We start from the raw sequence: 144,179 nt of genomic DNA on the forward strand, positions 1-144,179 counted from the left end.
TTCATGAACGATGACGACTAATGGTTGGCCAGCATCCTGGATCCACGCTATAAAGGCAAATTACAAAACATCATGCCACAGGAGAACCTTAACCTAATATTGGCTAATAAACAAGCAACTCTGGTAAATCGGTTGCTTGAGGCATTCCCAGCACACAGCAGCGGTGATGGTTCTCACACGAGCCGTACGGGCCGGGGGCAGCTTGGCAGAGGTGTTCGTGGTGCACACAGCAGAAGTGGCGTTGGAGACAGGGGTTTCATGACAATGTTGTGGACTGATTTTTCAAATACCACTCACACAACTGGTAATACTGCATCGATGGAAAGTGACAGGAGACAGCAGTTGTCAACTATGGTTACAAACTACTTTTCCTCCCATATCGATGTTCTCCCACACAGGTCATTCCCCTTTGACTATTGGGCCGCTAAACTGGACACCTGGCCTGAATTGGCCCAATATGCCTTACAGGAGCTCGCTTGCCCAGCTGCAAGTGTGCTATCGGAAAGAGTCTTCAGTGCAGCTGGATCAATCCTGACAGAAAAAAGGACCCGTCTGTCAACCCAAAATGTGGATGATCTAACCTTCATTAAAATGAACCATGCATGGGTTTCCAAGGATTTTGTCCCACCTTCCCCTGATGACACATAGGGTGACAGAAAAATGGCTTGCTTTGGTCCACCTCTTCCTGGGACTTCACCTATTTCGCCTTTTGCATCAGCTGAACGTCCAACATCAACATATGCCACTTTCTAAAACTCCCTAACTGTGCTGCCTCCCCCCCCATGGCCGGGGTCACCACCTAGCGCACGACACCGTGCGAGTGCCGTTGCCCTGGACAGGTGGGTAGGCCGACTCTTGGGTGCTGGCACTGGCACAGGGTCCCTCATAGTGCAATCAAGTGTCTCTGACGATGGTGGTGCACACCCGCCGTCAGACACACCGCCGTACTATGAGGGGCCCAGTGCCAGTACCGACGCCCACGAGTGGGCCCCCCTTGCTTGGGCAGGGCCCCAGCATTTGCAATCTTTACCTCTCCCTGCCCCTCCGCTGTGTAATCTGGGCCGTCAAATCCATACTGTGCCTGACACCGTCTGAGCCTGCCTCCTGATGTACAGACATATATTTTGAATGTGTACGCTATCCATACATGTTATCCGGGGATACGGTACCCTTTCTAACCTTTGTGCAATCACGTGCAATCCATACTGGGCCTAACACCGTCTGAGCCTGCCTTCTGATGTATAGACATATATTTTGAATGTGTACGCTATCCATACATGTTATCCGGGGATACGGTACCCTTTCTAACCTTTGTGCAATCACGTGCAATCCATACTGGGCCTAACACCGTCTGAGCCTGCCTCCTGAAGTACAGACATATATTTTGAATGTGTACGCTATCCATACATGTTATCCGGGGATACGGTACCCTTTCTAACCTTTGTGCAATCACGTGCAATCCATACTGGGCCTAACACCGTCTGAGCCTGCCTCCTGATGTACAGACATATATTTTTAATGTGTACGCTATCCATACATGTTATCCAGGGATACGGTACCCTTTCTAACCTTTGTGCAATCACGTGCAATCCATACTGGGCCTAACACCGTCTGAGCCTGCCTCCTGATGTATAGACATATTTTGAATGTGTACGCTATCCATACATGTTATCTGGGGATAGGGTACCCTTTCTAACCTTTGTGCAATCACGTGCAATCCATACTGGGCCTTACACCGTCTGAGCCTGCCTCCTGATGTATAGACATATATTTTGAATGTGTACGCTATCCATACATGTTATCCGGGGATACGGTACCCTTTCTAACCTTTGTGCAATCACGTGCAATCCATACTGGGCCTAACACCGTCTGAGCCTGCCTCCTGATGTACAGACATATATTTTGAATGTGTACGCTATCCATACATGTTATCCGGGGATACGGTACCCTTTCTAACCTTTGTGCAATCACGTGCAATCCATACTGGGCGTGAGAACGGCTGGCGAGCTGTTAAGCAAGCTACAGCACCTGTGGTTTGCACACATAAGCTTTTCATTTTTTCAGGAATGACGGTTAGGCCTAATTCCGGAACTGCGGTTGACCTGCACTTACTGGGAAATCATTGTTCACGGGTAATAATTGTCATCAGTGATCCCCATCACTAACCTTGTTCAGCGGGTTATCTGCACCTGTAAGCGACAAACGCTGGCCTTTTCAGTGTAGCGCACATGCAGCCACGGACATGTAATGGCATGAAACACCAGTTATTGGCCAATCTCATGTGCCAGAGCCTCACGTGTCCCTCTAGTAAGCCGGACTCGGACCGCGGGGCATGACGGAGTCTCGTTCGTTAACGGAATTAAGCTTGCAATGTGTGCATCTGTTCTGTAGCTGGCATGGTTGAGGTTTCCCAGGTGGAGTCGAATTTAACCATAGGCTCCACTCCTGGTGGTGCCCTTCTGGACATTCCTTTAAGGTTCAGCTTTGCAACCATACTGCCCACGTAAAACAAACACTTTGCCTTCATGAACGCTGTTTGGAGGGTCATGACTCGTGGGAATAACGCCGCCCAATCAGTTAACCTGCTAGAGAGATCGTTCGTTGCTCCCAAGCATGACATCACACTCCCTAGGAAGAAGGTAATGCCACTGTGGCGACCGTACTCCTGGGGGCGACACAAGTGCACTGATGCCCAGCCACTGCTCGATGAATCTGCTGGTACATTGACCCAGACCACTACATTCCCCTCGCACGCTACTCGGCCTGAATCTGACCCTGATGAAACTCAGGTTACCCTTCCCATATACAGTTCCATGTTACACGGTGACAAAGAGGAAGCTGCAGATGAAAGTGCAGGTTCGTCCCACCCGCCATCAGACACACCACCGTACTATCAGGGGCCCTGTGCCAGTGCCGTCGCCAACGAGTGGGCCCCCCCCTGCTTGCTCAGGATCACAGCACTTGCAAAGTTGAAATACTGTGCAGTGAGATGGAAGATGGGGACGACGAGGAGTCCAGACAAGTACAGGGATTCCCTAGCGAGGAGACTTATTTGATTGTTTTCAATGTTGGGACAGCAATTTTTGGGGAGCACTATACTCTGGAGAATGATAGATGGTGCCCACCATACACTGGAACATTCCAAAGGTGGACATCAGACACTGGAGCAGCATTTACAGGGCCCATTATACACTAGAGCAGTAGAAATGGGGCCCATTATGTTTGGAGCATTATTTGGGCCCATAAGACAGTGGAGCTTCATCCATGGGGACCAACATATACTGTAGCATTATGTGGAGCTCATCATATAGTGTTTCAAACATTATATGGGACCAATGATTCTGTATGGAGAAATAGATGGGCCTCGTCATGAGATGTGAAAAGTGAAGTATTTTTCATTGTACTATACCGCTATTTCTCTGCCGTATCGGAGCATCATGAGTTGTGGTATGTGTTAAAGGGGCGCTCTTTCGCCCAGGGCACATGAAAACCTGGAGCCATCCCTACCCCCCCACAACTTTAGCCAAATAACCCCCATTTTTCAGTGCGTAACTTGTATTATGAAGTTAATTAAGGTTGACAAGCTTAAGTAAGAAGAATTGATGCTTTTGGCATTCAAATGGGCACTGTAGGTGTGTTTCCTGTCCTCCTCTCACTGCCGACTTTTATTCCCCATTGACTTACATTGGGTTTCGTGTTTCGGGACGACCCCGACTTTTCCCTATAATCGGACGATCTTGCTCGACCCGACTTTTGGAAAAGTCGGGTTTCACGAAACGAAACGCGACCCTAAAAAACCAAAAGTCGCTCAACTCTACTGATATCTATTTTAAATTCTACACTAGCTCAAAAAACGGACAGTATATTACTCCATACAGTATTATGGCCACCACATGGTGCACCTTACAGAATAATGTGCTCCATATATTTCTCCATACAGAATAATTGGTCCCATATAATGTTCCATACAGTATATGATGAGCTCCACATAATGCTACAGTATATGATGGTCTCCATGGATGATGCTCCAGTGTGTTATGGGCCCAAATAATGCTCCGTATATAATGGGCCCCATTTCTAATGCTCCAGTGTATAATGGGCCCTGTAAATGCTGCTCCAATGTCTGATGTCCCCCATTTGGAATGCTCCAGTATATGATGGTCCCAAATAATGCTCCATATATAATCTGCCCAATTTAGAATGCTACAGTATATGATAGGCCCCATGGATGATGCTCCATTGTGTTATGGGCCCAAATAATGCTCCATATATAATGGGCCCAATTTAGAATGAACCCAGGCATGGTATGTGAAAAGAGCTCCATGGAGTAATCTGAAGTGTGGGCTGCCGCATCCTTCACTTTTGGTGTGGATGAAGGACCCAAGGAAAGGGGTTGCTTCTGACCAGGCGCCTGCACTGACGACTCAGTGCTTGCATTTTTTGAAACTTCAGATAGGAGGCTAGAACTGTTTCAGCAATGTAAGGCAAAACCAGTTCCTGATGCTCCGGCTTTAAAAGCAGTTTACCTACTCCCAGAAAAAGGGAGCCTTACAGGCCTTCTGGAGCCAGACCATGATGCAGGCTCAACGCCTCCTGCCTTAGCTGCTATTGTGCTTTTGGCACTACCAGCAGATGCACCACCACCACCATCAGTACCAGCTGACCCCCCACGCCCACGTCCATGGCCTCTTCCACCATACTTACTAATTTTTTTGAAAATGCACCCAAAATACCAGCAGATATATGGTACTGTATCAGAAGCGTACAGCTTTATACAGTCTAGGGATAATTGTAAATCTCCGTATATATTTCATGAGTCATACACAGATGCTCATAGGCTCAGTATGGATTACACAATAATATAAAAAGTTGAAAAAGGGTACAGTATCACCAGATACAAGGTATATACAGTGGGGAGAAAAAGTATTTAGTCAGTAAGCAATAGTGCAAGTTCCACCACTTAAAAAGATGAGAGGCGTCTGTAATTTACATCATAGGTAGACCTCAACTATGGGAGACAAACTGAGAAAAAAAAATCCAGAAAATCACATTGTCTGTTTTTTTTTCATTGTATTTGCATATTATGGTGGAAAATAAGTATTTGGTCAGAAACAAGCAATCAAGATTTCTGGCTCTCACAGACCTGTAACTTCTTCTTTAAGAGTCTCCTCTTTCCTCCACTCATTACCTGTAGTAATGGCACCTGTTTAAACTTGTTATCAGTATAAAAAGACACCTGTGCACACCCTCAAACAGTCTGACTCCAAACTCCACTATGGTGAAGACCAAAGAGCTGTCAAAGGACACCAGAAACAAAATTGTAGCCCTGCACCAGGCTGGGATGACTGAATCTGCAATAGCCAACCAGCTTGGAGTGAAGAAATCAACTGTGGGAGCAATAATTAGAAAATGGAAGACATACAAGACCACTGATAATCTCCCTCGATCTGGTGCTCCACGCAAAATCCCACCCCGTGGGGTCAGAATGATCACAAGAACGGTGAGCAAAAATCCCAGAACCACGCGGGGGGACCTAGTGAATGAACTGCAGAGAGCTGGGACCAATGTAACAAGGCCTACCATAAGTAACACACTACGCCACCATGGACTCAGATCCTGCAGTGCCAGACGTGTCCCACTGCTTAAGCCTGTACATGTCCGGGCCCGTCTGAAGTTTGCTAGAGAGCATTTGGATGATCCAGAGGAGTTTTGGGAGAATGTCCTATGGTCTGATGAAACCAAACTGGAACTGTTTGGTAGAAACACAACTTGTCGTGTTTGGAGGAAAAAGAATACTGAGTTGCATCCATCAAACACCATACCTACTGTAAAGCATGGTGGTGGAAACATCATGCTTTGGGGCTGTTTCTCTGCAAAGGGGCCAGGACGACTGATCCGGGTACATGAAAGAATGAATGGGGCCATGTATCGTGAGATTTTGAGTGCAAACCTCCTTCCATCAGCTGTCGCGTCCGTCTGCTAGTCTGGGCTGCAGACAGACAGCGCCCCGAGTAGCACCGACACCCTTTACCCCTATACAGGGATCTGGATTTACTGCAGAGCCCAGGAAGCGCTGTCTGAACAGGAGCAGAGTGCCAGAGCAGAACGGTCGCAATAGAACAGCAGGAAGGGAGCCAAAAATGGAGTCGGAAACCAGGCGAGCAGTGGAGGTACAGAAACGGCAGGCAGAGGCAGAGTCGAGAGTCTAGGCAGAGGTCAAAAACCGGGAGAGTAGTGGAGGTACAAAATCATCAGGCAGTAGAGGGGGTCAGGAATCCAGGCCAAGGTCAGCGTCAGTAATCAGGAGAAATGCGAGGTACAAAAACGGCAGGCAACAGAGTAGTCAGAAGTTCAGGCTGAGGTCGGAGTTAACGATAGGCAATCACAAGTAACACGTAGGGGAACCAAGAATATATCCGGCGGCTTGCAAGCCCAGTCCCAAGGTATTTGAGGGATCAGGTTGTCCCTCACAGGCTCCCGGGCTGGTGATTTCATCAGGACCGCCCCCAGGACCAGACCTGATGATGATGCACCAGCCCCTTCATGACTGACAGAAGAGCGGAGTCTGCGTCCAGTAGACGCCTGCGCAGAAGCCCTTTCATTGTTGCCGCCCTCACTCGGGCACGAGCCACGGCGCCTCCTAGTGGTTGAGGGCGGAACAGCAGGCCCCGAGATCGACGACGACATGTCAGTCCGGCGTCTCCTGGTGGCCGAGGCCTGGACAGCAGGCCCCGAGCCCGAGGGCGGCGTGACAGTCCGTCGCCTCCTAGTGGCTGAGGGCAGAACAGCGGGCCCCGAGTCTGACGGCGACGTGACATCAGCAAGGGCATTGAAGATGAAACGTGGCTGGGTCTTTCAACATGACAATGATCCAAAGCACACCGCCAGGGCAACGAAGGAGTGGCTTCGTAAGAAGCATTTCAAAGTCCTGGAGTGGCCTAGCCAGTCTCCAGATCTCAACCCTATAGAAAAACTTTGGAGGGAGTTGAAAGTCCGTGTTGCCAAGCGAAAAGCCAAAAACATCACTGCTCTAGAGGAGATCTGCATGGAGGAATGGGCCAACATACCAACAACAGTGTGTGGCAACCTTGTGAAGACTTACAGAAAACGTTTGACCTCTGTCATTGCCAACAAAGGATATATCACAAAGTATTGAGATGAAATTTTGTTTCTGACCAAATACTTATTTTCCACCATAATATGCAAATAAAATGAAAAAAAAAAAAACAGACAATGTGATTTTCTGGATTTTTTTTTCTCAGTTTGTCTCCCATAGTTGAGGTCTACCGATGATGTAAATTACAGACGCCTCTCATCTTTTTAAGTGGTGGAATTTGCACTATTGCTGACTGACTAAATACTTTTTTTCCCCACTGTATAGTATAGTTTAAACATTCTGAATCTCCATATATATTTCAGGAGGCAGACACAAACGCTCTCAGGCCCAGTATGGATTAGACACCAATATAAAAAGCAGTAAATGTGTAATGTATCACAAGCGTACAGCTGTATACAGTGTTGGTGTAATCTTAAATCTCCAAATATATTTCCGGAGTAACAGACAGACGTTCACAGGCTCATTGTGGATTACACCAGAATCAAAATAGCAAAAATCAGAAGCGTAGAGCTGTATACAGTGTGGGCAAATTTGAAATCTCGGTATATTTCCGGAGTCACCCTCAGACCCTCACTCAGTCTGGATTTCACCATAATACAAAATGTTGAAAAAAAGGTACTGGATCACAAGATAGCAAGTATATATATTATAGGGTGCAATTTAAATCTCCATATAGATATTCCCGTAGTCACCCTCAGACGCTCAGTCAGTATGGATTTGACCGTAATACTAAATGTCGAACAAAGGTACTGTATAACAAGATAGAAGCTGTATATAGTATAGGGTAAAATTTTTATCTCCGTATATTTAGAAGGAGGAAACCACACATGCTCACTCAGTATGGATTATACCGTAATAAAAAATTTAGAACAATGGTACTGTATCAGCAGATACCAGGTGTATCCAGTCTAGGGGTAATTGTAAATTTCCGTCTATATTTCCGGAGTCAGACACAGACACTCACAGGCTCAGTATGGATTACACCAGAATATAAACAGTAGAAAAAGGGAAATGTATTTGAAGCATTCACCAGTATACATTGTTGGGGTACTTTTAAATCTTCGTATATTTTTCAGTCTCAGTAAGCCAGTCCAGACTCTGCTACTGGAAACTAGATGGATACAAGTACAGACAGAAAGTCGAGTGTTTGCAGAAATTTGGGAATTACTAATCACGGGAAAACATCCCATTAGATTTCGCAGAGGCGATGCTGACCCTCAATTACTTTGTCTGTGGAGACAGCGAAAACGGTTATTTGTGAAGAAAGGATTGCTGTATCGCAGTAGCATGGATCCCATCACCGTTACTCGTCTCCATCAAATTGTTATCACAGGGAGAGATGTAGACATGGTCCTCACTGCCTATCATGATCTTTCTGGTCACTTTGGAGTGCAAAAGACAGAAGCCACAGGCCGTAGGCGATTCTATTGGATTGGCATGAGAGGAAACATTGAAAAATGGTGGCAGGAATGTCACATATCTGTGACTGGGAAAACTGTGAAAGCTGATCATAAAGCACCACTGCATCCGATTGTGAGTTGACGTCCAATACAAATGGTAGCCATTGATCATCTGAAGGTTGAGACCAGCAGGACAGGCCATAGCTACATCTTAACCATCATCGATCAGTTCACCAAATTTGTAGTGGCCGTCCCTGTGAAGGATTTAACTGCCCAGACTACACAGCGGTGGAGCAGGGAGAGGTAAGTATTGCAACTTACAAGTGCTGTGGCCATGAGCAAGCAGGGGGGGCCCACTCGAGGGCGACGGTACTGGCACAGGGCCCCTCATAGTACGCCAGTGTGTCTGATGGCGAGTGGGCCCACCCACCGTCAGAGACACTGTATTGTACTATGAGGGGCCCTGTGCCAGTGCCGTCTGCCAAGAGTGTGCCCACCCACCTGTTCAGAGCAATGGCACATGCCCGGGAGCGCCAGGTGGTGACCCCAGCCCTTGGGGGGGCAGCACAGTTAGGGATGTTTAAAAAATGGCATATGTTGATGTGTAGGCTGTACATTCAGCAGCTGTAAATGGAGGAATTTGACAAGTCCGAGAAAGATGAGGACAAAAGCGAGCCAAATTTCTGGCAACCTATGTATGTGTCATCAGGGGAAGGTGGGACAAAATACTTTGAAACCCATGCATGGTTCATTTTAATGAAGGTTAGATGGTCAACATTTTGGGTCGACAGACGGGTCCTTTTTTCTGTCAGGATTGATCCAGCAGCACTGAAGACTCAGCACACTAGCAGCAGAGCAAGCGAGCTCCTGTAAGGCATATTGTGCCAATTCAGGCCAGGTGTCCAGTTCACAAGCCCAATAGTCAAAGGGGAATGACCTGTGAGGGAGAACATCGATATGTGAGGAGAAGTAGTTTGTAACCAAAGTTGACAACTGCTGTCTCCTGTCACTTGCAATCGATGCAGTATTACCAGTCGTGTGAGCGGTACTTGGGAAATCAGTCCACAACATGGTCATGAAACCCCTGTCTCCAACTCAACTTCGGCTGTGTGCACCACGAACACCTCTTCCATATTGCCCACTTCGGCTCGTGGGAGAACCAACACCGCTGCTGTGTGCTGGGAATGCCTCAAACAAAAGGTTTACCAGAGTTGCTTGTTTGTTAGCCAATATTATCTCTAGGTTCTCCTGTAGCATGATGTTGTGTAATTTGCCTTTATAGCGTGGATCGAAGATGCTGGCCAACCAGTAGTCATCATCCTTCATCATTTTGGCAATGCGGGGGTCCCTTTTTAGGATCCGCAAGGCATAATCACACATGTGGGCCAATGTTCCAGGTGTCAATGATGCACTGGCAGTGGCAGGTGGAGGAGCACTTTCTGGCAAATCAACATCCCTCCTATCACGCACAAACCCTGTACCTGACCTTGCCACGCCAACATTTTCTCTTGCCCCCAGAGAAGCATCTTCCTCCCCAAAATAATCATCCCCCTCATCCTCCTCCTCCTCTTCCTCTTCTTCCTCCACCTCATCCAGGACAGTTCCCTGACCAGACAATGGCTGACTGTCATCAAGGCTTCCCTCCTCCTCCTCCTGTTCCTCTTCCGCTGCAGACGCCTGATCCTTAATGTGCGTCAAACTTTGCTTGAGCAGATGCATAAGTGGGATGTTCATGCTTATGATGGATTCGTCTGCGCTTACCAGCTGTGTGCATTCCTCAAAACACTGAAGGACTTTACAGAGGTCTTTCAGCTTTGACCATTGCACACCCGACAACTCCATGTCTGCCCTCAAACTGTCTGCATGTGTATCCTCTCACAAATGAATTACAGCCTGCCTCTGTTCGCACAGCCTCTCAACCATGTGCAGGGTGGAGTTCCAGCTTGTTGCAACATCTATGATTAGGCGGTGCTTGGGTAGGTGGAGCAATCGCTGCAGCTTCTGCATACGACTGGAGTGTACGGGCGAGCGACAGATGTGCGAGCACAGTCTTCGCACCTTTTGGAGCAGGGCTGTTAATTCTGGATAATTATTTAGGAAGCACTGCACCACCAGGTTCAAAGTGTGAGCCAGGCAAGGTACTGTATGTGTGTGAGTTTTGTAAGGGCTATGGCTGCCACAAAATTCCGGCCGTTATCACTGACTACCTTGCCTGGCTCAAGATGTAGACTGCCCAGCCATGACTCAGTTTGTCGCTGCAAGTAGTCGGCCAGTACCTCCGCGGTGTGTCTGTTGTCGCCAAAAGACATCATCTTTAGAACAGCCTGCTGCCGCTTACCACTAGCTGTTCGATAGTGGGACACCTCATGTGCAACACTGGCAGCTGCGGATGGAGTGCTTGTGCGACTGCGCTCTGTCGACGAGCTTTTGCTTCTGGAGGAGGAGATGGAGGAGGGTCGAACGCCTACAGCCAACTGTTTCCTATACCGTGGGCTAGGCAGCACTGTTCCACCGCCGCTGTCCCCTGTTGAGCCTGCATCCACCACCTTAACCCAGTGCGCAGTGATGGACACGTAACAACCCTGGCCATGCCTACTGGACCATGCATCTGTTGTGAGGTGCACCTTTCCACTCACTGATTGTTTGAGTGCATGGACAATGTGGTCTTTCACATGCAGGTGGAGGGCAGGGATGGCTTTTCGAGAAAAGTGCCGACTGAGTAGGTCATAGCGTGGGACAGCGTAGGCCATGAGCTCTCGGAAAGCTTCACTTTCAACCAAGCGGAAGGGCATCATCTCTAATGAGATCAGTTTGGCAATGTAGGCGTTCAAAGCCAGTGTACGAGGATGAGAGGATGAGTACTTTCTTGTCCTACTCAGAGTGTCTGCTAGGGTGAGCTGGACTTGAGAGCTGCATATGGGAGAACACTCTGCTGTGCTCTGTGTTCTGAAGGCCATTGTTAGACTTATTCTAAATACCTATGTCTCCTCAGAATCCTCTGCTGGCGGTTCCTATCCTGGATCCTTCTGGACACTCTGGTTTCTACCCCAAACTGACCAAGGCTCTCCTCTCGGAACCATCCAGATACCATTGTCAGCTAGATCAGCCTCTCTGAGATTACTTCTGGGATTCTCGCCACTTCCTCAATACGGTCTGTATGGGTCGTCCCTCTGGTCCGGGTATCGCGGCGTTAAGGTCACCTGGTGTTGTGACAGGGGAGCCCCTGTATAGGGGTACACCCTGCCCGGTGCTCCACTATGTGATTCTGTGTCGTGGTCCAGAGGGTTCTTCCCTCAGGCACCTTTTCCTTTTGTTTGCTTCCGGTAATAAACATCCTTGGTTTTTGAAGCTCATTCTCCTGTCTCTTGTGTATCGGTTATACAGCTACCACTGCACCATCAGTGGTCTAGTGAGTCCACTATATATCTTCATGCCCTGTGGGCATAACACTGTCCCTGGAGCGGTCCTTCATCGAACGACCTCGGACCCATCCCAGCCATCCGACAGCCAGGAAGCAGCTTGTGGGTCGGCAACACAGACAGCTGGAGACCAGGAAGCTGGTATGTCAGGTCTTCCCCTGTCCCAGGTCTCTGCCACTGGTTTTGCGGGCACTTCCCACCAGTGGCAGAGGACCTTGGACAGGAATGTCATGCCTGTGTTCCTTCACTTGAGCTCGGTCTTTCAGAATGGCCTCAAGGTGCTGTCAGACAGAGTGGAAAGCAGTTTTACCCTCATAGAACACCACTTCCAAGTTGTTGACAGTCACCTTGACCATCTGGAAGCCGATCTCAACAGACCAGCGCACCAATTTTTCCACCAAATTGAATGGGCCATGGCAGAACACCTTAGTCCAGATCTCCAGCTGACTGTGATGCAGGCTTACAACACTGATTTCTTGTAGGCTATGCAGCAGAGTCATTACGTGCAGCAGTCAGTGGTGTCATTTCCAACTGCGCCACCACTGACTCGCTTCACCTCACTACCGACTTCTGCTGTATACCACTGCACAGCCACCTGCATTCCAAGCCAAGCCAGACACCACTACACCACCCCAAGGCCGAGTGCTGCTGGACACCACCATTGTAAGCGCTGCTCCTGTCTGGACAATCACCACCATGCCTGCTTGGAGCACCGCCACCGCTCCTCCTGCTTGGAGCACCAATGCCGCCACCACTCCTCCTGCTTGAAGCACCGCCGCCGCCACCACTTCTGCTCGGAGCACCACCACCGTACCACCATCATGGAGCACCGCCGCTGCTACTCCTGCATGGAGCACCGCCACTGCTACTCCTGCATGGAGCACCACCACCGCCACCGCTCCTCCTGCATGGACCAGCACTGCCACCACCGAGCAGCAGCAGCAGAGGGGTGACCCTCATTCCATTTTTGTGGAAACACACCCAAGGTCCACGAGCTCCAGGTGGTCAAGCAATCCAAGGTGGTCACACAGTGCCAGAAGGTCCAGGCAGGACACACCGGGACACCGGAAACAAAAAAAATCAAAAATTCTGTCTGTCCCTCCCCCCTCTCCTCACACTGTGTCTCCCCCTGCCTCCAGTTCCATCTCTGAGCTCCCTTCCCCCTACCTTTGTTCCCCTAGAACCCCTTCCTCCCCTTTAAGCCTTTCCTCGTCTCTCCACACCTCCAACTTGCCAACATCTTCCCCCAAACGTCTTTCCTAATAAAAACTTTTTTTTTTTAAATAAATGTTAATTTCTGGTTTCCATAATAATGTTTGATTAATGCGTTTTTTGCTGCCTACACACACTGCGCTGTACACACACTGCGCCATACACTTTGTTTTTGCCACCACATAGCTCCATTACTGACACATGTTTTTTGTGTCAGTCCTGGAGATATGTGTAGTCAAAAACAAATATATGACTTGTATTTTCACCACCAGTCTCTTCAGTATGCTAATATTGCACAGACTGAATAGAAGATGGTGTTGAGTGCAAGGCATATCTATTGTTACCTTGACAGGTATCATAAAGAGTGAATTGAGGATGGTGTTTTTTACCATCATCATTTCACTCTTTGTGACACAAGGCCAGGGGATTCTAGATATACCTTGTAATTTACCACATTCTCTATTCAGTGTGTGGTGAATAAACTGAAGAGATGATGGAGAAAATACACATCATATCTACAATACCCTGGCCTCGTATCATAACTATTTATAACACCTGGCCAGGAGAATATGCATATGAGTTAACCGGCAGCGTCGCTTCAGTCTGCATTATCTATTGCACGCAGACTGGAGAGATGCTGGAAGTTAACTCATATGTGTATTCACCTGCCCAGGTGTGATAACATTCTGAAGTCAGGATGCATTTTATTGGGCATCCTCACTTCAGCATGACACCAGGCCTGGGGATTGTAGAAGATGTTTAAACTTTATCATCTCTCCAGTATGCGTTCATACTGAAGCAACAGTGGATATCATACAACTAATATTTATACTCACATGGTCAGGTGTCATAAAGAGTGAAGGATACTATTGCATCCCAAAATCACTATTTGTAACATCAGGCCAGGTGATAAAATATTAGTTGTATTATCTCCACTGTCGCTGCAAATTGAACAAAAACTGGAGAGATGATAAAGGTCATACAACTTGTGTGTATGTATACTCACCTGGTCAGGAGTAGTAGTAAATTCATGATGCACAAAACACCACATCCTGAATTAACTGGCACACCTGGGCAGGTGATTATTGTATTGAAGTGTATAAAAACAGAGTGCACTCAGTATAGGTATAAAAACAGTTTTTTTTATTAAAGAAGAACATCAAGAAAACAATTTTTACACCATTTGATCTTGCCATTCCACACGTCCTACATCAGACATAAAGTAGGCCGCATATTGGTCCCTCATTTGGCCAACTTCAACTGATGACCTGAGAGGGTGCTGAGTGAATTCAGGCAATGGGTTTGCATCTGGTTCATCGAGTTCAAAGCTAGGGTGCTCTTTAGCCATCACGAAATTGTGTAGAACCACACACGCCTTCACCACCTCATCCACTGTTTCCAATGGCTGTGGCGAGAATGCGCCATCTGGAGACAAGAATCCCAAAAGCACACTCAACAGTTCTTCGGGCCCTGGTCAGTCTGTAATTAAATATTTTTTTCGTGTGGTCCAATTCCCGGCTGGAGTAGGGTTTCAGCAGGTTTTGGCACATTTGGAATGCCTCATCCCCAACCATTACAAATGGCTGTGGTGGACCTTTGGTGTGGGGAAGAGGCCGTGGCATGGAGAAACTAAAATGGTTGCCATACAACCGACGGCTCATGTCCGAGTTCTTAAAAGCCTGGGAGTCATTGTCCCGGTCAAATGCCCCAATGTCCACTGCAACAAGCAGACAGTCTGCATCCGCAATGGCCATGAGTACTGTAGAAAAGTACTTTTTGTAGTTATAGTACTCCGATCCACTTCTTTTGGGTTTGATTATCCGGATGTGTTTCCCATCCACCGCTCCCAAACAGTTGGGGAAATTGCAGACTGTCCAGAATTTTTCAGCAATATCAATTCACTTTTCCGCGGTGGGCAGGGTCATAAATTCTGGACAGAAAACGTCCCACAAAGCCCGGCAGGTGTCGGCAACTATTCCCGACAAGCTTGATATTCCAAGCCGGTACTGGAAGTGGAGTGAAGATAGGGTCTGTCCAGTAGCCAGGAATCTGTGAAACAGAGAGAGAACAAAAATTAATATTTATGTCTAGGGTTTTTTAAAACACTAAAATAAAAAAATATTAGTACATGGCAGAACAATAATTCTGCATGCTTTGGAATAGTACATGGCAAAACAAAAAAAATTATGCAGGCATTGGTTTCTAAATATTACGTACCGTAATGTGACCAGGAGCCATTCCTCAGGAGGAATTGCACAACAGAGCTGTGTGTCCTGTCTCCGAATGGATTCTTGAACATGAGCAAGCAAATCCATGAAGCTTTCTTGAGACATCCAGGTATAGTCACTAAATTTCGCCGGGTTTCCCTGGAGCTCACTGTAGAGGGTGTGGTAAGCTCCACAGCTTTCACAGAGTTCAATAAATCGGATGTATCCACAAACGCCGCCGCTGTCGTCTTCGCTGTCTCTCTCTCCCTTTGTGGCTGGCAAGCAAATGCAAAAGCCTGAGCCAGCGCGATGTCCAGATTCAAGTTGAAGCGAAAACTGTTCCAGCACATATCCATGTTGACAAAGGAAAAAGCAACAAAATCTGAAGAATTCAGCTGTAAACAGGGTATATGTAAAGAATTCCCATGACACACACCCACTGGTGTCCCATTGGTGGAGTCTGTTTCAAGAATTTTTCAAGGATTTTCCTCTTGTGAAATGTGACACTTAGAGAACGCATGTGCCTAAAAATGGCAAACGCATGTAAAAAAGCATTGAAAAACGCATACAAACGCTGCATTTTTTTGTCATCATGTGCACGCTGATGCGTCAAAAAATCGCTACGTTTACATGCGTTTGCAAGCGTTTTTTGCTTGCGTTTCATGTGCGCACGAAATGCTGTGCAAAACGGCGCAAATGTGAAAGTAGCCTAAGCCGACAGAAAAATAAACAAGTTTAGGACTCTTGGAGGAAGAAAGGGTAACAAAGGTGCAAAAAAAATTATTTGGCTGTGCTGGCAACTGTTTTTAGATCAACTCGACATCTGCAATATCTAATTATGATTGTTAGGTTGGTCATTTGTATTCCTAATTTCCTACTAAAGTGGTGATCTACAGTCAAAATCTGGTTCTCACTCTGCAAATAGTGTACATCAAGTTTTGTAATTTTGCTTATTCTAGACAGGAAATGTCTTGCTCATAAGTGCCAGTGGCATATACCTTCCAATCTTAACACCCATACTAATCTGTGCCGCTCCCAAATATTGATGAGCTCAGTACTGATCTTATTGTGCTTTGTAATAATGGGCTGGGCTGTTTCCCTGAGGGTGACTGGAGATTTCACAAATACCAGGAAAGAGCAAGAATCATCCAGAGCATGCTAAGGCATCTTCATATTAGGACTTAAGAAGAGTTATACACCGAGTCTGGAAAAAAAGGAAATCATGCCTGTGTTAGAAGTACAAGAGGAGGTAAATCTTGTTTTGCATTTATTTTAGTCTACAGTGTTATGTTAATACATTAGCAGTAAAGAAGTAGATGGCAATTTTTGTTCTGTTCATCTGACCAGTATCTATCTATCTATCTATCTATCTTAGTATATAGAAAAACCTGACAAGCACCTCCTAAGTGTGAACATGTGCAAGCTGCAAGACTGCATTATATAGAAAAAAGAAAGCACAGCAGCACTATGCATAAGTTTAGGCCATGTGAAAACACTAAAAAACATTGACTCTAGATTTTTTTCTCAAAAAATGTACTTACAGTGATAAATGAAAAATGAAGGTTCTTAGCGCATAAATTGGCCAATTCATGTATGCCCATCAACCACGGCAAGGTGACCTCCATCTGATGGGTCCCTGTTCTACTATAAATGCCTTCTCTCGGGCTGTCAACCCGGCCAAACATGACCTAAACTTATGCATAGTGCTCCTGTGCTTTCTTTTTTTCTATCTATCTCATATCTATCTATCCCCTCCCAATGTAGGGTATATAAGTATTGTATTTCAGCAATATGTGTAGTAGAGACAAAGGGTACAAAATAAATGCATATCATGTGTGAGAGATCCACTGTCGCATACACCTATTTTTATTCAAAAAAAGAATTTAATCACAACATGAGGAATAAAGAATACATTCCCCAGTATTTCTTCAAATAATGTTTCCTTCCACCACATTCTATTAGATTTAAAAAATAGAAGGTTTCTAAATATCATGTACAGAGGACCTTATTTAGGCTCGTCGTTTGCTTCTTTTTGTTTCTGCTTTCTGTGAACTTTTATTAAGACATGGTAACTAACGGCATGAGGATTTTATACTTTAAACTAATGACACACATCTATGTACAGTTTCTGAGAAATCCAGCTTTGAAACTGAATGAAAATGAGCCGCAGGTGCTTTGTGGTGGACAAATGTACTTAAAGCTCTCCTGCCATTCCTCTCTATTCCCTGCCTGCCTCCTATGTCAGACTGAGAGGACTGTTGCAGTCTCCTGACTTCCCTGACCCACACTACGCACAAACGCTATTTCATAGAAATGTTTCATATACCGTAAATCAGTTTGTAACATATAGGACAGTTTGTGGTATATGCAGTTATGCGTGATTGTAAATGTTTCCCTCTGCGTAAGATTACACAACCAATGTATAGGCGGCTTAGTGAGTATTTAGTCAGCCACCAATTGTGCAAGTTCTCCCACTTAAAAAGATGAGAGAAGTCTGTAATTGACATCATAGGTAAACCACAACTATGAGAGTCAAAATGAGAAAACAAATCCAGGTAAATCATCTTGTCTGATTTGGCAAGATTTATTTTGCAAATTATGGTGGAAAATAAGTATTTGGTCATTAAAAAAAGTTCATCAAATTATTTTGTTATATATCCTTTGTTGGTAATGACAGAGGTCATATGTTTTCTGTAAGTCTTCACAAGGTTGCCACACACTGTTAGTGGTATGTTGGCCCATTCCTCCATCCAGATCTCCTGTAGAGCAGTGATGTTTTGGGCTTGTTGCTAGGCAACATGGACTTTCAAATCCCACCAAAGGTTTTCTTAGGGGTTGACATCTTTAGACTAGCTAGGCCACTCCAGGACCTTCATATGCTTCTTACGAAGCCACTCCTTCATTGCCCAGGTGGTGTGCTTGAGATAATTGTCAAGCTGAAAGACCCATTAACGTTTCATCTTCAATGCCCTTGCTGATGGAATGAGGTTTGCACTTAGAATCTCATGATACATGGCCCCATTCATTCTTTCATGTACTCGGATCAGTCATCCTGGTCTTTTTGCAGAGAAACACCCTCAAAGCATGATGTTGCTACCCCCATGCTTCACAGTAGGTATGGTGTTCTTTGGATGCAACTCAGCATTCTGTCTCCTCCAAACAAGATGTGTTTTGTTTCTACCAAGCAGTTCTACTTTGGTTTCATCAGACCATATGACATTTTCCCAATATTCTTCTGGATAATCCAAATGCTCTCTAGCAAACTTCAAACAGGCCCAGACATGTACTGGCTTAATCAGGGGGACATGTCTGGCGCTGCAGGATCTGAGTCCCTGGTAGTGTAGTGTGTTAGTGATGGTAGGCTTTGTTACGTTGGTCCAAGCTCTATGCAGGTCATTCACTAGATCCCCCCATGTGGCTCTGGGATTTTTGCTCACCGTTCCTGTGATCATTTTGACCCCACGGGGTGAGATCTTGCATAGAGCCCCAGATTGAGGGAGATTATCAGTGGTCTTGTATGTCTTCCATTTTCTTATTATTGCTCCCACAGTTGATTTCATCACACCAAGCTGCTTGCCTATTACAGATAAAACAAAGCAAAAAACACAAATATCCTGAACTAAAAAGTAAAAAATATACTGCAAATAATGCATAAAGGTAGTAATAATAATAATAAGGGTATTTAGTAAACATCATTATTTTGATCAAAATTAACAAGCCATCCCGCCACGTCACGGCAACCCTTGTGGGACAGTCCCTACTCTAGCATTTAAAACCTTTTCACTTGCCAAGTGACGTAAATGTGAATAAGGATCGAGCGGCTGAACCACTAGTAACAGCTTAGGCCAGACTGGATGGCTTTCCCAGCTCAGAAAAAGGGCGGTCACACCCATATATGCACTGAATGCACAATGAAATGAATAAAAAACAAATCTGAACTGAGAAAGTAAGTTAATGTGTATGCACAATGTAAGTGCATATTAACACATGACCATTAACCAGAGAAAACAAAGCAAAAAACACAAATATTCTGAACTAAAAAGTAAAAAATATACTGCAAATAATGCATAAAGGTAGTAATAATAATAAAGGTATTTAGTAAACATAATTTTGATCAAAATAATGAACAAGCCATCCCGCCACTTCACGGCAACCCTTGTGGGACAGTCCCTACTCTTGTTTATTTATTTATTTTTTTTATTGCCTATTACAGATTCAGTCTTCCCAGCCTGGTGCAAGGCTACAATTTTGTTTCTGGAGTCTTTCGACAGCTCTTTGGTATTCACCGTAATGGAGTTTGGAGTGTGACTGTTTGAGGTTGTGGATAGGTGTCTTTTATACTGATAACAAGTTCCAACAGGTGCCATTACTACAGGTAATGAGTGGAGGACAGAGGAGCCTCTTAAAGAAGAAATTACAGGTCTGTGAGAGCCAGAAATCTTGCATGTTTTTGTCATGATCTCAGTGCGGGTTGGACCTGCACGCTTGGGGTTAATGTCTGGAACCAGTGCTGATGACCTGCACTTCTGGGGTTAAATGTTATGATCCCAGTGCAGGCTCTTACCTGCACACCTGGGGCTTATTATTGTGGCCTCTCCTTGGTTCTGGGAAAGCTTTTTATAGCCTCAGGAAGCTCCAATCCCCATCAGTTATACTTTCGCCCTTGGCAGAATGTGTTGACCCCGAGTGTGTTTGTGCTGTGTTCTTGTTTGCCTGATACTTTGGTTACGACTCGGTATGTTCTCTGGATACTGCTTGTTGGATTCTGCTTGGTACCTTCTATGTCTGTTTGGCTTTGACCACTGCTTGGCCCCGACTATCCGTTCTGTCTCATCCCTGGTACTTTACTGCTATCTCTGTGTATGACCCCGTTTGTCTGACTTGAGTATTCCTGTATAGTGTTCTGCCGATCTCTGGCAGCAGGACGCTAAGCCCTGCCCCTTGCAGTCACATGACCGTAGGTCCTTCGCTGCTTGCTAACTGCAGCGTCTCCAGGTCCTGTTTGCCTGAGCTGCCCGGCCATATCTGACCCCGGGCCCCTCTGCAGTGTGGGTGAGTCCCTGCTCAGCGGTGGTTGCACGCCGGCACTGTCAGGACCGTGACAGTTTTTAGGTGACCAAATACTTATTTTCCACCATAATTTGCAAAATAAATCTTTCCAAATCAGACAAGGTGATTTTCTGGATTTGTTCTCATTTTGACTCTCATAGTTGTGGTCTACCTATGATGTCAATTACTGGCCTTTCTCATCTTTTTAATTGGGAGAACTTGCACAATTGGTGGCTTACTAAATACTTTTTTCCCCACTGTATGTGTTATTTAAACCCTGCATTTAACTCAGGTGATCAATGATCTATGTATAAAGCCATTTTATTAGCACAACAGCCATATATTAACACGTCATTATCTAGAAACTGGTTTCTTTCAGCAGGAGTGTGGAGCATTTTCTGTGCCAGCGAAACAATAAATTCATTTGTTATTTAAGGTTGTCAAAGGCATTAGTTTTGACTCTCCACACCGCCTAATGTATGTGTCACAGATCCACCCCTCAGGGTGTCTGGGATGCAGTTACTGACAGCTCGGCCATCCAATCCGGTACAGGAGCGTGCTGAAGCTGTCGGTACTTTGATAGACAGCTCAGCCATCCATTCCGGTACAGGGGCGTGCTGAAGCTGTCAGTACTTTGAAAGCATGGCCATCCAATCTGGTTCAGGGGCATGCTGAGCTTCCAGTGTATTTATTGATGGCTCGACTAGTCAATTCGTGACTGGGAGGCATCGTAGTCTCCAGGTATTCACTATTCCGGGTAAATGCCATGCTTACTTAACTGAGCCGCTTCTCCCACATTACTGCCAGACGTACATTCATCTTGTAAGGTTTGTGCTTTGTGCTTCCTGTGCCTTGAGTTCTATATGCTTGATCTGTTGCCCGACTTTGGACTTTGCTCTGACTATCCGCCTGTTTAACCCCTTCAGCTCTGATCTGTTATCCTCCTGGTACGCTGACCTCGGAATGTTACCTGACTACGCTTTTGTCTCGTCCTCCTGTTTATGATGTACCCTCCTTGCTTTTGACCTTGGACCCCTTGACCACTCTTAAGGCCCCATCTCACATAGCGAGATCGCAAGCGAGATTGCTAATGTGTCACCGATTTTGTGACGCAACAGTGATCTCGCCTGCAATCTCGCTACATGTGACACGCAGCAGCGACCGGCCCCCCTGCTGGATATCGCTGATCGTGCAGGAATGTCCTGGGCCATTTTTTGGTCGTCAGCATCCCGATGGCCAGCATCTATCGCTGTGTTTGATCGCTGGATCATTGCTGCGTCGCTGAAGAGATCTGCCTGTTTGGCAGCTTACTAGCGACCATTTAGCGACGCACCAGCGATCCCTACCAGGTTGTATCGTTGTCGGGATCACTGGTGCGTCGCTAAGTGAAACGGGACCCTTACTCAAGGCTTGGCCATGAGAAGTGACCAGCGTCACATTACATCTGGCTGCTACATTTTTCTTTTTCACCACTATGGATCCTGTTCACATGCTTTATGACCAGGTGGCAAATTTGATGCAGATGACTCAGGATCTGGCGAAGGATTGCCAGAGTCTGGAATCATCGCAATATCAGTTGCAGGGTCAGATAAGTAACTAGATGAAGACCTTCCATAGCGCCTCACTGCCGAAAGTGGCTGTGACGTCAGTACCCTCTGATGTACAGTTTGTCTCTCCCGAACCTGTCATATCAGTCCCTCATAAATTTTCAGGAGAGAAAGACCAGTTTAGGGTGTTCAAGGAGAGCCGTGAGTTATTTTTTACCCTGCGCCCACGGTTATCAGGGGAGGAGTTCCAGCGGGTGGGAATAATCATGTCCCTACTGCGAGGGGGTCCTCCGACCTGGGCATTTTCTTTGTCCTCACAAGCCCCAGAACATTTTTCCGTTGATGACTTTTTTGACAGTTTAGGTCTGATATATGATGAACCCGACAGAATTCAGGTCGCAGAGGCTAAGATCATGAAACTGGCACAGGGGGGTCACACAGCTGAGGACTACTGTACTGAGTTCCGGCAGTGGTCCACTGAAGTTCTATGGAACAATGCTGCTCTCAGGTGCCAGTTCCAAAAAAGCCTTTCTGAGACACTCAAGGATGCTCTGGTCCTCCATGATGCCCCTTGTTCTCTGATGGAGGCCATGACTCAGGCCATACAAATGGACCACAGAATCCGTGAGAGACATGCTGACCAGCAGACCATGTGTTATACTTCCCCGTTGCCAGTCTTCGTGTTGTGGAGAGAAGACAGACAAGATCTCGGGCTCTGTCTATACTGTGGTCTATCTGGACATTTTCTTAAAAATTGCCCAACTCATCCTCAAGCCACCAAACCATCGGGAGAACGTCTGAGTCTGGGTGACGACCGAGGAGGTCACCCAGGCTCCCAGGTACCTCTTTCTTCCTCTGATATTATACTGATAAATACCATGATTTCCTTTGAGAACCTGGTTCTGAAAATAAGACAGTTAGTTTAGAAATACCCATTCAAATCATCGCCCTTAACAAGACACCATTGGCTCACAATTTGGTCAAGAGAGAAATGGTGGATTTCACTCTCCAAGTGGGAGCACTCCACTCTGATTCCATCTCCTGTTTTGTATTGGATAATTTACTTAGTGGATTGGTACTGGGGTTTCCATGGTTGCAGACTCACAATCTAGTTATTGATTGGTGTCTGAAGGAGATTGTGAAATGGAATCCCAACTATTCCAAGAAATGCCTAAAAAATGTACAAATATGCTCCTCTAGTCTGGAAGGTCTTCTGGGGTACCTGAAGGACTTCGGAGATGTGTTCTCGGAAAAAGAAGCGGAGATACTACCTCCCCATTGTTCCTATGATTGTGCTATTGACCTTATTCCTAGCATCAAATTCATTGTGGAGGTGGATACTTTGGAGATGGGAGTGGGGGCAGTCTTATCGTAGGGGCCCAAAACTACGACTAACCTGCGTCCATCTGCTTTTCTTTCTAAAAAATTTTCACTGGTGGAGAGAAATTATGATGTTGGGAATCGGGAGTTACTTGCTGTCAAATTGGCCTTTGAGGAATGGAGGCATTTTTTGGAGGGGGCGGTTCATACATTTACGGTGATCACGGATCACAAGAATTTAGCTTACATTGAATCGGGTAAAAGGTTAACTCCTAGACAGGCCAGATGGTCCTTGTTTTTCTCTCAATTTAATTTTTCTATTACATTCAGGCCAGGGTCTAAGAATGTGAAAGCTAATGCTTTATCTCATAGTCTAGATTTCATTTCTCCTCCAGAACCTCCATCCTCCATTATTCCATAATGTATTGTGGTGTCTATGGTAACCTTGGAGCTGGAAGGAGATTTGTAAAGCCCAGTCGTTAGCTCCTTCTACTTCCCCAGGGTCCAAATTATTTGTGCCTGTGTACCTAAGATTGCAGGTGCTACAGGAATTTCATGATTCTGTTTTAAGTGGTCATTCTGGGGTTACTACCACAAGGAAGGCCAGTGCTAGACTTTTTTGGTGGCCATCCATGCACAAGGATATTAAGGATTTTGTATCTGCTTGTAAATTTTGTGCATGCACCAAAGTCAGTCATAGCCAGCCTACTGGAGAATTGGCTCCATTGCTTATTCGAGAAAGACCATGGACTCATTTGTCACTGGATTTCATTACTGATTTGCCTCTGTCTGATGGGAAGACTGCTATTTGGGTGGTAGTTGATTGATTCAGCAAACAAACTCATTTTGTTCCTTTGTCAGGATTACCAAATGCACAGACACTCTCCAGGTTGCTCATCTCTTATATTGTAAGGTTACATGGGATCCCTCTGAACATTGTGTCTAATAGGGGAGTACAATTTGTGTCTAAATTTTGGAGAGCTTTTTGCAATAAACTAGGGATTGACTTGTCATTTTTATCTGCTTATCACCCTGAAACCAATGGTCAGACTGAGAGGACAAATTAATCTTTGGAACAGATTTTAAGGTACTTTGTGACGGTGTGACAGGAGGACTGGTCTTCGTTTTAACCTCTTGTCGAGTTTGCTTTTAACAGTTGAGTGAATCAATCTACCGGAAATGCACCAATCTTCTGTAATTATGGTTTTCATCCCAATTTGTGCGAATTTTCTAGGATTAGTTCTGAATGCCCTGGGGTGGAGGTCACCGTGCAGAGAATTGGGGATGTCTGGGAGAGGTTCAAAAGAATATTGGACTGCTCAGATTCACCAAAAACGAAAGGTCAATAGAAGACAGATGGTGGGTCCTGCTTTTAAGATTGGAGATAAGGTTTGGTTGCCGTCTAGGAACAGTAAACTTAAAGTGCCGTCAGCGAAGTTGGATCCAAAGTTTATTGGTCCATATGAGATCCTAGAGGTGGTCAATCCTGTGGCAATTAGGTTAAAGCTTCCTTCATCCCTTTGCATCCTTAATGTATTCCATAAATCCCTATTAAAGGAGTATGTCCCTTCTGCATTTTCTGCCTCATCACCACCTCCTCCGATTTCAATAGACGGTAGCCTGGAATTTGAGGTTCAGAGGGTTGTGGATTCTCGGGGGCTCTGTAATTCCCTTCAGTACCTCATGCACTGGAGGGGATACGGACCAGAGGAGAGATCCTGGGTCCCTGCTCGAGATGTGAAGGCCAATCGGTTAGTCAGGGCCTTCCATCTAAAATTTCCTGGGAAGCCTGGGGGTCCAGTGGCCCCCCTAGAAGAGGAGGTACTGTCATGGTTCCACCCCTCAGGGTGTCTGGGATGCAGTTACTGACAGCTCGGCCGTCCAATCCAGTACACGGGCGTGCTGAAGCTGTCTGTACTTTGATGGACAGCTTAGCTGTCCAATCTGGTACAGGGGTATGCTGAAGCTGTCAATACTTTGACAGCATGGCCATCCAATCTGGTTCCAATCTGACAGTATGTTTATTGATAAGTACAAATAGTGTCCAGCGGTAAATGAAGGTAAAAATTAACTTTTAATTTGTCATACATTAAAATATGGTACAATGACAATCCAGCACTTAGTACACACTGGCTCAGAAACTGAATGGATCGATGCATTTTGACATTATGTCTTAGTCATGATCATGGGCCGTATGCTTTTTACTGCTCTTAAATAACATATTGTATTATTCCAATATTCTGTGAACTATTAATTCAAATGTACTCTTTGTGGGTGGGACAACTCCTTTAAGTTTGTTTCCCTATGAAAAGGTTCATCATTATATCGTTATATCCACAGAGACTGCAGTATATACATCACATAGGAAACAATGAGACTGCTGTATACATGACATGAGATACACCGACATTGCTGTATACACATCACATCACATAGGATACACCAATACTTCTGTAAATACATCACATAGGAGAAAAAACTGCTGTATATGCATCATTAAAGACATCGGGACTGAGGAATATACATCACATATGTCAGGAACACCGCACTGAACTTGCCCACTGAGCCAGTGTGCGTGTCCTGAGTAAAACAAACTGTGCTCAGAGATATCTTGTCACGGGGGCTTAGTTCAACTAAGGCTGAAATACCCGGGGCCCCTGTGGTGTCCCTTTACTAGGGGAAACCCTGTCTGACCCTCAACCCAGGGTTTTTGCTGAAGGTGCAAATGCCTGAGCCTCCGACCTTTCCTTATCTCCTGCTCAGCCCTGCACTTAACCCTCCACCCTCCACCCAGTGAGAAGTCACCACCAAAGCTCCCACACAAATAATGACAGACAGGGAGAACTTAAACTGCACTGCGCCGCACACACACAGGAATAAACAGTAATGTGAACAGGGCACAACTAAACACAAATATGGGAAGGAGAAAGGATAACGACGGATCATACGACACCAGATAAGAATCTCTCTCTCTTGAACACCTCCACTCCAGACCGGAACCACTTGGTATGAAACACAAGCTATAATCGGCGACGCCCATAGGCCAGCATGACTATTTAAAGACCGTGGGCGTGACTAACCATCCAACCTGGTCTCCAGCAGGATTAACCCCCGAGAGCCTGAAGATCAGGCCGGCGCCACTGAGGCTATAGTGGCTGGAGGTGGAACTACCTCTGCCTGCCGGATGCTGTGGTGTGAACAGCGTCCGACATGACAGTACCCCGTCTTCTACGAGGGACCCCAGGGCCCTCAAGACTCATAGGACCCGGCTTGTCCGGATGACGACGGTGAAAAGAACTGACCAGCCGATCCGCATGTATGTCTGAGGCTGGAACCCAAGACCTCTCCTCTGGACCATACCCCCGCCAGTGCACCAAATACTGAAGAGTACGGCGTACTACTCGAGAGTCCACTACCTTGGCGACCTCGAACTCTAACTCGCCATCCACCATGACTGGAGGTGGCATCGGCGTCGTGTCCACCAAGCCTACCACCTTTTTCAATAAAGCCCTGTGAAACACGTTGTGTATCTTGTACACCGCGGGAAGTTCCAACCGATAAGCTACTGGGTTAATGATGGCAGAAATCCTAAAAGGCCCAATAAACCTTGGACCCAGTTTTAAAGAAGGGATTTTGAGTTTTATGTTCTTCGTAGCTAACCACACCCATTCACCCACACACAGGTCCGGACCTGGCACGCGTCTACTGTCAGCCACCCGTTTGTACCTGGCACTCATGCTCAACAAACGCTGTTTCACCCGCCTCCAGACTGATGACAATTGGGCTCCTAGCTGATCCTCCTCCGGGACACCCCCGGAGTCACCCTGACGTAAGGTACAAAACTGAGGATGTTGACCGTACACACAAAAGAATGGAGACTCTCCTGATGACTCTTGGCGGTGATTATTTAATGCGAATTCGGCCAGAGGAAGGAAAGTAGACCACTCCTCCTGGTTGTCGGACACAAAGCATCGTAAATACTGTTCTAGATTTTGGTTCATGCGCTCAGTTTGTCCATTAGACTGTGGATGAAACGCCGATGAATGTGACAACTTGATCCCCAACCTTGAGCAAAAAGCTTTCCAAAACCTCGCCACAAATTGCGTACCCCTATCAGATACTATGTCAGACGGTACTCCGTGGAGTCTGACCACCTCCTTCACAAATACCTGAGCCAACGTCTTAGCATTGGGCAAAGAGGACAACGCCACAAAATGCGCCATCTTTGAAAAACGGTCAACCACCACCAGGATGACCGTGTTCCCTGCCGAGGCTGGCAAGTCAGTGATAAAATCCATGGAGATTTCTGTCCATGGCCTATTGGGTACCCCCAGAGGCTGTAGCGTGCCAGCAGGACGGGTTCGGGGTGACTTAGCCCTAGCGCACGTGATGCAAGCTGCCACGTACGAGAAAACGTCCTGCCGGATTTTGGGCCACCAGAAACGACGCGATACCAGCTCTAAGGTGCCCTTCACCCCTGGGTGACCAGCCAGTACCGAATCGTGGTGTTCCTTCAACACCTTAGGCCGAAGATGCAGGGGTACAAATGATTTGTTGGCGGGAAGTCCTGGTGGTACCTCCTCTTGGGCCTCGGCAATCTCCGCCTCTACCTCAGTCGTGAGAGCCGAGACCACTACCCCTTTCTGGAGGATGGGTACCGGCTCTTCCCGAGGTTCTCCCCCCGGAAAACACCTAGACAAAGCATCCGCCTTGGTGTTTTTAGCCCCGGGACGGTACGTCACAAGAAAATTGAAACGAGTAAAAAACAATGCCCAGCGAGCCTGCCTAGGAGACAGACGCTTGGCCGACTCCAGGTAGAGCAGATTCTTATGGTCGGTGATAACTGTGACCTGGTGAGCCGCCCCCTCCAAGAAGTGTCGCCATTCCTCAAAAGCCAGTTTGATGGCCAACAACTCCCTGTTGCCGATATCATAATTCCGTTCGGCTGGCGACAACTTCTTGGAGAAGTAGGCGCATGGATGCATCTCGCTCAAGGACGAGCCTTGAGACAGTACTGCCCCCACTCCCACCTCCGACGCATCAACCTCTACCACAAAAGGTTTAGACACGTCTGGTTGCACCAGAATGGGGGCTGAAGCAAAACTATTCTTCAGACGCTCAAATGCACGTATAGCCACCTCAGGCCAGTTCGTCAGATCGGCACCCTTTTTTGTCATGTCCGTGAGCGGTTTGGCGACAGTCGAAAAGTGTTTTATAAATTTCCTATAATAATTCGCAAACCCAAGGAACCGCTGGAGTGCTTTCAGACTCTCCGGCCTCTCCCATTGCAACACCGCTTGCACCTTAGCGGTGTCCATTTTAAAACCAGCTGCGGACACAATATATCCCAAAAAGGGCAACTCCTGGACAAAAAATAAACATTTTTCCAGCTTAGCATAGAGCTGGTTCTCCCGGAGCAACTGTAACACCTGCCTAACATGCTGCAAATGAGTGTCCCGATCGCTAGAATAAATGAGGATATCATCCAGGTATACAATCACAAATCTCCCCAGGACATGAGCAAAGACATCATTAATAAAATGTTGGAAAACGGCAGGCGCGGTGGTCAACCCAAACGGCATAACCAGACTCTCAAAATGACCCTCAGGAGTGTTAAACGCCGTCTTCCACTCATCCCCCTGACGGACCCTTATGAGGTTATACGCCCCCCTGAGGTCCAGCTTGGAAAACCATTTTGCCCCCGCTACCTGGTTGAACAAATCCGGGATCAACGGCATTGGGTAGGGATCACGGATAGTAATCTGGTTTAACTCTCTGAAATCCAGACACGGGCGTAACCCCCCATCTTTCTTCTTAATGAAGAAAAACCCCGCGGCTACAGGCGAGGACGAAGGCCGGATGTGACCTTTGCTCAGACTCTCCGCGATGTAGTCTTTCAGAGCTTGTCTCTCAGGACCAGAAATATTAAACATCCTGGCCTTAGGTAATTTGGCCCCGGGTTTTAACCTAATAGCACAGTCATAGGCTCTATGTGGAGGCAGTTCTGAGCAACCCTTCTCAGAGAAAACATCCGCGAAATCCTGCAAAGCCTCCGGCAGGCTGGGCGTCACGGCGGACACACATGTGGCCAAGCAATTGTCTTGGCAGAAACCACTCCATTGTACTATGTCCTGAGTTTTCCAATCAATTACCGGGTTGTGCCTGGACAGCCATGGAAAACCCAGGACCATTTGAGCTGGGAGATTACGGAGGACCCTACATGTAACCGACTCAGAATGTAGGACCCCAATGTGGAGTTTCACCTCTGCCACAAACTCAGTAATCTCCCCTTGAGGGAGGGGAACAGCATTAATGGTCACCACCTGTATGGGGTGAGGAAGTTTTTCAATCTTAAACCCGGCGGTGTGTGCAAACTCCTCATCTATGAGATTGGTGGCGGAACCGCTATCCACAAACACTGATATAGGTAGCTCTCTGCCGGCGACAATAACCTTGGCAGGGAGCATACATTGAGATACCATCATGGAGGATATGCATACGCTCAGTTGGGTCTCCTCCATACCCTCTGAGCTTAACAGTTTTCCGCCGGTGTGACCCTCTTAGGTAGTACCGGGCAAACGTTAACATAATGACCTCCTTTACCACAGTAGAAACATGCTCCGGACTTCCGGACTCCCGGAGCGCGAGGCTGAACCTGTGCCACGCCAGCAATCTGCATAGGTTCAGGGGACTCATCTACTTCAACCACACCTGCACCTCTGCTTTCTCCCAGAGGTAGCGTCTCCTGTGCCCCCTGACGAAAACGGCGATCAATACGTATCACCAAACTCATGGCAGACTCCAATGATGCCGGAGTCTCATACATCAGGAGGGCTTGTTTCACCCTCCCTGATACCCCATGAATAAACTGGCTCCGCAGTGCTGGGTCATTCCACTGTGTGTCTACAGCCCAGCGGCGAAATTCCGAACAATAGTCTTCTGCCAAGCGCTCCCCCTGGCGGAGGGCGCGGATTTTAGATTCCGCTAGAGCCAGTCGGTCAGGGTCATCGTAAATGAGCCCGAGGGCAGAAAAAACATTATCGACCGAATGAAATGTAGCAGAGTCAGGTGGTAAGGAAAATGCCCATGCTTGGGGGTCACCACTCAGTAATGACAACACCAGCCCTACTCGCTGGGCCTCATTACCTGAGGATATTGGCCGCATGCGGAAGTATAATTTGCAGGCCTCCCGAAATACGACAAATTTGCTGCGATCGCCTGAAAATCGTTCTGGCAGCGGAAACTTCGGCTCTGCACCGATACCTGCAGATGCCGTTTGCACCTTTGCTACTACCAGGCCCTGCTGCTGAACTGCCCCATTCAACTCGGAGACCTGTATGGACAGCGCCGCCAACTGGCGGGTTATGGAATCTAATGGATCCATGGACTCCTGAAAAAATGTAGGCCGATTATAATGTCACGGGGGCTTAGTTCAACTAAGGCTGAAATACCCGGGGCCCCTGTGGTGTCCCTTTACTAGGGGAAACCCTGTCTGACCCTCAACCCAGGGTTTTTGCTGAAGGTGCAAATGCCTGAGCCTCCGACCTTTCCTTATCTCCTGCTCAGCCCTGCACTTAACCCTCCACCCTCCACCCAGTGAGAAGTCACCACCAAAGCTCCCACACAAATAATGACAGACAGGGAGAACTTAAACTGCACTGCGCCGCACACACACAGGAATAAACAGTAATGTGAACAGGGCACAACTAAACACAAATATGGGAAGGAGAAAGGATAACGACGGATCATACGACACCAGATAAGAATCTCTCTCTCTTGAACACCTCCACTCCAGACCGGAACCACTTGGTATGAAACACAAGCTATAATCGGCGACGCCCATAGGCCAGCATGACTATTTAAAGACCGTGGGCGTGACTAACCATCCAACCTGGTCTCCAGCAGGATTAACCCCCGAGAGCCTGAAGATCAGGCCGGCGCCACTGAGGCTATAGTGGCTGGAGGTGGAACTACCTCTGCCTGCCGGATGCTGTGGTGTGAACAGCGTCCGACATGACATATCTATGGAGCGGGCAGCAGCAGAGAAGGTGCATACTTCAGTACAGCAGGACCTGAAGCACGTGACTGCTGGGGGCATGGCCTAAACCTCAGAGAGCTAGGAGCTGCAGGAAAACTCCTAGCAGGGTAACTACGGGACAAAGTTACCAAGGGGCATAGACAGGGACGAAAACAGATCAGGCCGGAGTCAAAGCATAAGATAGCACGACAAAACCAGAGGATTAGACAGGAAAGATAGTCAGGACGTAGCCAATGAGTCATACACGGAGATAGCTGCAAAGTACAAGAGGGGCGAGCAGAGAATAGTCAGGTCACAGGCAATGAGTCATACACAGTGAGGGTAGCGCAGTACAGAATCAACAGGCAAACTCACAACGGGGAACAGAACTGGGTCAGAGCCACATGAGCAAGCTATAAAACACCGAACAGGCACAGGCACACAGGGGTCAACACACTCGGCCAAAGGCAAAAGTATAACTGACGGGGATTGGAGTTTCTCAGGGGCATAAGAAGCTCTCTCCGAACCAAAGAGAGGCCACAATAATTAACCCCAGGAGTGCAGGTCAAAGCCTGCACTGGGCTCCAGACATTAACCCCTGACGTGCAGGTCAAAATCTGCACTGGGATCATGACAACATAGTATACATTGCGGGTACTGGAGCATATACATCACGCAGGAAACACTGGGGCTGGAGTATATACATCACATAGGAAACCATGAGGCTGGAGCATATTCACCTCATAGGAGATGCTGGTGCTGGAGCATATACTGTACATCACATAGGAGACACTAGGGCTGGAGCATGTGCATCACAAAGGAGATGCTGGGGATGATATTTATAAATCACATAGGAGAGACTGGGGCTGAAGCATATGCATCACAAGAAAGATGCTGGGTCTGGATCATGTACATACAGTGGGTTGGAAAAGTATTCAGACCCCTTTAAATTTTTCACTCTTTGTTTCATTGCAGCCATTTGGTTAATTCAAAAAAGTTCATTTTTTTTCTCATTAATGTACACTTTGCAACCTATCTTGACTGAAAAAAACAGAAATGTAGAAATTTTTGCAAATTTATTAAAAAAGAAAAACTGAAATACCACATGGTCATAAGTATTCAGACCCTTTGCTCAGACACTCATATTTAAGTCACATGCTGTCCATTTCCTTGTGCTCCTCCTTGAGATGGTTCTACTCCTTCATTGGAGTCCAGCTGTGTTTAATTAAACTCATGCAACTTGATTTGTAAAGGCACACACCTGTCTATGTAAGACCTCACAGACACAAGGCATGTCATACTAAATTATAATCATGAGGTCAAAGGAACTGGCCAAGGAGCTCAGAAACAGAATTGTGGCAAGGCACAGATCTGGCCAAGGTTACGAAAGAATTTCTGCAGTACTCAAGGTTCCTAAGAGCACAGTGGCCTCCATAATCCTTAAATGGAAGAAGTTTGGGACCTTCCTAGACCTGGCCGTCCAGCCAAACTGAGCAATTGTTGAAGAGCCTTGGTGAGAAATAAGATTCTATGGTCTGATGAGATAAAGATAGAACTTTTTTGTGATAATTCTAAGCGCTATGTGTGGAGAAAACCAGGCACTGCTCATCACCTGCCCAATACAATCCCAACAGTGAAACATGGTGGTGGCAGCATCATACTATAGGGGTGTTTTTCCGTTTTTCAGCTGCAGGGACAGGACGACTGGTTGCAATTGAAGGAAATATGAATGTGGCCAAGTACAGAGATATCCTGGATGAAAACCTCTTCCAGAGTGCTCTGGACCTCAGACTTGGCAGAACGTTCACCTTCCAACAGGACAATGACCCTAAGCATACAGATAAAATAACAAAGGAATGGCTTCAGAACAACTCTGTGACCATTCTTGACTGGCCCAGCCAGAGCCATGACTAGTGTTGAGCATTCCGATACTGCAAATATCGGGTATCAGTCGATATTCGCTGTATCAGAATTCCGATACCGAGTACTGATATTTTTATAATATCGAACACCGGAATCGGAAGTTCCCATAATGCAATGAGCCAGTGTTGTGGCTGTGATTGGCTGCTGAAATGATGTCATCATGATGCGCGGTCTGTGCGCATCATGATGTGCGGTCTGTGCGGGCCTGCCGGGGGTCTGTGCGGGCCTGCCGGGGGTCTGTGCGGGCCTGCCGGGGGTCTCTGCGGGCTGCTGGGGGTCTCTGCGGGCTGCTGGGGGTCTGTACGGGCCAGCCAGGGGTCTGTGCGGGCTGCCGGGGGTCTGTACGGGCCTCCCGGGGGTTGTGTGTGTGTGCAGGCATCGTCCGATGGGACTAAAGGTCCCATCGGGCTATGCCTGCTGCAATGACAGTGATTGACACATTAGCCAATGATGGGACAGTAGTAGTCCCATCATCCGGCTAATGTGTTGAATGTAAAAAAAAAAAAAAATCATACATACTACATGCATACTACATGCATACTACATACTACATATATACAACATTTATACAACATACATGCATACTACATATATACTACATATATACTACATTCATACAACATACATACATACTACAGTCATGGCCCAAAGTTTAGAGAATGACACAAATATTATATTTTCACATGATCTGCTGCCCTCTGGTTTTTATGTGTTTGTCAGATTTTTTTTATCACATACAGAAATATAATTGCAATCATATTATGAGTTACAAAAGGTTATATTGACAGTTAGAATGAGTTAATGCAGCAAGTCAATATTTGCAGTGTTGACCCTTCTTCTTCAGGACCTCAGCAATTCTCCCTGGCATGCTCTAAATCAACTTCTGGATCAAATCCTGACAGATAGCAGTCCATTCTTGCAAAATCAATGCTTTTATTTTGTCTGATTTTGAAGGTTTTTGTTTGTCCACCCGTCTCTTGATGATTGACCACAAGTTCACAATGGGATTAAGATCTGGGGAGTTTCCAGCCCATGGTCCCAAAATCTCTATGTTTTGTTCCCTGAGCCATTTAGTTATCACCTTTGCTTTATGGCAAGGTGCTCCATCATGTTGAAAAAGGCATTGTTGATCGCCAAACTGCTCTTGGACGGTTGGGAGAAGTTGCTCTTGGAGGACATTCTGGAACCATTCTTTATTCATGGCTGTGTTTTTAGGCAAGACTGAGAGAGAACCCATTCCCTTGGCTGAGAAGCAACCCCACACATGAATGGTTTCAGGATGCTTGACAGTTGGCATGAGACAAGAGTGGTGGTAGCGCTCACCTGGTCTTCTCCGAATAAACCATTTTCCAGATGTCCCAAACAATCGAAAAGGGAATTCATCAGAGAAAATGACTTTACCCTAGTCCTCAGCAGTCCACTCCCTGTACCTCTTACAGAATATCAGTCTGTCCATGATGTTTTTTCTGGAGAGAAGTGGCTTCTTTGCTGCCCTCCTTGAGACCAGGCCTTGCTCCAAGAGTCTCCGCCTCACAGTGCGTGCAGATGCACTCACACCTGCCTGCTGCCATTCCTGAGCAAGCTCTGCACTGCTGGTAGCCCGATCCCACAGCTGAAACACTTTTAAGAGACGGTCCTGGCGCTTGCTGGTCTTTCTTGGGTGCCCTGGAGCCTTTTTGGCAACAAGGGAACCTCTCTCCTTGAAGTTCTTGATGATGCGATAGATTGTTGACTGAGGTGCAATCTTTCTAGCTGCGGTACTCTTCCCTGTTAGGTCATTTTTGTGCAGTGCAATGATGACTGCACGTGTTTCTTTAGAGATAACCATGGTTAACAGAAGAGAAACAATGATGCCAAGCACCAGCCTCCTTTTAAAGTGTCCAGTGGTGTCATTCTTACTTAATCATGACAGATTGATCTCCAGCCCTGTCCTCATCAACACCCACACCTGTGTTAATGGAGCAATCACTGAAAAGATGTTAGCTGGTCCTTTTAAGGCAGGCCTGCAATGATGTTGAAATGTGTTTTGGGGATAAAGTTAGTTTTCTAGGCAAATATTGACTTTGCAAGTAATTGCTGTTAAGCTGATCACTCTTTATAACATTCTGGAGTATATGCAAATTGCCATTAGAAAAAATGAAGCAGTAGACTTTGTAAAAAATAATATTTGTGTCATTCTCTAAACTTTTGGCCATGACTGTACATATATACTACATTCATACAACATACATACATACATACATACTACATATATATTACATTCATACAACATACATACTACATCCATACTACATATATACTACATTCATACAACATACATACAACATACATACTACATATACATACATACATACATACTACATATATACTACATTCATACAACATACATACATACTACATATATACTGCATTCATACAACATACATACATAGCACATACTACATACATACTACATATATGCTACATTCATACAACATACATACATACTACATATATACTACATTCATACAACATACATACATACTACATACTACATATATACTACATTCATACAACATACATACATACGTACATACTACATATTACATGCTACATACATACTACATACATACTACATATATACTGCATTCATACAACATACATACATAGCACATACTACATACATACTACATATATACTACATTCATACAACATACATACATACTACATACTACATATATACTACATTCATACAACATACATACATACATACTACATATTACATGCTACATACATACTACATCATACATACTACATATATACTGCATTCATACAACATACATACATAGCACATACTACATACATACTACATATATACTACATTCATACAACATACATACATACTACATTCATACATACATACATACTACATACATACTACATATATACTACATTCATACAACATACATACTACATATATACTACATTCATACATACATACTACATATATACTACATTCATACAAAATACATGCATACATACTACATACTTACTACATATATACTACATTCATACAACATACATACATACATACATAGATACTACATACATACTACATACAATACATTCATACATTCATACAATACATGCATATAGACATACAGTACATATAACATAGAGTACATACTCACCATCACTTGTCACTTTGATCCCCGGAGCCAGCGTCATCTCACTGTAAAAAATATTAAAACAACAAACAAGCAATATACTCCCTGATCCGCAGAAATCCACGAGTGTCCCACAATGATCTCCTGCAGTGCATCACTCAGAGGTTACTATAGTTCACTGGTCTCACTTTATGGCAAAAGCTGTGTGGGAACTTTCTCACACAGCAATTACAAAAGTGAGACTAGGGACTATTTTTTTACAGTGGCGGAGGAATACAGTGTGGAAGGATACCTACCTCCCGTCATTGTATTCCTGGGGCCCCTAGAGAGCGGTGGCATCAGCTGATGATGCTGTTCTCCACGGGAGATCGTCATGGGACACTCGTGGATTTCTGCGGATCAGGGAGTATATCGGTTGTTTGTTATTTTAATATTTTTTAAAGATGACACTGGCTTCGGGGATCAAAGTGACAAGTGATGGTGAGTATGTACTCTATGTTATATGTACTGTATGTCCATTTGTATGTATTGTATGAATGTATGAATGTATTGTATATAGTATGTATGTAGTATGTATGTTGTATGTGTGTAGCATGTTTTATGTATGTTGCATGTATGTAGTATGTATGTAGTATGTACTATGTATGTATGTTGCATGAATGTAGTATATATGTAGTATGTATGTTGTATGTATGTTGTATTAATGTAGTATATATGTAGTATGTATGTAGCATGTAGTATGTATGTATGTTGTATGAATGTAGTATATATGTAGTAGGTATGTAGTATGTATGTTGTATGTATGTTGTATGTATGTTGTATGAATGTAGTATATATGAAGTATGTATGTAGTATGTAGTATGCATGTATGTTGTTTGAATGTAGTATATATGAAGTATGTATGTATGCTATATGAATGTAGTATATATGTAGTATGTATGTAGTATGTATGTATGTTGTATGAATGTAGTATATATGAAGTATGTATGTAGTATGTATGTATGTTGTATGAATGTAGTATATATTAAGTATGTATGTAGTATGTATGTATGTTGTATGAATGTAGTATGTATGTATGTTGTATGAATGTAGTATATATGAAGTATGTAGTATGTATACATGTTGTATATATGAAATATGTATGTAGTATGTATGTATGTAGTATGAATGTAGTATATATGAAGTATGTATGTATGTAGTATGTATGTTTGTTTTTTTTTTTATTTTTTACATTCAACACATTAGCCGGATGATAGGGCTACTACTGTCCCATCATTGGCTAATGTGTCAATCACTGTCATTGTAGCAGGCATAGCCAGATGGGACTTGTAGTCCCATCGGACGATGCCTGCACACACACACACAACCCCCGGCAGGCCCACACAGACCCCCGGCAGCCCGCACAGACCCCTGGCAGGCCCATACAGACCCCTGGCAGCCTGCACAGACCCCTGGCAGGCCCGCACAGACCCCCGGCAGCCCGCGCAGACCCCCGGCAGGCTCGCACAGACCCCCGGCAGGCCCGTACAGACCCCGGCAGCCCGCACAGACCCCCGGCAGGCCCACACAGACCCCCGGCAGGCCCACACAGACCCCCGACAGGCCCACACAGACCCCCGACAGTCCCGTACAGACCCCCGGCAGGCCCATACAGACCCCCGGCAGCCCGCACAGACCCCCAGCAGGCCAACACAGACCCCCGGCAGGCCCGCACTGACCCCCGGCAGGCCCGCACAGACCCCCGAGAGGCCCGTACAGTCCCCGCCCACACACAGACACGCACAGTGTCCGCCCACGCACCGCCCACACTCTTCCCCCCTCCCGAACTGGATGTGCAAGTAAAGAAAGGTTTTTTTTTAATTCCGATATTTCTGTCCCATTGACTTGAATGGGGTTTCCGGTATCGGAATCGGCGATACCCAATACTTTTTGGGTATCGATCCGATCCAATCCGATCCGATATTTCTCAATATCGGAAAGTATCGCTCAAAACTAGCCATGACCTAAATCCAATTGAACATCTCTGGAGAGACCTGAAAATGGCTGTCCACTAATGTTCACCATCCAACCTGACGGAACTGGAGAGGATCTACAAGGAAGAATGGCAGAGGATCCCCAAATACAGGTGTGAAAAACTTGTTGCATCAACTTTTGAACGGTAGTGTACCTCACAAATGAGGTGGTGGTGCTATTGCATATACATCACCTAGGTGACACTGGGGTTGGATGGAACATATACATTACATTGGAGAGACTGGGGATGTAACATATGCATCACATAGAAGATGGTGGGGCTGGTGCATATGCATCACATAAGAGAGCCTGAAGTTGGAGCCTAGACATGACAAGGGAGATGCTGGGGCTGGAATACTGTATATACCTCACATATGAGACATCGGGGTTGGTACATATACATTACATTGGAGACATTGGGGTTGGAGAACAATAGGAGATGGTAGGACAAGAGTATATACATCACATAGGAGTCTTTGAGGCTGCTATGTATACATCTCATAGAAGACACCGAGACTGCAGTATGCATCACATAGGAGACACAGAAACTGCTGAATATACATCAAAGGAGACACCATGGCTTGTGCATATGTATTAACGGACACACCAAGACTGATGTATATACATCACATAGAAGTCACTGAGACTGCTGAATACATGATATAGACACAGAAACTGTTGAAAACATCACATAGGAGACAACAAATCTGCAGTATATGCATCACATAGGAAACACTGTGGCTGGAGCTTATACACTACCGTTCAAAAGTTTGGGGTCACCCAGACAATTTTGTGTTTTCCATGAAAACTCATACTTTTGTTAATCAAATGAGTTGCCAAATGAATTTAAAATCTAGTCCAGACATTGACAAGGTTAGAAAAAAAGATTTTTATTTGTAATAATAATTTTCTCCTTCAGACTTTGCTTTCGTCAAAGAAAGCTCCCTTTGCAGCAATTACAGCATTGCAGACCTTAGGCACTCTAGCAGTTAATTTGCTGAGGTAGTCTGGAGAAATTTCACCCCATGCTTCAAGAAGCCCCTCTCACAAGTTGGTTTGGCTTGATGGGCACTTTTTGCGTACCATACGCTCAAGCTGCTCCCACAACAGCTTAATGGAGTTGAGATCTGGTGACTGCGCTGGCCACTCCATTACAGATAGAATACCTGCTGCCTGCTTCTTCCCTAAATAGTTTTTGCATAATTTGGAGGTGTGCTTTGGGTCATTGTCTTGTTGTAGGATGAAATTGGCTCAAGTCAAGAGATGTCCACAGGGTATGGCGTTGCAAAATGGAGTGATAGCCATCCTTATTCAAAATCCCTTTACCTTGTACAAATTTCCCACTTTACCAGCACCAAAACAACCCCAAACCATCACATTACCTCCACCATGCTTGACAGATGGCGTCAGGCATTCTTCCAGCATCTTTTCAGTTGTTCTGTGTCTCACAAATGTTCTTCTGTGTGATCCAAACACCTCAAACTTGGATTCATCTGTCCATAACACTTTGTTCCAATCTTCCTCTGTCCAATGTCTGTGTTCTTTTGCCCATATTAATCTTTTCCTTTTATTAGCCAGTCTCAGATATGACTTTTTCTTTGCCACTCTGCCCTGAAGGCCAACATCCCGGTGTCGCCTCTTCACTGTAGACGTTGACACTGGCGTTTTGCGTGTACTATTTAATAAAGCTGCCAGTTAAGGACCTGCGAGGTGTCGATTTCTCAAACTACAGACTCTAATGTTCTTGTCTTGATGCTCAGTTGTGCAGCGGGGCCTCCCACTTCTCTTTCTACTCTGGTTAGAGCCTGTTAGTGCTCTCATCTGAAGGGAGTAGTACACACCGTTGTAGGAAATCTTCAGTTACTTGGCAATTTCTTGCATGGAATAGCCTTCATTTCTGAGAACAAGAATAGACTGTCAAGATTCACATAAAAGTTCTTTTTTTCTGACCATTTTGAGAGTTTAATGGAACCAACAAATGTAATGTTCCAGATTCTCAACTAGCTCAAAGGAAGGTCAGGTTAATAGCTTCTCTAATCAGCCAAACTGTTTTCAGCTGTGCTAACATACTTGCACAAGAGTTTTCAAGGGTATTCTAACCATCCATTAGCCTTCTTACACAGTTAGCAAACACAAAGTACCATAAGAACACTGGAATGATGGTTGTTGGAAATAGGTCTCTATACACCTAAGAGGATATTGCATTACAAACCAGATGTTTGCAGCTAGAATAGTCATTTACCACATTAACAATGTATAGAGTGTATTTCTAAATCATTTAATGTTAGCTTCATTGGAAAAAACTGTGCTTTTCTTTCAAAAATAAGGAAATTTCTAAGTGACCCTAAACTTTTGAATGGTAGTGTATATCACAAATGAGATGGTGGTGCTATTGCATATACTATACATCACCTAGGTGACACTGGGGTTGGTTGGAACATAGGAGAGACTGGGTATGGAACCTATGCATCACATAGAAGATGGCGGGGCTGATGCATATGCATCACATAAGAGAGCCTGACGTTGGAGCATATACATGACAAGGGAGATGCTTGGGCTGGAGTATATACCTCACATACAAGATATTGGGGCTGTTACATATACATTACATTGGAGAACATACATCACATAGGAGATTGTAGGACAAGAGTATATACATCACATAGGAGTCTGAGACTGCTGTATACATCACTTAGCAGACACAGAAACTGCTGAATATACATCAAAGTAGACACCTTGGCTTGTGCATATGTATCACAGGACACACCGAGACTGATGTATATACATCACATAGAAGACACTGAGACTGCTGAATACATGATGTAGACACATAAACTGTTGTAAACATCACATAGGAGAAGCCAAATCTGCAGTATATACATCACATAGGAAACACTGAGACTGCTGTTGCATGACATGAGATACACCGAGATTGCTCTATATACATCACATAGGATACACTGATATTGCTGTAAATAACTCACGTAAGAGACACTAAAAATGCTGTTATTCATCATTGAAGACACCATGGCTGAGGCATATAGATCACATAGTTGACACTGGGGCTGGAGCATATTCAACTCTTAGAAAATCCTGGAGCACACACATCACATTGGAAACACTAGGACTGAGGAATAGACATCACATAGGAGGTGCTGGAGTATATACAGTACATCACAGGAGATGCAGGGGCTGGAGCATATAAATCACACGGGAGATGCTGGGGCTTATACATCACATAAAAGATGCTGGGCCATATACAGCAAATAGGGGAGATTAGGACAGAAGCATATGCATCACATCGGAGACACGCTGGAACTGATGTTTATACATCACATAGGGGACGCTGGGGCTGATATAAATTACATTGGAGACACTGACCCATATTCATCATATAGGTAATGCTGGGGCTGGTGCATTACCATCACAAAGGAGAGACTGGGGCTGATTCATATACATCACATAGGATAGACGCTGCAGCTGATGTATATACATCACATAGGAGACGCTTGGGCTGAAGCATATAAATTACATGTAAGACACCAGAGCATATACGTCACATAGATGGTTCCGGGTCTGCTGTATATACATCACATAGAAGAGACTGTGATTGGAGCACATACATCACATTGGAGATGCTGTAGCTGGAGCATGTCCCCAAAAAATATATTACGGTATATTAGTAATGATATAATAAAAATGAATATAAATATACAGTACAAAAAGCACCAAAGTGAGGATATCAACTAGGAAATCAGGGCAGCGATCTATCAGTGATGATTTTACTAAATCTATAACTCCCCCGAGTAGGCCCTAGGATCTGATGGCCTACCTGGCAGCGGAGATTGGCACCCTAGTTTTGCGATGTGGCGCCCCCGCTCAACGACAGCTGTCCCATCAATCCCTGTCAATACCTATATCTATACTTATATATAGACACACAGAAACAAAGAACAGATGTACTGAGACCACGTAATGGATCAAGTGTCTCTGTATAACCAACAATGAGCACACCTACAGTGGGGCAAAAAAGTATTTAGTCAGTCAGCAATAGTGCAAGTTCCACCACTTAAAAAGATGAGAGGCGTCTGTAATTTACATCATAGGTAGACCTCAACTATGGGAGACAAACTGAGAAAAAAAAAATCCAGAAAATCACATTGTCTGTTTTTTTTTCATTTTATTTGCATATTATGGTGGAAAATAAGTATTTGGTCAGAAACAAGCAATCAAGATTTTTGGCTCTCACAGACCTGTAACTTCTTCTTTAAGAGTCTCCTCTTTCCTCCACTCATTACCTGTAGTAATGGCACCTGTTTAAACTTGTTATCAGTATAAAAAGACACCTGTGCACACCCTCAAACAGTCTGACTCCATACTCCACTATGGTGAAGACCAAAGAGCTGTCAAAGGACACCAGAAACAAAATTGTAGCCCTGCACCAGGCTGGGAAGACTGAATCTGCAAATCTGCAATAGCCAACCAGCTTGGAGTGAAGAAATCAACTGTGGGAGCAATAATTAGAAAATGGAAGACATACAAGACCACTGATAATCTCCCTCGATCTGGTGCTCCATGCAAAATCCCACCCCGTGGAGTCAGAATGATCACAAGAACGGTGAGCAAAAATCCCAGAACCACGCGGGGGGACCTAGTGAATGAACTGCAGAGAGCTGGGACCAATGTAACAAGGACCTACCATAAGTAACACACTACGCCACCAGGGACTCAGATCCTGCAGTGCCAGACGTGTCCCACTGCTTAAGCCTGTACATGTCCGGGCCCGTCTGAAGTTTGCTAGAGAGCATTTGGATGATCCAGAGGAGTTTTGGGAGAATGTCCTATGGTCTGATGAAACCAAACTGGAACTGTTTGGTAGAAACACAACTTGTCGTGTTTGGAGGAAAAAGAATACTGAGTTGCATCCATCAAACACCATACCTACTGTAAAGCATGGTGGTGGAAACATCATGCTTTGAGGCTGTTTCTCTGCAAAGGGGCCAGGACGACAGATCCGGGTACATGAAAGAATGAATGGGGCCATGTATCGTGAGATTTTGAGTGCAAACCTCCTTCCATCAGCAAGGGCATTGAAGATGAAACGTGGCTGGGTCTTTCAACATGACAATGATCCAAAGCACACCGCCAGGGCAACGAAGGAGTGGCTTCGTAAGAAGCATTTCAAGGTCCTGGAGTGGCCTAGCCAGTCTCCAGATCTCAACCCTATAGAAAACCTTTGGAGGGAGTTGAAAGTCCGCGTTGCCAAGCGAAAAGCCAAAAACATCACTGCTCTAGAGGAGATCTGCATGGAGGAATGGGCCAACATACCAACAACAGTGTGTGGCAACCTTGTGAAGACTTACAGAAAACGTTTGACCTCTGTCCTTGCCAACAAAGGATATATCACAAAGTATTGAGATGAAATTTTGTTTGACCAAATACTTATTTTCCACCATAATATGCAAATAAAATGAAAAAAAAACAGACAATGTGATTTTCTGGATTTTTTTTTCTCAGTTTGTCTCCCATAGTTGAGGTCTACCTATGATGTAAATTACAGACGCCTCTCATCTTTTTAAGTGGTGGAACTTGCACTATTGCTGACTGACTAAATACTTTTTTTCCCCACTGTAGCTACTGATGTGTGATATCTCTGATAAATGTCACTAGTTATATATGGGTCAAGGACATCAAATAGTAATAGATAAATCCTTATCACATAAATTCTTGGTGTAGCCTACAATATATCAGATAGAGGATGCAGTATTCTTTATAAGGCCGGGGTCACACTGGCGAGGAATACGGACGAGTGAGAGGCGTTAAAAGCACGCATTACACACGGACAAATTATTCTCTATGGGTTTGCTCCCAACAGCCGTATATTTCTCGGGCGTATTCTACGGTCCGTGCCAATCGCAGCATGCTGCGATTGTCAGCGTACTACGTCGCCCGTAGTACGCCAATGCAAGTCTATGGGTGCGCAAAAAATACGGATTACACACGGACCACATATGTGACTTGTGAGAAATACGCACCCGGTGTCTTTTAGAAAAGTCGGCAATTCAGTGCGCCATACAGTAAACTCACATTGACAGGTTTAATAAAGAAACGAAAGAATAGATATATACACATAGAATACACACATATATATATAAATATATACACTCACTGGCCACTTTATTAGGTACACCTGTCCAACTGTGTGTTAAGACTTAATTTCTAATCTGCCAATCACATGGCGGCAACTCAGTGCATTTAGGCATGTAGACATGGTCAAGACAATCTCCTGCAGTTCAAACCGAGCATCAGTATGGGGAAGAAAGGTGATTTGAGTGCCTTTGAACGTGGCATGATTGTTGGTGCCAGAAGGGCTGGTCTGAGTATTTCAGAAACTGCTGATCTACTGGGATTTTCACGCACAACCATCTCTAGGGTTTACAGAGAATGGTCCGAAAAAGAAAAAAAATCCAGTGAGCGGCAGTTCTGTGGCCGGAAATGCCTTGTTGATGCCAGAGGTCAGAGGAGAATGGGCAGACTGGTTCGAGCTGATAGAAAGGCAACAGTGACTCAAATTGCCACCCGTTACAACCAAGGTAGGCAGAAGAGCATCTCTGAACGCACAGTGCGTCGAACTTTGAGGCAGATGGGCTACAGCAGCAGAAGACCACACCGGGTACCACTCCTCTCAGCTAAGAACAGGAAACTGAGGCTACAATTTGCACAAGCTCATCGAAATTGGACAGTAGAAGATTGGAAAAACGTTGCCTGGTCTGATGAGTCTCGATTTCTGCTGCGACATTCGGATGGTAGGGTCAGAATTTGGCGTAAACAACATGAAAGCATGGATCCATCCTGCCTTGTATCAACGGTTCAGGCTGGTGGTGGTGGTGTCATGGTGTGGGGAATTTTTTCTTGGCACTCTTTGGGCCCCTTGGTACCAATTGAGCATCGTTGCAACGCCACAGCCTACCTGAGTATTGTTGCTGACCATGTCCATCCCTTTATGACCACAATGTACCCAACATCTGATGGCTACTTTCAGCAGGATAATGCGCCATGTCATAAAGCTCGAATCATCTCAGATTGGTTTCTTGAACATGACAATGAGTTCACTGTACTCAAATGGCCTCCTCAGTCACCAGATCTCAATCCAATAGAGCATCTTTGGGATGTGGTGGAACGGGAGATTCGCATCAGGGATGTGCAGCTGACAAATCTGCGCCAACTGTGTGATGCCATCATGTCAATATGGTCCAACATCTCTGAGGAATGCTTCCAGCACCTTGTTGAATCTCTGCCACGAAGAATTGAGGCAGTTCTGAAGGCAAAAGGGGGTCCAACCCGTTACTAGCATGGTGTACCTAATAAAGTGGCCAGTGAGTGTATATACATACATGTCATTGTGACAAACATATATATATATCTATATTTCACAGAGTTCTTCATAGCAGAATAGCCGCTAATTAAATTGCCGGCTTCTATCAAATAATTCCCCAACCCGACATGAAATGACACATGCTTTACATTCAGTAAAGCATTTCATTTCATGTTTTTTATATGTTAATCTAACAAAGGGTTAGTGTCACCATTCGATTGTAAGGTGACATTAACCCTTTGTTAGATTAACCCATTCGCCACCACTATAGGGCAATGGGAAGGCCACGCATTTTTAAACAAAGAATTAACCCCTTAAAACAACAACTACAACTCCCAAATTTTGCACACAAACCCACATCGAATTATTAGTCAGGGACATATAAAAAACATGAAATGAAATGCTTTACTGAATGTAAAGCATGTGTCATTTCATGTCGGGTTGGGGAATTATTTAATAGAAGCTGGCAATTTAATTAGCGGCTATTCTGCTATGAAGAACTCTGTGAAATATAGATATATATATGTTTGTCACAATGACATGTATGTATGTATATATATATATATATATATATGCATTCTATGTGTCTATATCTATTATTTCGTTTCTGTTAGAAACCCTGTCATAGGGCTCCATTATATGTCCATTTTGCAAGGCGGCGAGAAAATCTCGCCATACGGATTGCATACAGATGCCATACGGATTACATACAGATGCAGACATGCGCAAAATACGGAACCACACTTTGCTTATGGATGACATACGGAGCACTATTTAGGGGTCATTCTTCCGTATTACGCCTGTAAACTACGGAACGTATTTTGCGTCGGTTAGTGTGACCCCGGCCTAAAAGCGATAATCACCTGAAGGACTATTTCTATATGAACATTCAATTGCGATAATTGTCATGAGTAAACATGTTCAGTGACCATTTGACAGAATGCTGTCATTCTCATCATTGATGTCTACACTAACATCATTAGTTGTCAAGCAGCACTTCCCACAGTTGTCAGGCGATACATTCACCTACATGAGCACAGATCACTTGCTACATTATCAATAGACATTGCTTTCTGGGAGATAAATTGCCTGTGTGAATTGATCTTTAGTCATTGACTCATTTCACTATTTACACTACACTGTATTATCTTCCATTGTCTGATGAATCAAGCCTTACTATGTGTGTCCTCCCCTGATAGCTAGCATTATTACATCAGCTATCCTAAAGGTTTACACTGAGTTTGAAGTGTCATTTCCCATTCATTTACACTGTCACTGAATTTACAGCAAAGCAGATTCTCTGTAGGGCCATATTCTCAAAGAAGCAAAGATAAAAATAATCCTTGTAATTATTAAATAATATGTCCAACAAGAAAGGGTGCGATCTAGGTGGGGTAGGTAGAACTGTGCCAGCACAAACTTCTTCTGGATGGATTATAGGAGTGAGGCACGTAAAACCTTATGAAATGACATTGCCTACATCATGAGAAAAGAATCTAGGTATGTCTTAGTAGCTACATGAACAAACCAATAGTCTAACCAATAAACGTATACTCATGTTTCATCTTGTCCATGAAATCAGTGTAACTTTATAAAATGGCATATTTAAAATAGCGTAATCACCACTGAAAGGATTAAAGGGCAATTACCCATGATTAGCCATTAATATGAAATCAGTGTTGGTCTGACACCCGATAACCCCATCGATCACTAAATATCTGTTCCGGCAATTGCCAAAGATAAGCAAAGTACGGGGCAGAAAAGAGCAACTCTGTCCTATGTTTAGCAGCTACTGCCAGGTACTGCAACTTATGTCCTTTGTAAGTCAATAGACTCCAAAGTCTCTAGCACAGACATAGATTAGAAGCGTAAATTGCCACCACAGCCACCATTAGACGAAACGCAGGAAATAATCACATATTATTACATCTTTATCTACTGTAAGTACAGTTCCGAAAGAAAAATAAAGGCACTGGTGAATGTCATACTTATTTTGCACTGACCGGACAGTTTGGCACTTGTGGTGTTTAATGTTATTGAAATAGTCCATTACAATCAGAAGTCTAAAAGACAATGAGGGTAGGTGCACACAATCAGTAATTGGCAACGCTTTGGACGCAGCACATGTGTGCTGTGTCTAAAGCGCTGCCGACTTTTGAACGCAGGTGGTTATGCATGTGTTCATTGAACTGTGCAGGATCACTGCGTTGCTTACATTATATGGGTGACGCTTATCTCGTGGAGACTCGCGTCTCCGTAAGATACATAAATAGACATGCTGCAGTCTGGAAAGACGCACCACAAGTCTGTCTCCGCGAGTAAGCTGTGGGCATCTCTGGAAGCATAATGGACATGAGATTTCTTGAAATCCCATCCACTATGTTGTAACATCTGTAACCCACAGTATTTACAGACTGTGTGCACCTACCCTGAGAAGTTCCCACCATGAGTTTTTGGTGAGGTTTTGATATTTTTGCTGAGCAAAAATGCAGCGTCTTACAGTTCCAGCAACTTGGATGGGATTTACACTGTGCTTTTTTCTAACTCCCCAAGTAAACTAATCTTTGGTGCATTTTTGAATTATGCAACATGTCAATTTCTTTCCAGGGGAACGCTGATCCTGATGTACAAATTTTTCCCTTAGGCCGGGGTCACATTTGCAACTACAATGCGAGAAACTCATGCGAGTCTCTTGCCTCAATACCCGGCAGCACCGTAGCGTTCAGCTGCATAGAAAGACATGCAGCCGCACACGTCGGTCCTGAGTGCCAGGTCTTGAGGATAGAGACTCGTGCGAGTTTCTCTCATTGCACTCGTAAGTGTCACCCCGGCCTTAGAATTGCATTAGATGTAGAAAATTTGCAGGCTAAAAAGCGCATTTAATCTACACATGGCTATAGGAATACATTTTTGTCAAAGCCAAATACCAGGAAGTATAAAAAAGCAGCTTTATTTAAAATATGGCATAAGAAAAAGAGACAAAAACACAAGATCAAAACCACAATAAAAAATGTAAAAAAACTAAAAAATGCAGTGAAAAAAATGCAAGCAGTCTTGTTTAGCTAATGGGTGCAGAAATGCTAAAGAAAATCTGCCATATTAAAAACCTCACCAAATTCTGATTATGGGGCCTTAAATTAAGAGGCACATACTGCTGATATAAAAATCATACATTTCTTTCTTAATAATTGTCTAACATCACATATGGGAATACAAAGACATATTGGCTAAGGGTGCCTTCATACTACAGTTGAAACTAGAATTTTACATATACTATATAAAAAGACATATGCATGCTTTTCTCAATATCTGCCATGAAATTAGAATAAACCTTTCCTGTTTTAGGTCAGTTAGGATTACCATAATCTATATATATATCTAAAACTCAATATCTGTAGTAGCCCGCTCTATACAAATCCACAGTTCTCGCCCGATTTGGGTGAAATTTAGCACGCCCCCCCTCTCCACCCACAGGAGCAGAATACTGCGCACGTTAAATCTCGCTAGCATCCCCCCGTCATGAGGTTGGGGCTCCCGAAGTTAGGCCCTATACATATAATGGAGAAATGTAAAGGTGAAAGTAAAAGTGCTGAGGGGAAAACAACAGTTGTGACTGACAGTGACGGATTATAGTGACGGTGTCAAAGAGTCGCTGCTAAAGGGGCCACACCACCACACACAAACATTTCTCAAACACCATACAAACATCACACAGACAGCACACATACACCAACCCACAAGCACAACACCACACAAATGCCACAACACACCACACAAACACCAGACCACTCTAGACACACACAACTCAAACACCACCCCACAAATACCACATGTACACCACACACACATACACACGCAAGGACCACACACGCATTCAAACACACTCAGATGGATGTACACTACGCACACGGACGAACATTACTGAGCAGCAATATTGGTCAGGCGAAAATTGCCTCAAAATAAAACTGTCATTATTGCTTCCTATACAGGGAGCTTTCATCACTGAAGCTGCTGAGGTAAAGAGAAAGCTGAGCTCTTATTGGTTGCTATGGGCAACTAGAAAAGTCTGCCTGTGAGGCAGTTTTCATTACTGAGATGTGGGCTCCTTCAGGTCATAGTAATACTGTGTGAGGGCTGCTCTGTATTTCCTATTCATCCTATTACATCTCTTATCAATGTCAGCCAAGTTCATCTGAAAGCTAAGAAAGCAAAATTGTGTCAAAGAGCTGAGACAAGTGAACAACGTGACTCGCGGCTTAAAAAGAAAGGCTAAATGTAAGGCAGCTGAGACATCAGAGCAATGACAATGTCATCTTCACAAGATCGGATAAGGCAGGCTGAAACTTGCAAAGTAATTGTTTGGGATGAATGTACCATGGCCCACAAGAAAGCAGTCTAGGCCCTTGAATGCGCCTTGAAAGATCTGTGGGGAACTGATCGTTTAATGGGGGGAATTGTTGTAATTTATGCAGGTGACTTCTGCCAGACATTACCTGTTCTTAAGGGAGCAACACCAGTGGATGAGCTGAATGCCTGTCTATAATCTTCTTATCTGTGGATACATGTTCAGAAGCAAACTCTTACTACTAATATGCGGGTTCATTTGATGGGAAATACAACTGCAGACAAATTTACACACCAGCTCCTATGCCTTGGAAATGTCAGGATCCCTACTGATTCCACTACTGGTCTCATTTCCTTTCCGGAAGATTTTTGTGAAATGACATCTTCAGTAATGGAACTTATTGACCAAGTTTTCCCTGATATTTGTAACAATTTAAACAACCATCAGTGGCTTTGTGAACGTGCAATCCTAACGCCTAAAAATGATAGTGTCAGCTCCATAAATCTAATAATTCAGAGAAGGTTGCCTGGTCTAGCGACCACATACATGTCCATTGATTCAGTCATGGAGAGTGAACAAGCCGTAATGTATCCATTGGAGTTCCTGAATTCTTTGGAGCCTCCTGGAATGCAACCGCATAAGTTCACTTTAAAAATAGGAGCCACAATAATTTTGCTTCGGAACCTTGACCCAACAAAAATGTGTAACAGGACTAGATTGTGCAGTAATAGTCTCACGCCCAATGTTATTGAAGCCACTATTATTATGGTAAACTCTAAGGGAGCAAATGTTTTCATTCCGCATATTCTTTTGCTACCAAGCGACATTCAATTTTAAGCTTCTGCAGTTCCCAATCCGACTTGCATTTGCTATGACTATAAACAAAGCACAAGGTCAATCACTAAAAGTAGCCGGCATTAATTTTGTTTTTTACATGAACAGTTGTACATTGCTTGCTCTAAAGTGGGTAACCTCAAAAATCTCTTCATATATGCACATGAAGGTAAAACCAGAAACATTGTGTACCAAAAAGCACTACAATAGATAGTAGTTTAACTGTAAACCAATTTACTAGTTTCTCCGTGAGCTACTTATAGATTTTACTGGAGGGAGGGGGGAAGGGTTGCACTATGTTGTTAATTGGGTGTAAATGTTTTATATATTTGTGTAAGGTGCATACATTTTCATTTTTGATAAAAAAAAATAGTTCAAAAAATAGTTGCAATAGTTTATACTACATAATATGTATTGAATATGTAATTTCAATAAAAATGTTGAAAGAAAAAAAAAAGTTGTTGTTCACATCAATGTTGCGACAAATTAGTAAAATGCCAAAATAATACAAATTTAAAGTGGAAAAAAATTTTACTGTAACACTCTGAAAATTTCAGGGTGACACTGAAAATTTTACTTTAGCTACCATAACCAACAATTTAACATATTTTCCGCGAGCGAAGCCGCGGGTATTTTACTAGTTATTAATATTTGCCAAATGCCAGAATGAGAGAGAATGTTTTAAGGCATTTTTATTACTTACTGCAAAGTCAAAAGTTTGCATACGTTTCATTAGTATTTGGTACCTTTGTCCTTAAACTTAGTGACATGGATCAAACATTTGGGATATCCTTCCACAAGCTTCTCACAATAGTTGGTCTGAAATTGGGCCCATTCCTCCTGACAAAACTGGTGTAATTGATTCAGGTTTGTAGGTCGCCTTGCTCACACCTGCCTTTTCAGTCAGCTTTGCTCATAAATTTTCAAATGGATTGAGATTAGGACTCTGTAATGGCCACACCAAAAAATTACTTTGCTATCCTTAAGCCACTTTGTTACCATTTTGGCAGTATGCTTCGGGTCCTTGTCCATTGGGAAGACCCATTTCTGACCCAGCTTTAACTTCCTGGCTGATGTCTTGAGATGTTTCTTCAGTATTGCCACATAATCTTCTTTTCACATGATGCCAACTATTTTGTGAAGTGCCCCAGTCCCTCCTTCAGCAAAACAACCCCACAAAATGATGCTGCCACCCTTGTGTTTTACAGTTGGGATGGTGTTTTTAGGCTTCCAAGCTTTTCCCTTTTTACCTCCAAACGTAACGATGGTCATTGTGCCCAAAAAGTTCAATTTTAGTTTCATCAGACCACATTACATGTCTCCAAAAATTAAGGTCTTTGTTCCTGTATACATTTGCAAACATTAATCTGGCTTTTGTATGCTTCTTTTGGAGTAATGGCTTTTTCCTGTCAGAGTGACCTTTCAGCCAATGTTGATACAGTACTTGTTTCACTGTGAATATTGACACAATCTTACCAGCTTCCGCCATCATCTTCACAAGGTCTTTTGCTTTTGTTCTTGGGTTGATATGCACATGGTGGACCAAAGCACATTTATCTCTGGGACACACTGTAGAACACGTTTCCTTCCTGAGTGGTATGATGGCTGGACATTTCCACCTTGTTTGTACTTGTGTGTATTTGTTTGTACAGATGATCGAGGCACATTCAGGTATCTTGAAATTGTACCCAAGGATGAGCCAGACTTGTGCAGGTCCATAATTCGCTTCCTGATATCTTGGCTGATTTCTTTAGACTTTCCCACGATGCTACACAAAGAAGCAGTGTCTTTCAAGTGTGCATTAAAATACATCCACAGATGGGTCTATAACTCAGATGTTGCCAAAAAACCTATGCTTCCAAATATATGACATCATCATATGGGCAGTCCAAAATAGTTTACAGTCATAGTAATCTTAGTGTATGTAAACTTTTGAATTTGCATTAAGTAATACAAATGCCTTAAAACATTCTCATTATTCTGGCATTTGGCAAATATTAATAAATATGGTAATCCTAACTGACCTAAAACGGGAAAGGTTTGTTCTAATTTCATGTCAGATATGGAGAAAAACATGCATATGTGTTTTTTTATTTAGTGTACTAGCTGAAGAGCCCGGCGCTGCCCTGGCATAGTAACTAACTGTGGTTAGTTATAGCAAATTATAATTATCCTCCATCCCATAGTCCCGTGCCCATATACCCATCATACATATCCACGCACCCATAGGCCCGTGCCCATATACCCATCATACATATCCTCCATCCCATAGTCCCATGCCCATATACCCATCATACATCCTCCATCCCATAGTCCCATGCCCACATACCCATCATACATATTCTCCATCCCATAGTCCCATGCCCATATACCCATCATACATATTCTCCATCCCATAGTCCCATGCCCATATACCCATCATACATATTCGCCATCCCATAGTCGAGTGCCCATATACCCATCACACATCCTTCATCTCATAGTCCCATGCCCATATACCCATCATACATATCCTCCATCCCATAGTCCCGTGCCCATATACCCATCATACATATCCGCCATCTCATAGTCCCGTGCCCATATACCCGTCATACATATCCTCCATCCCATAGTCCAGTGCCCATATACCCATCACACATCCTCCATCCCATAGTCCCATGCCCATATACATATCCGCCATCCCATAGTCCCATGCCCATATACCCGTCAAACATATCCTCCATTCCATGGTCCAGTGCCCATATACCCATCACACATCCTCCATCCCATAGTCAACCATTATGACATCATAATGAGCGGTGGCAGGGCTTGCAACCTATGATGACATCAGCGTCGCCATGGCATCCATTGTGACATCATAATGAGGGGCGGGGCTTGATACACACACACTGTTTCCCCAGTATGCAAATAGGGGCATTATGACATCATAATGAGGGGCGGGGCTTGACACACACACACTTTTTCCCCAGTATGTAGATGGGGGCAAATTTGTTTGGTGAATTGGAATGCGAAGGGGTTAAAATTTTGCCTCATAACATAGCTTAGGACGCTCTCGGGGTCCAGATGTGCGACTGTGCCAAATATTGTGGCTGTAGCTGCAACGGTGTGGATGCCTATCCCGGACATACACACACACATACATACATACATACACACTTTGAGCTTTATATATTAGATGTAAACTTTTAGTTTCAACTGTATATTTATATCTATCTATATATTATACTATATACAGGTAAGTAATAAGTGTTTGCTACTTTCTGATATCCTATTTTGTTGCATGATTTGGCATACTTAAATGTTTCAGCTAACCAAACAAATTTAACCCCTTAACGACCGCTGATACGCCTTTTAACGGCGGTAGTTAAGGGTACTAGAACCACAGCGCCCTTAATTCACGGCACTGTGGAGAAAGTATATAGTGCCCCCCAGCGTCGGATTTTCTCCGGGGTCTCAGCTGCGGGGGTAGCCGAGAACCCAGAGAACATGATTTGGGTTTGTTTTTACTGACGCCGCTTTTTTGATCGCCATTATTAACCCTATAATGGCGATCACAAAAAAAGCTGTGATTTTACATTTAATTTCTCTCTCCTCTGATGTGATCGCACATCAGAGGAGAGAGAAATAGGGTCCCCGATCCCCCCAGTACCTCCCAGTGGTCCTGAGTCCCCTCCGGGTGGTCCTGGGTCCCTTCTGTCTCCTCTGGTGGACGTTGCCATCTTGAATCTGGAAGAAAATGGTGGGCGCATGTGCAGATTCCATTCATTCATTTTGATCACTGTGATAAACTATCACAGTGATCAAAATAAAAAATAGTAAATAACCACCCTGATTATCATCCCCTTAGTTAGGGAAATATAAAGAAATAAAGAAAATATATTTATTTTAATTTTTCCATTAGGGTTAGGGCTAGGGTTAGGGTTAGGGTTAGGGCTAGGTTTCGGACTAGGTTTAGGGCCAGGGTTAGGGTTAAGGTTAGAGTTAGGGTTAGAACTAGGGTTAAGGATAGGGTTAGGGTTAGAATTAGGGTTAGGGTTAGAATTAGGGTTAGGGCTAGAATTAGGGATAGGGTTGGAATTAGGGATAGGGTTGGAATTAGGGTTGGGATTATGGTTGGGATTAGTGTTAGGGTTGGGATTAGGGATAGGGGTGTGTTGGGGAAAGGGTTGGAGCAAGAATTGAGGGGTTTCCACTATTTACCAACTTTATGGGACTAATTTCTCCTGTTACCCTTGGGAAAATAAAAAAATTGGGGGCTAAAAAAAATCATTTTTGTGGATAAAAAGGATTTTTTATTTTCACAGCTCTGCGTTATATACTTCTGTGAAGCACTTGGGGGAACAAAGTGCTCACCACACATCTAGATAAGCTCCTTGGGGGGTCTCGTTTCCAAAATGGGGTCAATTGTGTGGGTGTTTATTCTACTTAGCCACATCAGGGGCTCTGCAAATGCAACATGACGCCCGCAGAACATTCCATCAAAGTCTGCATTCCAAAATGGCGCTCCTTCCCTTCTGAGCTCTCCCATGCGCCCAAACAGTGGTTCCCCCCACAAATGGAGTATCAGCGTACTCAGGACAAATTGCATAACAACATTTGTGTTCCAATTTCTCCTGTTACCCTTGGGAAAATAAAAAATAGCGGGCTACAAAAAATCACTTTTGAAGAAAAAAAAAGATTTTTTGTTTTCACGGCTCTGCGCTTATAAACTTCTGTGAAGCACTTTGGGGTTTAAAGTGATCACCACACATCTAGATGAGCTCATTCGGGGGTCTAGTTTCCAAAATGGGATCACTTGTGGGGGGTTTCCACTGTTTAGGCACATCAGGGGCTCTCCGAACACAACATGGTGTCCGATCTCAATTCCAGCCAATTCTGCGTTGAAAAAGTCAAATGGTGCACCTTCCCTTCTGAGCTCTGCCGTGTGCCCAAACAGTGGTTTACCCCCACATATCAGGTATCAGCGTGTTCAGGACAAATTGCACAACAACTTTGGTGGTATAATTTCTCCTGTTACCCTTGTAAAAATAAAAATTTGGGGGCGAAAAGATCATTTTTGTGGAAAAAAAGATTTTTTATTTTCACTGCTCTACGTTATAAATGTCTGTGAAGCACTTGGAGGTTCAAAGTGCTCACCACACATCTAGATAAGTTTCTTAAGGGGTCTAGTTTCCAAAATGGGGTGACTTGTTGGGGGTTTCCACTGTCTAGGCACATCATGGGCTCTCCGAACGCAACATGGCATCCGATCTCAATTCCAGCCAATTCTGCGTTGAAAAAGTCAAACGGCGCTCCTTCCCTTGCGAGCTCTGACGTGCACCCAAAAAGTGGTTAACCCCCACATATCGGGTACCAGCGTGTTCAGGAGAAATTGCACAACAAATTTTGTGGTTCAATTTCCTTTTAACACTTGTGAAAATAAAAAAATTGGTTCTGAAGTAAATTTTTTGCAAAAAAAAGTTAAATGTTAATTTTTTCCTTCCATATTGCTTCAGTTCCTGTGAAGCACGTAAAGGGTTAATGAACTTCTTGAATGTAGTTTTGAGCACCTCGAATGGTCTAATTTTTAGAATGGTGTCACTTTTGGGTATTTTCTGTCATGTACACCCCTCAAAATGACTTTAAATGTGAGGTGATCCTACAAAAATGGTTTTGTAAATTTTGTTGTAAAAATGAGAAATCGCTGGTCAACTTTTAACCCTTATAACTTCCTAACAAAAAAAAATTTTGTTTCCAAAATTGTGCTGATGTAAAGTAGACATGTGGGAAATGTTATTTATTAAGAAATTTGTGTGACATATCTCTCTGAGATAATGGCATAAAAATTTAAATTTTGAAAATTTTCACCATATTTTCATTTTTTCATAAATAAACACAAGTCATATTGAAGAAATTTTACCACTAACATGAAGTACAATATGTCACGAAAAAGCAGTCTCAGAATCAGCAGGATCTTTTAAAGTGTTCCAGAGTTATAACCTCATAAAGTGACAGTGGTCAGAATTGTAAAAATTGGCCTGGTCATTAAGCTGCAAAATGGCTGTCACTAAGGGGTTAAATATAAGACAAAGATAACACAAATAAACATAAAATGCAGTTTTTAAATGATGGTCTTTATTATTAAGAGAAAAAGAAATCCAAGCCTACAGGGCCCTGTGTGGAAAAGTGATTGCCCCCTAAATCTAATAACGGATTTAGCCACCCTTAGCAGCAACAATTGCAATCAAGCATTCGTGATAACTGGCAATGAGTCTCTTACAATGCTCTGTAGAAATTTTGGCCCACTCACTCCTTGCAGAATTGTTGTAAATCAGCCACATTGGAGGGTTTCCTAGCACAAACCGTGTTTTTAAGGTCATGCCACAGCATCCCAATCGAATTAAGGTCAGGACTTTGACTAGGCCATTCAAAGTCTTAATTTTGTTTTTCTTAAGCCATTCAGAGGTGGGTTTGCTGGTAGGTTTTGGATCATTGTCCTTCTGCATTACGCAAGTGCACTTCAGCTTGAGGTCATGAGCATGGCCCAACATTCTACTACAGGATATTTTGGTAGACAGCAGAATTGATGGTTCCATTTACCATAGCAAGTCTTCCAGCTCCTGAAGCAGCAAAAGAGCCTCAGATCATTACACTACCACCACCATATTTCACTGTTGACATGATGTTCCTTTTCTGAAATGCTTTGTTACACCTACGCCAAATTTAATGAGACATAAACATTTCAAAAAGTTAAACTTTTGTCTCATCAGTCCGCATAGTATTCTTCCCAAAGTCTTGGGGATCATTAAGATATTTTCTGGCAAGAGTGAGATGAGCCTTTATGTACTTATTGCTCTGTAGTGGTTTTCATCTTGGAACTCTGCCATGCAGGCCATTTTTGCCAAGTCTCTTTCTTATGGTGGAGTCATGAACACTGACCCTAAATGAGTCAATTGAGGCCTGCAGTTCTTTGGATGCTGTTGTGGGGTCTTTTATGACCACTTGGATGAGTCGTTGCTGCGCTCTTAGAGTAATTTTGGTTGGCCGGCCACTTGTGGGAAGGTTTATCATGTTTTTGCCAATTGTGGAAAATGGCTCTCACTGTAGTTTGTTGGAGTCTCAAAGCTTTAGAAATGTCTTTATAACATTTTCCAGACTGATAGATCACAATTACCGTATTTCTTATATTTCCAGAATTTCTTTGGATCGCAGCATAATTTCTAGCTTTTGAGGTCTACTTCACTTTGTCAGGCAGGTCCAATTTAAGTGATTTCTTGATTGAGAACATTTGTGGCAGTTATCAGGCCTGGATGTGGCCAGGGAATTTGAACTCAGGTTTCCAAAGATGTGATAAACCACAGTTAATTTATGTTTTAATCACTTTTTCACACAGGGTCCTGTAGGTTTGGAGTTCTTTTTCCGTAAATAATAAAGACCTTCATTTAAAAACTGCATTTTTTTATTTATTTGTGTTATCATTGTCTAATATTTAAATTTGTTTGTTGATCTGAAATATTTAAGTGTGACAAACATGCAAAAGAATAGAATCATCTTCAACTTGCTTAACTGTTCACAACAACAGTAATTTTGACCAGGGATGCTCAAACTTTTACATGTCACTGTATGACCAGATAAGACTGACAATTAATTTGGTCAACTGCTATTTCTTCCAACTCCTATTCCTATGCTTGACGATCATGGAGGTGTTCTAAATGGAAAAACGTGGGAAATATGCTAAAGCCAAACACTCCTGGCAGCACATTATGTCTCTTGATTACAAAAAGATGGAGCACATTGAAATCCAACTGGGGCCCGATCATTGCCGTGGTGACCCGGGGTCGTCATGATGACCCCCGGGTCATCAAGTATGGAAAGCATTTGAGACCATTATCACAGCATGGTGTCAGAAGCATTCACTGTTGGTATAATGCACTGCAATGCTAGTGCATTGCAATGTATTATACCTGCAAATAAAGTGTAAAAAGTGAAATCCCATAAAGATACTAGGTAAAAAATAAATCTTTAAAAAACATGTAAAAAAAAAAAAATAATAATGAAAAATCCACTAATAAATGCACATTTTTATGCAAAAAAATTGAAAAAATAAAAAAAGTACACATGTTTGGTATCGCGGCATCCGTTAAAATCCGATCTAAAATACTATCATGCTAGTTAACCCCTTCAGTGAACGCCATAAAAATACAAAAAAGTAGCAAATTATGCTTTGGAAAAAGTGGAATAAAACGCGATAAAAAAGATGAATGTAAATAAAAATAGTATAAATGAAAACTCCATCTTGTCCTGCAAGAAACAAGCCACCATACAGCTCCATCAGCGGAAAAATGAAAAAGTTATAGCTCTCAGAATAAAGCAATGTTAAAATAATTATTTTTTGTCTAAAAGTTTTTATTGTGTAAAAACACCTAAACATATAAAAACGATATAAATGAGGTATCGCTGTAATCGTACTGACCCGAAGAATAAAGCTGCCATACTAATTTTACCACACGCAGAATAGAAAAAAAACAAAAAAAAATTCCTGAATAGCTGTTTTTTGTTTTTTCTGCCTCCACAAAAATCGGAATAGAAAGTGACCAAAAAATGTCATGTGCCCGAAAATGGTACCAATAAAAAAGTCAGCTTGTCCCACTGAAAACAAGCCCCTCACATGACTCTGTGGGCCAAAAAAAGGAAAAATTATAGCTTTCAAAATATGGCGATGCAAAAACTTCTCACAAAAAAGAGTCTTTTAGTGTGTGACAGTGTTAGGAATCTGGTTTCTACTTTGCCTATGCAGGAATCCAGATTCTCACATTTATCTCCAGGGGCTAAGTCCTTTGTTCCAGCTTCTGAGGATGCCCACGGGACGAGCTCCCATTGGAGTTCAGGAGTCAGGTGCTCAAGTCCTGCTCCTGATTTCTTTGGTTCAGCTCAGGGCTCTGGAGATTTTCAGCAGGTCCCGTAAGCTATAAAAAGTGCGCATGGCCGTTCCGCCATGCACTAGTATTTTCATACTGCTGCTGTATGTATGGTGATGGATGCTTGGACTGGTGACTGACTTATTAAGAAACCCCTTCCCTCTGATAATACGTCTGTGTGAGTGTGTGGGATTCAGTCAGTAGCAGCGCCAGCGCCAGCGCACTCAAGCTTCATCTGTCTCAGCAGCTAGCGTCCTGCATTGCACTTGCGACTTAGCAGTACCTTCCTTGCAGCTTAGTTTTCGCCGCGCTGCGGTAGCAGCTCTGCCGGGCATTCGCAGTTGCGACGCCTCACTACTTATTTCTCGGTAGGTCTAGACGGAGTAGTCCTGACGTCTAAGGCTACTCCTGTGACTATTAATACCGTGTCTGCTTCACTGAAGTCTGTGACCTAGAACAGACTCAGCGGTTTTGTATGCTTTAAGCTTGCAGCTCTGTGACCATAACAGAGCTCGCTTTAGTGCATTTGGTGCAGTAGAATCCTGTGCACATTACCGCCACTGTGCTCTGCATCTCTTAGCAGCGGTGTTTTCATCCACCGCACTGTGGACCCCGAGTGGCGAAGGCACTTTATTTTTTTATTTAGCGCCTTCCGCCACTCCTAACATAATACTAGCGCCAGGGTCTGGCTAGAGATGACAGATCAGCAGCAACTCATGCAGTGTTGCAGTGTGTGCGGCAGCTCGAGGCTCGCTTGGCGACCCTTGAGAGAGCTCTCGCAGCTGCGCAGGCCACGGATGCTGCTGTCCAGGCACTCACAGATGCGGTAGGGCAGAAGGCCATGTCCTCCCTTGCGCCGACAGCTACCCGCCTCCCGTTGCCATCCCCATAAATATTCTGGGGATGGCGACTCCTGCAGGGGCTTTATCAGCCAGTGCTCAATCCACCTGGAGCTGCTGGCTGCGCAATTCCCTACAGAATGGGCTAAGGTGGCCTTTATCATATCCCTACTGTCGGGCAAGGCTCTGGAATGGGCTACACCGCTAAGGGAGCGTGGTGATCTGGATATTTGGACCGCAGTCAATCTGCTAACAGCTATCAGGCAGGTGTTTCTCGGCTCACGAGTTACACACGACACCTCTCTACAGCTGCTCGCTCTGTCCCAGGGATCTCTCTCGGTTAGCCAATATGCCGTCCGTTTTCAGACATTGGCGTCCGAGTTGGAGTGGTCTGACAAAGCTCTTATCCCTGTATTCTGGAGGGGATTAGCGGAGCATGTCAAGGATGCACTCTCTACGAGAGAGATTCCCACCAGCCTGGAGGAGTTAATATCTATCTCCTCGCGGATTGACCTCCGTTTTTCAGAGCGTGGTATGGAGCGTGCTCACTCCAAACGGAGAGGTACTTCGGCTCCCAAATTTTTTGAGCCTCTGGACCTGCCCGAGCCAGAGGTTCTACCTCCCGAGCCCATGGAGTTGTCTCGCACCATTGCTGAGACAGGTCCAGCTCAAGAGTCCATTTGCGGTTGTCACCATCTACCCGCTGCTTCCCAGTAAGACAGCGCCCCGCAATGGTCTGACTGTGAGTCGGTAGGCGAGACCTTTGTTCCTCCTCGCCAGCGACCTAAAATTCTCGTCCAATGCGGACGGCCAACGTGGCTACATGCAGACCACGAAGTCTCTGGCTGGATCGTATTGGTGGCCGCGCAGGGCTCGGGAAGTGAAAAAATTCACTCGGGCATGCACCCTATGTGCTCTGGATAGCCTTCCTGAATGGAGTGTAGCGACGTCCGTCAATACACGGCGGCGTTCGCCTAAAACTCCCGCTCCCATTATCTCCCGGGTGTCCCTCCTGCGAACTGGTGACCTGGCCCCCACTGATACCGTCCGTGTGTCCTGGTTTTCGGTCTCACCTACCGGGGCAACAGGCTCGCCTTTTGACGAGTCTGAGGCCTGTGCCACTGTCAGGCACAGGTTGGTGGATCGGAGGGTTCAGGGGGGAGGGGGCCTTAGGAGGGGGGGTAATGTTAGGACTCTGGTTTCTACTTTGCCTATGCAGGAATCCAGATTCTCACATTTATCTCCAGAGGCTAAGTCTTTTGTTCCAGCTTCTGAGCATGCCCACGGGACGAGCTCCCATTGGATTTCAGGAGTCAGGTGCTCAGGTCCTGCTCCTGATTTCATTGGTTCAGCTCAGGGCTCTGGAGATTTCCGGCAGGTCCTGTACGCTATAAAAAGTGCACATAGCCGTTCTGCCGTGTGCTAGTATTTTCATACTGCTGCTGTATGTATGGTGATGGATGCTTGGACTGGTGACTGACTTATTATGAAACCCCTTCCCTCTGATAATACGTCTGTGTGAGTGTGTGGGATTCAGTCAGTAGCAGCGCCAGCGCACTCAAGCTTCATCTGTCTCAGCAGCTAGCGTCCTGCATCGCGCTTGCGACTTAGCGGTGCCTTCCTTGCGGCTTAGTTTTCACCGCGCTGCGGTAGCAGCTCTGCCGGGCATTCGCAGTTGCGACGCCTCGCTACTTATTTCTCGGTAGGTCTAGACAGAGTAGTCCTGACGTCTAAAGTCCTGTGACTATTAATACCGTGTCTGTTAATACCGTGTCTGCTTCGCTGAAGTCTGTGACCTAGAACAGACTCAGCGGTTTTGTATGCTTTAAGCTTGCAGCTCTGTGACCATAACAGAGCTTGCTTTAGTGCATTGGGTGCAGTAGAAGCCTGTGCACATTACCGCCACTGTGGTCTGCATCTCTTAGCAGCGGTTTTTTCATCCACCGCATGGTGGACCCCGAGTGGCGAAGGCACTTAATTTATTTTTTAATTTAGTGCCTTCCACCACTCCTAACAGACAGAAGCTAAACATAAAAAAAGGATAAAAATCTGACCCGAAGAATAAAGTTGCCTAATCAATAATACCGCACGAGAAACGGTGTAAAAAATAAAACCAATTCTTCACCTTTTGTATATTTATGTTCATTCTGTCTCCCAAAGATCACAGTAGGGCGACCACAGTGGTTTACTCCCAGATATGGGTGGTATCAGCGTACTCAGGACAAATTGCACAACAACTTTTGGGGTTCAATTTCTGTTACACTTGGGAAAATATAAAGTTGGGAGCAAAAAGATAATTTTTGTGAAAAAAATATGATTTTTTATTTTCACGGCTCTACGTTACAAACTTCTGTGAAACACATGGGGATTCAAAGTGCTAACCACACATATAGATAAGTTCCTTGGGGGGTCTAGTTTCCAAAATAGGGTCACTTATGAGGGTTTCCACTGTTTAGGTATATCAGGGGCTCTCCAAACGCGACATGGCGTCCGATCTCAGTTCCATCCAATTTTACATTCAAAACCTCTGTCATGTCCTCACTAAATGAATCGGGATTCATGTAGCTTAGCAAGCAGCTAAACCGCTATACCGGGGTCCACTAAGGGAGACTGTAGTTGAATCTGTGCTTTATTGAACGTAGGGTATATAGATGTGAAACTAGAAACAGAAACATATATATATATATATATACCATCAGTACTGGGTTCATAGGAATACATGATACATAACATACATATCTGAACTGCTAGCTGACCAAGGGAGCTAACTAAGCTGGCTAATATGAGATAGGGATTATATACAGGGAGCATGTTACATACCAGCGATGCTGACGCAAGAGGAGTAGAGAGATGAGATGTTCACAAAATGCAGGCTTGAGAGAAAATGGAAGAACTGGAGGGAAAAATGGGGGCTGGACTTAACCATGATGCTTTGCAACTTAACAGGGTTCTTTGCAAACCTTCCCAAAATGCATTGTGAAGAGAGGGAAAGAAAATTCAGGAAGTACAATGCATAATAATCATGCAGTTATGACTTTGGTCAGTAGATGGAGCCAAAGATACAGAAAACAGTAAACTAAATAGAAACCTGTACATTCTATCCATACAGAAAATCATTGTATGTGAACCATATAAACAAGTAGACAGTCAAAGATCATGAATTATGTCAGAGACAGAACAACCTCAAATGGTGCTCCTTCCCTTCCAAGCCCTGCTGTGCGCCTAAAGAGTGGTCTTCCTCCACACATGGGGTATCGGTGTACTCAGATGAAAACCAAAAACCAGGGGAAGAGTCTTGAGGAGATCATTTGCATATTCCCAGTGCCTTCTGGGATAAGTGAAGAGTCTCCGCGAGCTCAACGATCACTGGGTTTTGGCCTTTGCAGCTGAAAAGAGGAAATCGGAAAAACCAGGGGAAGAGTCTTGAGGAGATCATTTGCATATTCCCAGTGCCTTCTGGGATAAGTGAAGAGTCTCCGCGAGCTCAACGATCACTGGGTTTTGGCCGTTGCAGCTGAAAAGAGGAAATCGGAAAACCAGGGGAAGAGTCTTGAGGAGATCATTTGCATATTCCCAGTGCCTTCTGGGATAAGTGAAGAGTCTCCGCGAGCTCAACGATCACTGGGTTTTGGCCGTTGCAGCTGAAAAGAGGAAATCGGAAAACCAGGGGAAGAGTCTTGAGGAGATCATTTGCATATTCCCAGTGCCTTCTGGGATAAGTGAAGAGTCTCCGCGAGCTCAACGATCACTGGGTTTTGGCCGTTGCAGCTGAAAAGAGGAAATCGGAAAAACCGCACGCCTATCGGCGCGCGAATTTGGGCTCATCTTTCATCGTTTTTAAGAAATCTCAAGATGGAAGAGGCCAGGAGCCATTTGGTGAGCTGCATTTCTTGCTACATGTTCACAGACTTACCAGTGGAAAAGCCAAACTTCACATGCCACAAATGCAAGCTTGTGTCCCTGTTGGAGGAAAAGTTGCAAAATCTCGAAGAGAGGTTAGCTACGTTGAAGATCATTAAGGAAGGGGAAGAGTTCTTGGACAGAGCAGAATTATCTCTTCATGTTACAGAAAGAGAAGAAATTCGAAGTGCACCTGAAGAAACAGAGGAATGGAGACATGTGACCCAGAGAAGCAGGAGGATCAGGAGGCAGTCAGCACCCATACTGCTCAGGAACCAGTACCAGGCTCTCACGCAGGAAAACAATGAAGAAATACATCAGGATAAGACTTTGCCAACAAGCAGCAACCTTGTACGCCTTCAGAGTCCTCCTGGATGGAGAAAGAAAAATGTTGTGAAGAAGAAACGGAAAGTGGTGGTCATGGGGGATTCCCTGTTGAGAGGAACTGAGGCCGCTATCTGCAGACCGGATATAACTTCAAGAGAAATGTGTTGTCTTCCAGGTGCAAAAATTAAAGATGTGTCTGACAGGATATCAGGACTCTTCAGACCTACAGATGACTACCCATTCCTGCTACTACATGTGGGGACAAATGACACTGCAAGAAACGACCTGGAAACCATCTGCAGAGACTTTGAAGACTTAGGCAAGAAAGTGAAAGAACTGGGAGCGCAGGTGGTCTTCTCTTCCATCCTCCCAGTGGATGGCCATGGAACAAGGAGGTGGAATAAGATTCTGCAGGTGAACAACTGGCTACGTCGATGGTGCCGTCAGCAACGATTTGGATTTCTGGATCACGGAGTGAACTACTTATACGATGGACTACTTGCTAGAGATGGGGTGCACCTTACGAAGACTGTTAAGCATGTATTTGGAAGTCGCCTTGCTACACTTGTAAGGAGAGCTTTAAACTAGAACAACATGGGAAGGGAAGCAAAAGACCAGAAAAAGCCATACACCTGACAAATGCTATTGAGAACTCTGCTATTAGAAGTGGAAAGGAAGAACAAAGACGAAAGAATCTAATTAATAAAAATATTGGAGAAAGAGAAACCAATCACAAACTAAAATGTTTCTATACTAATGCACAAAGCATGGGCAACAAACAAGGAGAATTGGAACTACTAACACAGGAAAAGAAATATGATGTCATTGGAATCACTGAAACTTGGTGGGACAATACACATGATTGGAATACAAGACTAGAAGGATACAACTTATTTGCAAGAAACAGACTTGATAAACGAGGAGGGGGTGTCGCATTGTATGTTAGAAACGCGTATATCTGCACAGAGATTGAAGCTTCAGAGACTGGGAGTTCTGTGGAAACTGTTTGGGTAAGAATACAAGGACAGAACAATGGAAAGGACACCATTGTAGGCATTTACTACAGGCCGCCTGTGCAAGCTGAAGCTATGGATGAACTCTTTATGCATCAAATGGCCAAGTTCTCCAAAAAATATGACATAGTTGTCATGGGAGATTTCAACTATCCAGACATTTGTTGGGAATCTCTCTCAGGCAAAACTAACAGGTCAAGGAAATTCTTATCCTCTCTTGCTGACAACTTTATCTTCCAAAAGGTAAGGGAGAAAACAAGGGGAACTGCTACCTTGGATCTAATCCTTATAAACAGGGAGGAAATGGTTGAGGAGGTAAAAGTGGCTGGGACCCTAGGAGGTAGCGACCATGCTATTTTAGAATTTTGGATAACTAGAGGCAGAAGACCTGTGAAGACTCAGACGTCAAGGTTAGATTTCAGAAAGGCAGATTTTAAGGGATTCAGAAAGAGAATTGGAGGGATCCAATGGCTGGATATCCTTAAAGACAAAAATGTCCAGGAAGGATGGGAAATCTTGAAAAATGAAATTCTCAAAGCACAGTTGTTAACAATTCCGAAAAGAGGGAAGAATAGGAAGCAGTTAAGGAAACCAGGATGGATGAACACAGAACTTAAGCACATGCTAAAAAGGAAGAAAAAAATGTTTATAAAATGGAAAGAGGGAGGCATATCTAAAGAAGAATATAATGCTGTCTGCAGAACCTGCAGGGCACAAATCAGATTAGCTAAAGCTGAAAATGAATTGAGGCTTGCAAGAGATGTCAAAAGCAATAATAAAGGATTTTGGGGATATGTCAAAAGTAAAAGAAAAGTCAAAGATGCTATAGGATTTTTACAGGATGAAAATGATGAAATGGTAAGACAGGATGTTGAGAAGGCTGAACTTTTAAATTCCTATTTTGCATCTGTTTTCTCTCAGAAAGGAAATGTAACATCAACTGTTATTCACTGTCCTATTAAGGGAATAGAAGAATCCAGGATATCTATAAACAGAAAGATAGTGAGGAAACACTTAGCTAGCCTAAATGAATTCAAGTCTCCAGGTCCAGATGAATTACACCCCAGAGTACTGAAGGAGATAGCAGAAGAAATTTTTGAACCCCTCTCTATAATCTTTGAAAATTCTTGGAGAACAGGAGAAGTGCCAGAAGACTGGAGAAGAGCAAATGTTGTTCCTATCTTCAAAAAGGGGAAGAAGGTGGACCCAGGTAACTATAGGCCGGTGAGTCTGACTTCTATACCAGGAAAGATCTTTGAACAAATTATTAAACAACATGTATGTCAATACCTGGATAAGAATGAAGTGATTAAACAGAGTCAGCATGGGTTTGTAACTAATAAGTCATGTCAGACTAACTTAATTTCCTTCTATGACGGTATCACTGATTGGGTGGATCAAGGAAATGCTGTAGATATAGTATATCTTGACTTCAGCAAAGCATTTGACAAAGTCTCTCATACAATCCTTATTGAAAAAATGATTAAGTATGGAATGGACAAGGCAACTGTTAGGTGGATTCATAACTGGCTTAGTGATCGGACCCAAAGAGTGGTCGTAAATGGCTGCACATCCAGTTGGAAGAATGTCTCAAGTGGGGTACCACAGGGCTCTGTCCTGGGCCCTGTATTGTTCAACATCTTTATCAACGATTTAGATGAAGGATTTGAGGGTAAACTGATTAAATTTGCTGATGACACAAAGCTAGGAGGGATAGCTAATACTAGAGAAGAGAGAGAGAGGATTCAAAAAGATTTAAATAAACTGGAGAAGTGGGCAGCAACTAACAGAATGGTTTTTAACAGGGAGAAATGCAAAGTACTACATCTGGGCAATAAAAATGGAAAAAGCATATATAGAATGGGAGGAATAGGGCTAAGTGACAGCACATGTGAAAAAGACTTGGGTATACTAATAGATCACAGACTGAATATGAGTCAACAGTGTGATGCAGCAGCAAAAAAGGCAAATGCAATTCTAGGATGTATTAACAGAAGCATACAGTCTAGATCACGTGAAGTCATTATTTCCCTCTACTCCTCTTTGGTCAGACCTCATCTGGAATATTGTGTCCAGTTTTGGGCACCACATTTTAAAAAAGACATCAACAAACTGGAGCAAGTTCAGAAAAGAGCGACCAGAATGGTGACCGGTCTGCAAACCCTGTCTTATGAGGAAAGGTTGCAGGATTTGGGAATGTTTAGTTTGCAAAAGAGAAGACTGAGAGGAGACTTAATAGCTGTCTACAAATATCTAAAGGGCTGTCACATTGTAGAAGGATCAACTTTATTCTCATTTGCACAAGGAAAGACTAGAAGCAATGGGATGAAACTGAATGGGAGGAGACACAGATTAGATATTAGAAAAAACTTTTTGACAGTTAGAGTGATCAATGAGTGGAACAGGCTGCCACGAGAAGTGGTGAGTTCTCCTTCAATGGAAGTCTTCAAACAGAGGCTGGACAGACATCTGACTGGGATGATTTAGCGAATCCTGCTTTGAGCAGGGGGTTGGACCAGATGGCCCAGGAGGTCCCTTCCAACTCTACGATTCTATGATTCTATGAATTGCACAACAAATATTCTGGTTTGTTTTCTCCTGATACCCTTGACAAAATAAAAAGCACCTGAATGGTTTGTAGGGTTGAGCAGGTTCTCAGGATGCAGTGACGAGACATGAGACAAGGTATGACTTGTGAAATCAACTTTTATAACTTGGAGCCGCTGGGGCTATGCTGAACAAGTAACAGGGGTAGCAACAATCTGTCCTCGCAAGGACTCAACAAAATAAACAATACTTTTCTTATATTCAATGTGACTAACCCGGCTAGTCCGGGTGTCTAAGGCCACGTATGGCACAAGCTACGGGTCCTTATTTCCTATAGTTCACTTATCCTTCCAGACGTCGCTCAGGTTCACAGGTGCGGCCGCTTAGAGGTCGCTGAATGCGGCTGCCTTGACACCTCATTGTCCCGGGATGATTTGAGCTTGACAGGCCTTTGAAGAAACTGTGCTGACGGGGCACAACAGACCCTGAAGGATCTGTGCTGTTGAGGCACAACAGGCCCTGAAGACTCTGTGCTGGTAGGGCACAACAGGCCCTGAATGATCTGTGCTGATGGGGCACAACAGGCCCTGAAGACTCTTTGCTGGTGGGGCACAACAGGCCCTGAAGAATCTGTGCTGGTGGGGCACAACAGGCCCTGAAGAATCTGTGCTGGTGGGGCACAACAGGCCCTGAAGAATCTGTGCTGGTGGGGCACAACAGGCCCTGAAGACTCTTTGCTGGTGGGGCTTTCAGGGCATCTTTTACCGGCTCTCGTCTCACAGTGCAGTGATGACGCAGTTCCCCAAATGACGTTCGGCCGGCCTCTGTTCAGGGTCCCCTTGTAGATGGGACGTGGGCCTCTATTTCCGCCTATGGCGAGGTGGCATCCACTGGGGCCGGTGATGGCAGGGCCGCGCCTGTGGAAGGAGACAGGGGGGCAGTGTCCAGGCCGCTGCAGCCGTTTTTCGTGTCGTCGCAGCGGCGACTTGAGGTACCAGACCTGTCTCAGAAGGGCGGGGGACCGCTGGCGTGACTGTGTGCGACCGTGGGCGGGGAGCTGCCTCCGGTAAAAGTCTGTCATGTTTCTCTTGTCGGTGAGTGCGTAGCTTTCTCCTCACAGACTCCTGACGGTGTCCCTTACACACACCGTTCGTCACCCCATCTCTCTCTAAGTCACTCGGCTTCTCTCCTCCTGTCACACTCTGCCAACTGCCACCTGAGCGTGCCCCCTCCTCCCTTTGTCCTCGCCCCACACCCTGTTGCCCTGACGCCTTCAGTCGTGTGTCTCCCTTTGTTGTCCCCCCAGTGTTGTTCTTTCAGGAACCCTGATGGCGGTCCCCTGGGTTCCGGCCCAATCACTGTCTGGGAGTCCTCCTCCCCACATTCCTCCACCCTGTAAGCTCGCCAGTCCTCGGGTGAGGACCTTAGTCTATTGAGATCGGTCTGTAGGGGTTTCAATGTTCGTTGCCATATGAACTTATCTTGTTCATATCGTTCAGGGGGTTTGCCGGCTGTTGACAGCTCAGAGCGTCTCAGTTCAACTGGGGTGGAGTCTTCTGGGGTGTTGGAGATTGGTGGGCTGATTGGTGCAGGCGGGCTAATTGTGTCAGCCGGTTCATTACTGAGTGGAGGGCCTCTGGGTTCTGGGGGAAAATCTTCGTCGTCGTCAGGGTCCCAACATATAGATGATCGTTCAGATGTCGACGGGGCAGGCTCCAGTTGCTTCGGGTCGGTGGAAGTACACGGGCGTAACATATTACGATGCACAATACGAGTGGACAGTGTTTCATCCTCCTCGGGTTCTATTTCGTACACAGGTCCTTCCAGGTGGATACGGCGTAAGACCCGATAAGGACTCTCTTCCCAATGCGACTCTAGCTTGTTCTGGGGGCTTTGATCTAGTACAAACACACGGTCCCTGCTTTGGAGGTGGGATTGCTTTTTTCCCTGGGTGCTCCCAGTCTCGGAGCTTGGTGTGTACAATTCGGTGAAGAGTCTGCAGCCGATGGCGATGATTTCGGACCCAAGACGACACTCCGGTCCAGGGCTGAGGTTCTTCGGGGTCCAACTCCACCTCCGTGATCCCTTTACCCTCTCGTCCAAACAACAGGGAGTAGGGGGTATAGCCAGTACCTGATTGTTATAGACCAATATTAATTCAGAAACATATTCGGGCCAACGGGCATTCTTGTCACTCTCCAGAGTACGCAACATCTGAATCAATGTCTGATTAAATCGTTCACAAGCCCCATTTCCTTGCGGGTGATACAGTGTGGTCCGGGATTTGTCAATTCCATAGAGGTGATGTAGTTCTTCCATAACTTTTCCCAAAAAACATGCTCCCTGATCAGAATGTATCCGTTGAGGACAGCCGTATACTTGTATAAAGCTTCTACAAATTGCGGAGGCAGCTGACTCTGCGGTCTGATCCAGAGTGGGGGTGACCACAGCGAACTTGGTGAAATGATCTACCATAACGAGGCAGTGTTCGTATCCCTGAAATGCAGGCCCAATGGTCAGGTAATCCACTGTCAGGAGTTCAAGGGGCGCTGAGGTCACAATAGTCTGTGTTGTGGCTCGCTGAGCGGGTGGTTTGGCCAATTCACATAAGCGGCAGGTCCGGCAAATTTCGTCCACAACAGCAGGCAAGCTCGGGTGGTAAGCTTTCTGTTGCTGCCATTGCAAGGTCTTTTTTGTTCCGAAGTGGGCCCCTTTCTCGTGAGCCTCCCGAGCCAGTACGTGAAGTTGGGCTCCTGGCATAACCACCTGCCAAGCCGACATTGAGGTTGTTTGTGATGTTATTTTACGGTACAATAGTCCTTTTCGGACTGCTCCCCCCCTTCCTGTCTTGCTCTACGCATTTCTTCTTGTGTAGAGTAAGACAGGGAGGGGGGGAGCAGTTGAATAAGCCCTGCCCATCGGACCGGACCGTGGCAGTTTACATACATCTGAAACGATATAAAAAAGGTATTTATGCATGAAAGGTGCGGGGTCAGGGGGAAGCAAAAGTACTAAGAGAATCCTTATGTGACACACAATTGAATGATATCATTATATGATATCTCAAAAAAGGGGTGACAGATTCCCTTTAAAGTGCTATTTCTTTAAATGACCACCAGATTGTACTGTTGCATCAAAATGGAATATTCACATGAACGCCACGTCTTGTGTCATTGCAAATAATTCCTCATAGAATCAAATATTTTCCTTTATTGCCAAGAGCAAGCACTAAGAAAGGCTAGCACAATTGGTATAAGATTAAGTGTTTATATAGACCCTGTCACACTGCAATTAGAAGTAGCATTATATTACCAGAATGCTATATCAAGATGCCTATTAAGTGTTGGCAGATGTGATAGAAAAAGGAATCATGGAGTGTGGTTCAAGAGATACAGCATAAATGAACACATAAAGTGTAAAAAAAAATACCTTAGTGCCGCTGTAGTGTACGTAGTGCTGCTGTCAGGACTTTCAGCCTCTTGCTCCAACGCGCACGTTTCGCACAGCTTCTTCTGGGGGTGTGCTAAATTATAATGCATCACTCAAAATGGCCTCATCGTGAAAGAGATATAACAGTTGCTCGATACAAATTATGTATTTTATATTTCAGAGACAAACTAACCCTCAAGGTCCATGTGTTTTATTCATTTTGTTCTCCTTTTAAATAGGGTGAGCTTCAAGAAATTTTGAGAAGATCTGGGAGGAAGCTTGTAGTTGTTGCCTTTTCCTCTGGAAATTGTGGACCGTGCAGATTAACAACACCATGTTTGGAGGCAAGTGAAAACTTTACACAAACTGAATTTAGACCATTAAACAAGCGCCAATCTGCTATATTCAAGGCCTTCAACATTTATTTACCAATTTATTAACACAGGCTGATGAAGAATAATGGGGTTAGAACGATCATTAATACTCGTAGATCTTTCTCTCCCCATACATATCATGTTATAGGCAGCACATCTACTCACACAGGCAATGTGCTGCCAAGAGTAATGATTTTTGTTCCAGCATAAACAATACTATCACTCAAATATGCATCATTTTGCTAGTTTGTATTTTGATTGTCGAAAAACTCTCATCTGCAGTTCCGATATTTATAAGTGTGGATACAGTGTACACACGTGCACTGTATGTTAATGTTACAAGGGTCTAAAGTAACGGTCTCAAACTAGAAGCTAGAGAAAAATGTGAATTTGAAGGGCCGCATTCTTTAAAGGAAGAGATGTCATTTTTAGTTATATATTATTTTTTCTATACATTTGATCATTTTTTTAAAAAATTTTTTGGCTTGTTTTTTTTTTATTGTATTCTAATTTTGGCTAACAATTAGAACCATATAGTAATTCTGACTAGTATCTTGTAGTAGTTTCCCGATCTTGTAGTCATATCCCCATCATGGTTCCTATCATTTAGTAATTTCCTCCATCCTGGTCCTCATCTAGTAGCAATGTTCCCATTTTATAGTAATGTCTCCATCCTGGTCAACATCTTGTACTAATGTCTTTATCTTATAGTAATGAGCCCATCCTGTTCCCCATCATGTAGTAATTTCCCCAATTATGCCACGCTTCACATAAAAAAAAAAAAAACGTCTTTCTCACCTGACCTCTGCTCCCTTTGGTAAACAGCATCCCATTCTCCTCTGCAGCCTGAGCGGCGCATGACAGTGACATCACACGCTGCCTGCACCGAGCTGGCAATGTCAGCTGTCACCTCTGATTGGCTGGTGGCTCCTATTAGTATTGTGGCGCAGAGAGCTGGTGTCTGCACAGTGATACATTTCAATAGAATGTGCATCTAACAATTCACCTGATGAAAAAGCTTTGAACTCTCAAGATGTGCACAGACACTGAATCCTAGTTGAACGGATAATTGAAGATGTGAAAAAACTGTGATCTTGTCCAGTACTCAAAGCTTTTTTTTTTTGGACTAGAAAAGATTCCAGGTCTGCAAAACATATTAAGTGATTACAGTACAGGAATACATAGTGGCTAACAGAGGATATTCTATATGATTGAGTTGTTCACTTTTCCTTCTGTGCCTGACCGCTATGGCAACTTCTCTAGCCACAACTTGCCTGTAGAGTTTATAACAAAGATTCATTTGACTTCCTACATGTCCTGCGCCATTCCCATTCATTTCCATTGTACATGAGCTACTTACAGTGCTGATACCCATAGCCTCCTATATGATCCCCCACATAGCCTTCTATATACAGTATGAGAAGCCCACATATTACCCTATATACAGTATGGGATCCCACTTAGCCCCCTATATATATTGGTTGAGTCCCCACATAGCCTCCTATATACAGTATGTGCCCCCAAATCATGCTATATACAGTATGAGTACCCACATAGCCCCCTATATACAGCATGCGCCACATCATAGCCTCCAATATACACCATGAGCCCCCACATAGCCCCTTAAATTCAATATGAGCCCCGCATAGCCTGCAATATACAGGATGAGCCACCACATAGCCTCCAATATACACCATGAGCCCACATATAGCCCCCTAAATTCAATATGAGCCCCACATAGCCTGCAATATACAGCATGAGCCACCACACAGCCCCCATATTCAGTATGAGCCCCCACACAGCCTCTATATACTGTACAGTATGAACACCAAATAGCATCCTATATACAGTGTGAGCTCTCAAATAGCCTCCAATATACAGCATGAGCCCTCACATAGCCTTCTATATACAGCATAAGCCTCCATACAGCCCTTATATTCAGTATGAACCTCCAGATAGCCCCCTATATGCAGTATGAGCCCCCACATAGCTTACTATATACATGCTATACTACATACATACTCATCTCACTCCTGTTCTCAGCAGCAGTGCAATTAAGTGTAACAACCTTGCTGGCGTCACTGCATGGCCTCCCATCCCCCGCACACCAACTTACTTTCTGCTTCAAGCCATGTGAAATCTGTCTGTTGCCAGCCCTGAGCTCCATGTGCTATGCCTCTTGTTTTCCTGCTTGCTCTCCATGTTTCCTGACTGTGTGTATAGGGGGGCGGCGCCTGAACTCTCTGGTTCTTATGCAGTCTGGGTGCACCTGTGTAATCTGTCCCTGACCAATCACCTGGAGCCCTTGACTATTTAGTTTCACCACTCCCACTGAAACATGGCCTGTGCAATGTCTAAACTCAGTTAGCTCCTTGCTGCTGAACTAGCCAGGCCCTGTTCTGTGTATCTCCTTCTCTGTAGGAATACTCTGTCTCGCTTTGTCCCTTGTCCGCCTGCCAGGAGGCAGAATATCCTGGCCCTTGAGTCTTGTTCCATGTACCTTGTCGTGCTCTGTCTCAGAATATCCTGGTCCTTGTGTCTTTGCCCCTGTGTCTCTGTCTGAACTCAGTCTTACCTCTGTCTGTCAGTCTCCTTGTTTGTGGTTCCTTCTCTGCCGTGTCTTTCCTTGTGTCCTCCCTGTGTGTGCATCTGCACCCTCGCAGCTTTATCTGTGTTCCGCACTCCTGCGGCTCTGCCTGCTCCGCACTCCTGCGGCTCTGCCTGCTCCGCACTCCTGCGGCTCTGCCTGTTCCGCACTCCTGCGGCTCTGCCTGCTCCGCACGCCTGCGGCTCTGCCTGCTCCGCACGCCTGTGGCTCTGCCTGCTCCGCACTCCTGCGGCTCTGCCTACCTACATCTCCTGTGTGAACAGGTCCAAACCTCTTCTCTCATATACCACTCCTTCCTGCCTATATCCATACCTGCATCTCCTGTGTGAACAGGTCCAAACCTGTTCTCTCATATACCACATCTTCCTGCCTATATCCATACCTGCATCTCCTGTGTGAACAGGTCCAAACCTGTTCTCTCATATACCACTCCTTCCTGCCTATATTCATACCTGCATCTCCTGTGTGAACAGGTTCTCTCATATACCACTCCTTCCTGCCTATATTCATACCTGCATCTCCTGTGTGAACAGGTCCAAACCTGTTCTCTCATATACCACACCTTCCTGCCTATATCCATACCTGCATCTCCTGTGTGAACAGGTCCAAACCTGTTCTCTCATATACCACTCCTGCTTGCCCTGTGTCTCCAAGCCATGTCCGCTTGCCCAGTGTCTCCAAGCCGTGTCCAGTGTCTCCAAGCCGTGTCCGCTTGCCCAGTGTCTCCAAGCCATGTCCGCTTGCCCAGTGTCTCCAAGCCGTGTCCAGTGTCTCCAAGCCGTGCCCGCTTGCCCAGTGTCTACAAGCCGTGCCCGCTTGCCCAGTGTCTCCAAGCCATGTCTCCAAGCCGTGCCTGCCTGCCAGTGTACCAAGCCGTGCCTGCTTGCCCAATGTCTCAGCCTGCTTGTCACTCGCACCTGTCCAGGTGTCCTGTTCCCGAGTGGGATCAGCAGCCACAGCCAGACACCACCCTGGAGTGGCACCCGGCAGCTACCTGCAGCACAAGCCTGACCTCACCATCAGAGGCTCCAGTGAAGACCAAGGTAGCTGTCGCAGTCACGCCCCTTCCAGGGTAGTCTGGTCTGTGGCACAGTGGGGCCACAACCCCCGGCTCGCGCCATTCAGCCAAGGCGCGAGCGTGACAGTTTGCACAGGCCATGGTCCCCGCTGAGTCCCATGTCCTTCCGCTCGCAGAGCGTCATGAACTCTCTCCCTGCCAGTGTGAGCCACCGGAAGAGTTTGTTCCGCCTTGTGTGGTTCCAATTGTGGAGACTTCTGAACCACTCATAGTCTCCAAGGCCATCTATGAGCAGCTCCTGGCCTACGAAGAGCACGACCCAGCAGATCCGCCTAGGTTCTATGGGGACCCCAAAGAATGCCAAGGGTTCCTGAAAAAGTGCCTGCACTACATCCTGCAGAATGCAGTTTGTTTCCCCTCTGACCGGGTCAAGGTGGCATATATCATGTCCTACCTAGCTGGTGATGCCTTGATATGGAACTGTCCCCTTTGGGAAGCAGGGGACCCTGTCGTCATGAGCCTGGGGGCCTTCCGTAAAGTGTTCGACATGCCTCGTCCAGCTGTTCTTGAAAAGTCTTCCCCTCCAAGCTTCCAGAGACAAGAGGAACCTGTGGATGAATCGTCTAAACCACCAGTCCAGCCATCACCTGTTCCACAGTCTGCCGTTGCGGCCTCCCGTGCAAGATCCAAGAGGTCTAAAAAGAAGCGGGCCAAGTTGCAGCCGGAATCTGGCCTCTGTCCTGTGAAGCCTGTACTCCAGAACCCTGGGCCAGTAGAAGAGGCTGTCCCTGGCGAGAGTACTCCCTCTCCATTAAACTCTTTAACTGTTTCTCTGCCTTCAGGGAGCTTTGGTGTATTTAAGTCGCCAGTCTTACAGAGTCAGTGTGTGGTCTCTGTCATACAGCTCCCGAAGCCGGCGTGGGCGTTGTCTCGAGGTGGCCGAGCCCTATTGGAGAACAGTCTAGTCCTGCAAGGACAACGACAGCTCCAGGTCGGAGCTTTGTATATGAAGAAGTTTGTCTTCCATTTGCTGTCTGGTATGCCCATTAGTCAATCTGAACCAGAGATCCTGATGCCCATTTATGTTTGGAGACCCAGCAAGACACCACACTTGAAACAACCAAGTGACAAGAGGTGTCTGGTTCCCTTGTGTCGCATTCAGTCAGCAAAGTCGTCTTCTTTGCCTGGTTTGCTAGTCGCCGAGTCAAGGTGTCAGGATGCCTCTGAAGAGGGGGAGGCGGTCTCAGTCTCTTCACACGTCCCCATTGACTATACCAGTGTCCTGCTCCCAAGAGCACCCCTGCCTCTTGATTGTCTTCCCCAGGATAAAGGGCTGAAGATGGATCCTGAGTGTATGCCTTCAGCTCCCCTGTGGCCCAGGGGCGAAGGTCCCAAGACAGAGCTTTACCCATTATCTAACCAGGAAGATGTGGTCCAGTTTTTTCAAGGTAACAGGCTGAAGTGGCTCCCTGTATGTATGCCTCCAGCTTCCATTTGGCAAGTGGGTGAAGATTTTGGAGCAGTGACCTACCTATCTCCATTTCTCACCAACCGGGAGGAGGAGGTCCAATTTTTCTGGCACATCGGGCGGAAGTCGGACTCAGTGATGGTGTCTTCTGTTTCTAGCTGGCCGGCTGATGTAGGGGTCAAGTCTGAAGCTTCCAGGTCCCTGCCTTCTGCCAATCAGGAGGAAGAAGTCTTTGTACTCTCTGTGTTGGAAACTGACTCCCTTGGGCACCAAGAAACCGGGCAATCTGGGATTCCTGATGGCACACATACTCCACCCTACCTAAAGGATGTCGTGTCAATCTGGACTGTGTGTGGTCCCACACTCCTTCTTCAGGCCATTCTGGCAGACTTAAGGAAGAGGGGCCGTAAGGGGGGGTACTGTAACAACCTTGCTGGCGTCACTGCATGGCCTCCCATCCCCCGCACACCAATTTACTTTCTGCTTCAAGCCATGCTGTGAAATCTGTCTGTTGCCAGCCCTGAGCTCCATGTGCTATGCCTCTTGTTTTCCTGCTTGCTCTCCATGTTTCCTGACTGTGTGTATAGGGGGGCGGCGCCTGAACTCTCTGGTTCTTATGCAGTCTGGGTGCACCTGTGTAATCTGTCCCTGACCAATCACCTGGAGCCCTTGACTATTTAGTTTCACCACTCCCACTGAAACATGGCCTGTGCAATGTCTAAACTCAGTTAGCTCCTTGCTGCTGAACTAGCCAGGCCCTGTTCTGTGTATCTCCTTCTCTGTAGGAATACTCTGTCTCGCTTTGTCCGTTGTCTGCCTGCCAGGAGGCAGAATATCCTGGCCCTTGAGTCTTGTTCCCTGTACCTTGTCCGTGCTCTGTCTCAGAATATCCTGGTCCTTGTGTCTTTGCCCCTGTGTCTCTGTCTGAACTCAGTCTTACCTCTGTCTGTCAGTCTCCTTGTTTGTGGTTCCTTCTCTGCCGTGTCTTTCCTTGTGTCCTCCCTGTGTGTGCATCTGCACCCTCGCAGCTTTATCTGTGTTCCGCACTCCTGCGGCTCTGCCTGCTCCGCACTCCTGCGGCTCTGCCTGCTCCGCACTCCTGCGGCTCTGCCTGTTCCGCACTCCTGCGGCTCTGCCTGTTCCGCACTCCTGCGGCTCTGCCTGTTCCGCACGCCTGCGGCTCTGCCTGTTCCGCACGCCTGCGGCTCTGCCTGTTCCGCACGCCTGTGGCTCTGCCTGCTCCGCACTCCTGCGGCTCTGCCTGCTCCGCACTGCTGCGGCTCTGCCTGCTCCGCATTCCTGCGGCTCTGCCTACCTACATCTCCTGTGTGAACAGGTCCAAACCTGTTCTCTCATATACCACTCCTTCCTGCCTATATCCATACCTGCATCTCCTGTGTGAACAGGTCCAAACCTGTTCTCTCATATACCACACCTTCCTGCCTATATCCATACCTGCATCTCCTGTGTGAACAGGTCCAAACCTGTTCTCTCATATACCACACCTTCCTGCCTATATCCATACCTGCATCTCCTGTGTGAACAGGTCCAAACCTGTTCTCTCATATACCACTCCTGCTTGCCCTGTGTCTCCAAGCCGTGTCCGCTTGCCCAGTGTCTCCAAGCCGTGTCCAGTGTCTCCAAGCCGTGTCCGCATGCCCAGTGTCTCCAAGCCGTGCCCGCTTGCCCAGTGTCTCCAAGCCGTGCCCGCTTGCCCAGTGTCTCCAAGCCATGTCTCCAAGCCGTGCCTGCCTGCCAGTGTACCAAGCCGTGCCTGCTTGCCCAGTGTCTCAGCCTGCTTGTCACTCGCACCTGTCCAGGTGTCCTGTTCCCGAGTGGGATCAGCAGCCACAGCCAGACACCACCCTGGAGTGGCACCCGGCAGCTACCTGCCGCACAAGCCTGACCTCACCATCAGAGGCTCCAGTGAAGACCAAGGTAGCTGTCGCCGTCACGCCCCTTCCTGGGTAGTCTGGTCTGTGGCACAGTGGGGCCACAACCCCCGACTCGCGCCATTCAGCCAAGGCGCGAGCGTGACATTAAGTGATATCATTGCATCTGCTGGCTCAAGCGCTGATTAGTGGTGGCTCAAATGCTGATTGGTGGAAGAGCAGGTGGCCCCGTCCTCCACCAATGTATTCACTCCTGTCTGCATCCTGAGGGGAGTGGTTACTATTGCCGCTCACAGTATAGTGAGCAGTGACTGTCAACGCTACGTGCACACCACTATGAATGAAACAATTGGCTTCATGGATTATATAAATTCACTTTTTCCCTGTAGCTGTGCTTCCAATAAGGCAAAAATTATTTAATTTAAACTTTTTGCCTGTAAGTACAGGTAGATTGCGTTTATTGACATGACCTTACTTGTGTAACGTGGCGAGGGGTGATAGCTGTTGGTGAGGTACTCATCTCTTAGGGTCCCGTTTCACTTAGCGACGCACCAGTGATCCCGACAACGATGCGACCTGGTAAGGATCGCTGGTGCGTCGCTAAATGGTCGCTAGTAAGCTGCCAAACAGGCAGATTGCTTCAGCAACGCAGCAACAATCCGGCGATCCTCAGCAGTCGTTGGTAAATTGTCGCACAGTAGCTTTTCAGACAACTCACGAATGCATCCTGAGTTCTGCGTCGCCAATGAGGTCGCTCGTCGGTGTCAAACACAGCGATGCATGCTGGCCAGCGGGACACCGACGACGAAAAAATGGCCCAGGACATTCGAGCATGATCAGCGATATCCAGCGGGGGAGCCGGTCGCTGCTCGTGTCACATGTAGCAAGGCGAGATCGCTGTTGCGTCAAAAAATCGGTCACGCTTTAGCGATCTTGCTAGCGATCTCGCTATATGAGAAGGTGACTTTACACCCTGGCACATTACATAACGGTGGAGGTCCTGGCTGAGTGTGTGAAATTGTGCTATGAGGGCGCTACGCCCATGCAGGCTGAATGCAACCAATGTTGCTGGTTGGCCAGGACCAGATATTTGACAGTTCAAGGAGGGAGACCACCAGTTTAAAATAAACCTTTTACTGAACATTACCTTGGTGAGGGTTATATACAGTAGATAGCGAGTACATATCTTCTCAAATGTTTCATTGACAATGCGTAACATTTTTCTCACACAAATTCAATTCCTTTCTCTTTTCGCTCTCTAGTTGTTCTCTGTATCCACTGTTCCTTACTACTTCACCACAGCCCAGTTTGGCAGCATAGTTCAACTAACAAGAGTCCTATTCTCAGTCCACGGTTCCACGTTTTCTTTCCCCTCTGGGAACCATAGTGCTAATATGGCCTGTACTTATCTTCTCTTCTGACGCTCTGGAACTCCAGCCTGAGTCATTCACCAATAAATTACTCTACCTCTCTGTCACTCTTCCTTGTTTCCGCTCCAGATCACGCTATCTCTTTCTCTAAGTCTCCTCTTATGTCCTGGGGCACCCAATAAATGTAGCATTGCTCCCATCAGACCTTATGTCTCTTGTCTACAGGCTCCAGGCCCTATCTGACATCTCAACAGGAAACTGTCACTCTCCCTTCAGATTATCCCCTCCCACTCTGAGATAGTCCCAAACATTAAATCTTGCTATCCCTACTCTCAAGCAACTTACATTATCAACATCATTATCGCACATCACAGTTCTCATTACGTAACATAACAACACTTGTTTTTTCAAGGGGAACATAGGCAATCTCCTTACACTTGTAGCTCTCAATTGCTACATCTTGTTTACGTTTGAAACCACTCCCACAAGATATTTTTTATTTGATTCTTTGATGATTCAGTTATTATTTTTAATATTACTAATAGTTCCCTTTTTCTTTTTACAGTCGATGAGCAGTGACATGCAGGACATAGTTTTTGTTAAAATTGATGTTCGTAAATCAGACGTAAGTGGCAAAGATAAATCTAATCAAACTACAGTAGATCGAATTAATTTTTATGAAGGTTACAATAACATTTTTTATAATATGATGTATATCTTTCTTGTAGGAATTTGTAGAGCGATATGAGATTTCTGGAGTACCAGCTTTTTGTTTCTTCAGAAATATGCAACAGGTATGTTACAATAACTTTGTACTATGCTCTAAGTGAAAAACTGTCTTGGGATTAAACTTTGAAGTCACTTGCAGTCAGGATTTTCCAGTATTGTCCATGAGAGTGGGCCATTACGTGACTGCAAGTATGCTATTTGCGTACTTCCAGTTACATTCCCACTAGGTGCTCATCCTCTCTCAGTCCACTTAAAGGGAATCTGTCACCTCATTTTTGGCCTATGAGCTGCGGCCACTGCCATTAGGGGCTTATCTACAGCATTCTGTAATGCTGTAGATAAGTCCCCGATGTAACCTGAAAGAGATGAAATACAAGTTAGATTATACTCACCTGGGGGTCCGGTCTGATGGGTGTCACGGTCCGGTGACCCGCCATCTTCTAGTGATGACGTCCTCCTCTTTACTTCTGCCACGGCTCATATGCAGGCGCCGAGAAAGGTCAGAGTGGTCCGGCGCCTACGCACTACAGTACTTTACTTTGCCCTCAATAGGGCAGATATAGTACACCTGCGCAGGAGCCACGGCAGAAGTAACGGGGGAGATGTCATCGCTAGAAGATGGGAGGCGCCAGACCAGGCCCCGATACCATCGGACCGGACCCCAGGGTGAGTATAATCTAACTCATTTTTCTTATCTTTCAGGTTACATCGGGGGCTTATCTACAGCATTACAGAATGCTGTAGACAAGCCCCTGATGGCGGTGGCCGCAGCTCATAGGCCAAAAATGAGGTGACAGATTCCCTTTAACGTAACTGCCTGCTCTAACAGGCATAACAATCCACGCCACACGTGGTCAGGATTCAGAAGTCTGCAGTCACATAGAGTGACTGCAGACTTTCATCCCAAGCCTGGAAGATCCATTTAAGTTCCAATTCACAAAGCAGGGATCTTTTCTGTTGTTATGGCTTGTGAATAGCTGTATAGTAAATTGTAAAAAATTGTGTTCTCTGGCATTCCAATTAGAGAGGACCAAATCAATTCAAAGGACACTGGTCTACTAGTTCCATAAGTATTCCTTGGCCACCAGACAAAAGCATTATGATCCAACTCCTGGCTTCTCGAATTCCCAGTGTCTCTCCTGATTTGTAGATCATGTACAATGTCATTGTTGCAGTGTGACATCTACATGTAGATTGCCGGGCTTATTAATCCGAAGAGACGCCGGAGATGCCGACAGGTAGGAGGCAGCTCACAGGACTCACAAGATGATGCAAATCAATTTGCTCCTTTTTAATTCCAATTGATATATATTATCTATTCAAAAGATATGAGTTTGATACCTAATTGATGGAGGTTCAGCCGCTGGGACCCATGCCAATCACTAGAACTACAGTAATATAGGGAGAAGGAGTTTAGCATAGCAGTTGTAACATGGAGAGGCTGTTTCCATCAGCCATATAGATATTAAATATGTAGTCAGGTCCTTTTCTGTGACAACGCCTTTAAGGGGCTGAAATACAGATCCTAAAAGGGGTATTTCCATCTTGTAGTTTTACCTCTAACCACACCCCAGCACTGACTGCTGTCTGGCTCAGCAGTGTTTCAGTACAGAGCCGACTGTTCGGCAATGCCAGGCGTTCTTACAGCCTCTGCTCACTATCAAAGCCAGAAGTTGCTGGGAGGAATAAAGTTCATTTCCTCCCTGTAGCCGGGCTTTCAGTACTGCAGCTAGCTAGCTTTAAAACGCTATTAAAGTGCAGATTTGCCCCACATCAACAGGTTAATAGCGTTTTTTCATATGACAGGTTCCCTTTAAGACATATCCACAGGATAAGCTATAAATGTTTGATCTCTATGACCCGCAACTAACTTGTGAATGGGGCCCTGTTTTTCAATGCTGTGAATTGAGAGGTGAGCGCACATGTGTTGCTCTCTTACTTTACTGCTCTCAGAAAAATGAATTGAGAGTGTAGCCATGAGCCAGAAATGTAACTGCTAGGCCACATTCACATGCTCAGTATTTGGTCAGTATTTGACATCAGTATTTGTAAGCCAAAACCAGGAGTGGGTGATATATCCAGAAGTGGTGACGAGTTTCTATTATACTTTTCCTCTGATTGTTCCACTCCGGGATTTGACGGAAAAATACTGATGTAAAATACTGACCAAATACTGAAGGTGTCAATGTGGCCTTAACCTCAGCCTCACCTAATACAAAAGATCTTCTGTGTGTATTAGTTTAAAATGAAATGCACATGGAGGTATTGCATGCTAACTGTATTTAAATGTATGTGTTAGGGATCCAAAATACAATGAACAACTAGATATATAGAATGTTATTAGCCATGCATGACCCTTGTTACATGTAACCCCTAATCTACAATTACTAATATGTGCAAATACAATTTCATTTTAACGATATGTTGTTCCTCTTTAGGTGTATAAATTCCAAGGCGGTAATGTTGACTTCCTACGCAAAACAGTTCATGACCTAAGGTTCTAGAATGTAATCTATTGCTGTTATGCTGTTACAAATAAATAAAGACATTTTGAATATCAAAGAATCAGCATTTTTGTATATGACAAATATGTTGTTTTTTTGTGTGCTTGCATTTAATAAAAAGGCGCACGTCTACTGAGCAGGAACCAATTTGTAATGTTTCATTATTTGTCTGGAAAAAGCATTTGTGGTCCCATATCTTTTCCAAAATTAAATAACATTGCTCTCCACTCCTATCATGCTCTGTGTATTCTCATACACGGTGTGCGCAATTATTAGACAATTTGTATTTTTCATGATTCATTTTATTATTGAACAACTACGGTGTTGTCAGTCAATCCAATATTTATGATAGTTAAAGTGAGGTTTTGTCTTTCTTAGTCCCCATTCACTCATCATGATGTGTTTCCAGGACATGTGGCATCTGTCACATGTACCTGTCTTTTTTTTATTACTATTTATTACTGGGTTAGTAATGGGGGTGACAGATAGACACCTCTCTATTCCTTAAACCAGGGCTGTGTTTATATGCAATTCACAGCTGACATAAACCTCAATCCCATTATCTTAATTGCCAACGCATCAGGGCAATCTGGAAGAGTGAAGGTGAAGCGCCAGAATTTGAGCTTCTTATGTAATGCTCCATTTCTGGGGTGGCTTAGGGCTGGTATTTTTAGGCTGGGAAGGGCCCAATAACCAGAAACCTTCACAGCCTAATAATATCAGTTCATGGCTGTCTGCTTTACCTTTTCTGGTTAAGAAAAATGGGTAATATAATTTTTTTCTTTTATTTATTAGGTTACTACATGTACAGTAAGCTACAAACACCAGGTACTAATTATATAGTTCATGGATATCTGTGTATACAGTATATCTAGCCATCTATCTACATCTTTGCACACATTATTATTATACAGTATGTTATTTGCACACCTAAAAATCTGTAATTTCTGTTCTGCATTCTATTTTGGCACGTGTGACACGGATGTCACAAAGATGTTACACGGATGGTCTCAAGGATGACACATGGATGGCACACTCGTACACATGGACGGCTCTGGCGCTGAGCCCGCACCTTTTCAGGCACATGCCAGCTGATTTATACAGCTGATATGTGCCCGCAACAGCAACAGGTGAAATTGCGATTCACCTGTTAACTAGTTAAATGCCAGTCAATTTCTGATATCAGTATTTAACTCACGCTTACTGGAAGCGCATCGTAAATCCCGCCCATCGGTGACCCGGTCACATGATCGTGGGTCACCGATGTACATCCAACTAGAATAGTCGCTGGTGTCAGCAGACCCCCTCTACCTGGGCCCTGGTGATAATTTGGTTCTTGGTCGCTTCACATTTCATTCTTCAAAAATCTTTGGCAGAAAATGTTCTTTCTTTTCTCAACGTGTTTTTTGCAACTATTTGAAATAAAAATGTTTGATGGTTTTGTGATCACTCTTCAATATCTTAGCAATTTCAGAAGTGCTGCATCCCTCTGCAAGACTGGTAACAATTTTTGACATTTCAGAGTGTTGGAATAATACTTATTATTGTATATATTGCAACAACTACTATTTGCTACTGTTTAATAGTGTATGAGTTTATGTCCCAGCAATAGTGTTATATTGCCAGTAAAACACTGTAAAAAAATACCAGTTGTTAGCTGTGCTACCTTTGTTCCTGAGTAAACATATAATCACTGTTAAATGACTGGACACTACAGAAATTACTCCGCTGCCAACAGGGTATGGGCCCAGAGACCCTAAAACTCAATGACCCAGAGAACAGCCTAGAAGAGATAACAACAGTGTACTAAGAGGCAAAGATGGCCACCAGCAGCAACTCTGTGAAGTTCATACTGTCAAATCTGACTAACCAGAACTACCAATCCTGAAAATTCAAGGTAAAAATGCTGCTGATTCCCAGGCAGACAGTCGCTGGCTGATATTAATATCCTGGGAAGGGGCAATGGATATTGGCACCCCCCAGGTTAAAAACAACAGCTCTCAGCTGTCCCAGAAATAGCGCATCTGGTTGCAAGTGGGGTTCATATTTGTGGAGTTGATGCCACCTTTGTATTGTCAAGTGACTTCAAGCCCACAAGTTAGTAATGGAGAGCCGTCAATAAGACACCTATCTATTACTAACCCCATAGTGATATTGTATAAAAACACACACCCAGAATAAAGTCCTTTATTTGAAATAATCATACAGACTCCTTTATTGAATCTAAATTTACCATACTTACTTAACACCTAATTCCTGACAACCTTGTCTCCTGCAAACAATCAAAAAAATAATAAACCAACATATAATGCTATCCAGTTTGACATAATCCACTCAATACTGAGTGTCCCACGGCAATCTCACATGTAGAACAGTCACATCGGGAGATTTGACCGCTTTACCCAGCCTCCCATGATGCACTGACAAGATGTAATCGCTCCGACAGTGTTTCACTGTGCTGCTGTGAGAGTTCACCGGAGTTCATCAGCTCCAGTGCTCTCACTTACGGCACTACCGCTGTGTGAGAACTTTCGCACACAGCGGTGCTGTAAGTGAAAGCACCGGAGCTGATCATCTGATGAACTCCAGTGAACTCTCACGACAGCTCAGTGATACACTGCGGGAGCAATTACCTACGATCAGTGTATCGCCAGTGGCCAGGTGACATCGATGTGGGACACTCAGTATTAAAAGAACTTCAGTGGAAAGGTGAGTATACGTTGGTTTATTATTTTTGATTGCTTGCAGGAGACACGAGCATCAGGGATTAGGCATTTGGTGAGTTTGTATTTTGTATGTGAATATGTATGTAATTATGTAAGTATTTTGATTTTTTTACAATTGAACACAGGCACCGGATGATGAGACTATTCTCTCATTACTGGCTCATGCTGTCTCTGTTATATGTGACAAAAGACATAGCCGGATGGGAGTAGTAGTACCATCAGACGACGTCTAAGTACAATCACTATGGGCTGTCCGCTGCATGGGTACACGGACATAGACAGACACAGACAGACACATATTCTATGCCAACACACTCTTCCTCCTTCTGACATCATTTCCTTTGACAATTTGCAGTGTTTTTGGCAGCAAATCTTCAGCAAATACACAAACCTTTCTACACCTGCATTTTTTCTGTAGATTTGACTGACTCAATTGAAGTCAAGGAGTCAAAAACGCAAAAAGAATTGACATGCTGCAGAAAGCAAAACGCTGCAAATACGGACGGAAATTTGCTGATCATGTGCACAACACTTCAGGATTGTCATTGAATTACCTTGCATAAGTATTCCATTGCGTTTTTGGACCATTTACACGCCGCAAAAACGCATCAAAAACATATCATGTGCACATAGCCTTACAGTCGACCTGTGTAATCAGACAATGAAATGCACTAGTTGTCTTAAAGAGAAAATGTCAAGAAAATCCTTCCCTAAGAATAGTACGACAAAATTAGAACAACTTCTGGACTTAATACACAAAGATGTTTATGGTCCAATGAATATTCAAACTCCTGGAAAGAAGAGACATTTTTTCAAATTTAATGACGATTATTCAAGATATACCGGGTGGGCCATTTATATGGATACACCTAAATAAAATAGGAATGGTTGGTGATATCAGCTTCCTGTTTGTGGCACATTAGTATATGGGAGGGGGGAAACTTTTCAAAATGGGTGGTGACCATGGTGGCCATTTTGAAGTCGGCCATTTTGGATCCAACTTTATTTTTTCCAATGGGAAGAGGGTCATGTGACACATCAAACTTATTGAGAATTTCACAAGAAAAACAATGGTGCGCTTGGTTTTAATTTAACTTTATTCTTTTTTTTAACCTCTTTTATTAAAGGATTCCACAATACAGTATATCAAACATTGAACATTACAATATAAAGTCAGAGTTATTCATAGTAACATAACCAGGATATCACATTTCCAGTAATAAGAAACAAACAAAACAAACATAACATAGTATTCTACACAATACATTATACCATTCGTTGCATCTTCTAGTTTACAGGGTCAATTTAAGGATCCATGAGCTCGTATCAGGTCAGAGTATAAAAAATACACATTCCAAAATTCACACAGATCAAAGCTTGCATGGTCTAGAAGTGATATACATCAAGGATTATATCTTGAAATCAAAGAAAAAATATGTAAGTGTATAGCTTACCGCGCTATACTGAGCGGATGTGTAGAAAAGGGGAGAGGTCTTTAGTTGTGGGTGGATAAAAGGATTATTAATTCAGTTGTTAGTACTTACTTCAAATGAAGGAGTTGTAGAATATTCTATGTAGTTTGAGGTGGTTATCTAGCGAATACCTCGCCAATGGTTTTGTGATGATTTTTTTTGTAGTAGTCGGTGATGCTGATAAAGTAATAAAGGTAAAATTAAAATAACAGTAGTGTTAATATCCCACACTGAACCTTTTATATTCACTGTACTCACTAGTGATTTCTAAGCGTTTCTTATTCCATTTGGAGTGGTACAGTGGTACTTGCTGATGGCCCGATATCACAGTGCTGTACGGGAAAAGGGTTGGATTTAATTAGTACCAGTGACCGTAAGCTGGACACTAAGTCACAGTTACAGGGACACGTCTGCACTTACTTGCACTTGTTTTGTGTTGAAAAAAAAGTAAGCAGGAACAATATCCACTAATATGAGCATTGTAGTGAGGCTTTGACTATAAAAAAGATTAAATTCACTATATGGATGATAGAGGCCACCGAGAGGGCAGTGAGTTCTGATAGAATACTTCCGGCCGGAGTACACGAGGTGCTGGCGTCCACCCGCTTCCCCGCCATGCGCTGCACAGCCGCATCCTCCTTGCTAGCAGCTACCGCCTGGATAAATTGCGGTATACAACAAGCGGTACAAGTAAGTCCACACGAGTCCTATTAGGACTGACTGATCGCTATAATGATACTGTACCAAGTGGATGATTTTTCTATCTAGTGCCTTGCCATATCCAGCACAACAGCGAATATCGCTCCTGCTCCGGTTCAGCCAGCATGAATCACCATAAGCATTCTATCAGAACTCACTGCCCTCTCGGTGGCCTCTATCATCCATATAGTGAATATAATCTTTTTTATAGTCAAAGCCTCACTACAATGCTCATATTAGTGGATATTGTTCCTGCTTACTTTTTTTTCAACATAAAACAAGTGCAAGTAAGTGCAGACGTGTCCCTGTAACTGTGACTTAGTGTCCAGCTTACGGTCACTGGTACTAGTTAAATCCAACCCTTTTCCCGTACTGCACTGTGATATCGGACCATCAGCAAGTACCACTGTATAACTCCAAATGGAATAAGAAATGCTTAGAAATCACTAGTGAGTACAGTGAATATAAAAGGTTCAGTGTGGGATATTAACACTACTGTTATTTTAATTTTACCTTTATTACTTTATCAGCATCACTGACTACTACAAGAAAGCATCATCACAAAACCATTGGCGAGGTATTCGCTAGATAACCACCTCAAACTACATAGAATATTCTACAACTCCTTCATTTGAAGTAAGTACTAACAACTGAATTAATAATCCTTTTATCCACCCACAACTAAAGACCTCTCCCCTTTTTCTACACATCCGCTCAGTAAAGCGCGGTAGCTATACACTTACATATTTTTTCAGTTTTAAAACAGGAACCTAAAGTCTTTTTACTAGGCATTGCTCCTACTAGCCAGTTTCCTACTCCACACTGATGAGGGGCAATACCCCGAAACAGTTGTCTGTGGATGGATACCATGTTTTGGCATAGGTGGTTTTCTTCATTGGAGACTGCCCTTCCCGTGGTTGTTCCTTCCCGGTGAAAGACCTGGCTAGTCATTGCTTGCGTTGAGAAACATGTGATGGTGTCTCCGCGGCTGTTGATTTACATGTTTTTGCATATTTCCCATAAGGGATGGGGGCATTGCTCTAGAATCACTGCGTTGAGAAACATGTGATGGTGTCTCCGCAGTGTTGGATGTTGATCTCCATGAGGTCACTCATCCTCATTTTCGCAGTTAAAACAGGAACCGACACAGTCCTGTCTCCTTACCAGCTGCATCTGAGTTCTAGCTTCTAGATAGGTAGCGCCCATGTACTCTTTATCTTATTGAAATCAAAGAAACCATAGCATTAGGAGCCAAGTATGTCAAAGGGGAATCACACCACCTTTCCCAAATCTTATGGAACTTCTGGGGACATTTTCTGTTTTTATACAGTATGTTCTCGTAAGGTATTATATCATTTACCAATTGCTTCCATTGATTAATTGAAGGGGATTTCCCTCCCATCCATCTCAACACCACTGCCTTCCTAGCCATAAATAAAACCTCTCGAAAAAATATTCTATCTTAATGAACCCACATCTCTTCATCCACAACACCCAGGAGACACAGCTCAGGAGTGCATTCAATCGGTATTCCCAATATTCGTTCCAATGTATATATGACATCACTCCAATACCCTCGTATACTGCCACAGCTCCAGATAAGGTGCCAAAAGTCTGCCCTCGATTCCCCACATCTATGGCATTCATCCGTTGCCCTTCTACCAAATTTATGAAGTCTGTATGGGGTCAAATAAGACTGGTGAAGAATATTCAATTGGATTAACTTGTTGTTTGCAGCTGGTGATACCATCGTGTGTGCCTCCAGGGCGTCATTCCATTGTTCATCAGTGATAGACGGTATCAAATGGCGCCACTTACTTTCTACAGTGAGCTGAGTGGATATGATTTTAGAATTCAATAGAAAGGTATAAAGAGAAGAAATCACCCCCTGTAGGTCCCTGGGTGAAAAATATTCCTATCAATGGATATTTAGATATTTTCATTCTAGGAAGCGGGAATTGGTACATTACGGCGTGTCTCAGCTGCAGATATCTATAGAATTCTCTATGAGAAACTCCAAATCTCACATGTATTTGATCAAACGATAATAAAATTTAATTTTCAAAAATCTGACTAAGTGTTATTATTCCATTCTGTTTCCAAAAACGTGGATCTTGTAAATCCTGAAGGTGTGGGTATTCAGGATTATCCCATATCTGAACATCTCCAATCTGATCAGTAAATTTTACAATATGTTTACTTTCTTGCCAAATTTGTATCGCTAATTTATGTGCAAATAATAATCCCTGAGGTGGTCTATATGAACCTTCCAATATTGCCCACGGTGTATGCCCATCCAAAAAGTGCATGAGATGTGCCTCTGCATTACTGGGCCTATGTCCAATTAACCATTGTTTTAAATGATGCAACTGACCAGCTAAATAATACAAATACAAGTCAGGGAGAGCATAGCCACCCTGGTTTTTGGGTCTCTGCAGGGATTCAATACTCAATCTATATCTAGATGTTCCCCATACAAATGTTACTATCATGCTATGTATTTTTTTAAAGAAACTCTTGAGAACCCTTATTGATACGTGCTCTAGCATATATAAACTTTTGGGGAGGATTATCATTTTTATCAATCCAATTCTACCCGCAACAGACAATGGAAGCCAGGACCATATCTCAAATTTTTTCCTCATCATGTCTTCCAGGGCATATATATTATCTTTAAGATCATAGATCGGGTTTTGATGTCTTATGATACCTAAGTATTTAAATTTTTGTACTACCTGTAGGCCACATAACATGGAAACCTCAAAAAGAGGAAAAAATCCTCCAAAAAATTCAGATACAAACCAGACAGACCTAAATGCATCTGCACTAATACAGGGTGCAGCGGACCCAAGTAAAATGGCAGCTGCACAGGTGCATAAATACCAAATGAAACAGCCAGCCTACAATCAGGGATTGGCCGTGTGGTACACCAGTGCAGAAGAAATAATCCGCACGTGGCAGTGTTCACACAGGGAATGCAGGGCTTCTGGTTCAAAACCTCTTAGTAACACCATATAGGGGGGCTGTCCAGTGCCAACTAGAATGCAGCCCGTGTGAACAGAGGCCACAAGTTTGCAGAACCATTTGGGCAGAACTGCACCCTGAAAGAAATATAAAAAGTGCACAAAAAACATATCAATATATGTAAGGTATTGGTTGATATTAAGGCCTTAATACGGAAGCTGACAAACTGCGTCAAAGTTCCTTACACTTGCCAGTCCTACTCTAACATGAAAACCTCAAAAAGAGGAAAAAATCCTCCACATAACATAGGCACAGTTATGCTATCCACTAATGGCATGATCACAGATTTGCCCCAGTTGATTTTAAGACCTGATAGTTCTCCAAATTGGTTAATGAGGTCAATTGCCCTTTGCAAGGATTGATCTATTTTATCCAGAAAAAGTATTACATCATCAGGATATAATCCCACTTTATCCATCCTGGAGTTTATATTGATTCCCTCCACCCTGGTATTCTGTCTAATCCTTAGTGCAAACGGCTCAATCGCAAGAGCAAAGAGCATAGGGGATAGTGGACAGCCCTGTCTAGTTCCCCAGCCTAACTCAAAATAATCCGATAATAAACCATTAACAAGGATATTAGCTCTGGGTCTATGATAGAGTAATTTAATCCACTTACAGAATTTATCCGAAAAACAAAATCTAAGCACCTGCTGCAGGAAATCTCACTCCATTGAATCAAAAGTCTTTGCAGTGTCTAAAGAGGCTATTGCCCAAGGTTTCCTATATTTGTGTCCTATTTGCATTAAGACCTGTACCCTTCTGCTATTGGAGGAGGTGGATCTTCCTGGCATAAAGCATGTATTATGTTAAGAATTACTGCTTTAAGCCTACTGGCAATAAGTTTGGTGAGTATTTTATAGTTGGTATTAAGTAAAGATATAGGACGGTAGGAGCCACATTCCTCAGCGGGTTTTTCTGGTTTTGGCATTACTACTATGGTGGCATCATAAAAAGATTGGGGGATTTAGTGTCCAGCCAACGCCTCGGAAAAGGTCTGCAATAAAACTGGACCCATATGATCAATATATCTTTTATAGAGTTCTATGGGCATGCCGTCAGGGCCCGGGGTCTTCTCATTAGAGAGAGACATAGTGGCTTCCTGCATCTCCTCCAGCGTGATATCTGTGTCCAAAAACATCCAATCATCCGACAGTGTAGGGAATACTATATGGTCCAAATATTCATCAATTTCTTCTATAGTATGATTTAGTTGCGATTCATATAGATCTTTAAAGTATTCTTCAAATCTATTTGCAATTTGATCAGATTTAAGCAATGGGGTTCCCTCTTTAGTATTAATGGCTAGTACAGGTGGAGGCAATTGGCTTTGCTGGACTATATATGCTAAAGGGGGTTTCACACATAGCGAGATCGCGAGCGATATCTCTTGAGCGTCACCGATATTGTGACGCAACAGCGATATTGCTAGCGATCTCGCTAAGTGTGAAATGTAGCGGCGACCGGACCCCCCGCTGGCTATTGCTGATCGAGCTAGAATGAGCAGGTCCATTTTTCCATCGTTGGCGTCCCGCTGGCCAGCACTCATCGCTGTGTTTGAAGCTTAAAAACGACGAGCGACGTCGTTAGCGACGCAGAGCTCAGCGATACAGGTCTGAATCGGTTACAATTAAGTTGTGTGAAAGGTACTGAACAACCAACGAGGTCGTTATGCAGATCGCTGATCTGTCTTGCGTCGTTGATGAGATTGGACTGTTTGAAAGCTATCTAGCGATCATGTAACGACTCACCAGCGATCTTTGCCAGGTCGGATCGTTATCGTTATCGCTGGTGCGTCGCTATGTGTGAAGGGGCCATAAGAATTTACTCGACTGGTTACCCAATTCAAAGTACGTTTGTTTAGAGAAAAAGAGTTTTCTCTGAACCTTTTCCTGCAAATGCAGTAGATATTCCCTCCCCTTCCCAAGCTATCTATGTAAGGAGTCATCAGAGGGGTTACTGATATATTCACTCTCCAAGAATTTACACTCATCAGCAAGTCTCTACTCCCTCATACAGGATTCTATTTTAATATATGAAATCGTGGATCTAACACACCCCCCTCAAATATGCTTTGAGTGTATCCCATAACACTTGTCGATCAGGGTAGTCACTATGGTCCGTTATAAATACCTCCAACTGGTCTGTTACTCTATCTTGTTCTCCTATGAGGGAAAGCCAAAATGGGTGTATGCGGAATCTCTTCGGTCTATCAAGGCCACCTAAACAGACGCACATCACCAGTGGACCATGATTAGATATTGCCCTAGCGAGGTACTCAATGTTACTTAAATCTGATAGTAAAGCAGCATTTCTAAATGCGTGATCAATTCTGGATAAACAGCAGGCAGCTGGCGTGAAACAGGAAAATTCTTTCTTAAAGGGATGTTGTTGCCTCCACAAATCCACCCACCCCATCTCCGCTATAAAAGCCTCCAACATAGTAGTGCCTTGGTTATCAGATCTAGAACTTGTAGTACTCAGTCTATCTAAATGGGTGTTAAGAATCATATTAAAGTCACCTGTGCATAATATTTTAGCCTCAGGATACTGTGCAACAAAAATCACGGTCTGCTGGAGTATATCCATTTTAGCTGGTGGTGAATTATAAATTTTAAGCAGCACAAAAGGCACAATATCTATGAATGCATAAATGAAGAAAAATCCTGTGTCTTACGTATCTGAGAAAATATTATATTCCGCTTCCTAGCAGTCCCCAGTCCCCTTATGTTCCATGAAAGGAGTTTAAGTAATGCCATGGGGGCTCCACATCAAATTTTTACCCAAAATAATATTCACTTCTTTTGTCATCGGCTCCAACACCTACACATTTTTCCTGGATAATAAAGTATAGATGCAACGTTTGTTTCCAACTAAATTTCTGACTAAAGGAAAACACACTAACCAGTAATTGTCATGAAAAATTAACAAGGGATGCCCATTGACTTCTTCCAACTGAAGCCTAGGCATGACTAGAATTTTCATACTTTCATCCACCAATCCGAACCACCAAGAATAAACACATTGGGTCTATCACATACTTGACAATAAGATCCCCAATTCCCCTCCCAGTAAAGCAAACACAAAAGTATTGGTCCAGTCACCCGGTTTTTACTTGACCCTGAGGGTAACCGAGTTCCCAGACCAGGAAGAGCAACACCAGCGTCCCGGAGATGAATGCCCTGCCACTTCTCCACTACCAGTCTCTCTGTCAACCCCCCATGGACAGTAGCTTAAGTGGCCACATGTCCAGCACATCACCACAGCCCAATAGAATAGCATATCTGGAAAGGAACGATAAAAAAAGGGGGGGAAGGGTACAACAGCAACAAAGCAGCCAACATATCAGGTTTAACAGATCACTCTACACAACAGCTAGTTACATTGCAGCACTCAGTTCAGGTATGAGCAGAAGTAGTACAAGACGACATTAGTGTTTGGCCATAGTATTATACACTACTGCTGTTACTTCTGCCATCTTCCTCTTATGACTCCAAGTACTACAAAATATCTAGAAAAAGTTTACAAAAATTTAAATCAATAATCTCTATCCAGGGTACAGATTTTAGCGTCCATACAGTAAATTTAACCATATTAACTTGTATTATCACTGCTACTTCTAGCGCCTTTCTCTCCTGGAGATCCACTGTTCCTCCTCCGCCGACTCTGAAAGAAATTTACTCTTTCTCCATCTACTACTCTTAGCCTGGGTGGGTATGCCACTGAGTAAATCACATTGGAACTCTTCAGACGTCTCTTAATTGAAGTAAAAGAGGCTCTCCATTTCTGTAAGTCCGCTGAAAAATCTTGGAACAACATTACAGTGGTATTTTCATATTTAATTACTTGGGCCTTTCTTGCGAGTTGCAGGATATTGTCTCTGTCTTTCCAGTTAAGAAATCTGGCCAGTAGGGGTCTAGGGGGGCCCCCGGAGGATTCGGCTTCCCAGGTACGCGGTGTGCTCTCTCCACCGCATATGCCGCAGAGAAGGTGGCCTCCGGGAATAAATTGCGCATCCATTTTTCCACAAACTCACTAGGATTATTTCCTTCAGCTCTTTCTGGTAATCCAGTTATACAGATGTTGTTTCTCCTCAATCTATTTTCCAAATCATCATGTTTCTGGACACATATATTTCCAATTATTGTTCCATTACTCTGATACGTTCTGACAAGGGCACAGTTTGGTCCTCCGGGTTCGAGATTCTGTCCTCCGCCTGTCGGACTTTCTCTCCCAAATTTAACATATCATTACGGAGGAGACCCAAGTCAGTCTTTACCTCCTCAATTTTCCCAGTTGGAGAGGCAGTACTGCTTTGAATGGCAACCAGCAGTTGTTCGGATACCTGTTTCAGAGTGGGTTCCAGATCCATGTCCCTCGACCCTTGTAACATTGACAATTCTTCTTGGTTTGTTTTATTTGCAGATTTCTGAATTGGTATTGAGTTATTCCCCCAGGCATAGGATCTCAATTTGTCAGCTGCAGACTGTGATTTACCGGGACTCATAATTCTTTCCCAATATATATATGCAGGCTGATAACAAATCTTAGAGTTGGTCAAAAAATATATTTCACAGAATGATTGTAGTGGTTCGAAATTTAGTAGCAGATGGGCTACAAAGTCATATCTCTATTTGCTTGTGCTGCTGTATGCTTATGTGGAGCATGAGCAATTTGCAGAATAAAGCACCTGGTGGCAGCAGAGAACTGCAATCCACAAGCCCATAGGATTCTTATACATCAGAATAAGGGGTTAAGATCAGTGAAGATATGTCTCCTCTTTAGGTGTTTTTTCCCCAAGATGGAGGCGGTTTTCTATGGCGGGAAAAGTAATCTGATATGGGGCACAGCGGTGGGGGCTTCTATAATCACAGGCCTCCCTCCATCCAGCTTTCCCTCACTCTCCCCCTGCAGCACCTGCGTCTGTACCAGGTCTTAGCTGTTAATCTGTCAGCTCAGGACCAGCAGGGCAGGTATGGATTATATAGACCGCGTTGCGCGGTCGGTGCCAGGAAGTGGACAGAGTCCCCTCTCACGTCCGCTTCACTGATCCCCGTCTATAGCGCTCTCAGTCTCACAGTCCCTCTCTCTTACCGCACCGTTAGTGATGCCTGTCAGGTCCTCTCGCGCTGCTCTGCCTCACCGCCGGGTCTTAAAACAGCCTGAGACTCCGGTTGTTCACTATGGAGGGGACAGCTCCAGCTTCCTGCTTTGTGCAGCAATGGCATCTTCAGGACCAGGACACAGACTCCAATATCTCGTGGAGTGTTCAGGTCTTCACTCCTGGCAGTACAGTATTAGGGCTGGGGGAGTCCCTCTACAAGAAGAATATACTCCAAGTCGCAGGAAGCCTCTGCAACTTTAAGTTTTAGTTGATTTAGCAGCCTAGGAGCAGGAGCTACCAGAAAGCACGTCTGCTCTGCTAGGTGTCTAGGCCACGCTGCCAGATCCCACGTAACTTTATTCTTTCATGAGTTATTTACAAGTTTATGACAACTTATAAAATGTGTTCAAATTGCTGTCCATTGTGTTGGATTGTCAATGCAAACATGGAGAAATGAGGGTAACTGTAATATGATTATTTAAAAAAATACACAAAAATGACCATTATTATATGTTTCAGTGCTTTATTGGTGAAATTAAAATGTATGAAATAACTATCCTTTAATATAGATAAAGAATAAAAAACAAATTATGTAAAATACTTAAAGGGGTTGTCCACTACTCAGACAACCACTTCTCAATCCCTATATTTCCCTCTTTTAAAACAATAAGGCTGGGGTCACACTAACCGACGCAAAATACGGTCCGTATTTTACATGCATAATACGGAGAAATGTCCCCTAAATAGTGCTCCGTATCTCATCCGTAATCAAGGTGTGGTCGCGTATTTTGCGCATGTAAGCATCCGTATGTAATCCGTATGGCATCCGTATGCCGAGATTTTCTCGCAGGCTTGCAAAATGGACATATAATGGATCCCTGTGACAGGTTTTATAACACAAACGAAAGAATAGATATAGACACATAGAATGCATATATATATGCGTGGGCTCCCGCGGTAATTTGTCAACCAGAGAGGTAAAGCAGGTGAGTGAGGGTAGATTTTAATAGCTATGAGAGGGACCATTGTTTTTGGCCCCCCCACTGGCTACAAAAATGGCCCCTCTCATGGCTATTAAAATCTGCCCTCACTCACCTGCTTTACCTCTCTGGTTGACAAATTAACGCGGGAGCCCACGCATTTTTTTACAACGAATTAACCCCCTAAATTAACACCTACACCTCCCAAATTTTACACATCAACCCTCATCTAATTACTAATGAAAGACATATAAAAAAAAACATGAAATGAAATGGTTTACTGTATGTAAACCATGTGTCATTTCATGTCGGGTTGGGGAATGATTTCACAAAAGCCGGCAATTGAATTAGCGGCTATTCTGCTATGAAGAACTTTATGAATTATAAATATATATATGTGTGTGTGTCTCAATGTATCAAATCATGAGAAAAGGTATTTAAGGTGGCCACTTGCAAGTAGTTCTCCTATTTGATTCTCCTATGAAGAGTGGCATCATGGGCTCCTCAAAACAACTCTCAAATGATCTGAAAACAAAGATTATTCAACATAGCTTTTCAGGGGAAGGATACAAAAAGTTGTCTCAGAGATTTAACCTGTCAGTTTCCACTGTGAGGAACATAGTAAGGAAATGGAAGAACACAGGTACAGTTCTTGTTAAGCCCAGAAGTGGCAGGCCAAGAAAAATATCAGAAAAGCAGAGAAGAAGAATGGTGAGAACCGTCAAGGACAATCCAAAGACCACCTCCAAAGACCTGCAGCATCATCTTGCTGCAGATGGTGTCACTGTGCATCGGTCCACAATACAGCGCACTTTGCACAAGGAGAAGCTGTATGGGAGAGTGATGCGAAAGAAGCCGTTTCTGCAAGCACGCCACAAACAGAGTCGCCTGAGGTATGCAAAAGCACATTTGGACAAGCCAGTCACATTTTGGAAGAAGGTCCTGTGGACTGATGAAACAAAGATTGAGTTGTTTGGTCATACAAAAAGGCGTTATGCATGGAGGCTAAAAAACACAGCATTCCAAGAAAAACACTTGAACCCACAGTAAAATTTGGTGAAGGTTCAATCATGCTTTGGGGCTGTGTGGCCAATGCCGACACCGGGAATCTTGTTAAAGTTGAGGGTCGCATGGATTCAACTCAGTATCAGCAGATTCTTGACAATAATGTGCAAGAATCAGTGACGAAGTTGAAGTTACGCAGGGGATGGATATTTCAGCAAGACAATGATCCAAAACACCGCTCCAAATCTACTCAGGCATTCATGCAGAGGAACAATTACAATGTTCTGGAATGGCCATCCCAGTCCCCAGACCTGAATATCATTGAACATCTGTGGGATGATTTGAAGAAGGCTGTCCATGTTCGGCGACCATCAAACTGAACTGGAATTGTTTTTTAAACAGGAATGGTCACACATACCTTCATCTAGGATCCAAGAACTCATTAATAAAGGAAGTGACTAGAGGCTGTTATTTTTGCAAAAGGAGGATCTACGAAATATTAATGTCACTTTTATGTTGAGGTGCCCATACTTTTGCACCGGTCAAATTTTGTTTAAATGCAGATTGCACATTTTCTGTTAGTACAATAAACCTCATTTGAATCCAGAAATATAACTGAATCCATCAGTTATTAGATATATGAAACTGAAATAGCTGTTGCAAAAACTAAAATTGTTATAAAGAAAAAAGGTTAACATTAATAGGGGTGCCCAAACTTTAGCATATGACTGTATATGTATTCTATGTGTATAAATCTATTCTTTTGTTTCTTTATTAAACCTGTCACTGTGATTTTACTGTATCGCGCACTGAATTGCCGGCTTTGCTAAAAGACACCTGGTGCGTATTTCTCGCAAGTCACACATCTGCTCCGTGTGTAATGTGTATTTTTAGCGCACCCATAGACTTGCATTGGTGTACTACGGGAGTATTACGCTGACAATCGCAGCATGCTGCGAGTGGCACGGAGCGTAGAATACGGACGAGAAATATACGGCTGATGGGAGCTGCGCCATAGAGAATCATTTGTCCATGTGTAATGAGTGACTTTAATGCCTCTCACTCGTTTGTATTTCACTCTAGTGTGACCCCGGCCTAACGCTTCTGCTCACCTCGGTAGCCGGTGCTGTTCCAGCAGTGCTGGCATTAGCTCTCCCGGGGATCACGTGACATTATTTCCTCCAGATGTATGTGATTTCTTCAAAAGTAGGGATAGTTAAGCCAGCACTGATTTGCCATAGGGATTGCTTGATATAACAATATCATACCAGGGAGAGCTAGTGTCAACACCGCTGGAACAGCAACCGGCACCAGAGATGGGTATAAGTGTTATTATTGTACAAGGGGGAAACATAGGGATTCAGAAAGGGCTATCTGACCAGAGGACAACACCTTTAAAGAACAAAAAGCTAAAAACAACAAGATCATTTTTTTATTTTTAAGCAGTGTAATAGAAAAGGGAAAACTGTAATCCAACTGGGTTGCTATGAAAATCTGCTATACTTTTTGTCCAAGCTATTTTTTAGATGCTCAAATTATTAGTAAAACAAAGACATACTGATAGGGAATTTAGATTGTGAGCCCCATCGAGGACAGTGATGATAATGTGTGCAAACTGTATAGCGCTGCGGAATATGTTAGCGCTATATAAAAAGAAAGATTATTATAAAGAACAGTTCAGCTCTTTTATTTTGACTTTCAGTAGAAATCAAGGCATCTTAAATTATTTGGCAGTTATGATGGCTTTTCCAGTGTTCTCCCCTTTAAGCATTCCAATAAAAGCAGAGGGCATGTTGTCAAATCCCCTAGTAATGTGCTCATGGTGCTTTAATTTCCCCTGTGGAAAAATGAATAAATGATTGAATATTACAACAATAGCATTAAGGTTATTAAAAGCAAAAGGGACATATTTATTATATAATACAAAGCATGAATAAATCTGAAAGAATAGGAAGCAACACATTATATATAGAACATCAACTAGTAATCCTATGTCATTTACAGGCCCACATTTTCCCTTAGGCTCTGGAGGCCCGGCGCCGGTTCATGCAATATTATGCGAATTATCTATTTATTATATTGATGGCTGGACTATACAATATTAGCACTTTTTACCATTTACCTTTCATGTCCCCCCTCATATATTGTAAACTTACGAGCAGGAACCTCACTCTTTTTGGTATCTGTTCAGTTATGTTAATCTGTAATGTCTGCTGATGACCCCCGTGCTTGTCATTACGATGATCCTGTGAATGCTGACTTGTGGCCGGCGTTCATAGGAGATGCTGGAGCCCTGCTATGTATAGCAAAGGCGACAGGACGATCGCAGTTTCAAGTCTCCTAAGGGGACTACTAAATAAAGTTAAAAAAAAGTTTTTAAAATATACAAAAAAAACCCACAAAAGTTCAAATCACCCCCCCTTTTGCTGCATCAAAAATAAAGCCAAAAAAATACATATTTGGTATCGCTACAATCAGAAATGTCCAATCTATCACAATATAAAATAAATTAATCCGCTCAGTAAATGGCACAACGAGAAGAAAATGAAATGCCAGAATTAAGTTTTTTTGGCAGCTGCCACATTGCAATAAAATGCAATAAGAGACAATAAAAACATTGTATCTTCTCCAAAATAGTATCAGTAAAAACGTCAGCTAAGGGTGCAAGAAGTAAGCTCTCACACAGTCCTATATGCAGTAAAATGAAAATGCTGCGGGTCTCGAAAAATGACCGACTTTCATAAATTCTCCTAAAAACAGCTTTTATTATTTATAATTAAAAATACCCCCATAGAGAAACATAAAGGTATTTATATAAGTGCCAAACTAGTCGCTATCCTACATTGCAGCTAGAGAATGAAGGCTAATGTAGGGAAGGTGACCTGACGGACGGACGGACTAGTCTGAAGAAGAAGGAAAGGGATGCACAGTGTAGACAGGTGTTAGTAATGACAGTGGGAAAACAGCTAGGAAAGTGTAGTGGACGTGCAGTACCTTGGGAGGACAGTAGATGGCAGGGAGGAGTGTGAGCAAAGGACTTTACAGCAGCTTAGGGCTTTAGAAACCGTTGGTCATGGGGGGCGTGGTGACAGTTAGAGTGACAGTTTCAAGGAACCGGGGAAGTTATAAATACTGAGGGAGGGTTCCAGAAGGTTCCAGTCCCCAGGGGGAGCTCAAGTGACAGGAGGACTACGACAGTCTGTGCACTCTGAGGAGAATCCAGACCAGGGGGACTGAGGAGAGAGGACGTCAGGGGGGTGGTCCTGACAGGAAAGGACCGCAGTTGAGACGAGGTACTGGGTGTAAGACACCGTATGTGACACGACGACTGAGCAGTAGAAGCGCTGTTGGTTAATGGGCCTAAGGCGGCCACAGTGACGGAACTGTCAGGAGCGTCGACAGTAAAGGAGGGGACGGTGTGTGCAGACACGTCTCCAGTGTACGGTGTGAGAAGCGGCTCTGGAAACGGAGGGCCGCGAGGTGTGCCGTCAGTCGGACGGCAAGTGAAGAAATAAACTTGGACCTGTTGCACCCAGAATCTGCCTCCAATTGTCTCTGTACGTCTCTGCGCGGTATAATGAGGGATCACCCCCCTAGTCCGGCCCTCTCACCCCTACATTTGGCGTAGTCGGCAGGATCGCCGCCGCTAATACATCATCTTCTGCGGCAGACCTGCCTTAAAGAATGGAAAAGGACTTGGACTGTGCTGCTTGGATTGTTAATACCTGTGGATTACAATTGGCTTACCTGTGGATTACAAATTGGGAGCACTGTGGTGACTCTGGGGTGCTGACCGAAGATCCGGGGCGGTATCAGGAGCTGCGCAAGATGGCGGCATTACTACAGCGCAGGGGAGAGGTCCGGGTGTTTGCAGTCGTGTTGAATGGACTGGGACCCCCTCCAACGTACCCCCGTGGACAGCAGTATGTGCCCGGAGGCCGACGTTTCCATATATTGGACCCTGACAGGTGGGTGGAGAGGCCTGCCAGCGCCCCACCCCACAGAGGGAGTGACACCGAAGAAAAGCCTGGGAGCGGCTGTTTGGCGCTATTCGATTGCTGCCCACCGGACGGTATGAGACGCTGCGGGTGTCGGGGCATTGGCCGCCTAGAATGGCAGTGGCGGCAGGAGAATGAGCTGAGACAGAAGACGTCATCTTCGGGTCCATGGGCAAGAAGAGGAGTCTGTGCGGAGCCCGTGCGGAGCCAGAAGGAGCGGCCGCCATTGATACCGGCGGAGAGTCTCCCCGCGGAGCCCCTGAGTCTGGAAGCTAGGCCCGCTGAGCAGCAAGTTGGAGAGCGGAGGCTGCGGGATGAGCCGTGCGGTGGTGTGACAGAGGCCGCGGCGCCGGGGAAGGTGAGAGTTCCCCTGGCCCTGCCGGCAGCTTCACAAGCGGCCCCTATCATTTTGCCACAATACGCAGCCTCCAGTGTATCGGAAGGCCCGGCTGCGGAGGGCCCTAAGCTATACGCGGAATTGAGCAAGGCCCTCGCTCCCGTCCCCGAGCCTTCCCGCCCGGAGTCACCAGGGCGGAGCTTATTTACAGAAGGCGCGGTTGCGCTCCCTCGGCCGGTGTCAGACTCATCACCCGAACGGGCCGTTACTCCGGCTTTGCTGGAAGTTGTGGATGCGGCCTACCCTGCGGCCGCGGTAATGCCAGTATTGGAACCGGCTGGGGTCTGTTTAACGGGCCCTGTGGACCAGCCCTCCGGAATCACGGCTGCTCCCATCCGCTACCCGGCCCCAGCGGCTGCTGGGCCACAGATATCATCGGCCGCCTCTGCCCCGCGCCCTTTCTCGGCAAGGTCCCACCCACCGGACTCTGGGACTGGCGCGGTACCCTCCGTTTGGGTTGCGGAGGTGGTAAAACAAAAGAAGGTTCGAGAGCAGGAGGTATGGAGCCTGCTTCATTCAAAAGGGGAGGCTGGCATGGCGGTGGAAAGATCCCGGGGGCGGCTGGTGTACACCAATGTGGACCGGGGGTATGGTTTCATACGTGATCAGACTGGCCAGAAGGTATACGTGAACGTAGCCTCCATACACCACGGCCGTGCCCTGGAAATAGGGGACTTTGTCTCTTATTATAAAGAATACTGCCCCCGCGGGTATTTTGCGGTGGCAGTACTGGCGGTACCTGAGGAACGCGAACCCCCGTAAAGAGGACTGTATTGGACACTCCCTTCACCCCAGGAGTTCCACGGCTGTGGGCCCCTTGCTACCGGCCATCAAGAGATGGCCTGGACTGTCAGAGTCTAGTTTTAAAGAAAAAATGTTTTATGTGATTAAGCTGTTTTTTTTTGAATGTTCCTCTTACAGGATGTTATTTTACTGATTTGGAAACTTGACAGAACGGGGATACGAAGACAAGAGGGAGTGTTCATGTCCAAGGAAGGGGGAGGGAAAAGGAGTACTGGCGATGTTTATTGTTGAACGTTGAGTTTTAAAGCAAAAGAAAATGAAAAAAAAAATTATAAAAAATGGGTACTTGTGCTATTATAAAGTTGTGTAATGTATGATATGCCAAAGTAAAATGCAACAGGTCCGGGTAAGGGAAGGTCTGCGGGACCAAAGGAGAGTGTGAGATCCGGTAGGGATCTAAGAGTTGAGGTCTGGGAGGCCGGGACGCCGACCATGACATGTAATTGAAAGAAGGAAAAATGAGTTGGAAGATGTGAAAGTGACAGCCGTCCTAGGTCAGGTCCCCAACACCACGGACACCCCTGAAGAAGGAAAGGCGGGCGCCGGCAATGATCTGGTAGGTGTGTGGCCTCGATCATGGCGTACCGGATAGTGAAAGGTAACAGAAGGGGAGAGTAGGGGAAAGATACACGCCGTAGAGAGAATACGGGTGTACCTTGCCCAGTTTGAAAGACGTTGTCATGTGGCGGGCGCGCTGGTGAGTAGCAGTAGGCTGCTCAGAGCATAGTGCTCCCAGTATGGTTCGGCCCCCGCAGATAATGAGTTTGGCTCAACAGCTGGTCCGACAACAGAATGTAGGTGTAGATTCAGAACGACGAAGGCAGGGATGACGATTGTCGAGGACGACAATGGACAAAGGAAGGGAGAGTGTAGGGAAGGTGACCTGACAGACGGACGGACTAGTCTGAAGAAGAAGGAAAGGGATGCACAGTGTAGACAGGTGTTAGTAATGACAGTGGGAAAACAGCTAGGAAAGTGTAGTGGACGTGCAGTACCTTGGGAGGACAGTAGATGGCAGGGAGGAGTGTGAGCAAAGGACTTTACAGCAGCTTAGGGCTTTAGAAACCGTTGGTCATGGGGGGCGTGGTGACAGTTAGAGTGACAGTTTCAAGGAACCGGGAGAGTTATAAATACTGAGGGAGGGTTCCAGAAAGTTCCAGTCCCCAGGGGGAGCTCAAGTGACAGGAGGACTACGACAGTCTGTGCACTCTGAGGAGAATCCAGACTAGGGGGACTGAGGAGAGAGAACGTCAGGGGGGTGGTCCTGACAGGAAAGGACCGCAGTTGAGACGAGGTACTGGGTGTAAGACACAGTATGTGACACGACGACTGAGCAGTAGAAGCGCTGTTGGTTAATGGGCCTAAGGCGGTCACAGTGACGGAACTGTCAGGAGCGTCGACAGTAAAGGAGGGGACGGTGTGTGCAGACACGTCTCCAGTGTACGGTGTGAGAAGCGGCTCTGGAAACGGAGGGCCGCGAGGTGTGCCGTCAGTCGGACGGCAAGTGAAGAAATAAACTTGGACCTGTTGCACCCAGAATCTGCCTCCAATTGTCTCTGTACGTCTCTGCGCGGTATAACGAGGGATCACCCCCCTAGTCCGGCCCTCTCACCCCTACACTAAACTAAAAAATAATTGGATGGTCCACCACCGTGACAAAAACAGATTTTATTTTTCATGCAAATTTCTGAATTATTTTTCACTAATTAAATACAAAAAAAAACTATACATGTTTGGTACTTGCGCAGTCGTACTGACGAGGAGAATCATGTTGGCAGGTAAGTTTTACTATATAGTGAACATGACAAATAAAAAAAACCAAAAGGACAACTGGGAAATTGTACTTTTTTTTTAAATTTCACTTCTTTTCTGACATCTTTTGGCCACCATTTTTTATTTAAATTATATTAAATACTAGCCTGGTCATTTCTTTTAACCTCTTTTTGTTTTACCTGAAGCAGGTAAAGGAAGCTCAAAAGACTAAATATATGAACAGCAACTGCAGAAGTTCATTCTTATTTAAGGCTTTTTCAGGCAAGTTACACAGCAGATCTGCCTGAAATAGATGTTGTGTGCACATACTTTTAGGGCAGGTGGAAACGACCATATTTTGGCCTGAGTGCAATCCAACAAACCATCAGATCACACTCGGACCAATATTATTTTATGGGGCTGTGCACATTTTTCCTTTGATAGAGACTGTTCAAAGAAAAAAAATTGCTGCATGTCTGAGTTTCAGATTCCACCTGCCAATGCAAGTCAATGAGTCCGTGGAAAACATCTGAGTGCAGTCCAGTTTTCTATGGTCTGACTGAATGGAGAAGATGAAGAAATTTTTTCTTCTCCGTCTTCCCCTCATCCGAGCAAAGCAGATCACACTGTGATCACACCACGATCAGAGTTTGTTCATAGTATCATTTGCATAATTGGTCCGATTCTCTCAGATGAGAGATTATATGGTAGTGTGTACCTGCCCTTATTCCGACTTATCGGTGGGGACGAGGTCACTTACAGTGCCTAAGGAAATATGAATGCTAAATACGGCCCTGGCCATTTACATACTAAGGGCTCATGCACACTGTTATATTACAGTTCTGTTTTTCCAAAGCCGTGATATGGCTTCCATAGAGGTGGATGAGACCTCTACTAAACCTTTGTATATTTCAGCTTTCATACTGAGGCATAGAGAGTTCTTATCTATCAGATCCTAAATAAATCCAACAAAAAAACAAATATTGGTGCGATTCATCAGACTTAAGCCCCCTTTACATTTAGCAATGCACCAGCGATCTCGACAACGATACGACCCTGTCAGGATCGCTGGTGCATCGCTAAATGGTCGCTAGTGAGCTGCCAAACAGGCAGATCTCACAGCGACGTAGCGACGCAGCAGCTGTCGTTACTTACCTTTCAGACACGGCGATGATTACGTCCTCCCGCCCGCGTCCACACGTCGCTCGTCGGCGCCAGCAGGAAGCAGCCGACGAGAAATGGAGCCGCCCGATCTCGCGCGATCAGCGATAGCCAGCGGGGGAGCCGGTCAGAGGTAAGTATCACACATAGCGATATCGCTAGCAATATCGCTAAAACGTCACAAAATCGGTGACGTTTTAGCGATATTGCTCATTCTTCATACATAAGCATCCAACCTGTACTATGGAATCTGTATGTATGAACCAGATAGCACATGGACTATGCATAGCTCTGTAATACAAAGCTGCAGAGATTTAATGTGTCTCCGTACCCAAAGCATTAGGGTGGAAAAGTTACCTCAACAACCCATTGCATCAGTTTCTCCAAACCCTCATTATATCTGTTCAGCCAGCGTTGCACGGTGAAGCCTTCCATCCGCAGTTCTTGGAAGATTAAGGGAAGATGGACATATTCTCCTGCAGCAAATCAAGGACATTAGTTCATATCATTCCTAAATTTATGTCTTAGGGCATCAGTTTTTATTGTACGAGCTCATCCCAGAGTCTATGAGGCTGTTCAGATGTCTGCGTAATTTTGGGCGGACCATTCACTCCACAAAAATACACAGACATGTTGAAGTTCGGACAAAACTCACCACTACCAGTCTGTGAAAAAATTATACCGCACTAGGATGCCATCCGTGTGCTGTCTTGTTTTTCACAGAATGTTTGACAGGAGAAGATTAGGAAACCTCGATCATGAAAAAAACTGATGAAACTCTGAGGCTATGTGCACACGTATGCAGAAAATTTCTGCCTTAAAACAGGACTCCTTCTCAGAAAATGCGCGTTTTTTTCCTGCAATTTTTTCCCTATTTTGTCGTGATTTTTTTCCGTGCGTCCCCAGACACATAGAAAATAGCCAGAAATACGGAATTTACCGCCAAATTAATGAGCATGCAGGCTTTTTTTTTTTACCGTGAAGCGTTTTTTCGCGGTAAAAACGCATCAATATGCACAAAAAGTGCAAAATGCATTAAAATGAATGGGAAGCTTCTTTTAAGCGTTTTTTTGAGCGGATTTCTTGGCAAATCCACGGGAAAAACGCGAAAAAAACGCTGTGTGTGAACACAGCCTGATGGTAAAAACTGACACACTAACCAAACTCTGATCAAAAACACTGATTAAACTTGGACCGTTGCTTTGCATACGAGAAAAATCCCTGACGTGTGAATGAGCCCTTTAACACACTTTGCCATAAAGTTGAATAAAAAAAAATAAGAGCATATCAGAAGAATGAAATGTTGTTTCTCGTATTTGATAATATTCTTAAAGGGGTTGTCAGGTCTAAAATAAAAAGTCTGCCGTCACTCTGTTTGACTGTAGACTTTTGAATCCCCTCAGCGCACACAGGAATTGCCGTCTTCTGAGCTGTGAATTGTGGCGATGTATACGATATGCATACTCCCGGGCAGATATGCATACTCCCGTGAGTGCGGCCTCACCTTCTAGACGGCCATGCCCACTAGACTTCCACTCCGGCCATGTCCACTAGATGGGCTGTGGCCGAAAGTATGCATATCGCATACACCACTGATGTTCCCAGCTCAGAAACCGACGAATCATCGCAACACACAATGCATGTGCTGAGAGGATTCATAATTCTGCAGTCATGTGAGGATATGGACTGTCTTACCCCATCTGTACCCTGAAGACAACCGCCGTATGCATATGTGTAATGTGGACAGTGTTATGTGTTTTATGCATGTATTGTGTATTTGTATAATCCCTATGTAATGAGTTATGGTAATGCGTAGAATAGAGGGGCAAATGCGGAAACCCCATGATAGTGTAAAAATGTAAGTGTTTAATAAAAGGAAGCAAGGATTATTAGTACCTAGCTGAAGAGCATAGTGACTAACTACGGTTAGTTATAACAAATTATAATGATTATATCTATGTACCTTTATATATAAAGCTGAGTGTATATCCCCACCCACTCCACATAGCCACATTCACTATAATATCCCACATCACCCCGTCAGCCAGAGCCACCAGACTACTAATATCCCACATCATCCCGTCAAAGCTACCGGACTACTACCCCTAATATCCCACATCATCCCGTCAGCTATAGCCACTGGACAACTACCATTAATATCCCACATCATCCCGTCACAGCCGCCGGACTACTACCCCTACTATCCCACATCATCCCGTCAGCCAGAGCGACCGGACTACTCCCCCTAATATCCCACATCATCCCGCTGAGAGATTTTCCCTAACTTCCATACCGGAGATCCCTTTAAGAGAGGCCTGGAGTCAGTACCAAAGCGCAGAGTGGATTTGCTCTCACTTCCATACCGGGGATCCCTTTAAGAGGGGCCTGGGGTCAGAACTAGAGCGCTTAGTGGAATTGCCCTAACTTCTATACCAACGATCCCTTTAAGAGACCCTGGGGTTAAAACCAAAGCGCTGGATGGATTTGCCCTGACTTCCATACCAATGATCGCTTTAGGAGGGAAGATGTGCCTATGGAATGGAGGATGTGTGATGTGTATATGGGCACGGGAGGAGGTGATTCATTTCTGTCATATGCTCTCTGCTCCTTTCTGGGGGGCAGACAATGGCTGGGAGCTTATGTTTCCGGGGATGCTAGATTTCTCCCACCATGTCAGTGTCTGCAGAGGTGTTGTCGAGTGGAAAAACTGTTGCTCATAGCAACCAATCACAGCTCATCTTTTAAACAGCTATGGTAAATGAAACATAATTAGTGGTTAGTTGCAAGGAAAACTGTTGCTCATAGCAACCAATCACAACTCAGCTTCTTTTAAACAGCTCTGGTGAAATGAAAGATGCTTCGTGATTGGTTTGTGATACACACACACATTCAATTAGATATATATATATATATATATATATATATATATACACAGTAGATATACTGTAGAGCTAGGAAATAGATATGGAATAATTAATGTTAGGTACAGACCCACAGGTGTGAGGGTAATAGTGTTAATAAAAGAAGAGGTACTCCTTGGTTATGGTTAGTAGTGGAAGGTTTAAGCAAGTTCTTTGTGGAGTTCAAGTGGAGTGGGCTGCTAGGGCCAACATGGGCCTATCACTTGGGGTAGTGGATTGCCATACAACTCCTCCATGCAAATCTATTTGCCGGGGTCATCAGGCACAACGCACCTGCAGGCCTGCAGGAGAAGATGGACACAGATCCTCACAGGAAGAGGATGATGGAATGTGGGTGCACTGCCATTGGTGGAAAGGGATCCCTAGAGGTAGTGGAGACAGTGGGAAAAGGAATGCTCTACCGGGAATGATGGCTAGGGCTGAAGTCATGTTTGGTACCTAAGGGAAAGACTGTAACCTGTTGTGCCTTATCCAACATGCTCCACTGTAATGACTGCGAACTGTTCAGTGAAAGTTTGGCTGTTGAAAATCAATTGGTGTCCCATGGATTGTGTGCTGTGGCTCCTGAATAAGGAAGCCTGGAGTCCACGGAGGCCTATGGCCCACATGTGAGTGTGATGCAGCCCACACCTAACGGCAGACTGGGAGCGGGACACGATTTTCTTATAGGGTGCCAGAGCATGCAGAAACCACATCTCGTCATCGACTACCCCGCTCGGGCACCTTACAGTCACACAGAGTGACTGCAGACTTTTAATTTTAGAGAGGACAACCACTTTATTTAACATTTAAATTAGATTTCAACTCAGACATGTCAAAGGATCATATTAGTGTAAATCTAAGAAATGTTTCAGCCCTTGATTTTGTAATGTAAATGTCCCTGTGCTTATTATATTGCATAGTTGTGCAGTCTCTCCATTGAAGTCATTGGGAACTGACAATGCATCAGCACTATTCCATGTTTATAAATGTCAAGCTGTTGTAGACCAATTCTTTTTAGCCATTCCCGCTGCAGGCAGTTTTGACATTCCGGATAGAGCGCCATTTTTCCAAATCTGACCTTTGTTACTTTATGTGGTAATAATTTTAGAATGCTTCTCTACCTGGTGATTCTAAGAATGCATTTTTGTGGCATTCTATATGTTAGTAGTAAATGTAAGACAATATTAAAAAATGTAATTTTATGCCCTTAAAATAATCTTACTACACAAAACATTTATCATATTCCTACCATCCTTTTATTTTTTTGGGAATTTAGAAGGCTTAGAAGTTTAGCAGTAATTATTCAAGGCATTTTCCAAAACATATTTTTTTGCAGTCCTCATGGTTTTTGAAGTCCAGATTTTTCTGAAATAGTGTTCAGGTGCCTCATTGCTGTTCACCGTGCAGCATTAGTGACATGACAACTTTAGTCTCTGGGTCAAGACATTTACAGCTGTACTACATTTATATAGTTTTTTTTACGTTTTGCTTTCTTGCAGACTAAAAACATATATATATATATATACATATATATATATATACATACAGTGTATATATATATATATTCTGAGAGGCATACATTATCTGTTTTCTTGTGACAAAGCTCTTTGAAGACTTATTGTTTGCAGGATAATTTGACATGTTCAGTGATTAGTTTTTTTTATTGCATATTTTATTTCAGATTTTATTTGCTATGGGACTTGAAAGACTTCTAGCCCTTGCACTGTCACCCTGCCTATTAGACCCTGACTAATGGAGAGTGCAGCTGGCAGAGCCAAAGACCATGGCTGCTGCCTGCCATAACAGCCATAGGCATCAGGCTGCGAGCAGCCAATGAGTTGACAGAGGGCGCCCCATCCTGTAATGACCTAGAAGCATATGTTGCCATTGACCATGGCATCTAGGGGGTTAAATAGTTGGTGGTAGCTCCAGCATTGGCTGTGCTATGTAGTTTAGCTTATGCCAATCTCCTGTGCTTGCCTGGTCACTATATATCATATGTCAGCAATAGCTTCCTGACATGTACGTCATATGTTGGGAAGGTGTTAAAATTGTACCTTGTAAATATTGTGACTAAGAACATTCTAGAAGTATCCTGAATCTTATTATTTCACACAGAATCTTGTTAAAAAGGCACAGAACATCAGAATGATACTCTGCAGAAGCCGTAAAAACTTCTAAACGTGTATCCTGTTCTTCTGATAAAAATCTGCAGTTACTGTATGTGCCTGCAGACTTCTGAATCTCTACAGCATGCGAACCCCACTCTGTAAGGATTCTCCAGTGTTGCTGGCGAGAGTGGGTGGTTATGTGCCGCAAGAGTGTAATTTAGATGCTTCTGGCCACATTCTAACTAGACGTGCTTGGCTCGCTCAATACATGTGAATTGATCAAGACCAAGCTCTTCTACAGTAGTCGCAATGCTTTAAGATAGAATACCGGATACTGTTCGAAACATGTCACTTTTTCTGTATATTCCAAGTGGTATTTAAACCCCGTAGCCAAAATAAGACATACTGGTATGTCACACGCCAGCCCCCTGACTTTCATGCAGGCTCACACACCGAGCCCGCATCTTTTATGGCAGATTCAATCAGTAGAGGTGCTGAGAGGGATTACAAGAAACAAGAGCGGCTCTTTGTCTTTCTGCTCCTTCTCTTATGTCTGCCAAACTGCATACAGGTATAATAGAGAGAGGGAGGGGGGCAGTTTGGGGCAGGAAAGCCATTGGACAATAAGTGGCACCTTGCATTCTGGGTAATGAGGGAAAGGAACTGAGAACACTAATCATGAGTAAGTGTCCATTTAAATTATAGTGAATGGCAAAATGGTGACATTTCATGGACATTAGAGGATTGCTATGTACACCAAAATCAGTTTTAATTTGTGGGGTATGATGGTAGACAATCCATGCTTTTACTTTACTATTTGGGTGGAATAACAGGGACCATATAGAGGCGATATGTATGTTAATTCTAAATTATTGTATAAAGATCTTCCTACTTCCCTATCTGTAGATAGACTTAATGTCCCCTAGGCAAAAATTGTTAAAATAATGATGTCAGGTGATAGAAATTTGCTTATAAATATTATAAATACCTTTTTTAGGTGTTGTATCATTGTACAAGGCAATAGCTCCACAAACAGCGATTCTTCCATATTTTCTCATCTGAAGTAAGGCCACATCTGCAAAATATCCTCCAACCTAAAGCAGATAAAAGACAGACATACAAGTTCTTCAATAGCATGATATATAGCTGTGTGAAAAAGTGATTGCACCCCTCCTAATTTCCTATTCTTTTGCGTGTTTGACACACTTAAATGTTTCAGATCACCAAGCAAATTTCAATATTTGACAAAGATAACACAAAATGCAGTTTTTAAATGACGGTCTTTATTATTAAAGGAAAAAGAAATGCAAACCTACAGGGCCCTGTGTGAAAAAGATATTCCCCCTTACAACATAAATTAACTGTTGTTTATCACATCTTTGGGAAGCTGAGTTCAAATTGCTTAGCCACACCCAGGCCTGATTACGGCCACACCTGTTCTCTATCAAGAAATCACTTAAATAGGACCTGCCTGACAAAGTGAAGTATATCAAAGGACCCTCAAAAGCTAGACATCATGCCACAATCCAAAAAAAATCTGGAAAAAGTTCGAAATAAAGTAATTGAGATCTATCAGTCAGGAAAAGGTTATAAAGCCATTTCTAAAGCTTTGGGACTCCAGCGAACTACAGTGATAGTCATTATCGACAAATTGTGAAAACATGGAACAGTGGTGAACCTTTCCAGGAGTTGCTGGACAACCAAAATAACCCCCAAATATGCAGCAACAACTCATACTGGAGGTCAAAAAATACCCCACAACAACATCCAAAGAACAGCAGGTCTCAATTGATTCAGTTAAGGTCAATGTTCATGACTCCACAATAAGAAAGAGACTGGACAAAAAGAGCCTGCATGCAGAGTTCCAAGATAAAAACCACTGCTGAGCAATAAGAACATAAAGTCTCGTCTCAGTTTTGCCAGAAAACATCTTGATGATCCCCAAGACTTTTGGGAGAATACTCTGTGGAATGACAAGACAAAAGATGAACTTTTTGGAAGGTGTATGTCCCATTACATCTGGTGTAGAAGTAACACAGCATTTCAGGAAACATCATACCACCAGTAAAATATGGTGGTGGTAGTTTGATGATATGGAGCTGTTTTGCTGCTTCAGAACCTGAAAAACTTGCCATGGTAAATGGAACCATCAATTCTGCTGTCTACCAAAAAATCTGAAGGAGAATGTCTGGCCATCTGTTGGTGACCTCAAGCTGAAGGGCGCATGGTTTATGTAGCAGAACAATTATCTAAGAAATACTAGCAAGTCCACATCTGATTGGCTTAAGAAAAACAAATTTAAACTTTGGAGTGGCTCAGTCAAAGTTCTGACCTTAACCTTGAAGTGGTATGACTTTAAAAAGGCAGTTCATGCTCAGAAACCTCTCCAATGTGGCTGAATTACAATAATTCTGCAAAGATGAGTGGGCCAAAGTTCCTCCAGAGTGATGTAAAACACTCATTGCCAGTTATTGCAACCGCTTCATTGCAGATGTTGCTGCTAAGGGTAGCACAACCAGTTATTAGGTTTAGGGGGCAATCACTTTTTCACACAGGGCCTTGTAGGTTTGGATTTTCTTTTTCCCTTAATAATAAAGACCTTCATTTATAAACTGCATTTTGTGTTTACTTGTGTTATGTTTGTCTAATATTTAAATTTGTTTGGTGAACTGAAACATTTAAGTGTGACAAACATGTGAAAGAATAGGAAATAAGGAAGGGAAAAACACTTTTTCACACAACTATATACCAGGATGGAGCGAGGATGAAGTACTTTTATGGCTGGATGGAGGGTGTATATTCTGTATATGTATATATCAGGATGGGGGGCCCCGGTGTAAATCTTGCACTTGGGACCATCAGACTCTAGTTACGCCACTGTCAGGAAGGCTCATCTATTCACACTACCTTTCTGAAAATTTTTCATTAGTCTGTTGTATAACAGACTAAGGCAACTTTCACATTAGCGTTTTTTAGCGCCGCGCTTCGTGCGCAGTAGAAACGCATGCAAAGAACGCATCATGCGTTTTGCATGCGTTTGCTTTTTTTTGCACATGCGTTTTAACCAGTTTGTAGCCATGTTAACTCTTAAAACGCATACAATTTTAAACGCAGGCGTGCACATGCCCACGCGCACGCCAGCGTTCCCATAGACTGTAATGTGATTTTTTGCGCATTCTGTGCGCATTTGTGCGCATGTGTTTTCTTGACACAGGCTGGATGCACAAAAAATGCAACAGGGTGCGTCCAGCACGCCTAGGCGCACACTACAAAAAACCGCATGTGCACAAAAACGCGTGCAAACGCTAGACCATGCGCTCCTATATTAAACATAGGGGCGCAGGACTCATGCGCATGGACGCGCACGATGCGCTGCGCTAAAAAACGCTAGTGTGAAACCAGCCTTAGTAAATCATTCTTTAACGACTAGAAAATATACTGAAATTTGCCTACACTGATGTAAAGTAAATACAAAGTTACAGTATATTTATAGTGCAATACATTCCACAAAAACTAGCTTTTCCCCTTCACCCCGGGCCATTTTCCGTTTTTGCTCTTCCTTCACCTTCTTCCAAGAGCCATAACTTTTTAATTTTTCCATCCACATAGGCGCATGAGTGCTTGTTTTCTGCAGGACGAGATGTACTTTTGAATGACATCATTAATTTAATTCATAGTGTACTGGAAAGCGGGTAAAAAAAATTTAAGTGCTGCAAAATTGCAAAAAAATGTGATTCCACAATTATTCTTTTGGTTTTTATAGATTATTATTTCCCAGGTCAGTACGAGGAGTACGCAGATACCAAATATGTACAGTTTTTTTTTTTATTTAAGTGGTGAAAAAAACCAGAAATTTATATCAAAAAAGTTTTTGTAGTTGTCACTATTTCCCAAAACCCATAATGTTTTCATTTTTCTGGATCTGGGGCTGGGTGATGGCTTATTTTTTGTGCCCTGAGCTGACATTTCTATTAACACCACTTTTGCATAGATAGAATATTTTGATCACCTCTTTATGCATATTTATTTTCAATGGGGCAAAAAGGGGGTTATTTGAGCTTGTGTTTTTTCATATTTTTCATATTTTTTTAAAACTTTTTTTCCCCACTTTTTACTGTTTTCAATAGTGTTGTTAGGAGACTTGAGAGCAGCATAATGTAGGGGCAGAGAGCCTGATTCCAGTAGTTTGCTGTAGTTTCAGTAGTCAGTGTTATATCAGCAGGGGATTATCACTGCAAGACTAGGTTGCATATAAGCCAGTCAGGCTAATCTACATAACTCCGTCCATACCATTGAGTACAGCTACATCTACAGCAGAGAAAATTAAAATTACAGTAAGCAGCTCAGTAAGTGATACATCACTGGAATCAGGGTCCCTGCCCCTACACCATGCTGCTTTCAGATTCCATAGCAAAAAAGCAGCTGGCAGATTATCTTTTAAAAATATATAATATTTTATAGTTACTTGTATTTTATGAGAATGTGCATTAGGATGTTATGAAGGTTTTAGTTGGGCTGTCCTACATTTGGAAAATCATCGCTGTGTTTCTAAGTTATTCCACTAGTAATAATAATGATAATAACATTCTTACATTCTCAAAGAAGCAGTCATAGCCCTCAGGGGATGCCTTCTTTAACGCCTCCTCCAGTGAGCCCACTGTCTTGTAGTTGAAGGCTTCATCAAACCCGATATCTTTCAGATATTGAACTTTGTCATCTGAGCCAGCTGAACCAACCACCTTGCAGCCCTGAGATAAATGGCATATGTCAGCTGGTAACAGTATTAACCAATTACAGCATTTGATAAAGTGAATATAGTCATTGAGTCATTTACTGAGGGACCACTGAGATGGTAGGAGCCGAGCTCAAATTGCTCTACCCTACCAAAGCTCAGAAGCGTGGTAGAAGATGTTTAGACATAGTTGTGTTATTCCAATCAATGACAAAATCCCCCCCAAAAAAATCTAAAACAAGGATTTAAAAAGCAACAACGTATTCTTAAATCTGTCCAGATATTTTATAATATATAACTATAACTTATTAAAGTGGTACTGTTGTGTAGTTTATTACTTTTTGTGTGAAATTTCCACAAACTTCCTGTTTTCTACTGATATCTTAAAAATATATACTAAAGAGATGAGGATATTACTTGATTACCTAAATGTTTCACAGTTCTTTTCACATTGCATTAGCTGTGAGGACCTCCTTGATAACTTAGAATAATAGGGTATATAAGAAAGGGCTTTCTAAATTAGATAATATACTGGGCATATACACTGCTCAAAAAAATAAAGGGAACACAAAAATACCGCATCCTAGATATCACTGAATAAAATATTCCTTTCGCAAATCTTTATTCATTACATAGTAGAATGCGTTGAGTACAATAAAGCATGTGTGTATGGCCTCCACGTGAACGTGCCTGTATGACCTCCCACCAATGCCTGGGTATGCTCCTGATGAGGCGGCAGATGTTGTCCTGACGGATCTCCTCCAAGACCTGGATTAAAGCATCCAACTCCTGGACAGTCTGTAGTGAAAGTGGAGTTGGTGGGTGGAACGAGACATGATGTCCCAGATGTGCTCGATTGGATTCAGGCCGGGAGAATTGGCAGGCCAGTCAATAGCATCAATGCCTTCATCATGCAGGAACTGCTGACACACTTCATCCACATGAGGCCTAGCATTGTCAGGCATCAGAAGTACCCAAGACCCAGAACACCTGAATATGGTCTCACAATGGGTCTGAGGATCTCATCCTAGTACCTAGTATCAGTCAGAGTACCTCTGGCTAGAACATGGAGGGCTGTGCAGCTCTCTAAAGAAATGCCTCCCCATACCATTACTGACCCACTGCCAAACCGGTGATGCTGCAGGATGTCTCCACAGGTTCTCCAGACTCTGTCACGTCTGTCACATGTTCTCTCATCGGTAAAGAGAACAGGGCACCAATGTCGAATCTGACAATCTTGGTGTTCCCTGACAAATTCCAATCATCCTACATGGTGATGGGCAGTATCCTCAACATCCACTTGTGGACATCGGGCCGTCATAGTACCCCATGTAGTCTTTTTCTTTTTCTGACAGTTTGAACAGACACATGGATATTTGTGGCCTGCTGGAGGTCATTTTGCAGGACTCTGTCACTGCTCCTCCTGTTTCTCCTTGCACAAAGGAGGAAGTGGTCATGTTGCTCGGTTGATGCCCTCCTGCGGCTCCCTCCACATCTCCTGGTGTACTGGCCTGTCTCCTGGTATCTGCTCCATGCTTATTAAACTGAGCTGACAGACACAGGTACCTTTTTGCCATAGCTCAGCTTGATGTGCCATCCTGGATGAGCTGCACTACCTGAGCAACTTTTGCCTCATGACACTGTACATCTAGGGGTCAGAGCAATGACAAAATGCAAAAGAGGGCAAAACAGCAGCCAAAAAAGATAAGAACAGAGAAATGGTCTGTGGTCACCTCCTGCAGAACCACTCCTTTATAGTGATTGTCTTGCTAAATGCCTATCATTTCACCTGGTGTCTGTTCTATTTGCACAGCAGCAGGAGAAAATTATTCACAATTGGTGTTGCTTCATAACTGGACAGGTTGATTTCACAGAAGTGTGATTGACATGAAATTACATTGTGTTGTTTAAGTGATCCCTTTATTTTGAAGAAATGTACTACCGCAAAGACTAAAGATAAAAGTGGTACTAAGAGGTGGGGCACAGAAATTTGTTCTTAGGGGTTGAGAAGGTATAAAGGCAAGAGGGTCAGGTCACTTTGTGTGCCATAAGTGTTCTATTTCCTGTGTATGAGTGTTGTATACGATATATGTAGAAGGTTTGATATACAGGTGCTTCTCACTAAATTAGAATATCATCAAAAAGTTAATTTATTTCAGTTATTCAATACAATAAGTGAAACTCATATATAGAGTCATTACAAACAGAGTGATCTATTTCAAGTGTTTATTTCTGTTAATATTGATGATGATTATGGCTTACACCCAATGAAAACCCAAAAGTCATCATCTCAATAAATTAGAATGCTTTATAGCACCAGCTTGAAAAATGAATTTAAAATCCGAAATGTTGGCCTACTGAAATGTATGTTCTGTAAATGCACTCAATACTTGGTCGTGGCTCCTTTTGCATTAATAACTGCATCAATGTGATGTGGCATGGAGGTGATCAGCCTGTGGCACTGCTAAGGTGTTATGGAAGCCCAGGATGCTTTGATAGCAGCCTTCAGCTCATCTGCATTGTTGGGTCTGGGGTCTCTCATCTTCCTCTTGATAATACCGCATAGATTCTCTAAGGGGTTAAGGTCAGGCAAGTTTGCTGGCCAATCAAACACAGTGATGCTGTTATTTTTAAACCAGACATTGGTACTTTGGGCAGTGTGGACAGGTGTCAAGTCTTGCTAGAGACTGAAATTTACATCTCCTAAAAGCTTGTCTGTAGCAGTAAGCAAGAAGTGCTCTAAAATTTCCTAGTAGACGGCAGCGCTGACTTTGGTCTTTATTAAACACAGTGGACCTATACCAGCACCATGATATGCAACACTCACCCAATGGATATATATCATAAGCAACACTCACACATTGGACATATATTATATGTAGCACTCGCAGACTGGATATATATATCTTATGTAACACACACACTGGACATACATCATATGCAGCACTCATATGCTGGACATATATTATATGTAGCACTCATACCCTGGACATATATCATATGCAGGACTCACACACTGGATATATATCATATGTAGCTCTAACACACAGGACATACAAGTGCTTCTCACAAAATTAGAATATCAACAAAAAGTTAATTTATTTCATTTCTTCAATGCAAAAAGTGAAACTAATATGTAGAGTCATTACAAACAGAGTGATCTATTTCAAGAGATTTTTTCTGTTTATGTTGATGATTATGGCGTACAGCCAACGGAAACCCAAAAGCCATTATCTCAGTTAATTAGAATAATTAACAAAAACACCTGCAAAGGCTTTCTAAGTGTTAAAAAAGTTCCCTTAGTCTGTTTCAGTAGGCTCCACAATCATGGGGAAGACTGCTGACTTGACATATGTCTAGAAGGCAGTCATTGACACAATCTACAAGGAGGGTAAGCCACAAAAGGTCACTGCTAAAGAAGCTGGCTGCTCAGAGTGCTGTATCCAAGCATATTAATGGAAAGTTGAGTGGAAGAAAAAAGAGTGGTAGAAAAAGGTGCACAAGTAACCGGGATAACTGCAGCTTTGAAAGGATTGTTAAGAAAAGGCCATTCAAAAATTTAGGGGAAGTTCACAAGGAATGGACTGCTGCTGGAGTCATTGCTTCACGAAGAGCCACCACACACAGACCTATCCAGGACATGGGTTGCAAGTGTCGCATTCCTTGTGTCAAGCCACTCATTACCATTAGACAATGCAAGAATTATCTTACCTGCACCAAGGAGAAAAAGAACTGGACTGTTGCTCAGTGGTTCAAGGTGTTGTTATCATGTTTTCATATGAAAGAAAATTTTGCATTTAATTTGGAAATCAAGGTCCCAGAGTCTGGAGGAAGTGTGAAGTTTTCACAATCAGTGATGATTTGGGGAGCCATGTCATCAGCTAGTGTAGGTCCACTTGTATTTTATCAAGACCAAAGTCAGAGCAGCCATCTACCTGAAAATTTTAGAGCACTTCTTGCTTCCTTCTGCCAACAAGCTTTTTGGAGATGGAAATTTAATTCTCTAGCAGGACTTAGCACCTGTCCACACTGGCAAAAGTACCAATATCTGGTTTAAAAACAGCAGTATCTTTATGCTTGATTGGCCAGCAAACTTGCCTGACCTTAACCCCATAGAGAATCTATGGGGTATTGTCAAGAGGAAGATGAGAACACCAGAGCCTACAATGCAAATGAGATGAAGGCTGCTATCAAAGCAACCTGGGCTTCCATAACACCTCAGCAGTGCCACAGGCTGATCGCCTCCATGCCATGCTACATTGATGCAGTAATTGATGCAAATGAAGCCCCGACCAAGTATTGAGTGTATTTACTGAACATATGTAAATCATGCACCGAGGGTATTGCTCCAGATACAGCAGAGTCACGGACGGGAAAAGAAGCAATTTCACACAGTCCACTTTCTGTAACTATTTTACTTAGATATGAAATTATTCCTACTCGGTTTTGATAAAATCACAAAAAGAACATATAAAATAAATATTTTGTCAGAAGGCTATATCATCTGTGCTGAACAGCTCGGAATCCAAGAGAATTGTTTCTGTCAGGCTGCGTTCACATGTCGCGGTTTTTTTCGCATTTTCGCAGCGGTTTTTAACGTGCAATTTTGCTGCGAAAACGCAAAAAAAAACCAGCACCCCATGCATTCCTATGGGATTCCGCAATGCTGTGCTAATGCTGCGGATTTTCCCGACGGAATTGCATCGTGGAAAAATACGAAGCATGCTCATTAACTTTGCAATTCCGCCCACATAGGAATGCATTGTTCTGCTTACGTTCCGCATGTGGCTGTGCCCACCATGCGAAAAGTAAGCAGAACATTTGCGGATGGTACCCACGGTCCGGAGGAGAGTAGATTCTCCTCCGGGCTCTGGGTACCATATCCCTGTAAAAAAAAGAATTAAAATAAAGAATCGGGTTATATTCACCTTCCGACGGCCGCTGATCTTCTTCGCGCCTCTCTCCACGCTCCCGGCATCTTCCGGTCCCAGTAATCCTTAGCACGAATGACCACGATGACCTCACGAGATGCGACGTCGTCGTGGTCTCGCGAGACGCGACGTCATCGCAGTCATTCGTGCTAAGGATTACTGGGACTGGAAGATGCCGGGAGCGTGGAGAGAGGCGCGAAAAAGATCGGCGGCCGTCGGAAGGTGAGAATAACAATCTTTTTTATTTTTTTTATTATTTTTGCATCCTATCTTTTGCTACTGATGCCGCATAGGCAGCCTCAATAGTAAAAAGTAGGTCACACTCGCCAAACACTATGTTAGACGAGTGTGACCAACATGTCAATCAGTTCTCCAAGAGATGCTACAGATCGCTTGGAAAACGGTAGCATTCTGCAAGCTAATTACGCTTGCAAATCGATAGTTTTTCCATGGGAAAATCACAGGAATTTAAAATTCGATTTTCCCGCGGAATGGAATTCCGGAATTCTCGCAGTAACTTCCGGAACGTGTGCACATAGCCTTATATTCTCTATGTAAATTTACCTGTTGTCATGTCCATCTGAACCGTCCACCGCTACCTTATTACACCCTAAGAGAAGCTGGCTTAATTAAATGAGTGCAAAGCACGGGCTCGCCTGTGGTTTATCACAGTGATTCACAATCCTAAGAATATAGACTTGTATTCCTATTTCCCAACCACATATTCCCCTTCCGTTCCGGTGAAATCTCAAGAAAACTAGAGGAAGAGTCCGTCCTCGACGATATTAAGAATATTCCAAAATCAACCATATTTACATACATATCAGCAAAGGTGCCATGGACAAAGTCTGTTGGAGCCTAACCACTGCTCTGTTTTCCAGTTTTATATTGTTCCTCAGAGACTCCTCTTCCAGCAAACAAATAGGAAGCACAAGTCTTGTCTGGGGTTCACTGCATGCTGTGTCAGCACCAGAGAGTAGCATAGAATATTTAGTCAATGAACCGCAAAAGTCAATATACCTAATTAACTAACTATAGGCTTCATATCTCTTGGCGCCAGAAATATATTGTGATGCGTACACTTTTACTTACTGCGGCATCGCAGTGGGCTTTAGTGTCCTTTTGCCAGGTCTGCTCCAAACAAAATAATCAGCACAAGCAGGCGCATGTGGAGCTCCCCCAGCTGGTGAGCAATACCAAGGATGCTTGTAGTGTTACTCTTTAACGGGGCGTAGCAGTCATAACACAGTCTTTTAACCCTGTTCAACAGCAGTGACATCTTGTGGCCAGTTAACAAAATTAACTATAAAGAAACAAATATATTTACAGCATGTACAGGGATTATTCAGGCGTGCGTACAAGTATCCTCAATTATACTGCCCTGGTGGACCGACACACATCTCACATGCCACCCCACTAGAGGTGGATGAATGTAAGAGTGTGAACTTTAATGGCATCAGAAGAGTTTTAGGACCCTGCTGCTTTTGCATGTCTGTGCTGAGAACAAAGCCCGGGAAACTGTGTGCCTGGGGATGGGGTCTAGTGTCTGCTGTTTAGGACACTGAAGGATTATGCTGCTAGAAGCTGATGTGAAGTGAGGAGTTTGGACTCTAAAAAGACTTTTGATGCCAGCGTGTTAGTGAGGGTGTTAACACCTTCCTCTGGTGAACCTGTGGTTCTGTTGTGGAACAATTACAGTTCATTTATGAGAGCTGTGTGTGACTTTGGATCTCTGTTGAGTCCCTGCTGTGCTGAGCTGAAAAGCAACAGAAAACATTTATCCTGTGCAGATTCAGGCGGTTTGCTCTCAGGAGAATTGGTGAGTGACTGCTGGAGGAGAGACGGTATCCTGTACCATTTGTACTGAGAGGGATCCCGACAAGCTCGGTTGAAGTGCTATCCCGGACCGTATCCTGAGGCTTCAGAACTGTAAGTCCCCGGCATGTGGGCTCGGCTTCGGCCGACAAGACGCAGAATCTTGAGTTCCTGTGGTTGTTTTGGTGCTGAAGATTTTGGGACTGGCTGCAGCTGATGCAAATTATATGCCTGAGTAGATACTCACCTCAGGTACGGTACTGCAGTAATAGATACCCAGGTATCCCCAGATTAAGTGTTTAAGAACTTTTGATATATTTATATGTATTGTTATTGTAGGTTTTGAATGGTTTATACTCGGTGTGCCATCCCAGGGGGTCCCATAATACCACCTCATCCGATTTACACCTGTTTTCTTAGTACCTGGTTTGACCTTTTGGACAGGTAAATTTATTCTAAACCTCAGTGTAACACACTCAAAGTGGGAACTTTGGGATTGGCACATTGATTTCAGCTCTGGCTGAATGAGTGTAATTGAAAGGGAATTTCAGTCTGTTTCCCTCGATACTAAACCTCACGCCAACTGTCATTTTACTAAAGACAGTATTGTTATTTCTACCTCGGTTTGTGACCCACTGGATCTTATTTGGACCTCTGGTCATTACACCCATACAAAATCGATTTGGGCATAACACTGTGGAGGTACACTAGCATTAGATCTAGTTGTTCTACACAGAGTCGTAGGATAAGACATGGTAGGTTAAGAAGAAGGAGCTGCCGGATGCACAACTTCCTCTTTGGGAAATAGTCCAGCAACGCCTGAGGCTATTCTGGAACCACCCACCATCCATAATCCACAGGTGGTTCTTATACTCTCGAGGTAGGAGTAGGTGTCTCCCTCATGGCCAAAGTCTCTTCGAAGGAACAGCGCCTCAGCATGTTACAGTGAAGGTTTCACGAGGGACCCCAGTCACCGCTGGCTCTACCTCATAGACTGGTATGTTCGGGTCTTCCCATTTTTCACCACATACGGGATTGCTTCCCACCGCCTTTCCAACTTTCCAGATGGCCTCCTAGCCTTAACAATCACCTGATCGCCTGTAACACATTCGTCATTCCACACGGATCTCGAGTTAGGGTGTACCACTTGTCTCAGACGCTCCCCCACAACCTTGTGCACAGCCGTCAGTCGCCGGCGATGATCTTGGGCCCATGTGGTGGTATTTCGAGGCAGTGGGTTCATTGGATCAGGCATATGAAGATTCTTGATTTCCTGAACTGCCCTTCCAAACATGAGCATATGCAAGGAATAGCTGGTGGTGCTGTGTACCCTGTTGTTATAGACCCACATTAACTCGGGTAAGTATTCCAGCCAGCGGTCCTTTTGACTGTCCTCCAGAGTTCTCAGCATCTGGAGGAAAGTGCAGTTAAACTGTTCACATGTCCCGTTTCTTTGGGGGTGGTATGGGGTAGTTCGGGAATGTTCAATTAAGCTGATGCAGCTCATTCATCAGGGTGCCTTGTAAACATGCTCCCTGATCTGAGTAAATTTTCTGCGGATAACCGAAAACTTGTATAAAGTGTTTGCACACTGCCTTAGCAGCTGACTCTGCTATCTGATCCCTGGCGGGTATGGCCACTGCATATTTTGTGAAATGGTTGGTCATGACCCAACAGTACGAGTGTCCTGAGACAGAGTACCCGATCTGTACATAGTCAATCATCAGGATCTCTAGGGGTGCACACGTTCGAATGGTCTGAACTGAAGCCTGTTGTTCAGGATTCTTACTCAGACCAAAAGGCTGACACTTGAAACATGCCTCAGTCACCATGTCTTTCAAGGCAGGGCACTACACCAGCCGCTGTAGCCATTTGTACATCTTGTTGCTTCCAAAATGGAAAATCTGATGGGCTTCCCGAGCAGCCACCAAATTGCAATTCTAATGGTAAGTAAACAGCTCGACAGCAGCCCTAGAGTAGCTCTCAGCTTATCCCACTGTCTCAATAGCTTCTGACTCTCTGGAGTCAGACGGTCCTGTTCCTCTACCCTTGGTCAGACATTACTCCGAACCCACTCTTTCACTCTCCGTAGAGCAAGACAATCATCCTAAATTTTTCCCCAGTCAGCCAAGGTCTTACCCAACACTATCGGCATTCCAGAGGCCACTCCAATTGAATGAGCCATGTTTTGAAATGCGAGTAATCAACTGAGATTTGGGGTTTCAGTGTCCTCCAGCTCCTCATCAACATCCTGAATTGGTGACCCTACCAGAACCCGAGAAAGTGCATTAACATTACCATTCTCACTTCCCAATTGGAATTGGATGCAATATTGGTACTTGGAAAGGCAAGTCATCCACCTCTGTTCAAGAGCCCCTAGGTGGGCTAGTTGGTTATTGTTTGTCATTACAGTCACTTCAGCAGCCGTCAGATATTTCACAAACTTTTCGTATATGGCGCACACTAGTACCAAAAGTTCCAATTTAAAGCAGCTATAGTTGTTGGGGTTGCACTTTGACTCTCTCTAAAGACCGGCTGCCATAAGCAATCACTCTCTCACATCCATCTTGAACTTGAGATAGCACAGCGCCCAGTCCATGTAAGCTTCCATATGTGTACAATAAGAATGGGGCATCGAAACGAGCATACGCCAAGATCGGAGCACTGATCTTTTTCAACGCGTCAAAGGCTTCCTGCCGCAGTGGTCCCCACTTGATGAGTCGATTCTTGGGCTTCCCTTTCATGCCCCTCAGTAGCTCATTTAGTGGGCCACCCAAATGGGCGAATTTGGGTATAAACCTCTGATAATATCCAGCCAGACCTAGAAAAGCACACACTTCTCGGAGGGTATTCAGCCGAGGCCAGTTTCAGATGGCGTCGACCTTGCTGGTAGCCGGCTGCACCCCCTCTGGAGTAATCACATGTTTCAGGTATTCTATCTGCTGTTGAAACAGTTGACACTTCCTGGGTTTGATCTTGAGCCCATGATATTGTAACCGCCTCAGGACTTCTCTCAGCTTCTGCAAGTGATCTTCAAAGGAGGCTCCAAATGCCACCACATTGTCCAGGTATATCAACACCTAATTGAAGTTGAGATCACCCAAACAATGCTCCTTCAACCTCTGAAATGTTCCTGGGGCATTGAACTATCCGAACGCCATCCTTTTGAACTCGTAGAGTCCCATGGGTAGGATGAAAGCAGTCTTCACCTTGTCTTTCTCAGCCACTGTTACCTGCCAATATCTGCTGGCTAGATCAAGAGTTGAGAAGAATTTCGCATGACTCAGAGCAGATAATGACTCTTCTATTCATGGAAGAGGATAGGCATTGTGAATGGTCTGGGCATTCAGGTAATCCACACAGAACCGGAGAGACCTATACTTCTTCAGCACCAAGACCACTAGAACAGCCCAAGAACTCTGAATCTTGAATCACCTGATTCTCCAACATGTTGGACACCATGTCTTTCACCTCTTGGTACATCTTCAGCGGGATTTGCCGGTATCTCTCTTGGATTGGTGCAGCATTGTCGGTAGGGATTTCATGTTTCATAGCGGTAGCACACCTGAATTCCTTGTCATGCTTTGATAGCGCCTCCTGAAATTCCCACAAAGTTTATTCGAGAAGCTCTTGTTGTCCTGGGGTCAAGGTTCAGTGGAACACCCCCATTCGATCCATGATCACCCGGCCATTCCACTCCATGGTTGGAGCTTGTCTTTTCTGGACATCTATGGCAAAAGTGCAGGCCAACCTCTTATCTGAAACCTCTTCTAAACAATACTTTCTCATCGGACACATAGACTTTAGCCTGCAGGGTACCTCCGGGAACAGTCAATTCGCTGTCCAGAACATTAACACAATGTATGGGAATGCACTCGTCCTTCACAGTGATGAGGGCCCTGGCTACTAGTGGTCTGTTCATCATCCCCTCCTGAGTGGCAGGCTCAATTAAGACCTACAGTCAACTCAGACAGCATCCTGCTCCCACCGGCAACATCAATATCTATTCCTGATGTGGTGGGATTTTCACTGAGGTCTTAGGCGGCACTCTCACCTGTCCTTCGGCCCAGTCGCACATGGGGCTCTTTTGCAGGCTGCAGCTCCTTACCATCTGCCGCAGAATCTTCTGAGTCGGTCAGTGTCTGGTGGCCCGTTGACAATATTTAGGCCCTTCTTTGGCATAGAGATGGTGGTCGAGATCCCTGAGCACGTTCATGCCCAGGGTCACATCTAATCCTCTCCGGGAGGGATGGTCTAAGAGCATAATTCCCTTCTTGCCAATGTCCGTTCTCGCATCCAGACTATTCCCTGTACGTCCATTTCACGGTTATTGGCAGACATCAGCCTGATGACGCTTTCATTTCCTGGCTCCAGCATGTTCCCAAAATGCCTTTCTAAGAACTCCAGGGGTTTGATAGTACACTGTGACCCTGTGTCAAATAGACAGCATACCTTTTGACCTCCTAACTCGGCTTCCATAACAGGATTGCCAGCATATAAATCACATTCATTTTGCACAGGACTTGACTTTAGGTGGACCACTGCAGGTCACCTGACTATTGCAGCGGCCGTAAGTTTAACACCGGCTCAATCTCCATTTCTTCATAGCAGTCCCTAGCGATATGTCCGTATCGTCGACAGTGCCAGCATTGGGGGCCCCCGGAGGGATCGTGCCCCCCGATGTGCCATTGCCCACGGGATTTCGCATTCCAGTTGGTCTTGTTATTTGGTTTTGGGGCGGCAGTAATGCTGTCGGTGCAGGTGGTGGCCGACTCCTTATCTGAGCTACCTCTAAGGGGAGCTCCCGTATTTGTTCTTGCATTGCTGTCATCAGAGTCTGGACCGCCTCTCTCAGGGCCATTGCCTCCTCTGACCCATTCTGACCTTCTTTGACTTGGACACTGCTCACAGATTTCTTAATCACAGGATTTGGCTCCTCTTATGTAAGGACTTATTACCCATCCCATCAATGAACTGGTCTCGCAGGAGCCAATCCAGCTCTTGAAAGGCACTCATGCCTCTTGGGTCGCATCTCCGGATCTCCTGTATTGCTTCCTGAAGGGCGTTCACGTACTGCATCAGTAACGATGCAGTCGATTAAAAAAATTGCTCCTCAGCTGCACCACCTGCACACAGTTGCCATGGACCCTTTCCAACAGATCAAATATCTACTCTATAGTGTCCCTTTCAAATTCAGAGCACACCATCAATGTCCACCTGGCATCGCCTTCTAACACATTCAGAGCTATTTCCGCTTGTAACTCCAGGGTCAGGTTGCACACTTTGACTGCAGTTTGAAACCTCGCTATCCAATCCTGAAGGTCCATATTGTTACCATCGAACTTGGCCATGTGGTGAAACAGGGTTCCTGATGGAAAGTACAGCACCTTACCTGGGCTGACATCACGGGATCAGGCCGTACTGGTGGCACAGAGGCTGACTGACTAAGCTGTGCTGGGTAGAGCTGACCCTGCTGAGTTGGGGAATCCGGAATGGAGACATGAGACGACTTCAAGGTCTGTTTTCTGCCGTTTTCCCATTCATAACGATCGCTGTATCCTGCCGACTACGCCAAGTTGTAAATCATGCACTGAGGGTATTGCTCCAGATATAGCTGAGTCATGGACAGGAAAACAAGCAATTTCACACAGTCCACTTTCTCTAACTATTTTACTTAGAGATTAAATTATTCCTACTTGGTGTTGATAACCACACAAAGAGTACACATCAAACAAATATTTCTCCAGAAGGCTATATTCTCTGTAGTGAACAGTTCGGCACCCAAAAGAACTTTCTGTTATATTCTCTACATAAATTTACCTGTTGGCATGCCCATCTGAACCGGCCGCCGTTACCTTATTACACCGTAACAGAAGTTGGTTTAATTACATGAGTGCAAAGCCTACAGTTTAGCACAGTGATTCACAATCCTAAGAATATATACAGTCATGAGAAAACAGCAGAACCACACCAGAGCAATAGCTTCAAGCACTGATAAAGATGTGGAGCCCCTTATTAACTGAAATATCATAGCCTGGATTCAAACAATAGATGGTGCTTCAGCAGAAGAAAAATTCATATAGATCTGAGATCGTTAACTTGTCCACTTTTCCTCCCCCTGCATTTCTCACCTGCATGTCCACATGTCCCTTGAACACAACGTGAAGGGTGTAATAAAGGACTGAATATTTGTTTTCAAACCGGTGAGTGTCGCTGTTTTTCTTCTTTCTTAGGCCTCTTTCACACTTCAGTTTTTTTACAATCAGTCACAATCCGCCAGGTTTTGAAAAAAACGGATCCTCAATTTTCTTTTGAGGATCCGTTTTTTCCCCCATTGACTTCCATTAATGGCGGATTGTGACGGATTGTCGTCCGTTGCATCCTTTTTTTTGAGGATCTGCCAAAAGTTGCTGTCCGTCACCATCCTCATAGATTTCTAAACGGAGCTTGCAATGTTTTTTTCTCTGGCGGATCCTCCACACACTCATTTAACCCGAAATTCTTTCTGGGTGCCGGACAAAAAAAAAAATTATCTCTCTCTCTCTCCTTTTCCAGGCTGCGATTCCTTTAAAATTCTTCATTTTGCGGATCCTTCAAATCATCCAACAGATGTTCAATGATATTCAGGTCTGGGGACTGGGATGGCCATTCCAGAACATTGTAATTGTTCCTCTGCATGAATGCCTGAGTAGATTTGGAGCGGTGTTTTGGATCATTGTCTTGCTGAAATATCCATCCCCTGCGTAACTTCAACTTCGTCACTGATTCTTGCACATTATTGTCAAGAATCTGCTGATACTGAGTTGAATCCATGCGACCCTCAACTTTAACAAGATTCCCGGTGCCAGCATTGGCCACACAGCCCCAAAGCATGATGGAACCTCCACCAAATTTTACTGTGGGTAGCAAGTGTTTTTCTTGGAATGCTGTGTTTTTTAGCCTCCATGCATAACGCCTTATTGTATGACCAAACAACTCAATCTTTGTTTCATCAGTCCACAGGACCTTCTTCCAAAATGTAACTGGCTTGTCCAAATGTGCTTTTGCATACCTCAGGCGACTCTGTTTGTGGCGTGCTTGCAGAAACTACTTCTTTCGCATCACTCTCCCATACAGCTTCTCCTTGTGCAAAGTGCGCTGTATTGTGGACCGATGCACAGTGACACCATCTGCAGCAAGATGATGCTGCAGGTCTTTGGAGGTGGTCTGTGGATTGTCCTTGACTGTTCTCACCATTCTTCTTCTCTGCCTTTCTGATATTTTTCTTGGCCTGCCACTTCTGGGCTTAACAAGAACTGTACCTGTGTTCTTCCATTTCCTTACTATGTTCCTCACAGTGGAAACTGACAGGTTAAATCTCTGAGACAACTTTTTGTATCCTTCCCCTGAAAAGCTATGTTGAATAATCTTTGTTTTCAGATCATTTGAGAGTTGTTATGAGGAGCCCATGATGCCACTCTTCATAGGAGAATCAAATAGGAGAACTACTTGCAAGTGGCCACCTTAAATACCTTTTCTCATGATTTGATACACCTGGCTATGAAGATCAAATCTCAATGAGGTTACAAAACAAATTTAGTGCTTCAGGAAGTCCGTAAAAAGTAGTTAGAAGTGATCAAATCAAGAAAATGATAAGGGTGCCCATACTTTTGTACCGGTCAAATTTTGTTTAAATGCAGATTGCACATTTTCTGTTAGTACAATAAACCTAATTTGAATCCAGAAATATAACTGAGTCCATCAGTTATTAGATATATGAAACTGAAATAGCTGTTGCAAAAACCAAAATTGTTATAAAGAAAAAAGGTTAACATTAATAGGGGTGCCCAAACTTTAACATATGACTGTATTCCCCTCCCGTTCTGGTATAATCTCAAGAAAACTAAAGGAAAAGTCCGTCCTCGACTATATTAAGAATATTCCAAAATTAACCATATTTACATATATATCAGCAAAGGTGCTGTGCGCAAAGTCTGTTTGAGCTGAACCACTGCTCTGTTTTATATTGTTCCACAGAGACTCCCCTTCCAGAAGACAAAAAGGAAACACAAGTCTTGTCTGGGGTTCGCTGCGTGCTTTGTCAGCACCAAAGAGTAGCATAGACTATTCTGTCACTGAACCGCAAGAGAATGTGGTCCGTAACTAACTATAGGCTTTTATCACTTGGCGCCAAAAACATATTGTGATGCGTGGACGTTTACTTACAGCAGTGTCGCAGTGGGCTTTAGTGTCCTTCCGCCGGGTCTGCTCAGAACCAAATAATCAGCACACGCAGGCATATGCGGAGTTCCTTCAGCTGGTGAGCAATAGTGAGGATGCTTGTGGTATGACTTTCATGGGGCGTAGCACCTCTCTCCAAGTCCCAGTCCCTTCTGTTCCTTAACAGCTTGTACGGCAGGAATTCCCTAACATCAGGACAGGTTTGGATGCCAGACCAGCTCAGCTCCAATCTGCTGCTTCTAACTCAGAGGGTGCTGTCACAAGAGGATATAATCGGATCCCTCTCCAGCACAGCCTCACTCAGCCCTCATTCCTGCAGACCCTGCACAAGTTGGCCGCGCTTCCTTTTCCTGTGTTTCATTTTAGAAATCTCTCCTAAAACATCTTATAGGCATAACACAGTCTCATAACCATGTTCAACAACAGTGACATCTTGTGGCCAGTTAACAAAATTAACTATGTAGAAACAAATATACTGTATTTGCAGCAAGTACAGGGATTATTATTATTATTATTATTATTATTTATTTATATTGCACCATTGATTCCATGGTGCTGTACATGAGAAGGGGTTACATACAAATTACAGATATCACTTACAGTAAACAAACTAACAATGACAGACTGATACAGAGTGGAGAGAGGACCCTGCCCTTTCGGGCTTACATGCTACAGGATGGTGGGGAAGGAGACAGTAGGTTGGTGGGTTGCAGCAGTTCCGGTGTTGGTTGAGGTGATATCACCGGTAGTGGTGAGAGAGAAGTAGGTAGCGGGGTCATTGCAGGCTGTAGGCTTTCTTGAAGAGGTGGGTTTTCAGGTTCCGTCTGAAGGATCCAAATGTGGTTGATAGTCGGACTTGTTGGGGGAAAGAATTCCAGAGAATAGGGGCTATTCGGGAGAAGTCTTGGAGGCGGTTGGGTGAGGAGCGAATAAGTGTAGAGGAGAGAATGAGGTCTTGGGAGGACCGGAGATTACGTGAGGGAAGATATAGGGAGATTAGTTCAGAGACATATGGGGGAGACAGGTTATAGATGGCCTTGTTGGTCAGAATTAGTAATTTGAACTGGATACGCTGAGGGAATGGGAGCCAGTGAAGAGATTTGCAGAGGGGAGAAGCAGAGGAGTAGCGAGGAGAGAGATGAATTAGTTGGGTGGCAGAGTTAAGGATAGACAGGAGAGGTGTGAGGATGTTAGCAGGGAGGCCACAGAAAAGGATGTTGCAGTAGTCGCAGCGGGAGATGATGAGGGCATGCACAAGCATTTTAGTAGATTGAGGGTTGAGGAAAGGACGGATTCTGGAAATATTTTTATTCAGGTGTGTGTACAAGTATCCCCAATTATATTGCCCTCTCACACATACATTTCTGCAGGCCAACATTTTGGATTTAAAATAATTTTTCAAGCTGGTGTTATAAAGTATTCTAATTTAGTGAGATAATGACTTTTGGGTTTTCATTGGCTGTAAGCCATAATCATCAACATTAACAGAAATAAACACGTGAAATAGATCACTCTGTTTGTAATGACTCTATATAATATATGAGTTTCACTTTTTGTATTAAAGAACTGAAATAAATTAACTTTTTAATGATATTCTAATTTTGCGAGAAGCACCTGTGCTATCTGTGATTGTTATTTTACATGCATAATAGTTTTTGGGGACCGCTGTTAATAAACCCCTTTACTTGGTTGTTACGATATCCCATAGATATTACTGAATGATACTATTCTCATTTCTGGTCTCTTCTTCAGTTGTAATGGGCAGACACACTGAGACCTGACGGCTATTAGCATCAGAAGATAGAGTGTGGCCAGTCTTTTATAGATACTTGGTTACTTGAATGCAACAATTGCATCCTTTATAAAGAATTTCTTGCTGTCAGTTTACCACCAGTTTTTTTCACATTCACTATGATTTATTGTAAATATACAGTACATATATATTTCTGTTAGTGATGAAATGAGGGGCTTTACAAATTAAAACAAAACTTGTAAAGCTGAAGTTGTACACAGACATATTTCTGGGAAATGAGGGGGGTCACTATTTTTCATGGGCTGGTCTGGTTTGTGTGCAAGTGTGGCCCTTAGGCGTGCACAGAGGGTAACTATAGATAGAGAAAAATAGCGATGATATCAAGGCTTGCAATACTCCTACTAAGAAGCGCTAGTCTTTACCTCAAGCTGTTAAAAATAATACAAACCTCATAAAATAGTATAATAATAAAAATCTTAAAGTAACAATTTTTTTGTCCTCCTGGTGACTGTACTCACAATAATTTTTGCGATCTGCCCAACTAATGATCCAACAGCCCCAGCAGCTCCATTAACCAAAACAATTTCACCTTTTTTTGCACAGCAGATCTCATTTAAGCCAAAGTATGCTGTTAAACTGTAAAACAGAATAATTATTCAATTTTTAGCATTCATAATTTGCATATTAGCATTTATCCTGTCGCATATTTCCTTTATTCATTGTCTACACTATATAAGGAACAGAAGAAGATCAAGCTTAGCAAATCAACAGAACATTCGATCTTTACCTTTTTGTACCTGAATACAATGTATGAATTGAGACAAAACTCAGATACAGTAGGTGATTCATTAACAGTTGTACATTCAACATCAAATTCAGAACAAAACAACTACAATGCAAATGTTAGCCTATTTCATGAATGGCTCCATATTGTAGGTGAATGGATTAGATTAAAGGGATTGTGTCAGCACGAAATGACTGTTCAATCCAAATACTGGTGATCGGTGGATCACAGCTGTCAGCCATTTATATACACCTGCCCACCTGCTTGGTTTGCATCTATCTCCTGCCTTCTCTGGCTCTATGAAGCCAGAGCTGTCAATCAAGAGGAGGGGGGGATTTAGAGAAAACATGCATATATAAATGATTGGCATCGCAGTGATGCACTGAGTGGTGCCAATCATGGTTTCAACAGTCATTCTGTACTGACAGTCCCTTTAATGGATACTCACCCTGGCATTCCAATTGTTCCAAGAGCCAGAGACTTGGGAATGTGGTCAGGCCAATTTGCTAATAATGGAGTCAGATCTTTGCCTTCAGAGATTGAATGAGTTGTCCATCCAGCATTTGAAAGAACATAGGTGCCGACCGGGAAAGCAGTATTATTACTTTCCAAAACTCTATGGAGACAAAATTATAATGATAAATGTATTTCTTGTCTATCCCACTCATTTGAATAAATGTATCTATAATCATGTTTTTATGTACAACCAGTATTTAAGAGGGTTAACCAGGATTAAAAAAAATTTCTAGAAAAAATAGTAGACCAAAAACTATTTTGTTATTGTAGCTAAGTGAGTGGGGCTAGCTGAAATGTGATCATCTCAACTGCTTATTAAATGCATTCAAATCATATTTTGGCATATGCATCTTGGTATTTCAATGTCTTTTAACAGTTTACTTATAAAGATATTCAAGAGTAATTAGACAGAGCAAACCATAAATAAAAAGTCTTTTAAGGGTTTTCCTCTATTCAGACAACCCCTTGTCAATCACTGTTTTCCCCCCCAGAGGTGTATCTAGTTTCTCTGGCAAGAATTCAGTTTGGCGACCCCCCCCCCCACAAGAGCATATGCTATTTGCACACTTAGTCAGGTGCCGATGAGCTGCTCTTACTAATTCTGTCAATGTCCTTTGAAAAACTGAGAGAAGCAGGAAGAGAAGCTATTAGTTGGCTTACTTTGTGCAAGAAATTTGCTCTAAGGCTATGTGCACACATTGCGGAATTTTGTTGCGGATCTGCAGCGTTTTTTTTCCACGCGGATTTGCACCAAATTTTCAAAGGAGTACTCAAGCAATGTTAATCTATGGGAATCCAGAATTGGTGTGCACATGCTGCGGAAAATTCTGGACTGCTTCTCAGCGTTTTATTTTCCACAGCATGTCGAACCTTTTTGCAAATCTGCAGCGTTTCTGCTCCCATTGACTTACATTGTGTCAGTCAAATCCACAGCTAAACCACTGGTGTAAAAAGGTCTGTGGATTAGCTGCGGATTTGGGTGCCAAAAACGCTGCGGAAAGGAAGAAGGAAGTGTGTGAGAGGAGAATATTTGTGGGTCTGTCTGCTGGTGTCTGTCTGCAGGTGTCTGTATATGTTTGCGGGTGTATGTGTGTGTCTGTGTGTGTGTCTGTCTGCGGGTGTCTGTGTGTAGCCAGGTATTGTCTGATGGGACTACTACTCCCATCCGGCTTTGTCTGGTGTCACATATAACAGTGACAGCATGAGCTGATGATGGGACAGTAGTAGTCCCATCATCTGGTGACTGTATTCAATTGTAAAACAAGAAAAACACATTCGTACTCACCCAACACCTAATTCCCTGATGCCCTCGATCTCCTGCAACTAAAATAAAATAATAAACCAACACAAATACTCCCTGTCCGCCATAGTCCTAAATAATGAGTGTCCCACGACAATCTCATGGGTAGAACTGTCACACTGGGAGATGTGATCGCTCTACATGGCTCTGGTGATACAGTGACAGGAGGTATCCTCCTGCAGTGTATCACTGCGCTACCATCAGAGGTCACCGGATTTCATGCTGTCACTTGCAGCCCCGCTGCATGAGAAAATTCTCACATAGCGGTACTGCCGTAAGTGAGAGCATGAACTCTGGTGTCCTCTCAGTGATGCACATCCCCTGATGTGTCTGTTCTACACGTGAGATTGTCGTGGGACACTCGTTATTTAGGACTGCGGTGGGCAGGGAGTATTTGTGTTGGTTTATTATTTTATTTTTGTTGCAGGAGATCGAGGCATTTGGGGATTAGGTGATGCAGTAAGAATGGTTAATTAAGATTAATAAAGGGGTCTGTGTAATTATTTCAATTAAAGGACTTTATTCAGGCTGTTTATTTACCATATAACTATAGGATTAGTAATGGATAGGTATCTTATAGATGCCTGTTTATTACTAAGCTGTGGGCTTGATGTCAATATAAAGGTGACATCAACCCCACAAATATTACCCCACTTGCCACTGCTACAGAGCAAGTGGGAAGAGCGGAGGCTAAGTGCCAGAATTGGCGCATCTAATAGATGTGCCTTTTCTGGGCGGCTGAGAGCTGATGCTTTTAGCCTGGGGGGTGCCAATATACATAGTCCTTTCCCAGGGTGTTATTATTAGCCAGCAGCTGTCTAACTAGCCTTTGCTGGTTTGATTTTATTTTGTAAAATAAACAGTTATTGTGTTTGACGCAGATTTTGTGTGTGTGTCTTTTATTTAACTTTTTATGTAGCATTTTATTAATGGTCTGGCTATTAATTATCTGGCTGACACATACAGTTGTGGCCAAAAGTATTGACACCCCTGCAATTCTGTCAGATAATACTCAGTTTCTTCCTGAAAATGATTGCAAACACAAATTCTTTGGTATTATTATCTTCATTTAATTTGTCTTAAATGAAAAAACACAAAAGAGAATGAAGCAAAAAGCAAAACATTGATCATTTCACACAAAACTCCAAAAATGGGCCAGACAAAAGTATTGGCACCCTCAGCATAATACTTGGTTACACAACCTTTAGCCAAAATAATTGCGACCAACCGCTTCTGGTAACCATCATTGAGTTTCTTACAATGCTCTGCTGGAATTTTAGACCATTTTTCTTGGGCAAACTGCTCCAGGTCTCTGATATTTGAAGGGAGCCTTCTCCAAACTGCCATTTTTAGATCTCTCCACAGGTGTTCTATGGGATTCAGGTCAGGACTCATTGCTGGCCACCTTAGAAGTCTCCAGTGCTTTCTCTCAAACCATTTTCTAGTGCTTTTTGAAGTGTGTTTTGGGTCATTGTCCTGCTGGAAGACCCATGACCTCTGAGGGAGACCCAGCTTTCTCACACTGGGCCCTAAATTATGCTGCAAAATTTGTTGGTTGTCTTCTGACTTCATAATGCCATGCACACGGTCAAGCAGTCCAGTGCCAGAGGCAGCAAAGCAACCCCAAAACATCAGGGAACCTCCGCCATGTTTGACTGTAGGGACCGTGTTCTTTTCTTTGAATGCCTCTTTTTTTCTCCTGTAAACTCTATGTTGATGCCTTTGCCCAAAAAGCACTACTTTTGTCTCATCTGACCAGAGAACATTCTTCCAAAACGTTTTAGGCTTTTTCAGGTAAGTTTTGGCAAACTCCAGCCTGGCTTTTTTATGTCTCGGGGTAAGAAGTGGGGTCTTCTGGGTCTCCTACCATACAGTCCCTTTTCATTCAGACGCCAACGGATAGTACAGATTGACATTGTTGTACCCTCGGACTGCAGGGCAGCTTGAACTTGTTTGGATGTTAGTCGAGGTTCTTTATCCAACATCCGCACAATCTTGCGTTGAAATCTCTTGTCAATTTTTCTTTTCCGTCCACATCTAGGGAGGTTAGCCACAATGCCATGGGCTTTAAACTTCTTGATGACACTGCGCACGGTAGACACAGGAACATTCAGGTCTTTGGAGATGGACTTGTAGCCTTAAGATTGCTCATGCATAATTTTGTTTCTCAAGTCCTCAGACAGTTCTTTGGTCTTCTTTCTTTTCTCCATGCTCAATGTGGTACACACAAGGACACAGGACAGAGGTTGAGTCAACTTTAATCCATGTCAGCTGGCTGCAAGTGTGATTTAGTTATTGCCAACACCTGTTAGGTGCCACAGGTAAGTTACAGGTGCTGTTAATTACACAAATTAGAGAAGCATCACATGATTTTTCGAACAGTGCCAATACTTTTGTCCACCCTCTTTTTTTATGTTTGGTGTGGAATTATATCCAATTTGGCTTTAGGACAATTCTTTTTGTGTTTTTTCATTTAAGACAAATTAAATGAAGATAATAATACCAAAGAATTTGTGTTTGCAATCATTTTCAGGAAGAAACTGAGCATTATCTGACAGAATTGCAGGGGTGTCAATACTTTTGGCCACAACTGTACATATCTATCTATCTATCTATCTATCTATCTATCTATCTATCTATCTATATATATACTGTATATATATATATATATACATATGTATGTGTCAGCCAGATAATTATATATAAATGTGAGTGTATGCTGTTTATACATATATTATTTACTTATATTTGTTATGTGTGTGTAAACATTATATTTGAACATGGTATGTAATGATACTATGGTCTTCAATAGAGAATGTAACAGAAGAGGTTGGACAAGGAAATTGCATCACAATTCTTTTTTTTTGTTAAATTATATATATTTATTTAGCTTACGCATACAAATCCTCATGGAAACCCGCATCAAAAACGTGCAGATTTTCAAATGTATTTTCTGCCAAGAGAGGAAGAATCCGCACAGATTTTTACAAGAGCAAATCCGCAACGTGTGCTCATACCCTAAGACTTTGGTGCGTGTTATCATATTTTAAGCTACACTTCTTTTACAATTAACCATACCCTTTTCAGCAAGGTCACACCTCCTTGTTGTAAAAAAAACTCAGAAAGTGTATAAAACACAAAATAAATATGGTGCAAGTTATTTAACATAGCTTTTTGATGTAAATTACAACCGAATTTTAGCTAATTTACTTTAACAAAAATACCTCATTATGTTAAGCAATATTTTGGGCAATTATAGCTCAGACTGGTCCAAGCTTTTCTGCCAGAAAGCTGGTGTGAAAAGCCAAAACATTTTTTGCACGACATGAAGCTATGCAAAAAATTAGTGACTTTTGGCATTCTCATGCTATTTTGGTCTAACTGCAACAAAGTGGGAGAAGCTGGGGAATGATGGGGTATATTGACCCCTGCTTGTTTGGGGTACACTGGAAATAATTTGTTCTATAAAAATACACTATTGTACTATAAAGACACGTGGTCAAATTTGTTGGTACCCCTAGTTTAATGACAGAAAAACCCACAATGGTCACAGAATTAACTTGAATCTGGCAAAAGTAATAATAAATCAAAAATCTATGAAAATGAACAAATGAAAGTCAGACATTGCTTTTCAACCATGCTTCCACAGAATTTTAAAAAAAATAAAACTGATGAAATAGGCCTGGACAGAAATGATGGTACGCCTGAAAAAATATGACAAAAGGGGCATGGTAAAGCAAGGTGTGTCCACTAGTGATGAGCGAGTATACTCATTGCTCGTTGAATACATGTGGGAATTCCCTAACAAACAGGCATTCCACACATGTATTCAGCCTGTCTGCAAGTCGCAAATCATGCAGATAAGATGATGAAAACTAAATGTCTTAGCACGCTAAAATACTCGAAGGACACCCGAGCATGCTCGAGAAAACCCGAGCAACAAGTATACTCGCTCATCACAAGTGTCCACTAATTAGCATCACAGGTGTCTACAATCTTGGAATCAGTGAGTGGGCCTCTATAGAGGGCTACAGATGCTCACTGTGCTGTTGGGTGACATGGTGTGTATCATGGACCAGAGGAAGCGAAGGAAAGAGCTGTCTCAGGAGATTACAAAGAAAATTATAGTCAAACATGTTAAAGGTAAAAGTTATAAGACCATCTCTAAGCAGCTTGATGTTCCTGTGACTAAAGTTGCACATATTATTCAGAAATTTATACTCCATGGGACTGTAGCCAACCTCTTTGGACGTGGCTGCAGGAGGAAAATTGATGACAAATCAGAGACAGATAATACAAATGATAACAAAAGAGCCCAGAAAAACTTCTAAATAGATTAAAGGTGAACTTCAAGTTCAAGGAACATCAGTGTCAGATCGCACTATCCGTCATTGTATGAGCCAAAGTGGACTTCATGGGAGATGACCAAGGAGGACAGCATTGTTGAAGAAAAATCATAAAAAAGCCAGACTGGAATTGCCAAGCTACATGATGAAAAGCCACAAAGCTTCTGGGAGTATGTCCTATGGATGAAACAAAAATTGAACTTTTTGGCAAGGCACATCAGCTCTATGTTCACAGATGGAAAAATGAAGCAAATCCCTACTGTAAAACATAGAGGAGGCTCTGTAATGTCCTAGGGCTGCTTTGCTGCATCTGGCGCAGGGTGTCTAGAATCTGTGCAGGGTACAATGAAATCTCAAGATTATCAAGGGATTTTAGAGAGAAATGTGCTACCCAGAAAGCTTTGTCTCATTCGCAAGTTATAGGTCTTGTAACAGGATAATGACCAAAAAACACACAGCTAAAAACACCCAAGAATGGCTAAGAGGAAAACATTGGACTATTCTGAAGTGGCCTTCTATGAACCCTGAACTAAATTCTATTGAGAATCTTTGGAAAGAGCTGAAACATGCCATCTGGAAAAGGCAACCTTCAAACACGAGACAACTGGAGCAGTTTGCTCTTGAGTAGTGGGCCAAAATACCTGTCGAGAGGTGCAGAACTCTCATTGACAGTTACAGGAATCATTTGATTGCAGTGATTGCCTCAAAAGGTTGTGCAACAAAATATTAAGTTAAGGGTACCATCATTTCTGTCCAGGCCTATTTCATGAGTTTTATTTTTTTTTTTTAATTCTGTGGAAGCATGGTTGAAAAGCAATGTCTGACTTTCATTTATTAATTTTCATAGATTTTTGATTTATTATTACTTTTGCCAGTTTCAAGTTATTTCTATCCATTGTGGGTTTTTCTGTAATTAAACGAGGGGTACCAACAATTTTGACCACGTGTGTACAGTATGAAACATTACAGACAGTTACCATGTAATACTACTATGCAAAAGTTAAATAATATCACCACATCATGACCTAGAATTGCCACCATAGAGTATCTCAATAATACTATAATGTAACTGACCAAACAACAACATATAAACACAGTGACCATGTAGCGGTAGATACCAGTCCAACATTACAGACTACGAGTATATAGGTTAATACTGTAAAGTTAAGTCTCTCTCAGGTCTTCTCTGATTGTACTCAATCTCATACCTATTTTTTCTCCCATCAGATTAAATTACCATGATGAAAACCTCAGGGTTTGCTGCAGAGACATATTTAGCCAATCATTACCCTCTGTAGCAGGGTTCTCCGACCTTTTGGAGTCTCAAATCTCCATCGAAAGAACAGCTGTCTTGGACCACACATTTAATACACAAACACTAATGAAAGCTGATGAACAAAAAAATGGAACATGCATCATTTTTGTGATTTCTGCCACCACAGATAAGCAAAAAGTCATCACATAGTAAACCTAATTATGCAGAAGCCAGTTCGGAGACTATTTTAACCCCTTCACTACCAAGGGTGGTTTGCACGTTAACTACCGGGCCAATTTTTACAATTCTGACCACTGTACCTTTATGAGGTCATAACTCTGGAACGCTTCTATGGATCCCGGTGATTCTGACATTGTTTTCTCGTGACATATTGTACTTCATGTTAGTGGTAAAATTGCATTCAAATAACTTGCGTTTATTTGTGAAAAAAACGGAAATTTGGCGAAAATTTTGAAAATTTCGCAATTTTCCAACTTTGAATTTTTATGCCCTTAAATCACAGCGATACGGCACACAAAAAACTTAATACATAACATTTCCCACATGTTTACTTTACATCAGCACAGTTTTGGAACCAAAATTTTTTTTTGTTAGGAAGTTATAAGGGTTAAAAATTGACCAGCGATTTCTCATTTTTGCAACACCATTTTATTTTTAGGGACCACTTCACATTTGAAGCCACTTTGAGGGGTCTATATGATAGAAAATACCCAAAAGTGACACCATTCTAAAAACTGCACCCCTTAAGGTGCTTAAAACCACATTCAAGAAGTTTATTAACCCTTTAGGTGCGTCACAGGAATTTTTTGAATATTAAAAAAAAAATGAACATTTAACTTTTTTTCACAAAAAAAATACTTCAGGTTCAATTTTCTTTATTTTACCAAGGGTAACAGGAGAAATTGGACTGCAAGACTTATTGTGCAATTTGTCCTGAGTACGCTGATACCTGATATGTGGGGGGGAACCACTGTTTCGGCGCATGGCAGAGCTCAGAATGGAAGGAGCGCCATTTGACTTTTTCAATGCAAAATTGGCTGGAATTCAGATCGGACGCCATGTCACGTTTGGCGAGCCCCTGATGTACCTAAACAGTGGAAACCCCCCCAAGTGACCCCATTTTGGAAACTAGACCCCCCAAGGAACTTATCTAGATATGTGGTGAGAACTTTGAACCCACAAGGGCTTCACAGAAGTTTATAACGTACAGCGGTACAATTAAAAAATCATATTTTTTCCACAAAAATGATCTTTTCACCCCCAATTTTTATTTTTCCAAGGGTAACAGGACCCTAAAAGTTATTGTGCAATTTGTCCTGAGTACGCTGATACCCCATATGTGGGTGTAAATGACTATTTGGGCGCATAGCAGAGCTCGGAAGGGAAGCAGCGCCATTTGACGTTTTTGGCTAGAATTGAGATCGGACACCATGTCGCGATTGGAAAACCCCTGATGTACCAAAACAGTGGAAACCCCCCACAAATGACACCATTTTGGAATCTAGACCCCCCAAGGAACTTATCTAGATGTGTGGTGAGAACTTTGAACCCCCAAGGGCTTCACAGAAGTTTATAACGTACAGCAGTACAATTAAAAAATCATATTTTTTCCACAAAAATGATCTTTTCACCCTCAATTCTTATTTTTCCAAAAGTAACAGGACCCTAAAAGATATTGTGCAATTTATCCTGAGTACGCTGATACCCCACATGTGGGGGTAAACCACTATTTGGGCGTATGGCAGAGCTCGGAAGGGAAGCAGCGCCATTTGACGTTTTTGGCTGGAATTGAGATCGGACACCATGTCGCGTTAGGAAAGCCCCTGATGTACCAAAACAGTAGAAACCCCCCACAAATGACACCATTTTGGAAACTAGACCCCCCAAGGAACTTATCTAGATGTGTGGTGAGCACTTTGAACCCCCCAGTGCTTCACTGAAGTTTATAACGTCCGGGCGTGAAAATAAAAAAATCGTATTTTTTCCACAAACATGATCTTTTAGTCCCCATTTTTTTATTTTCCCAAGGGTAACAGGAGAAATTGGACCCCAAAAGTTGTTGTCCAATTTGTCCTGAGTACGCTGATACCTCTTATGTGGGAGAAAACTACTGTATGGGCACACGTCGGGGCTCGGAAGGGAAGTAGTGACGTTTTGGAATGCAGACTTTAATGGAATGGTCTGCGGGTGTCATGTTGCGTTTGGAGAGCCCCTGATGTACCTAAATAGTGGAAACCCCCCACAAGTGACCCCATTTTGGAAACTAGACCCCCTAATGAACTTATCTAGATGTGTGGTGAGCACTTTGAACCCCCCAGTGCTTCACAGAAGTTTATAACGACCGGGCGTGAAAATAAAAAAATCGTATTTTTTCAACAAACATCATCTTTTAGTCCCCATTTTTTATTTTCCCAAGGGTAACAGGAGAAATTGGACCCCAAAAGTTGTTGTCCAATTTGTCTTGAGTACGCTGATACCTCATATGTGGGAGAAAACTACTGTATGGGCACACGTCGGGGCTCGGAAGGGAAG

The 144,179-nt window shown here is 43.9% G+C and overlaps 2 protein-coding genes across 2 annotated transcripts in view; one reads left to right on the forward strand and one right to left on the reverse strand.

Annotated features, from left to right (window-relative positions):
* The first annotated feature begins 16,446 nt into the window (after positions 1-16,446).
* On the forward strand, positions 16,447-83,982 carry LOC141055753 (thioredoxin-like). Its single transcript, XM_073552448.1, has 5 exons — positions 16,447-16,604; positions 72,116-72,220; positions 81,172-81,231; positions 81,335-81,400; positions 83,774-83,982. Exons 1-5 carry the CDS (start codon positions 16,578-16,580, stop codon positions 83,837-83,839), a joined length of 324 nt encoding a protein of 107 aa, XP_073408549.1. The 5' UTR covers positions 16,447-16,577; the 3' UTR covers positions 83,840-83,982.
* A 14,070-nt stretch (positions 83,983-98,052) lies between these two features.
* Positions 98,053-144,179, reverse strand: part of LOC141055754 (prostaglandin reductase 1-like) — a 63,958-nt gene continuing 17,831 nt past the window's right edge. The window contains exons 4-9 of the mRNA XM_073552449.1: positions 134,658-134,825; positions 133,944-134,061; positions 116,567-116,722; positions 112,963-113,068; positions 107,318-107,436; positions 98,053-100,685 (exon numbers count right to left, since the gene is read on the reverse strand). Of these exons, the coding sequence (XP_073408550.1) occupies positions 100,572-100,685; positions 107,318-107,436; positions 112,963-113,068; positions 116,567-116,722; positions 133,944-134,061; positions 134,658-134,825 (781 nt within the window). The 3' untranslated portion in view covers positions 98,053-100,571. The remainder of the gene's footprint in view (positions 100,686-107,317; positions 107,437-112,962; positions 113,069-116,566; positions 116,723-133,943; positions 134,062-134,657; positions 134,826-144,179) is intronic.

Source organism: Dendrobates tinctorius, unplaced genomic scaffold, assembly GCF_039654945.1.
Source record: "Dendrobates tinctorius isolate UK_male_01 unplaced genomic scaffold, ASM3965494v1 ptg000191l, whole genome shotgun sequence".
In the NCBI taxonomy this organism is placed as follows: domain Eukaryota; kingdom Metazoa; phylum Chordata; class Amphibia; order Anura; family Dendrobatidae; genus Dendrobates; species Dendrobates tinctorius.

Coding starts and splice junctions, on each gene's coding strand:
- LOC141055753 (XM_073552448.1), top strand. CDS start 16,578: ATGCCTGTGTTAGAAGTACAAGAGGAG. Junction 72,221..81,171: donor TAACAACACCATGTTTGGAG/GCAAGTGAAAAC, acceptor TTCTTTTTACAG/TCGATGAGCAGTGACATGCA. Junction 81,401..83,773: donor TCTTCAGAAATATGCAACAG/GTATGTTACAAT, acceptor GTTCCTCTTTAG/GTGTATAAATTCCAAGGCGG.